The sequence below is a fragment of the Gavia stellata genome, chromosome Z (genome assembly GCF_030936135.1).
Source record: "Gavia stellata isolate bGavSte3 chromosome Z, bGavSte3.hap2, whole genome shotgun sequence".
NCBI lineage: Eukaryota > Metazoa > Chordata > Aves > Gaviiformes > Gaviidae > Gavia > Gavia stellata.
Genome location: NC_082637.1, coordinates 35589747 through 35733925, shown reverse-complemented (window position 1 = coordinate 35733925; position 144179 = coordinate 35589747). Strand labels below are relative to the sequence as shown.

The 144179-nt window shown below is 39.5% G+C and overlaps 1 protein-coding gene across 1 annotated transcript; it reads left to right on the top strand.

Moving 5' to 3' along the window:
- The first annotated feature begins 29676 nt into the window (after positions 1–29676).
- MPDZ (multiple PDZ domain crumbs cell polarity complex component) lies at positions 29677–117696 on the top strand. The gene is made up of 49 exons (XM_059833267.1): positions 29677–29692; positions 30269–30435; positions 39328–39549; positions 40487–40626; positions 42656–42869; positions 44810–44938; positions 46148–46351; positions 49336–49450; positions 53196–53284; positions 54962–55157; positions 56479–56568; positions 59106–59185; positions 60433–60579; positions 61195–61362; positions 62344–62529; positions 66400–66609; positions 68246–68362; positions 70904–71062; positions 74043–74330; positions 75242–75365; positions 77910–78108; positions 80993–81034; positions 85505–85609; positions 86416–86508; positions 86988–87165; positions 89309–89419; positions 89948–90031; positions 92683–92784; positions 93966–94037; positions 96754–96916; positions 97530–97726; positions 99816–99907; positions 100187–100277; positions 100619–100699; positions 101810–101902; positions 101994–102068; positions 103520–103697; positions 106186–106331; positions 106685–106768; positions 106876–107069; positions 107325–107490; positions 110606–110692; positions 112085–112181; positions 112842–112885; positions 113990–114112; positions 115049–115153; positions 115271–115383; positions 115880–116003; positions 116859–117696. Exons 1-49 carry the CDS (start codon positions 29677–29679, stop codon positions 117003–117005), a joined length of 6447 nt encoding a protein of 2148 aa, XP_059689250.1. The 3' UTR covers positions 117006–117696.
- The last annotated feature ends 26483 nt before the right edge of the window (positions 117697–144179 follow it).

Below are 144179 nucleotides of genomic sequence, written 5' to 3'. Positions count from 1 at the left end.
CTGTAATCTGTGTTTCAAGTCAGACGATATAGATATATTTTTTTTTAATTTTTAATTTTTTTAATTTGCCTTATAAGTCTGGCAAGCATCAGCAGTCAAACTCATTGATTGTATTGCTTCCATCAATGCATTCATGTGCAAGTCTATTACTTTCATGACACACACTTTTACTATGTTTGTTTCCAGGTATTTAGAAGTGATGTGAGCCTTTTGTTGATGCTAAGCTGTTGGGGCCATGGCAGTGCAGTCCTGATGGCACCACCAAGTAGCGTGAGAGCAAATTGATCTTTGACTAAGCTAAACTTGCCCACCCTTTTGTGTGCCAGTCTTCATTAGCTGGGCACCTGGTACTCTCTAGTAAAAGTAATGCAGGAGGCTGCAACAGGCCAGACTCCTCGTTGCATTTGCTACTAATTTGCATGCCCTTGTGCTTTTCTCAGATGACATGTTTTTTTCTGTTCTCCTGACTGAAGGCCAGGTTCATAATTCTCCAAACAGTTGTGGGCTAGGAGTTGGCTGCCTAAATGCTTTGTGGATTTGAACTTCAATGCCTTCCTCCTGGCACCATAAGGGTATTGCCTCTGCCATAAGCCACTGCACCACTGAGGCAAATGATTGAAAAACCACTGGTGGCACCAGAGGGCTTGTTTATTTCTGTTGCTATGAAAGAGCTTTATTAGGGCAGGCTGCTTTTCATGTTCCATTTGTGGGTCTCTCTCATAATTCTCACTATTGAAGATCCCCTTCAGTAAAAGGAGTGGTCTAGCTAGCAGTCTTCAAAAGGGAGGAAAAAAAAAAGGAGTGAAGAGCTGCTGCCTTCCTTATGCTACTCTGTTCACCCTTCCTTTACTTTTTGCAACACTACCATGCACTATGGAGAGAAACACATGGCTGCCCACTTCAACTTAGCTTTTGAGTAAGCTAACAATACTGTGTATCTCATCAAGTTCTGCCAAGTATTCATTGCATAGCTATAGAAATTGGAGCATCTTGCGATCTCATGGAGGCGCAGAATAAGTGTGTTGGGGCACAACTGGTACTTGCTGAGTTCCTGGAAAGAAGTAAGTAGGATGAAGGAGGGTTTAGCCAAGTTGCATATGTTGTTAAGTGATGCCACCATCTGGTGAGCTATCATTTTTCCCAGCAGATTGTCCTGACACTCTCCAACAGCTGAACAGTCCCTTCAAAGGCTAAGGTTTGAGCTCAGCTCACCTGTGTCTGGACAGATGCCCCTCTAGGGAGCAGCGTTAGGACAGCTGTCTTAGGGTCAGCTGGGGTGTGTGAAGAAAATCAGGCACTTCAGCAGTGAGCAGAGGAGACGTGAGACAGTGAGATCCTAGCCGGGTATGCTCTGTGTTTCTCTTATATTTTATGATTTCCTTAATGGGGTGAATTTTGTGACCCAGTGATGAGTAACCTAAGGGTTATGAAAGGACTGAAAGCTCTTGCACATACAATAGCATGAAGATCTTACTTGTATGGCGAAGACGTGACAAACTGAACGCTCAGCCAGGAAATATGGTCTGAATGATTATGCAGCCTGGCAATTCAAGACAAGCAGTCTCCTATCACTTTTTAAAATCATTTTTAAGTTTAACTAAAATGTAATACTGCTAAATACAACCCTCTTTCCCAGAAAGTCTGTACTTGCTATGTTATATTGTGTGAAATTTATCTTCTGATGTTTTTAAACCTTCATCTCTGTTTTCAGCTTTAATTACTGAGGGGATCAAGTTTTTCCTTGTGTTTTGTCAGAATATCAATGACTAATTTTATATGTTTGGGTCTTCAGAGAGCAGCAAGTGGAAAGTTTTTTTCTCTTTCACAGAGATAAGCACTTCTCATGTAGTACCTATTGCTGTGTGATTGATAGAAGTACTGGAGAAACGGGTGAAAGGCTTTGCAGTGTTACATGTTACTTTCTATTTTCTTCCAGGGTCTGTTGATTTTAAGAGGCTAGTCCATCCCTTAATACAGAATATCTATTCTTCTCCATCTTTGATCCTAACCACATTTCCAAGGCTGTATATTAACTACCGTCTCCTGGGTGCTTGATTTCATCTCTCTTCTTTCTTGTTCATGTATCTGGTCAGAGAACTTAGTGTCACTGAGGCATATTCGTCCCAAGCTCTGTAACCATCCTCCTGTACTGGATATTATGTACTTTATACATCTTAATGCCAGCTGTCTGGTAGTGATCAGCAATGTGGGACTGATTATTGACTTTGAGGAAAACTGTGGATATTGTAAATAATACAGTCTGTTAAGTTTGATGAAGAGATGTTAAACCTTCTATGATTCATGAAGCAAAGAAAGCTATTAGTCAAGAACAGTCCTGTTGCTGATTACCCTGGCGTCTTTAGAGAAGAATGTGCATTTCTCAAATAATTCATGAAATATTCCACCTCATTGCAGAAAACTGATATTTGTGCACAGCTAAGGCACAGATAACAGGAGTCGGAGGGAGGAGGCAGGAGCACGTGCCCTGGTGAAATTCCTCTGTTTCAAGGCATTCTGCTCTGCACGCTACCTTGAGGGTTCTCAAATAAGTTTCTAAAACCCTAAAGAAGTAGAGCAATTTGCCCCTAATGACTTTGTTTAACTTGATAGTAGTATGTCCAAGTTTCTCTAAAAAGAGTAATTTAATAGACATTTTTTCTTCTCTCTGCTTCTCCTTCTTTGGTTTCAGGTAAACATCTCAACTGATTACATTCTGCATGACGGCCATGGACTTTGGATTTTAGAGTGAGTTTTGTGTTTAATAGTTACTGACTTCACTAACACCTAAATCATCATGGAGAATCTAATTGTGTGTTGTGCTTTCGGTGTCGGGACTATCATCAGATATTGCAGGAAAAGGTAAAGAACCACAGTCTTCGCATACGAAAATTTAAAATAAGGAAGATTAGCATCATCAGCTATTTTACTTTTTAAGTGATTATAAATCTACCAATTCAACATGTCTGGTCCCACCAACTTACCTGTCTATATAAGCCAGCGTACACACGCATATTTGTGAAAAAAATGGGTGTGTATAGAAGTATATCAGGAACGTGAAATATGTGTGTGGGTTTCAAACTAAAGAAAATTCTTACTGCTTAGTTTGGATCTCATCATTTGTATGTATAAAATGTCTTTGCAAATTTCTCTGTGAGACAAAACAGGGCTTACCCATGCCTCTTGCAACATTTGGTGCTTTTAACTCCAGTTTGTAAAACACTTTGCTATCCTCAGATGACAAAGTAGCAGGAGGGCAGATAGCTGTCAGAGCAGTTCAAATCGAGGTGGAAGCCAGGCCTTTGTATTACCAGTCTTGTGTCCTGTGGTTCGGTTTGCCATTTAGGCAATGATAGCTGAGAGTCAAGAAAAGTGTCTCTGCTGCACATGGAGGAACAGTGTGAGAAACTGGTCACTGCCACATGTTAAGTGCAAGTGCTCTTTTCAACAGTTGTCCCAAGATGCCCTGAAGCACACAGTCGTGTAAATGATACAGAAGTCCCTCATCAGGACAGTTAAAAGCATATACATCAAAAATAGCCAAAGTGGCACACGAATGAGAAGTCCATTACAGCACTGCTCAATTAATATTCACCAGTAGGGAGGAAGGGTAACACCAGCATGGAAATGAAATCCTGTGCTACCTCTTTGGTTTTCTTGTCTTTCTTAGGCTCGGCCCACATGGGAATTCAGGCCCTGGCTCTGATCTGGGGTGTTGTACTGGGGAGACCCAGGCACCCACCATGCTCTCCCCCACCTCCCCACATCTTCCTTCCCGTATCTCCAGGACAAGGAAATGTCAGCGTGCTCACAGGAAAGTAATGACAGCAAGCAACATCCAGGCACCTGGAAGTCAGCCTAGCTGTGACTTTAATTTCCTTGGGCTTATTTCAGCATCTCTGTGGAGGGCGGTGAGGATAAGTATGTTGAATGTGATAGGAAAATGTAAGAGACATGAAAGTAAGCTGGAATTTGACATTGTGTGAATGAATAGCTACTGTTTCTGGCCAGCGATCAGTTTGTCTAGGTGGCATTTGAAGGCCTTGGAAAACGATCGTCTGTTTGTGGCAGCTAAAGCAGCTGACTGAGAAGGTACATCTCATTTTTGATTCTTTATTTTGATGGATGTTAGTGGCCTGTTTTGGTCTGAGGTAAGCAAAAGCAAGCTGTGTTAAGGATTCAGTGTTCAGCGTATTGACACTTGTTAATCACAGTATGGTTTGAGTTGGAAGAGACCTTAAAGATCATCTAGTCCAACCCCCCTGCCATGGGCAGGGATAATGTTTGTATCCAGGATCCAGCCTGTTTTAAACAGCAGGGTCATGTATCATCAAATGTGTGTGCGTTGTATACCTAGGAAAAGACACTTTTTTTGTGTGGTATGCTGTTATAGATATCAGACTATCAGAATTGGTAGGGTGAGTATGGTATATTGCCCCAAATATAGCTTTTTGGTTATTTTGGTGCTAGTCATGGTGTTAATTCTGCAGTTCTTTGGGATTTCGGGAGGATAGCGATTAGTCAGGATTTCAACCCAAGAAGCAAGATGTTAAAAAGGAAATGACAGGACATGAAACAGTATGACAATACTGTGGGAAAACAATCTTTCCAGACCAGACCTGATAAATGGGAGTTTGCCATGCCCCTATGCAGAGATACAATGTAGAAACAGTCTAGTTCTGCACTTGTTAAGGCTATTATCACACCATTCCTACCTCCTCTTTATGTCGAGGGTTAACAAATTCCAGGGTTTCTTTCTATTGACTACCTCAAGTTTTATTGAAACTTCCCCATCCTCTTGAAAGTCAGAGGAAAATTTTGTAATACATGTTTAATGGAACATGAGTTGTAGTCCTCTCAGCCCTGGACTTGTCCTGGAAAGGTCAGAGAAAACTACAGTTACATTTGATAAATTGTAGCCATGCCTTTGGATGGATTTCTAATCCCGGGTTCTGGTTGGAAAAAGCCAAGTCCCAATACCTACTTCTGTAAAAGCCATGAATTCATTAATGTACAAACAAATGGTTTTGGAAAGAAAATGAAAAATTAGAGTTGCTGTTCAGCAAGTAAAGAAGATATTTAGAAAATACCTTTGACATTTTTAGCACTGAAAATCTCTTCAAGCTCTTGATGCTATAATGAATCAATTTAAAAAGTACAGACTCAATCTTTTCCAAATCTGTCAGACTAAGTGTTTCATGATTTACTAACTTTCATCAGTATACTTTCATTTGTCTGCAGCAATGAATATGAAGAATATACTCTGTTATGTTGTAGTTGAGTTCAATGATTGTACTGACATCTACTGGTATAATAAAATTTTTAACTATTATGTGTGATATTTGAGGTAAAAAATTACAAGCTTGTTAGTTGTAGTATTAGAAAACATCCCACTCTGCAAGTACTTATTTTACTTTTCCTTTTTTTTTGCATTAAAATAACCAACTATGCTATTGTGCTCACATCTTGCTAATAATGGAATACATTTTCAGGAACTGCATTTTCATTGTAATGAAATATACCATCATCAGGGTTGCAATTTGAGTATTTTGGTTGATATTTTAGTTGGTTGGTGTGTGAACCAATTTTGGTTGTTTTTTCAGGACTCCCTAGGCATTCATTGAAAGGGACTGGGGATGCCACAGGCTAATTCAGTACTGAACAATTGTCATTGCAATGACATAAAAGGAATAGAACACAAATTTAATGGTAGGCACAGGTTTTCTGAGTTAGAGTTTAAATAGCCCTAGTATTACATCAGGACTACTGTATTATCACTCTTGACAGTACAGATGTCCTGCAACACAGCATCTGCGTGAGGACAGAAAGACACCCAACGCTATCCTGCAATCACCTCTGACTGAAGTTATTTTGACACTTATTTTGACACAAAGTCTTAGAGGAATTTATAATTCATAGCTGGCCAAGCACACCAGGAAATGCAATGGAATCCCATTAGAAATGAACATGCTATAAAGCTGATGGGCAGGGAACAGTACACAAGAATAATTGCTCTTCACAAGTTATGTCTTTGAAACACAAAAAGACAAACAAATGAGAACTTAAACTTGAGAACAAATAAAATCTCCAATGGAGCGTGTCCTCAGCCTTTTACCACATGAAGGAGGTTATGCCAATCTTTTTTCAAACATCAGTCTGTAACCTGCTAATAGATAACTTTTGCTATATTTTAGATGCTTTTTCCTCAAAACCTGAGGATGAAAAAGGTATGCTAAGATACCACCTTTTAAATAATGTTTCAAGTCACATTTCACAAAGAGTCCAACGTTGGGAATGCTCTCTAATTTTGGTTGAATTCATGGATTGCAGAGCAACGTTTTTATCTTGACCAGAGGAGAGAGACACAATAGGTACTGTTGCCAGTCCAGGAATGGAGAAAAAGACTAAGAAAGGAGATTCTCTGAGATTTAATAAGAAATTTATATGCTTTGTCTTTCAAACGATCCTTGAAGTGGTCTGTGAAACAGTCCATCTAATAATGAAAGTTGCAGGGTATATATAGCAGCTGTTCCTTGTTTTGTGTCTATGCTCATCATTAAATCTACTTCATTAACAAGGTGTGCAAAACACCAACATAACACATTATAGGACCATGCTAGGTTGAACAGAGCAACACTTGAAACGGTTGATTTATGTTTTACCTGCAGTCAAACAGGAACTACAGTTTTACACACTACTTAAATGTGATTTTATTTTTTATCACACACACAGAATTACTAAGGTTGGAAAAGACCTGTAAGATCATCAAGTCCAACCATCAACCAACAAACACCACCATGCCCATTAAACCATGTCCCACAATGCCTCATCCACACGTTCCTTGAAGACCTCCAGTGATGGTGACTCCACCACTTCCCTGGGCAGCTTATTCCAGTGTTTCACCACTCTCTCAGTAAAGAAATTTTTCCTAATATCCAGCCTGAACCTCCCCTGGCACAACTTGAGGCCATTTCCTCTTGTTCTGTCACTCATCACTTGGGAGAAGAGACCAACACCCAACTCTGCAACCCCCTTCCAGGTAATTGTAGAGAGTGATAAGGTCTCCCCTCAGCCTCCTCTTCTCCAGGCTGAACAACCCCAGTTCCCTCAGCCTCTCCTCATAAGACTTGTGCTCCAGACCCCTCATCAGCTTCGTCGCCCTTCTCTGGACGCACTCCAGCACCTCAATGTCCTTCTTGTAGTGAGGGGCCCAAAACTGAACACAGTATTTCAGGTGTGGCCTCACCAGCGCCGGGTACAGGGGCACGATCACCTCCCTAATCCTGCTGGCCACACTGTTTCTGATACAGGCCAGGATGCCGTTGGCCTTCTTGGCCACCTGGGCACACTGCTGGCTCATATTCAGCCGGCTGTCGACCAGCACCCCCAGGTACTTTTCTGCAGGGCAGCTTTCCAGCCACTCTTCCCCAAGCCTGTAGCATTGCATGGGGTTGTTGTGACCCAAGTGCAGGACCCGGCACTTGGCCTTGTTGAACTTCGTACAATTGGCCTTGGCCCATCAATTCAGCCTGTCCAGATCCCTCTGCAGAGCCCTCCTACCCTCGAGCAGATCAACACTACCACCCAACTTGGTGTCATCTGCAAACTTGCTGAGGGTGCACTCTATCCCCTCATCCAGATCATCAATAAAGTTATTAAACAAGACCGGTCCCAAAACTGAGCCCTGGGGGACTCTGCCTGTGACCAGCTGCCAGCTGGATTTGACTCCATTCACCACGACTCTCTGGGCTTGGCTGTCCAGACAGTTTTTTACCCAGCAAAGAGTGCACCTGTCTGAGCCACGAGTCGCCAGCTTCTCCAGGAGAATACTGTGGGAGACAATGTCGAAGGCTTTGCTAAAGTCCAGGTAGACAACATCCACAGCCTTTCCCTCATCTACTAGGCAGGTCCCCTGGTCATAGAAGGAGATCAGGTTGGTCAAGCAGGACCTGCCCTTCATGAACCTGGGCTGGCTGTGTCTGATCCCTTGGTTGTCCTGCACGTGCCCTGTGAGTGCCCTCAAGATGAACCTCTCCATAATCTTCCCCAGCACCGAGGTCAGGCTGACAGGCCTGTAGTTCCCTGGATCCTCCTTCCAGCCCTTCTTGTAGATGGGCGTCACGTTGGCAAGCCTCCAGTCAACTGGGACCTCCCCCATTAACCAGGACTGTTGATAAATGATGGAGAACGGCTTGGCAAGCTCCTCCGCCAGCTCCCTCCGTACCCTTGGGTGGATGCCATCAGGCCCCATAGACTTACTTGTGAGTGTCCAGGTGGCATAGCAGGTCATTAACTGCTTCCTCCTGGATCACAGGGAGTTTATTTTGCTCTCCATCCTTGTCTCCCAGTTCAGGGAGCTGGATTCCCTGAGGATACCTGGTGTGGCTATTAAAGACTGAGGGAAAGAAGGCATTAAGTACCTCAGCCTTTTCCTCATCCTTCATGACAATGTTCCCCCCCACATCCAGTAAAGGATGGAGATTCTCCTTGGCTCTCTTTTTGTTGTTAAAGTATTTATAGAAGCATTTTTTGTTATCCCTTACGACCGTGGCCAGGTTGAGCTCTAGCTGGGCTTTCACCTTTCTAATTCCCTCTCTGCATGACCTAATGAAGTCCTTGTACTCTTCTTCAGTTGCCTGCCCTTTCTTCCAAAGGTGATAAATTCTCTTCTTTTCCCCGAGTCTCAGCAAAAGCTCCTTGTTAAGCCAGGCCGGTCATCTTCCCCACTGGCTCTTCTTACGGCACATGGGTTTATCTCAGGTTTTGAACTTTATCAAAACAGTAAGAAATTATGAAGTTTGAGATGGAGAAGTGGTAGTCTTGATAGGTGATTAAATGATTAATTTGTGAAGTGAAAATACTGACAGATGTCTTGATTACCAGTAGCTTTGGACACGAGGATATTTTGTACATGTGAAGATCACATATTCTTTGTAAATTAAACATCATCATTACATTAGATAAATCCTTTTATGCTTCAGTCATTATAAGGATACATGACTCACTATAGTTTGCTCAGAGAAACTGCTAACCAATAACCACGTTAAATGCTTTACCTTTACTGATGTGTAGCTTTTTAAAACTACAACAAATCACAAGCAATCTGCCAATCTAACCATCTTGATATCACATGTTCTCAGTGTGGCATTAGAGCAAGGCATTAGAAATATAAACTCATTTATAATAAATGGTTATTATTTTTAATATATTTAAAATATTATTTGAAAAGGTATTTAAAAGACTAATTTATTGTTACTATAGATAGTAACAATATGAAAAGCAGCTTTTATTTGGAACCCTCCAACTGAGTATTGCAAAAATATTAGTTAAAAAACATAGTTCTTTTGCGGTGTTAGTTTATGAGAATTACATTATTTTTATATTGTTCAATACAAAATAATCCTCACATATCATTCAATAATCCCTAAAGCTGTGGTAACAGAAAATCTAAACTGACATTCAGGGTTGTAAATAGTGAATATATTTAAGATGTTATGGAAATGCTGCTGTAACTAGAAACCCTGAATATTTGAAAATGAGAATTCAGTACTCCTAAACAGGCTTAGAGCTTACCTTTTATTTTCCAACTGTCAGAATATTGCGATAGAGATTGCTCCTTGTAAAAGGAGACACAGGTGAAGATACTGGTACGTTGTTACAGATGCTTTTATAAACTTTTCATATAATTAGATATCACACTTAAATGCCTATATGACTACATTTTTCATCATATGCCTTGTGTATTGTAAAATTTTGCCGCCTATGGTCAAATCTACCATGTACTTTACGACAGTAGACTTGACACCCACCTTTGAAGGACCACTAAACAAACAAGGTTTCCAGCATGAATTTGTCAATTCACTGATGCTGTGACCATGAAGGTAACCTTAGGCAAGCCAGCCTGACTTTCTCTGTAGTCTGGGGCATCAGACTTTAGATCTGTTAGAGCAGGTCCAGAGGAGGGCCACAAAATTAATCAGAGGGCTGGAACATGTCTCCCGTCACGAAGGGCTGAGAGGGTTGCAGTTGTTCAGCCTGGAGAAGAGAAGGCTCTTATTGCAGCCTTCCAGTACTTCAAGTGGGGTCTGTAAGAAAGACGAGAGAGACTTTTTACCAGGGCCTATAGTGACAGGACAAGGGGCAACAGTTTCAGACTGAAAGAGGCTAAGTTTAGACTGCACATAAGGAAGAAATTATTTACAATGAGGATGGTGAGACACTGGAACAAGTTGCCTAGAGAAGTTGTGGATGGCCCATCATTGGAAGTGTTCAAGGTCAGGTTCGACAGGGCTTTGAACAACCTGATATAGTGAAAGATGTCCCTGCCTATGGCAGGGGAGTTGGACTAGATGATCTTCAGAGGCCCCTTCCAAACCAAACCATTCCACGATTCTATGATTTTGCGTAGTGTCTTCTTTTGCGAAGATTATTGGTATCTATTTTAATATAACATACTTTCTAGTTAGGTGCCGTGCTTCCTCCAGTAAAGCATCCAGGCAGCCAGTAAGGCATCCAGGCACTATCTGACTGTTTCTAATGAAGAGTATGAGAAAATTTTGATCATAAATGTAATGAATATTTTTCTCTCTGTCTCATTGTTTTTCATGTCTTCATATTTAAGTCTCTAATAAGTTCTCTTCCATAATTTTTTTCAGAACTTGTATTGATCCCATGTAAACTTCTGTCCTGTGGTGAGGAGCTCCTCATGTTGCAAAAAGAATTATCCCCTTCTGTTTTAATTAGTAACTTTTACTCTAATTTGAGGTGGCCTAGTACTTGCAGTGGAAGAGACAATGAACTTTAATTTCCCATTTTCCCTCTTTGTCCCATTTTCTGCTCTACAGTGTCCCTCAATCAGTGTTGGCTTCCTGTAAGCAAAGACTGTAGCAGCTATTACAGCACCTGTTGGGGAAAAATGTTTGATGTTGCATCAGTCAACTAATTTGTATATCTTCAATTTCAGTCATTTTCACTAAAAACATTGCCTGTATTTTATTTTATTTTAAAACAGTGATTGCATGTTAGTCGCCTGCATGCATTGTGGATTATTAATTCCCTGTAGTGTATTTGATAGTTATGTGTGTCTACATGATGCAACCACATGGTTACCAGGAGCAGAATGGTTACATTAGCCCAGTGTCCACCTGGGCTAAAATGCTATGTTCTCCCAGAACTAACTACCAGAGACAAGGTACTGCACTAACGGGGATCTGGTACCTAAGCCACATCTGAACACTTGAAGCTAGGTTGCCTATCTCTGCATAGCAGTGCATCATGCCACATAGACATATCTGAAGTGTTAGGTAGCAACAAGAAGTCAGGGCTGGTCCCAGCGGCAGCTTGAACCACCTTGGGGACCAGTTCTGCAAAGAAACTTCTAGGGACCTGATGCCTTTCCTGCTTTATGAGCTTGTAATCAGTTCAGTAAGTTGCAGTGATGGATACTTGATTACACTATATGCCTCTCTTCATCTGACACTTGGTAAATGCAGTCCTTAAATTTCTCTTAGTTTCTCTTGGTTGTTCAACTGATTTATTTACAATTTTGAAGAGAAATTAAGAAACCTTTTTTTGAGCCATCTGCCAAATTAATTCGAAGTATAAATCTCTTTTGTTGATTCTCTCCAAGCTTCTGTGCTGAAAGTCTATCAGATTTATTATTTCACTCACTGGAGAAACGCTTATTGAGTTTTAACAGATGTTCAAATTCCTTAATTTCTAGAGTTTGCCATTCCCCCCTGGTCTTAATGAGTGTCTTCAGTACCTCTGGGTTACAAGCCGTTTATGTTCCCACAGAAAATTTGATTTCTCAAATCTCCCATCAAGGTTGAAAAATCACTTATCCCCTGCCACACTTGTAAGGAAAATACCCTTGTAAGCAGTGCATGAATGTCACTACTGTACTTGGTACACACTCCCCTATCAGACTGCTGATGCTTATGGCTTAATGAAAGCTTGAGGCAGTTGAAAATCACAAGGCAAAACTGGTATATATTTTTTTTCTCAAAACTGTTTATAACTAGGTATAAACCTACTCTTCCTGAATAAAATTGCAGAGGCAAAGTAAGACTTATTACACTATTGAGAAGATAAATTTGCCTGTTCAAACTATTTAGAGCATTTCCTTTACAATTCATACAGTTCATACAAAAGGATTAAAATAAAGATGTTCCCAAAGTTGAAAACATTATATGAAGTAAGTAAGTAAGTAAGTGACCTGTTTGCATGTTTTCCTGAGACAAAAAGTAGAAGGTAATGAATCTGGACCTGGATCCAAAGAAAATGTGATTAGTCCAGCTTGGTATATGCTTGCAAATATATTAGATGCCTACTCCTTGCTATGGCTTTCAGAGCCTTGACGGAAGTACTGATATATGGGCAGAAAGCATTTGTTGTTTTACAATATGATGCTGGGCCAAAAGCTGTCTTAGCAAGGAAGAACATAGAGAAGGGTATTCAAATCTTTCTCCCTCCTTGGACTGAGGGATTTCCTATCATGTAAGGTTATGGATCATGACGTTCTCTGGCTAAATGATACCTGAAACAGAAGCTTCCTCCTTTTCATGCGGAGTAGCGATGTCTGCATATACACAGAACAGTTCAGTGGGCAGACCCTCCACCTGGAGTGTAGCAGACCCTGATTCAATTTTCATTTCTCCCTTTGTTTGGACTGAGGGCTCTCTTGATCAATGACACTGCTGTGACATTCCTGTAGTGACCTATGTTAAAGACTTCTGTTTTTAAATGTCAATAATGCCATGTACGAGGATTGTGAGATGGAACAGTCTTGGTGTCAAATGCAGAGACTGTGCCCAACTCAGCATACCATTAGCTAGGATAGTCTAGGTTATTTTTGCATGAAATGTGAGTTTAAATCCCTTTCAAGAGAGATCTCAATTCATTTATCTGAGTGCCAAATTCTTCCTTAAAAATGGTGAAGAAGCAGGATGCCCTTTGGTCATTGTGGTACCTGGGCAGGAAGGTATCTTCTAACAGAGAAATCTGGGTACAGTCCTCAAAATCAGATAGAAAAATGTCTGGTTTATGAATTCTAGCAGGGCTTACCTGAGAGAAGACTAAAAGTATATCAGGAAACAAAGATGGAGTCATCTAGGTAAATTCCATGTCACAAAAGTAATGCTGATGGATCTTAAGATGTGAAGAGCTAGGCAGCAGACCTGGATGGGGCTGAGTATTGGGTGTAACAATACTGATAGCCTTGTCTAGGTACATACACAGATCTGGAGAAAGGTTTTTTGATCTCTCCAGCTTGAAAGAATTTTGTAAGAACTGTTTCTTTCTAACTTTTCTGACAATAGTTTCAATACCCAGGTCCAAAATTTATTTCACTACTGAGGAATGCACAGTGGCATTATTAGAAGAAGCATCTGCAGAAGATGTCTGCAGTGAGGGTGACCTTTCAGGCACAGATGTCTGCAGGCATCAGCAATGTTCCTGCAGTGAAGTCCATGTGAGCTGTCATGCATTACGTCCCAGAAAAGGAGAACACACACAGTAACCTGGAAGAGGAAAGGAGAAAGGTTGGTTGTAGCCACATGAGTGGGATGATGGGCTCTGTGCTGCGGGGCAGGGGTTTATATGCAAAGTAGTGGTCTAAGTTTGCATACAGCTAGTTCCAGCTAGTTTATGCAAAGAACAGTGCTAAAAACTAGAAGGATTTCTCTCCTGCTGCTGGCTTCCCTTTCATCTCTCTTGTCAAGTCTTTTCTATCGAAAAACACTCAAGGGGGAGGGGGAGTGTAAAAATGTCTCTTTTGGTCTCTGCAGCAGCTCCTTTCTGCTGTTAGAACAGCATTTTACAAACCAGATGTGCATTTTGGACCTTCTTCATGTTCAAGAACGTCTGCGTGCATTAAGGTAATACAGGGTTATGAGATATAATAGGTTCAATATTTTTGTGCCCTTTACCTTCCCATGTTTCTGTAGTTGCCTGGGCATTTTGAGTTCTGTTTTTCAAAGCTCAAGTTCTGAAATGATAGGGACATGAGAGAGAAGAGCACGGGAGGGAAAGGGTGATTTTTGTTTAGTTGGGTTTTTTTTATTTTCTGAAATGACATTTTTATTCTTCATCCCTCCTGCATACAAATTAGATTCAGAGTTCAAATATTATTAACAGCAGCTTTAAAATTCATCACTTTGCAGTTGTTAAATCCATTTCCTCTTGGTTTGTCCCCTTGGCAACAAAAATTAAAAGGCAACCATATGATGAAAAAAAAATTGCAGCTCATCTGAGCCTGTCTTTGCATAACACATTTTGAGATTCTGACTGATTGTAGACTTGATGTTGGCTCAAGCTGGAAAACTGAAGGAAGTTTATGAGTGCCTTGAGATCTTGTCCTGTGCTCTGCACACTGTATGAATCCTTAAAAGGTTGGAGAAAAAAAATGGAGACTTAGCCAATGACAGTGGCAACATCATCTAACTAGAAAATGAACTGTTTTCTGCATACAAAGTTGTGAGTACAGATGGGCAACCATTTTACTGCTGAAAGGGAGGGGTTCAGCTTACTACAGTTGTGTGGTTTTATATGGAATATTCACTACTTAATTTTACTTATGTTGGAAGTTTCTGGCACTTACTGAATAGCTCAGGGAAAATTTTCACATTTCATATTAAAGTCTTTAAGAGCTCCTCATGGCAATACCACTGTGAGAAGGAACCGTTATCTATAAGAGAAGCAGCTGACCTAAACCAAAGTGCACTTTAACAGAAAAAAAGGGATTTACTGAATCAGCTTCCTGCTCTAGCACAGCTTTTTAACATTGGTGAGAGTACAACTGAACTAAATTTATATTTGTTTCATTTGCTAAAGTGATTTTCACCTAGTACTAAATTCCTATTTAAGGATGAAGTAAAATGGACCTCTCGGTTGTAAGATACTTTTATAAATGGGCTTATTCCAGAAACGCCAACCTTTTAAAGCCTTTTAGTCAGTTCAAACCTCTTTCCTCACTGTGTTTTTTCAGTTTTTCTTAGTACTTTCTTGGTGGCGTGCAGGAATAGTGAACTCCTTTGCAGCGGCTGTGCATGTACAGAGGAAAGCAAGTCTGGTGCCAATCAAAGCAAGCTGTAAGGATTTTTACATCAGTGAACCTGCCTGAGACCTTAAAAACTTGGCTCATTCACATCTGGGCCAACAGTTTGTAGTACAAAGAACCAGAATTTTCCTCCTTTCATCCAGCTCACTGAATAGGAGATATTCTCAATATGGGAAAGGTTTCCCTCGCTCTTGTTTTTACAGGTGCTGATCTTGCTGGACAAAATAGCATTGGTATAGGATGACGGGGATAATGGCTAATAAAGCCCTTTTCCTGGGTAGCCTCTCCAAGAGATCAGAGCTATTTCTGTTGGAGATGTCACCTACCATCAGTAAATGACTGGCTGATGTGAATGAGCAGTATATAGTTTTCAAGTTCCTAGGCAGAGCGATATGTATTTGGCATGTTTGGATTTTAGACTCAAGATCTCCACACCAACACCAACACTGTGTTGGTAATGCCTAGTCTCTAATAATGAGATATTCAACTCAGCTACATATTAATGGTATTAATCACAGTTAGTAATACTAGTAGTTTTAGTCCTAAACTAAAATGCAGCTACATCATAAATAAGGTGAAAGAAGGACATAGGTGTACATTGTGGCTGCTTCTCTACACGTAACTTAAAATTGAGAGAGATCACACAGAGCCATGTGGAAACAGTCCCTTTGGAAAAGCATCAGTGGAAGGTCATGGAGGAGGGTTGTTTGCAAGTCTCTCTGTACACACATGACTTGGCAAAGCGATCTGTAAATCTTCATTGCCCTCTCAAACAGACTACAACTCTGATGCTGGTCCTTGTCTGGGGCTGGGAGATACCATTTTGATGGTCCAGTAGGTAGGGAACTGTTTATCCAAAATGGGTAATATCATGACTGTTTCTGGGAACAAAAGGCTCGAGACTGCAAATGCAGAGCTGTATTTTTCCTATGCTTTTAACTCTGAAAACCACTGAAACAGAAACACCTTTCCAGTTTCAGTTTGGATCAGAAGCAAAGAATTGAAGATGACGCGTACTCTTAAAGCTAATCTGCGTCACACTCGGCATAGGGCAGGTTCTCCGACACACTCATTAGCTAAATAGTGCATACAAAGGAAAACACAAGCTGTTTGGACAGTGATAAACTGCAGAGCCATATGACAAATTGATCTGTACATACTGCTCTGCTTTACTTTCGTTTCACCAATTCATCTTCAAGAGGATTTATTCTGAAAATAAATCAACCTGCCAGAGAAATATTCCTTTTTCTTCCTATAAACATGGCTCCCTCCCATCTAATGTACTGTAGTTTACCTGGCTGTAAAAGTGGTTAATTACATGGCATTTTTTCAGATAAATGTGTATCACTGTTCTGATATCCCAACACTTATGGAAGAGGTGCTACCATTTTCAATACGTAACAACAACATCAGCAGCAGCATACAAACTCCTGAACTACTCAGGTCAGTTCCTCCCATTCTGAATGTTTTGAAACTCAAAGAAATGTCATGTAGGACCTAGAATTTTTCTAACAGGAAATTTATTAATGAGGTATTGTCTTGTCTTTTGAAATACTGGAACAACTGTTGCATTGAAAAGTACCCCAGATCACATGTTTCTCTGGACTGTGTTCCTTGAGGCACTTCTGAAAAAAGCCTTTTAAATTAGATTTTTTTGAGAGTGGGGTCTGTCAAATATGTGGCCACCTTTGGCAAAACACAACACTTGAAGAAAAAAAGCCTTAATCTGATGAAACCAGACTCTCCTTGTAGGTACTATGTGTCTGAAAAACCTACGATAAGGTTAATATGCTTTGTTGCTTATTTGGCTTTACTTCTCTGCTGTGGGCAAGGCCTGTGGTTTTAAACAATCCTGTTTGTGTGTAAATAAATGCCCTTTTAATTTGCCATAATTTCAAGTATTTTGTTTTGTAGTTATACATAATTAACATACCTTTTATGATTTTTTTTACCCTGTTTTACCTTATGGGGCATACTTTCTCTTCTACGCACATGTGTAACCTCCAATAGCAATAATAACAGTTATGAAGTATGTCCCCAGGGGAGACAATTTCCCTAAAAACCTTTAAAATGTAAATCTATGCACTGTTCTTGCCAACATATATGCTCCAATAAGTGAAACTAATATTCTGTACTTGCCAGCATAATAATCCAAAAATTGAATAAATTGCAAGCGCCAAAGTTAAGAGAAAGTTCCTAATTTTAACTCTGCATAACAACATGCATGGTGTTACCTCCAACTGCATAGTTACTTCTTGCCATCTGACTTTTGAAGCGTTACTTTTATGTTGAGGTGATGGAGGAAAAGAGTGTTATATTTAATTTGACTGTATGCTGCTGCTAGTATAACTTCTGGGAAAATGTAGTACAGAAGTATTGTATTCTAAAGAGAACCATGAAAAAGAAGAAGAAAGATGGTGATCCAGCTTTATTTGGATAGATAAGGATAGAATGCATAACCACATACTTAATATATTTAGATTAGCAGATATAGCAATTAGGATCATAGTTACCTTTGATCTCAGATTGGTTTTCTACAGTTTAATTCCACTTAATGCAATGGATTACTCTTGGTTTACACATCTGGGAATAAAATTTGATCTATAGTAATTATTACCATTTTCTAACAAGGAAGATTGTTACTAGTTGTGTTTAACCTAAAATCTGAGTAAATGGTCTGCTGAAAAGTGTAACATTGTGTCTATGTATGCATAAATACCATGTATATACATTACCAAAGTGATGCTGTAATATTGAAGAGTAAGGTTATAAAAGCAGAAATGTATTCAGTTTTTAATTAAGGTAGTGCTTATGAAAAGGGTTTATTGGTCTCATTTTACGTTTTATTCTATGTTCAGAGATGGAATTTTTCAAGCATGAATATAAAATATATAAATATTTCCAAGTTCTTCCTCTCAGAATTCTTCTAGGACCCTAAAATATATATTCTACCCCTTCTGCAGTGGGGGATGCAACACCAATGCCCATACCAAAATATAATAGCCAGAGTGATGAAACTAAACAATTACTGTCATGAATGCATCTTTTCTGTTAGGAAATAAATTGACTTGTGCCAAAAATATTGTCAAATGTGTTTCGTAGGCAATATCCTTCTCACAGTGAAGTCAATGTTTGTGACTCAGAGCAGGATCAGACTCTCATTTCATATGCTAGATCCTGCTCCCATTACTATTTTAGAAGACTGTATTCCCAACAATGGTCTGCATAATGATTTCATGGACACATCCCATTGGTTTTGGTGCCCCTGATCTTTTTGTAAAGATTTTTTTTCTGAGTTTATTTCTTCTTCATGTTTTCTAATAAATCTAAGCAGTACATCATTAATATTAATTGCTGCTATTTTACCAGCAGTAAGTAAATCAGGAAGGCAGACTTGTCATCCAATATTGATACTTCTACCATGAGTATATTATAAATTGTCCTGAGAAATGCAGTATTACTGGAGATTAATACTGGAGAACATAAAATGTGTTTGTTTTTTTTATTTCCCCTTCATCTTCTCCTTAACAGCCCTTTCTGACAGAATATTATTTTATGGTCATAATTATTTTTGTGGTCGTAATGGTCTTTTGAAGAAAGCTTATATATTAAAAAACTGCTTGCAGTTTTTATTTAAAATCATGTGGATAAATGTATTTAGATGTAACCATTATTTTTTTAGTTTGTAAGCACATTTAGACTTGAAATATAAAGTAGATTCTCTTTCCTCACATTTTAAGGACAGCATCTCTCAAAATTACACAACATTAATGGCCACACTACTTACATGAATGAAGCCATGACATAATTTAAACATCGTGTGTCCGTGTACATCACCTAACCCACCCTGGGAAACCATTCATATTTTGAGACCCTCTCTTTCTGGGAAGGGACTGCAAAGGTGACACGGTTTCCTCATTGTGGAATCAATGAAATGACTATCCTGTCATCCTACGTTATAACACTTCTGGCAAAAAGAAGAAATGAGTAAATACTAATTGCTGACGTCTCTGTAGTTATCTTTCTAAACCTATTAGCAGGTATTTCCACAAGACCACTAGTGTACTCCAATCCCTAACAGTTGCTTTGCTATCTGCTAGAACCATGTCTGCATGACTCTTCATCAGATTCATCAGCTACTGTACACGAGAGCTCATTATGTTACTGTAATGCAAATTACCATTACAGATGTGTTGTATGTTTACCGAGAGGGCTAGGTTTGTGGGTACAGCTATGTTGGCATAATTATACCCATGCAAATATTTTTAATACAGGCAAGGCCTGAGGTAGCACCATGTTTTAAACTTCAGTAGGTATAATCTACTTAATATATACTTCAAGGGACCTGACAAAACCTGAATATAATTGAAAATGCAATTCTACTTGAGAATAGCAGTTTGTGTGTTAAAAAAAAAATCTGAAAGGCATATGCCATACAAACACAAATTGCACTGGGAAGAACTGTTACACAGCTGATGTTATACATCAGGAGTAAAGTACCACTGCACCTAATTTTGACTTGTTTTTAGCTCCAAATAAACTTCCTAGAGTCACTATATTTTGTTGCAGTGGGATGCCACGGTTAAAGCCTGAGCAACAAGTAAACAATAGCTGTCTGATTTTGCACTTATCTAATCTACTGTGGCTTATTTATTGAACAATGATACATGCAAACCAATTGTCCCTTATTTTTAAGATGTCATTCCAGATTCAATAAAGGCTCATGTAACACAGAAAGCCTGTGGGACAGTTTATAGAGCATTCAATGTCCTAGCTATAGCAAACAGAGCCTCTATATCTGATTTAAAAAAGCAGTCTGCTCACCAGCACACGCTGGATCGAACAATGTAACCCATGAATAAAATCTTGAAAATGATTTTTTCTTAGTTAAGAAGTGGAAGAATGATTGTTAAACAGGTGTAATTGATATACAGCAGAGGAAAAGGTAGCTAATCATTTGGAGTTCTTCAATCTGCCAACTGTAATATGCAAGAGAAATAAAATTTGGAGGGTCAACTTTTTTCAGAATTTAATCTTCCAAATTAAAAAAAAATCCATGCAATGGACAAAGAGATGCGTTTCTTAAAGTTTACATGATAAATGTTCAGCTTTGTGTTTGTACCAGGATTGCGTTTATTGATCCTGTCTCAAATAAATGGGGCAGTATTCCGTTCTATCTCCAAAACAGTAACTTTAAATTGTTTGTGGGACAAAAACCCCACCCCAAACAACTATCACTTGAATACAATGGTGCTTGCAGTATAAATCCATCTGAAGAAAGAACCAAACCAAATTGGAAGTCAAGCAGATGGTGAGCACACTGAGCCTTTGCAGAGCCAGGGCGGACATGCCCAGCGGAACAGCCCGGATTCCTTTCCCTGTGCGGGGTGTTATCTCAACCGAGCTGCCTGAGCGCATCTACAACAAAGAATTATCTCCTGGCAAGGAAAAGGGGAGACAGCGATCCTGATAACATTTCCTATGTGAAGCAAAGTTAACAAACAGCAAAATTCTTCCACTTCTTGTAGAACTATTTTTTTTGCGGTCATTCCAAACACTCCCGCATTATGTGCTTTATTCTTACGATGTATATACATATATGAAAGGTACACAGCATCTTCTTTGCTTTAAGACACTAACCAGCTGTTGCTTAGAGGGAAAATCATCCTTTCATTCGCCCTATGACCTTATTCATCACTTTGTCTAACTTCACCATGGGTTGTTTGTTGTGTTGGTTTTTTTTACACATTTCCAAACATTTCCCATTTTCCTTTGCTGCAGCCCAGGCTTGTCTCGTTGAACCAGAAGGGGTAAAGCCGGAGGCTAGCGGGGCAGCCCCTCCGCGCACCGCAGGGCCAGGCCCAGCCGGAGGAGGCACGGCACCACCCGAAAGAGGTCAGCCCGGGAAGCCGGGGAGGGAACACCAGGGCAGACCAGCTCCCCGGTGGCATCCCCGGCAAGGCGTGCGCTCCGCCGCTCGGCCCCGTCTGTCGCCTCGCCTGCAGCCGGCGGGAGAGAAACGTTGCTGGACGGGCTGCGACGCGACAGGCCAGTGAGGCAGCGGGCCGGGAAGCCCTCAAACGTGGCCCCCAACCCCTTTGATACCCCCGCCCCCCGTTGTCGGCATGCGGCCGCAGTCCCGCTCCGCAGGGCGGGCTTTGCGCTGCGGGCAGCCTCCCGAGCCAGCTGCGGGGGTCGCCGCGCCCGGTGACCCGCCGACGGCGCGGGGGGGGGGTGGGGGCCGCGTCCTGGCCGGGGCCGGGCCGGGGGGGCGGCGGGGCAGGATTAGGTTTCAGGCCGCCGGGGCGTGCCTGAGCGCGTTTCCCCCGCGGCGCGGCTCAGCGCCGTTACTTGGGGGCGGGAAGGGCGAAGGCGGAGAGCGAGGCCGGGCCGCAGGGCCCGCTGAGCCGCCGGGGTAAGCGGGGCGCCGGGCCGGGCGGCGGGGAGCGGGGTGAGCCCGCCTGCGTCGTCCTCCGGGGATGCGGGCAGGGGCCCGCCGTGCCGCCGGAGTTTTGAGCGGCCTTTTCAAACGTATTTATCTCGCGAAGTTTCATTTATTATTGTTTTGTTGATCCGCCGGGTTTTGCCGCGGCCGGGGGCGGGGGGAGCGGTTGGAGGAGGAGAGAGGCCGTGGAGCCGCGGGGGGGCTGAGCCTGTTGCTCCCCCACCCCGCCCCAGGCCGAGCTGTCCGCTGGCGGCGGGGAGCGGCGCTGAGGGCCGGGCCGGGCCGCGGCTCCGGCCTGCGGCAGGCGGGCGGTCCGCGGGCTCGGGCGGCCTGGTGGGGAGCCGTCCTCCTGTAAACAAAAGCCGGGCCTCCCCCGGCTGCTGCAGGGGGCTCCGCTCGCCCCCTCCTTCCTCCCCCCCGCCTTTTCTTTTTTTAACCCCAGCGGGAGTGTTTCATGTCGGGTGAGGTCTCCTCACCTGCTGCCGCCCCAGATCTGCGGGCGACCGCGGCCCGTGGGGGCTCCTGGGCGCAGCGGCCCTCGCCCAGCGCTTGCGGTCGGCGGCGTTGAGAACCGCTCGGAGCCAAAGCCGGCCCAGAGGCCCGAGCGAGAGCGGCGGTGTCCCCCGCGGCGGGTGTGCCGTCTCCCGGCGGAGCGGCCACCGCGAGTCCTCGGGCGCCCGTGCCGGTACCTGTTGCCGTGCTGGTGTTGGCGCTCCTCGCAGGTCCGAACGCCGCGGTAGCTCCCTAGCATCCCCCTGGTCTGCCTTTAAATGTGACCGTTTTGGCAGAGTGGAAGTGGAGGGGCGAGGCGCAAGCCTCGGTTGTGCCTGTTGATGGGTTTGGTTGTCTGAAGGAAAGGGTCTGCTTTTTGGGATGGTTTGTTTCTCGTGTGGTATCCCCCTTCGCTGCCGGTACCTCCCTACGTTACTGGAAAGCGTAATAGGAAGAACTCTCACACAGCCGACCATTTGAGCTCCCTGTACCACATTTAACAGATTTGATTTGCCATTTGGCTGAACAATGTTGTATTCTTTTTTTTTTTTTCTTTTCCTTTTCTTTCGCTTTTATAAACATTGCCTCATCCCTTTATATTTTTGCTTCTTAACGCACACAGAAGATTTTGTTAGTATAAGCTGTTGAACAGAAAACGTCCTTTCTGGCTTTGGTGCCAGAAAAGGTAGCAGGAGTCTCTTGCCAGAGCGGAGCAGTCATTTATTGTAATCAAGCTGAAGGGTCTGAATTCTGCCGTTGCGGAAGTCTATTGTGTAATGCCTTGTAGTTTCCATATCAGCACTGCATTTTCTGAGATAACAGAAACTCGTTGGGAGGGAAGAATCTGAACTGGCAAAGGTGAAAGTGGTAAAATATTTTTGGGAAATGTTATCTGAGGCTCCTGTGGAAACGGAAAGTAATGTAACATTAGAAGAAAAGAATGCAGAATGAAAATATTTAAGGACATATCCACCTTAACTAGCAACATTTTTTTATGGCAGAGGACTTCAACTTATTCTTTTTCTTTTCAAAATTTTTATCTATTTTTAGTATACATACTTTGTATCTCTCTGTATCTTGTTAACAGTAACATGCATGTAACATTTACCGATTAGCAATTCTGTTTCTAATGGCTTCCTTTGTGCTTTCAAGAAGCTTTTTCATCAGGAACTGGATACATTCTCCCCTCTCTTCACACAAAAGTGCGCTAGGAAAGTTAGATCATTATCAGCACTAGGGAAGAAGAGAACTGCACTACTTACATACTAATGGATGATCTTTATACTCCATCTGGCTCTGTCTCTGCGAATTCTTCAGAGAGGAATGCCATACAACTTCTCAGTTATGCAGATCACTCTAAATGGTTTTGTTTTAATAGATAACACTTTAATCAGTGTATTGAGAACCATTATAAAGACCTTTTAAATCATCTGCTCCATGTTTCACATAAGAAAATTTAAAATTCCATGGAGTGTATTCAGTAAATTTTCTAATTGGCTTTATATTTGAGCACCCTGCTGAAGCAGTTTAAGCCAATACAATGCCATGCTGGCAGTATACTGTATTGTCATTGGTAAGGATAGTTTTGTTTCACTGTTGGCATTCCCAACAAGTCAATATATAAATACACCATTTTTGCCTAGACAGTATCAGACTATTTCTTTCATAAGCTGTTCAGACCCTGTCCTTTCATCTGAGACACCTTGCATGGTAGTCTTGTTACATGCTGTAATGATTTTCTGCATTACGTGCCTGTTATTGTCACAAGATACAATGAGAAGTTTGTGTTTTCAGTTTGTAAGGAAATAGCGACTCTTCGTTGAAGCTTACTGGCAACTGTTCAGTGGGGCTTCTTATTTATTCATTTATGTATGCCCTTGTCACCTCTGTGAAGAATACAGTGTACATTAAGAGGTGCAACTGTTGTAGGAACTATGTTTCATCACGTTTAACTGAGTTTAATGAATATGGTAATCAATTGCCTATGCTGAAAACATAAAGAGGCAATATTAACCATACCTGGGTTTCATACATTAATTCAGTATATGTAGTGTTGCATATATTCTGCATCTATATATAAAGTTGCTTTTCAGTTTCTGAAGCTAATCCTGTATTTCAAAAGTTGGAGGAAAGTGATGCCAATTAATCTCAATTTAAAATATGTACTGAAAGATCTTTTTGTTGTAAGCAGATGATCTGTTAGTTTCCTTAACCAAAAAATACTCCAAAAACCCCACGAGAAAAATTTCCCCCACTATGCTGTTGTTTTTGCAATACTCTTTACAAATGACTTTTGAATACCCTGTATCACACACGTTTATCAGTAGGTGAAAGCATTACGTTTAGCTTAGGCCCATTTCCCAGTTGCAATTATAACTTGCTTATCAGCTGACATGAATTTTATGCTCAAGTAAGGTTCTTTACAGTGTTACAGAACATTATTAATTAAGCACAGTGACCAGATTGCTTGTTCATCCAAAAGCATTGTAAGTTTCCTTAACACATTAGTGTGATGTGTACAGAAGCTTAAAAATGGTTGAATGTTCAAAATTGTTTTCATAGTTGCTTCAAAATACATAATGCTGTTCAGCTCTATCATAGTACTTTAACATACAGAGCCACTACTATCATCTTTTTACGTCTTTTTGATGCATTCAGCATTGTGCTAAATTTCAAGAGGCTAGTAATGTCACTTTTCGAACAAAACTGCTTATAGTCTTAATATAGGCAGTGAGTTCGTTTCTGAACTACCTTTTTGTTTCTGCTTTGAATGTTTCAGAACAATTTTCATTAGCATAGCTTTTAAATGTAAATTTCAGGCTTCTGCTGCTACCTGTTACATTCCAGGTAGTCAGTGGAAATCTGCTTTGCTCCCTGTGGAACAGTGTGGGTTAATTTTGCTTGTATTAAATCCTTAATTTGAATCAGTACTCTCTTCTGTCACCCAGAAGCATTCAGTCCAGGGTCTCTTGGCTGGTGAAGCCAAGTGGTTGATGTTAATTTGTCAAGCTCGTCCTGTCAGTAAAATGGCAGACTAGCCTTTTTCCCCCTTCTTTCTTCCTTTCCACGTTTTGTTTTTGTTTATCCTCCTTTCCCTGTTGCTCACTGCGCTCCCGCATTTACTTCCACACCCTTTCGCTGTGTGGTCAAGTGTGCGTACCTCCTTCATTATGGGTAGTGAAGGCTATACTGGTCGGGCTGCAGTTGTCAAGTCCTTGTAATATTGCTCGTAATCCTGGAAAGTGCTGTATGCAGCAGCAAAATTGCCTTTGTGACAGTGGAAGAATACACAGAAAAGCGCGAGATCTTTCAATTTACCGTGAATGGTTTCCGCTGCCTTTACATTGACAAGACGCCCCCCAAGGAGTCTGTGGAACACCTTAGTTTTCTTCCTGGGGGTGGTAGCCAGCATGCGGGAGGTAACTGAGTGAAATGGAAGAGCTCCTGGAAATTGCAGGCAAAGCAGAAGGTTTAGCAGTAATTAGTATCTTCCACTTCCAGCATGGTTTGTTTTCCGTTCCCGCACCAGGCAGTGCTAACGCAACATGCCTGTTTGAGCGATAGCCAGAAAGTAGGGGAGGGAAATGACAGGGAATAAAAATCAAGTACAAAAGGATATCTCTAGCCCAGCCAAATCCAGGCCCAGGTGTTGAAATTTAGATTAGAAGTTTTGAAATATTTTTTTTAGCAGCTATAAAATGCACGTTGTGATTACTGTGCAGCTTAATGGAAATAGATTTAGTTTTAATCTCAAGGAACTCCTAGCTCAAGTTTGGGCCTTTTCTCTTAGGGCCTTTCTTAGGCATTTTCTCTATCTTCAGAGCTGTTGAAGTAATGCAGGAGCTGCAGGGCAAAGCCTATTTACTGTGTTTTCTATCTTTGGCATCGCATGTTTGCTAATCCAGTGCTATGAGCATTAGTTTACAGGGTATTATCTGCAATGGCTTTGTGAAATAGTAGATGGAGTATCCATCAATGAAACAGAGTAAGCTTCCTTGCAGGAACTACATGATTAGGTGTGAAAGAGTAATCACTGGAAGTGGGTCCTCTTTCCCTTTTCATGAATCTTTTGGCTGTTTAGCCAAGTGGCTTGCGTGGTTGCAGTGGAAAGGAGGTGATCAACATAAATTTCATGTCTTTTTTTTTAAATTATGACACCTGTGGATTTTAGTGTTTTAGGAATGGGCACAAAGAAACCAGAGCTGCAGCATGCCAACTGTTTTCTGGCAACTGACCTTATAGAAGAAGGGCAGCATAAAGGGTCAAAAAGTGTGTATGTAACACATTTTTGTTTGTCAGCATGGAAAGAATCAAATTTCAGAAGTGCAAGTTTGAAAGGGATCATCTTTAACTTTTGTGCATGCTTAGTAGAAGATAGCATGTTTCTCACCATGTGCCTGTCTAAAATTTTCTACTTTCCTGTTCTAAAACAGGAGGAAAAAGAAAAGGTGCTTGCCTTTTTTTTTTTTTTTTTTTTTTTTTTTAAAGCCACATCTTTCAGGTGTCTGTGCCTTTAAAAACTTGAAGTGAAGGTAACTTGCTATTAGTTTAACAGTATTTCTTCAAGCTGCCAATAAAAAAGCCTAACTCAGTCAGTCTGTGTTCTTATTACTGTGTAGAGATTAATGAACTTTAGCACTGAAATACAAAAATAGTTAAATCTACTTTGAGCTAAGCTAGTAAGCTCTTTGAGGTGTGAACAGTATTTGTATCATGTATAGAAAGGCTGGTTTTGGCTTAGACTCCTGTGATACAGACTGCCAGGAGTATGCAAAATGAGAGAATCAGAACTAAAATTCCCATTTGTGCACCTAGAAGTCAGTGATGGCATTATAAAAATATTCACTATAGCGAATGATAGACTTATGCCTTTCAACAAATAATCATGCATGCCTCCATACTTCTCCCTAGCGCATTAATGTTAAAATACCCAGAAGCAAGCTGGTTTAAAGGCCAGGAGTTGCACCTATAGTGGGTGGTGGTGGTTATGGGTATGTCTCTGCTGTGCATTTTTGGACAGATGTGTGCTTGCTTCCCCTGTACTTTGGCTATATTAATGTGCCACTAAGCCAGTGCTGACAGATCCCACTTGTTAGCATGGATGTGGCACAGCAGGAACACAGTCACGTGGCTTTTCGCCATTTCAGAGTGCCGGCATAGGGAACAGGGGGGGTCATCTTGGACTGCGACATGTAGAAATGCTGGTGTGCCTCAAGGCATTGCTTCTGTGTCAGAGGAAGTGTCCTGAAGGAGAACATCCTGATGGCAGTTTCGGTCTTGCTCCCGCTTAATGCTGCAGTCTACAAAAGCATTAAGCTGGTCAGCTGAGGAGGGATTCCCTGCAAATATAAACACAAAATAAGAAGAATTAAACTGAGAGTTAAAAATGGATTTGCTGATGCTAAGGTAGCTCTGCAGCAGTATTCCTGCCTCTAAAGCATGAGGTAAATAGGAAGTGTATAATGAGTGTCTTAGCAGAGCTAAGGACTTCTTTTCATCACAAATTAGATGGGATCATCTGCATCTATAGAGTATGTTTAGGACTTGTGTCTGCTTTTAGAAAGCTTCAGTTATAAATCATCAGAGTTCGTACCTCTGGGATTGCATGAACACAATGGTGACCTTGTCTATTCTGTCACTTGTAAAACTTGCATTTCACAGCACAGCAAGAAAGAGATTTTAGGCAAGTTGAATCATAATATAAAGCAATATCTACCTACTCCAAAAGATACGGGCTTTTTACAGCTGCATCTCTTCTTGAGGTTTTCAGGGAGCTAAAGCAGAAGAACAGTAACCCTGTGTTTTACCTCATTAGTTTCCTCAGAAGATGGGAGTTGAACATATGATGCTACGTACTTGTGCGTATAGTACTGTGATAAACAGGATCATGGCACTGAAACGAATGAAAAATATTCCCCATCTTTTTTTTTCGCATGGTTCTCTGGTTGTATCAATAACACAGCCCCAAGAGTAGCTGTAGAGGAAGAACTGGCATGGTGAAACAGGAAAGAACTGCTTTGGTTGGCATTGCCACTGAGAAAACCCACCTGTGAACACAAAATAAATGCCTCTATTTGTAAATAGGGGCTCTGAATAGAAGAAGTGATAGTTTTTTAATCTGGAAGGAAAAGCTATGAGTGATTAAGGTTTGGGGAAGCCATCTTCCCTCATAATGTTTAAATAATCTCATCCAGCCCTTCCCATGTAAAATAGACATTTTTTTTTTCTTGCTTTTGTAGAGTGACAAGGTGAAAACACAAGATACTTGGTTTGGTTTTCAGATCTGGTAATCATATGTTGGGATTTGCCTAGCCAAGTGAGAAAACAAATTCAAAAGGCTTGTTTTTATTTATTACTGATATGCATAATTTGGATCATGGAATAAGGTCACTTTGAGAAAGTCAGATTCAAAGGATTTGAATGTCTGTCCCTAAGTGGTACGTTGTCCTGAAAAGGATGATCAGTGCTTCTATACCAATGCATTGGCAAATTCAAATGCAATAAAATAAACTGATATGAAGCCTCAGGCATATCAAAACTAGGGATATCTTGGTGATGGAACTTGAAGCAATTTTAAACCCACTTGATTTGGGTTTTCTGCACAAACTGCAAATAACACAGGCTTGTCAAAATGTTCATCCTGGCTTGTCTTCCTTCTAAGTGACTCTATTTTAACAGCTGTTTTCTTGCTTTTATTGTGAGGATCAATTCATGCTTGTCCTGCTCAGGTTCTATAGCTAATGGTCCTGTTGAATTTTAGTTAGGCTGCCTTACCCAGAGATCTGTCAAAACCATTCCTTTCCCTGTTTTTCTCCAAAGTTTCAAGAAAAACTCATTTTTCCTGAGTGCTTACAGATGTCAGCTTTCTGCATATTGGTAAGCTCACCAGTTTCAAGTCGGGATGTTATACCGAAGTGCTTTCCTATTGTCAAGAAGACAAAAGCACTATTGTGAAAGATAAGCGATAAAATGCACAGCTCAGTTCATACACCTGCAATGATATTTGAACTCCTCATTTCTCCTGGAAACCCATGCTGGCGAAAACCCAGCCATCATTCAGATCTGAGTCTTAATTCTAATAGGCCTTAATAGTGGACACTGTAGTGTGAGAGTCCTGCAAGCCTGTGTAGCATGAAGACTTTGTGACTTATGTGACTTTTCTTTTTAAAAGGTGACTTCAAAAAATGCGCTGTGGCTCATGCACCTGAAACTGTCAACATAGAGCTTGAAAACTGATCCTTGAGGGTAATGTTTTTTATGAATCACTGAAAAGGAAAGCAATGAAACTGTGTAAAGTATCAGTGACAGCTATGATTCATAGCTTCTGATTAAAGCAATGCAGGACATGTTGTGCAACAGTATCCAGACAGCAGCTTTGATATGGAAATGCAAAAATTCTACAAAGTATATTCCTAAAAGCAATTTTCAGGCAAGTTTTAAGCTTCAAAGTGACTCAGAATATGGTCATCTCTGAGGTTATTTTAATTATCCAAGGAGATACGGTTTTTGTGGATTGTTATTTTGCAGGGCTGTTTCTTGTTTTCAGAAGTCAAGATTTTTTCTTCTCTTTCAGAGCTTAGTGCTTCTATAAATGTGACCCTTTTCCCTTTCTGTTATTTTTCAGGGAAATAGTGTATTTGCTGCCTCTTACTATTATTGGAATAGAAGCTGAGAAGCAGAAAACATGTTGGAAACAATTGGTAATCTTTTTTTATTTGTATCACTATATATTTTTGTGGCAAAATCAAGCGTGCATGATAGATTTAGGACATCGGTATATATTGCTAAGAGAGGTTTTGTAAAGATTATCTACTGTGCTTAGAAATACATGATGTATGTGGGTTTTTGTATTAAAAAAAAGGTCTACCATTATTTGTTTAATATATTCAAATTTTAGCCTGTTGTCTTGATTTCATTGTTTGAAACTTTACTAGAATTAAAAAAGTCTGTATGAAAAAGACAAATGTTTTCTATTGTGTCTTTGTCACTACTTATTTACAGTGGTGTGTAGCCACAGTTCCTGTAACTGAATTTTAACGAAGGCTCTTTAACTTTTGTAACCCAGTTCTTGATGGACAAAAATGTAATTTTTGTCGGCTTCTGTTTTGTGCTCTGCCTCTGACTTCCTGATGCATTAGACATGTTTGGGCTGGGATTTTTGTCCTCTGTAGTTTGAACAGTAGAGAAGAATACATTTAAACCTGTTACCTGTTTCTATGTGGCTAAACTGCTACAGTTTCTAAACTGCTGCTGACTGGGAATGATTATTGCTACAGATACACATCGGGTCCTCCAGGCCATGGAGCGCTTACAGGCAAAACTTCGGGATCGAGGTGACATTGCAAACGAGGAGAAACTGAGCTTATTAAAATCAGTGCTGCAGAGTCCTCTCTTTAACCAAATTCTCAACCTTCAGACTTCTGTTCAACAACTGAGAGATCAGGTAGGAAAAGCATCTTCCCAGGTTCAAGAGAAAAATTGCTAAGAAGGTGCAAAAATGTGTGTGTGTCTGCATGTTGACTAGTGAAATCAAATAGCCTAAATTAAACATCTGATCCAAAACTTCAGCGAACTGAAGGGGACATACCCATTGACTTTTCTGAGCTTTGTTGAGGCCCATAGTTTGTGTGTGTGTTTTTTATGCATATGCTTGTTACTTACTATGTGCATGGTAGGGAAATGGTGACACTGGGTGGGGAGTTAACATAAGGCTTTCTGTCTCTGTCCTTCAAAAGGAACATGCTTTGTATGAGGTCTTAGGATTTTTTTCCTGGGAGCCTTTTATTGCTCTCTTGTGTCTTACCCTGCTGAAATGAGAATATATAAGGGAAGCTGTCGAATGTTGACTTCAGGAGGACAGGAATGTCTGGGGTTTTTGTACAGGAATAAAAGATCAAAGAGAAGCAAGAGCTCCTACCTCCTTTTTCCTTGCTCAGAGTTTTAAGTAAAAGTATTACTTTTTTGCATGTCTTTGCTGAGGGTGAGAAAAGGGGCAGCAACTTAACTACATTGACTTGATTATTTATTACTATAATTTAATATCCTTGTCAGCAGCACAAGGACTTGAAGAATATGAAAAGTAGTTCAGTAACTGAATTAGGACTAAACTGTATATCCGGCTTTGCAAATAGTTGTTCCTGTGGGCTCCTGCAAGATGGGCAGCTCTGTGGCTGGTATGCAGAAATGCTGAAGTGGGAGGATGCAGCCCTTGCCCACTGACCTTATCGTCAGTGTGGAACCGCATCTGGTCTCTGACTGGACTGCGGCTGGTGATGAGACCACATGATTTTGATGCTACTTCAGCTGTGTGACAGAAGAATGCAATCTGGCCCTTTAGTGCTTATTGTGGATCATCTTGATGCTATTTTGCACAGACAAGAAATAAGTTAGAATGAATTCTACAGTGCTGTATGTGACCATATTTTTCAGATTTTGCATGTTCGATATGTAAAGACTTGATGACATTGGAGTGATCTAAAAACATCTAGGAAAAAAAGCTGTTCTGAGGGTTTGTGTGCTGTGCTATTTGAAAAGGAGAATTTAACAGTGACATCCAGAAATTATGTGAATTATGTGGTGATGACTCTGGGAACATGTAGTGAGAAAAAAAAGTGTGCCTGAAGCATTAATGGGAATTTGGTGAAAAGGCAAATTAAATTTTCACTTCCAGACATCAGCTGTGAAGTTAAAGGATGCTTCTCTTTTTAAATACAGTCACCAAAATTAGTAAAATGAAGCAGCTGGTACTACAGGTGGGTAATTTCAGATGTGTGTTTTTTAAAAAGTAAATAATAATTCTATCTTCTGCCATAACCCTGCAGGTTTATCTGTGCAGTAACTTTAGTGGCCTATGCATGTTGCATAGTACATAACCAGTTTAGTTGACAGGGGAGTTACTTGACTGTGAATTCCCTTCTTGATATATGCTTATATGAACACCTGCACATGCAAATGTATGTTCCTGGCTTTTCTTAGATTTGGGTCAGCTCTTCAGAAAGTAGCCTGTATTTTCTCTATAGAATCATTTCTTCCCTGTAATGTAACATGAGATTGTCTATCTCTTCTTTGCTTTATTTAAATGTTTGTAAAGGATATTGAAACAGGACACAGAATAAAATAAGGAAATACGCAGTCATATTAATATAACTATATTTCTTGGCATTTTGAAAGGCTCAGTTTTGTTCAAGGGCACCCTTTAGTTTTCTTTTTATGGCTGGGAAGGCGCTGTGCTCTTGAAACTCTTAAACTACAGGTTGGTGAAAACTGCAAGGCATATGAATAGTGACCAGGCTTTTTGGCCAAGCTGTGTCAGTCTGAGGAAGGAGACAAGTTGTTTCCCAAGAACTTGCAGTCAGAGCTATGTTTGAAACAGGATGACAAGTGGTGCTGAGCTGTGCAGTGGCTAGGTGTTGCAGTCTTTACCCACTTGAGACTAAGACGGCTCCATTTTTTTGATGTTTCATGATGAGCTGCACTGGAAGTTGAATGGGGGTCTGTTTCTTCTCAAGGTGAAGTGTAAGTGACAGTCTGTTAAAATACTCCTGTGTTTTTAAATAGTTTATGAATTTTTAAAGAGCTACAAGACTATTGCAAAATTCTCAGGAGAAGGCCATCTTTTAGGAAAGTATAGGTTGAAAGAGAGGATGGGAGCAGAGAAGCAATAACGGCAATTCACTTTCTAAGTCAAACTGATTCCTTGCAAGCATCCCAGCAGAAGTAAGTCACTAAGTGAGACCTACTTGTGGGCCTGTAGTGGCCTCAATAAATTTGAGGGTAGGACGTATTCCTGTCTTGAGGGACCGTCTGGAAGGTATAGAGATGACAGTGAGAGCCCTGTCTTCTGTTTGTGCAGTCAGTCTGGAAAATGAACTGGCAAATCTTGTAAACATCTGTCATGTTTTCCTAGCAAAAAATAGGATGCAAATATACACTTTTAGCAGACAGATATTCCTTGCATTCCAGTGAGAGTTACTACCATTTTTTATGGTCTAAAATAGTAGACTTCCTTTTCTTTTTTTTTTTCCTGCAGATAAGTGATCTTCTAGGCACCAAAAGAAGATCTGAAAAAGTGTGTGTTTCTGCATGCATGGAGGTGTTTCAGATTTGCTGTCCCATTTCCTTAAAACTTCTGTGTGTTAATCGGAAATTGATCCCCTTCATTGTTGGTGTGTGCTTAATGAGAGCCTCTAAAGTTTGCATTTGTGTTACATGTAGTGATGTGGACGGAGTGGTGTGCTGCTTCATCTGGATGTTGGTGAGGCATGACGCTAAAGTCAGCAAATCTGATGCTTTGGTGCTTATTGGTAGGTCCTTTAAAGTTTGTTTTTCTTGAATGAGCAAGCAGGATTTGTTTGCACTCCAAATCTATCATTGCGAAGTTAAGAACTGGAGTGGGAAAAGCCTAGGGACAGCAAAGGGATTTTTTTAACAATTACTGACCTGACTTCACTAGTCACTTGAGTTGAGCAGCACTGAAGGAACTAGGTTTTTTTCTGCCTCTTCGTATTCTCATTCTTCAGTGAATACTTGTTTTCTCGTGCTGAAGAGCAGTTTCATTGTTTGAAGATAAGGCAGTGACAGAAAAGAAAAATAGAGATTGTGATGTTTTGAACTTTCCACTAATACGTTCTTTTCTTTGTAAAATATTTTAAAGAAAATAATCAGGCTGTGCTGGCAGTCCTCTCCCGTTTCTCTTTCTTTCTCTTTAGTCTCTGCCTTGTCCACATCCTACCCTCCGCCTCCTCCCACCTCCACTCCACTCCGGGCTCTGGCAGAACAAAATACCCTTCCCTTGGCTGGGCTGCATTCCTCAGATTTTTTTTTGCTTGTGAGTTTGACCATAGTTTTTCATTCACAAGGCAGTAGTGGGGAAGAGTGTCCCCGCAGCACAGCATATACTCGGTTGCATGGGATAGCTGGGTGTCAGCGCTAGAGCAGATTTAGGGAAGAAGTGGAGAAACTGTGTCTTTTCATGTTGCCTGTGAACACTCGCTTAACTCCGTGGTTTGCACAACTAGAGGAGACCTTTAGTTCCTAGCCTGAACCCCTTCCTGCAACACCACCATTTGCTCTGTGTTTTGAAAGGAAATGCTTGTAAGAAGCGCTGATTTGTGATCTGCTTCACCCACCTTGAGGAGGGAGATGTAAAGGAGCAGCCAGCAGGGCGGTGCTGGAGCTGTGCTGGTGCCTGTGCCAGCGCCTGTTTCCAGGGAGCCCATGGGCTTTCGCGGCAGCATGGGCAGCCTGCCCACAGGGAGTGCCCGACAGGGCAGGGCACCTGGCAGTGCTGTCCTTGCTGCCACCGCCCTGCAGGTCTCACAGGGTGGCTGGCTTGTGCTTCATCGCTTCGCTGTTGCAGCTGACTTTTTTGCTACTCAGGACACTTGCGGTCATCTGAAGTACTGCCCTGTGCTTCTTGGGGTCTCCAAGGGCCGGGGCACAATGGCTGGCATGGAGAAACACCGAGAATTTGTTCTTGTCCAAGTTGAGACCTAGCAAGGCTGATTATATTGCTTTAAATGTTGATATACTGCAGATGTGGCTTGGGTAGCTCCTTTTTTGTTAAAAAAACAACTTTGAGCAACTGCATGTGAGAACTATTTGATTGCATTTGGTGTTGATATCTGTGCGACTGTAACATAAGTTTTATCATACTGGGTGGTATTTGTGACCTTTTCTTTTTGTCTTATGCCAAATTATGTCCACATTGCAGATGGTACATAAGGTAAGGAGAAAGCCAATCAAGGAAAATCAGCATAAGCCAAATTATAAAACAAAGCAATATTCTTTCATATGGTACTTACACAATCACAGTACTGTAAAGCTACCTCTTGATGGAATTATGGTGATTTTATTACTGCAAAATAGTGCAATTTGTATGTTATGAAAAATATTTCATGCAACCACAAGAGCATCATCTTTCTAAGATTTCCACTTGTGGTTTATTGCTCCCCCTGGAATGACCTATACTTCTGTGGTTAGCAAAAGTATACACCAGTTCTTCTCAACTTTTACATGCTTTAAGCCTGTATTTCAGGGAGGAGAGCGGTCATCACATCTCTGCTTGTAACTTGCCTGGGGATTCTGCACTTCTACTTTTAGGATCATTATAAATGTCACCATAAAACAGAAATGTTTTTAAAGTGTAAGTGTGTGTGTGTGTGTTTCGGGAGAGGAGACATTCTGAAATCTAGGTTTTTTGCACACATGCATACACAGAACTTTATTCTGTTAACAGTTTGATGTTCTTTCTTAGAGTTTCATTTTTTTCTTGGAATGTCACAAGTCAGAAACCACTTCATGCGAGGTAGGCTTCCCATGTTAAGCACACCCTCCATTGAACGTGTAGCTGTGTTTGTTTAAAAAAGATGTGACGAAAATGAGGTGTTGCTATCAATTGCTATTGAAGAGGGAGGTGGTGTTTGATACTGTGTTGTAGTTGTACTGAAGATTTGAGGTGAAGCTTTTTAAAGTTCTAATTAAGATGGTGTGGATTGGAGGGTTATTTTTGCCTTTTCCTGCTATATGTAGTATGCAGCACTTCTTTTCAGTGGTATTTCAACCATCATGCAAATAAAACCATCCAGTGTCTTCGGAATAATGTAGTTAATAATTAGTTATAGAAAATGTTTTAGAAAAACATGAACAATTTCCATCTTCTGGTTTGGAAGGCAGAAGGAATGGGAGAGGTCAGTCAATTCCTGTATGTTTACAGTGATGTAACAGCTCATACAAGTATGCAGAAGGGATGAAACATCAGACTGAGAAGGTGGGTACTATATTGCTAGTTTGAACAGGAGTTGGTCTATGAAAACATACAATGTAAAACTAGAATATGAATTGGGCTGGTGCTACTTCTATTTTAGCATGGGACTGTGTGAGTTTTCTACCAGAGAGAAAAACATAAATCCCTAAGGAGACTGTCAGATCCTAACTGAAGAAGTCCTTCAAACTTACCTGAAGAACAAAATGGTGATACTGGGCACATGTACAAGTGGAAGTTAATGTGACCATCATGGCTAGCCTGCTGTTTGAACATTACAAACAGTGAAATGAACTGCCTAAAGCAATCCTCTATTAAGCAGTACTAGCAGAACATATGTAGAACATAGTACAGGATGAGCACAGAGCTTCTCTGCATACTGAAGGTTGTGCTGTATGGGATATTGAGCGGTACAGGAAGTATTTGATTCAGAGAAGGCATATAATACAATTCATTGCAAGGGCAATGTGTCATACTCAATAACCTTTTATTTTTGATGTGTAGCTCAATTCTTTTTCTTTGCTGTTTGTGCAGACAGGAAAGTGTTTTATTGTATATTAGAGAAAAACAATAGCATGATGTAAACACCATTTGTATCATTCATACTATTCTAAAATGCCATATCTTATGGCTTGCTTGATCTACTTTTTGTGCATTGCATGATTTTTCCAGTGTTGCAATTTGCTCCCTACGTATTTCTGTGTAAAGGGGTGCTCTAGATATAGGAAAGACATTGACTTTTTGTCCAGAGAGAGTTTTCACAGGCTGGGATTGTCTCTATGTTAGCAGTTTGCACACCATGTGGTAACACGGGAAAAACTTAAAGTGAAATTTATGAAGGAAGATGGAAGGGGAATAGACAGTGGGGTGGGCACAGCAGTGGTTCCTCAGCGACAGTCAGTTTCCATGCCTTAAATTTCTTTTTTGCCTGCATGGCTCTTTCTTTGTAAAGCAGAAGGGGTTCTAGCTCTCTGTATATAGTCTCAAATTTTACTCTTAGCATTATTGTAGGATTTTTCTTCTTTTCCCTTTTTTGTCTTGGAAGATGACTGCACACTCTATTCAAAGCGTGGAATTCTCGTACAGTTGGGTTTTAGAGGACTATCAGTAATACCAGAGAACCTTCCCCTCCTGCCATCCTGAAGGATGAAACCTCAGGAAGCTCCTGCCACATTACTCTGTCTTGGGACCTTTTTAATGCTGTGCTTAAATGGTGGTAAATGAAGTTGAAGGAATTTCACGTATTTTTCTCTAGGTTTAATCGTATTGACTGGAGTCATTACCACTCTCAGCTGCTGGATCTTGCCTACTTAGTTTGAGATTACCACTCCAAAGGCTGCACCAAAGAGGTTATGTGAGCTCTCACTAATCTACATTAGGCAAAATCAGTAGGTTTTGCTCATATTATGCTGTTGCTTGTTTAGACTAACCTTGCTGACTTTCCCTGAGCAGGTGATGTGTTCTCTACTGACTCCTTTCACCAAGTGAGCTCTGATGATGGTAACCTTCAGAAGGAAGGGCCATCCCGTGCTATTTTCTACAATGAGCACTGCAATTTAGAAAATGAACATATACGCATGACTTACTAACATATGTGTTATCAGACCCATCTCCTATGGCCTTTAAGTGCACATGAGAAGTAGTTTGGGTTTGTATCTCATACACTCTTAGGCTGCTTTATCTTGCTGTGGAAATGTAAAAATGTTTTTAAGTAGAAGCAGTGCAAGACTGGCTAATTACAGTGGTGTTAGATACTCTTACAAATAATAATTTGACCCCTGACAATTTTTTGTGGGAGGGAATGTGACAGAGGGATGTGTAAGAAGATTTTTTTGAAGGTGGAGAAGAACAGGAAATGAAGCACATTAATTGACCAAGTTCAGTGATATACTTTTATATATTGAAATGGATGACACTGGGAAGGTGGAAGTGAATTAAGCTATTATATGGACTCATGCAGATAAGAAACGCAGTATGGCACAGACTTTATTAGTAACAAATCCATGCATATAATGTCAGGGGAATTCTTGCGTTCATGGAAGGCGGAATTTGATTATGTCTCTGGTTGTTGTTACATGTAATGAACTGTGAAACAATGCTTATCTACCTGTGCCTTACAGGCTTGCTGAAATGACTGTATGTGAATAAAGGAAGTGCACGTGTGCACATTTTGGGTATCATGATTTGTTTGAAACATAACCCAAGTGATTCCTCACAAGTATGGACAACAGAACGTAATCACTGTGTGATGGAAATCACTGAGTTCCAAACATCTTGCTTTTACTCTTTCCAGTTTTTTATGGCAGAACAAGCCGTAAGTGCTGTTGAGGACTTTTCTTTCCAGTGCTGTCTTGTGGTATTTTTTCTGTAACTTGAGGGTCTTCCCAGTTCAACAAATGACATTTGTTCTATTATATTTTCCTAAAGCACCCAGATGAGAAGGAATTGTCTGATGGAGAACAATACTGACCTTTTAATGACCGGACTGTTGGGAGAATGATATGATAAACCTGATGGAAGTAGCATGCTTAAACAGTTGAGACTGGTGCAGTAGACATTTTAGAATATATTTACAGTTCTGAAATTTTTTGTTGATACTTGAAGTTTAGAAATAAGGCTTCAGGGAAGGGGAATCCCAGTCTTCTGTATTGTGGTGCAGAATGCTATAAAGTCTGCACTGTAAAACTATGAAAAGTATCTGAGGCTGCAATATTGTGGTCCTAAATTGTGGTTACTGTGCCAGGCAAGTATGAAACAGATCAATGTGGAGTAAAACAGTGCCTGTTGACAGTTGACAGGCAGGTGGTACAACAGCCAAATGACGGTTCCTGCTTCACCTAAGCTTTATACCGCCACCAGCCATTCATTAGATTGGTCAGCAGAGACCTGCTTGAAAATAGGTAATTTACTATGGCTGGGCAAAGCGGAGAATTTTCTTATTTTCTTTTCTGCTTTAAGAGAAGTGTATTGTCAAGGCTGTCTGTGTAAAGGTACGACTGTGGTTTTCAGATCAGCCTGATGATTTTAGATTTGTTCAGTAATTTTGTATTTAATTCTAGCTCATGTAGAGATTCACATTGGCAGCTGTAGTGCATAGTGATGCAGAAAGCCTGACCAATGAAATTTGTTTCCTACATAGCTGATGAGGTTTCTTTCTTTTTTCATCAAAATACACATACTTTTTTTTTATTATTTTCTTGTAAAATAATAGATAGATTTGTTTTTAAAAATACTCATACTCTAGAAGAAACTTGTTCGTACTTTTTTACCTCTACCATTGTGTTGGAGTACTTCAATCTGCTATGCTGATACGAACAAAAGAATTTTAGGCAGAGTATGGAGAAGAGTTTTAGATTATTTTCATCAATTTCTTTCATGTTTTATGCTGATAATTCACAAGTTTACATCGATTAGAAGTATTAAAGATAATTTTCCTTTATAAAATATCTTTTTAAAATTGTAAATTGGGATTTCAAGTATTTTTAACAAGCAATTGGCCTGTCATGATGCTCTTGGACAAGAAGGAGGTTTCTGCTGTGTCCATAAATCTGTGTTGCCATCAATCTTTTACAGGTAAATATTTCACCTTCCATACATTCCACTGGTGAATTCCCCCAGCTTCTCCATCATGGTGTGAACGTGGGGTCCTTGCCACATAATGAGTCATATTTGTTGGCTCAGCAGAATGGCAGCCCAGCTAATGTCCTAGAAGCATCGATGCAATCCATTACTCCTCAGATTAATGGGAAGTCCTCTAGTGATGACTTTGAGCAGCTGATCAGAAATATGTCCCAGGTAAGCATGTTGTCTGGTAATCAAAAAATGTGGATCACTGAGTATCTGGAAGGTTAAAATACATGTATGTTTATTTAAAAGCAGTTGAGTTATTAAGCACACCAGAGCTCACTTGCTACATAAAACAAAAATAACCTTTCATTTTGAGGAGCAATTGGTAAATGAGAAGACAGTTGAAAAAGTAGCCTTGACATTGTCGCTGCTGAGTTATTGTTCTTAGCTGGGTAGTGTGTCTCTCACAGATCAGCATGCCTTTATCTTTCTGTGCTCATTGTAGGGCTGCCACTCTGTGCGTGAGGGAGATACTTTGTCAGAGCATGCTCTTATATGCATAACTTATGGAAGCTTGGAAGTAAGATGGAAAATTTTTGGCCTTGCTACGCATTTTTCTGTAATCTTACTGCTTTCCTGTGGTAGGCAGAAATGGTGTACCAATCCCTGCTGGCTGGAGCTGAGAATGGCCAGGCATATATTCTAGCATTTTTCTAATTAACCTGTAACAGAGGCAGAAAGGGGAAGTCTTCTGCTGTTCCCCTGGACAGCCTTTTGCACAGTGCTACTTTCCCCCTCTTTCTGAAATTCATTCTCTTTTTCTAGTTCTGCTTGAGAGTTGGCCTGTACCCTCTAAAATTTTATGGACACATATATCCTAGTTTAGTCACTACTATGCCTAAACTCTGTATATTTAGCTGTTGTTTCCTGATATGCTCTTCTGGGCTGTAATAATCTTTATTTCTCGAATCTTTTGTAATTGTCACTTTTCTATACGATAGTGAGAAATCGGAACTGAACAACTATGTTTCAGTTACTAGCTAGTATAGCCTTGTTCTGCTGTAGCTGTCAAATTAAAAACTTATTTCCAAGTTGTTTACCACATTCATTATGCTGCTTTTGAACATTTTTAATGTTTGTACCTTTTTTTTCTTCTGCTGAACAGGGTCGTCTTGTTGAGACCATTGAGCTTATTAAACCTTTAAGTGGTGGTCTGGGCTTTAGTGTTGTGGGACTCAAGAGTGAAAACAGGGGAGAACTAGGAATATTTGTGCAAGAAATCCAGGAGGGAAGTGTGGCACATAGGTAAGATTACTACTGGAATATTTTACTGTACCAAGTGTTAACATGCCACTGCAATTTAGTTACGTTATTGCTGTTGGTTTTGTGGTACAAAGGCATGTTTCTCTCATATTCGAAGCCATACATCATAGCAGATTTAAAATTACTTATCACTACAATTTATGTAACGTTGGAACAGGGCAGTGTATGATCTGTTCTGAATTTCTAGAAACTACAGATGTAGTTTCCCTGTGGTTTGTTTATAATATCTCCTTTCCAACAGGGAAAACAGGGAGGTTACTGTTCTGTGTAATGGCTTTTAAAGCTGAAATACAGGTTTTGCCATCCTTGTATGCACTGGAAAACAATTTGGTGTAAAAAAATCGGTTGTGACTAGCAGGGTTGTTTGTTAGGTAGGGTCCCACTGAGCAGGTGTGAAACCCAGCTTTTAAGTCAAGCACAGCTTGAGCTAAAGTTGTTGTACTCTTAAAAAGAGATATTCAGCAGATGTTACCAGAAGCTCAGCAATAATAATAGCTTGCTGAAAGTATGATTTAGACTTGAAACCTGATTCCACAAGTAGTGTTGAGAGAAGTGGATTTCTGCTGTAAGAACAGCCCAAGGCAGCAAACAAACTCAATGGTGAATGGCAGCAGCACTAGTTCACTGCAGACTGGTGGGGTGTATCACTGTGTGTGGATTTGCTGATCAGGATCCTAGCCAGAGCTGCCTCGTGGTGTACTCTGTATGTTGTCTGGGGAGCTGAGTCATCTCAGTGCTATTTCTCACTGTGCTGTAGGGAGAAATTTTCTGATTATTCGTGGTCTGAACACTGTCCTTTTAGCAGAGGGCAGAGTGTGGCCTACAGAGTTAATTCTGTTATGAAAAGTGGCATGCTTCTTGTCATTACAATATTTTTTAATCTGCCTAAATTCCACTTTTTTTTTTTTTTTCCTTCAAGAGGTCTTTGCTTTTACTTCTCTTATTCCATGGAGCTGAGATCTATCTTTACTGAATCAGGCCCTGCCTGATTCACTGTCAAGAAGAGAAACATTCAACAAGTGTTACAAGGCTCATAAATCAGAAAGGCCCTGGCAGTAATAAGTCTTTGAGAGCACTCTGAAAAACAGTTCAAATTCACAAGTGAAATATTATGGGTTGAAGCTAAATAGTGATTTTCCTGAATGCTGTTGAGTACCTTGGCATCTACACTGTAGGTGCTCACAAAAGCTGGGATCCTTGTTTTCGTTGCTGCCCTTTGTTTTCAAAGCATTGCCACTTTGGGATGTTGAAGACAAGACTCCAGAGTTTTTGCGGGTTTGTTGCAGAAGCAATAGGAGCAGTGCAGAAGGCAGAGGGTAACTCATCTGTGTAGCCTTCATACAATTCCTTTGAAGTGGGTCTGGGGAAGGGCTCAGTACGTAATTTTACAGTAGTGCTTCCTTTGTCAGAAAGTGAAGAGTTATTTTTTAATTTGCTCAGGGCTTTTTTTCCCCTCGTTTAAGAGGGATCTGTTTTATAATTTTCTTTATTTTTCTCTCTCTGCCTCTTCTTCTTTTTTTCTTTTTTTTCTCCTTGATTTTGTGCAAAACAAAATTTGTTTCTCTTAACAACTTGATGAAAATGTGTTCCACTCCATGGTTTGATGAATATTCAGAATGGGCGTACTGAACAAAGTGGAGCACTTGGTCTGTTAAGCAAGAGGCTCAAAGTCAAGAATAAGCATAAGTTCCCAGGCTATGGTTGGGAGCGACTGAGATCTAATATGCTTAGTCTCGCATGGGGGTACAGGGAGAAGAAAGCTAGCTAAGGGGTAGTAGCTAGGGGAGAGTGGCAGTGGGATTAGCTTCAAAGGAAGCGATCACCAGGGTGCTGCATCAGCTCCTTTCAGCAAAACTGCAGGGACAGATTAAAAAGTGGGGGGGAATAGAGAATAGGTTATTAAAAATACTGGAAATTGTCAAAATATTGTAATTTCTGTGGCAACACTTCTTTGGTTTTTCTTGTTTGTTTATTTTGTCATCCCCCTTACCTGTTTACACATATGTGACAGAGATGGAAAGCTGAAGGAAGCAGATCAAATCCTTGCTATTAATGGACAAGCCCTTGATCAGACAATTACGCATCAACAGGCTATCAGCATCCTACAGAAAGCAAAAGATAATGTCCAGCTAGTTGTGGCCAGGGGCACTTTCCCTCAGCTCATCAGCCCTGTAGTTTCCCGGTCTCCATCTGCTGCTAGCACAGTTTCAGCCCATTCCAACCCGGTGAGTATACCCCAAACATCTGTATATTCAGTTCTGGGCATGTATGCACTTACTGCATCTAGTATTTTGAGACCTTTTTTTGTAACTTGTACGTACATTTCCTTATTTCCTTGACAGTTCTTGTGGGTTTTCTTCTATTTATCTTTGTTGTACCTTTTCCCATGCAGAGTAGAAAATATTCAGGCTTGGGGGGGGGGGGGGGGGGGGGGGGGCGGGGATTTTGATCTTGGACATATTCCTTCTTCCCATCTGCCAAATTCTCTGTATCCACCAATGGAAATACAGCATGTTTACCTTACTTTAGGAAGGTTTATTTTGAGGTAGCAGTAAACAAGACCTTTTTTTCTTTTTGCCTTTTGCTTGGGCAAACGGAACTTTTTGAGGCATTGCAATCTGATCTGCACCACCAGCCAGATGGGTGCTTCTCTGTTTGTTTCTCTGTTGTCAGAGGTGGGGCTCGAGTAGAGCAACAAGAGAGAGCCATCACTTTAGGACCCCCAGAAAACAGCTCTGCTACATTTCCTTTCTTTTGAAAGCTTTTGCACATCTAGGTGTAGAGAACATGGTGATATTAACTGCACTTTCTCTTCCTTGTATCTTGTTCATGTAATGCCTTGTCCCAGGATGAAACAGCCTATCTTTGGTTTCTGTAGGTTCCGCTGTTCAGTCATCTGTGGCCCTTCTTTAAGGGAGTTGATAATCAGAAGTATATGGAGCAATCAGTCTGGAGAAAGCAGCTATTTTAGTGTTTATTTTAATCATTAGCATAAAACCTTTAGTGAAGAAATTTCAGAATTATTCTTCTCTTCTGTGTACAGGAATAAAGCTGATTGGCCTAACTTTTCCTGTCAGCACACAGGAGAGGCTTGCTCTCTTCCAGTATTCCTGTGTCACACTTCTTTCTTTGTGTGATTGCCTCCATATTCTCCAAACAGCTTCCCTTGCTTGAAAAAATGTTCCTTTCAAACCTGCCACAGCTCCTTCTGGTTTTTATGTATGCCTTTCCCAGTCCTTGTTTTCCCTTTGCTTTCAAATGCTGGGGGAAAGCAGCTTATCTGGAGCTCTTCTTTTTCCTTCAGGTTTTGCTTGATCATCGTTGGTTTATGTTAAGACTGCAGATTCCCAAACAGGTACTCCAGGTCTTTGAATCTGCAGTACCTTGATTATTCCAAAGTAACTGCTTATTTTCAAGATCCTAGCTGGTGGAGCACCTGTTGCAGTTTTAAATTTCAGACGAGTTTATGGTGTGGTTTGCTCTTCAGGAGAAACACTACCAGGAGCTTCCAGTCATCCCTCCAGTACTGCCCCATGCAAGCAAACTAGCGTTTTTCTGTCTTTCAGAGCAGTTTCGCTCTTGTCAGAACATGAAGCCTGCCATCAGAGCTACTTCATTCCAGTGCTGTTGACATCAGGCAACACAGAAATCTTTGTTCATTACACAGGGGGCAATTCTGCTGATGCCTACATCGCAATGCCTGGTGCTGCTTGCAGCCTTAACCTCTGAATTGGGTTTATGCTTTCTCCTGTGCTTTGTTATAATAGTTGATGTGAACATGCACCTATCTAAAGATTTTGATTTTCAGTCCTGTGAGATTTCCTAGCAGCAGTATTTTTCTCATAGGCTGCCATGGTGCATGGAGGTAGACAGTCCTAGGTTGCTGCTTAAATTCATTCGGCAAACTCTTGAGAGGCGTGACTGACTACCCAGCTCTGGTTTGTACCAGAGAAATTCCAACTGTTATAGAATGAGCAATTTATTGCTTAAATATTATATAATCTTATACCTAATAGTAATTGTTAGAAAGGTCCCGTATTTCCACCTTCCTCCCGCTTTCCTTTACTCAAAAACATATCCAAGAAGTAAGAGAAAATATTTTGCAAGTTTTAATACATATGTCCTTATTTTAATAATTTGCAAGCTTCTCTTATATTCCTTATAGGTTCACTGGCAGCATGTGGAGACCATTGAGTTGGTGAACGATGGCTCAGGTCTGGGATTTGGGATAGTGGGAGGAAAGTCAACTGGAGTGATTGTCAAAACCATCCTCCCAGGAGGAGTGGCTGATCAGGTAAATTCAATCTACCTTTCTGTTTACCGTTCAATAAGGTATGAAGTTACTCTTTACTTTTATAATCATGCTAAGTAGTGGTATCTTTTCTTCTCCTAAGTGTAAAACAGATAGCAAGTAGTGAAATTTATCTTCAGTAAAGGTGTGTTTAGTGCAGGAGATCTGTGCATTTGAATGTAAAAGCTGGATTAGGCTCTAAATCACGTTTTCAAACCTGTTACATTATACATGCTGGTGCAGATACATTTAGACTCCTAAATCTTTCATGAATATACTGGTTGTAATCCGGGGTGAGGGGACACACCAAACACTTACTTGCTCTGCCTGGACAGCTAAGAAGAGCATCTGCTTCTCTCCACTGGACTTACTGAAGCTTGGAGCAGGCATGTGGCTTCATGCATCTGCTTCAGGACACCGGCTCTGCTCCTGCCTGAAGGGCTCATGGGAATTGAATTTGGTGATCACAGCCCATTTCAAGCTTGTCTGTTGGACAAGTATCTAGGACTGCACTAATGATGGTCAAGGGTTGAATATGCACAGAGACTAGTCAGTCTTCCAACCACAGAAGTGGTGGCCTGGTAACAGGGCCTGGAGATGCATGGACAGGATTTACTGCCACACTCTTTCCCTGAGCAGGTAAATGGGTTCCTTTTACAGACCTGTCTCTTCAATACTTTTTATATGGGCTAAATTCTTGTAAAGCTTTTTTATTGGTTAGAGGTAAACCATTAGCAGAGTAAAACAGTGTAAAGCAGTATAAAAGACTGGATCACAGTAAAGGAGAAATGTATTTTATTTTGAAGTTACAGTTACTCCTGAGAACCAGTTTTTAAACAGAAGCGTAAAGCTGTATGCTCTCTTTTGGAAGTATGTTTGGAAATGAAGTTCTCTAACCTACATACAGTTGTTAAATACCAGTAGGTAGTAACCATGACTATATGCATTTTTTTCTGTGCTTGGGTGACTGACAGCTTAAAAAAGGATGTCCTGGATATTTCTGGGGAAATTTCTGGTAAAATTGGTGTGCCGTTAGGCAACCTACTTTTCTTCTTCATGTTATCACGATATTGACTTGGCACCCAAAAAAAGTTACCTGGTTCATATGTCTTAAAAGTAACGAAAGCTATGTGGTCTTTTGCTAATTGTATGGTATGTGGGAGAAATGGCAGGATGTTAACATATTTTTTTTCATCATTATTCTTCCTCCAGCATGGGAGATTGTGTAGTGGAGACCACATCTTGAAAATTGGTGATACGGACCTGGCTGGAATGAGCAGTGAGCAGGTGGCACAAGTTCTGAGGCAGTGTGGAAATCAAGTGAAACTGGTAGTTGCAAGAGGTCCTATTGAGGAGCCACCTCCACCAGCGGTCCCTCCAGGTACACCAGTACCCATCTCCATACCAGCAAAACAGGTGAGCAACAGTGAATATACTTAACTCATGGCAAACTTTTACTTCAGACTTTTCTTTTAACTGCTATTTGAATGTCTTTCACACTTATCTTATCAAAAGCCAGCATTTTCTTTCCCAGTAGTGGTGTTCTCAGCTGACAGTCTGGGAGAATTTAAATGTCGTGAAGTCACAATAAGGAACTATATACTTGAAGGCTTTGGGATCAAGGCTTAGGACTTCCATAAATATGATCTGAATAACTTCTGGTTCTGAGTTGCTTGTAGTTGTGCAGTGGTACATTAGGAACAACTGAAACCCTGCAGTCTTTCCTTCAGCCAGAGCAAGCTAGCTCTGCAGCATTTCTCTGTCTACCTATCCTTTTCCTCTCCAGGAACATGTCTTTCTTCCATATCATTACAGCCATCCATCAGACAGTTCCTCCCTTTGCCAACCAGCATGCAGATGCTGCTTCATTCCTACATCACCTGGTATTGCTCATTTGCTAGACATCTTCCAAAAAAAAGTCAGAGCTGCTGCCCTTCTTCCCCTGCTGATGATTGTACTCTCTGTGCTGTTACTCCTCTACAACCGTCAGCCACTTAAAAAATGCTGTAAATGTTATTATGTCCTGTCAGCTCAAAACCTCTACAAAATAGGTCATTTGCATGTTTACAACAAAGCCTGGTTTCTTGGGAGCCAGAAGCAGTAGAGTTTTGTCACATATAGTTATGACTAGATACACTTAAATGTGAATACGTGAAGTAGGTGAATGAGAGAAGAAAAAGGTGGTTGTTTCTGAGCCTACAACTAGATAGAATTTATGCCTTATCAAGAATATTTTGTTTTACTTTTCCCTGTTGTTTTTCTAGACATTTTCTTCCCAGTTACAAATTACATTTCAGATAAGTCACTTTGAAAGAAAAAAAACCTTAACAATTTTTGCATGATTACCATTATTTTGTCTCTGTCCATTATAGTGGTATCTGTGGAAACCAAACATATATTCATCCCCTCTTTTGTGGCTATATGGCAAAGAAAGTTAATCTTAGCATGCAGTCTTCTGAGCATCTAATAGGAGAGACAGACTGGTACTTTTGTGTCTCTACAGCACTCAGAGGCATGAAAACCTGGCTGTATTTTAGATAAAGGGATCAATATTTGGCCTGAATATTATTTATCTGAAAAGCAGCAGTCTCAAAAAAAAGCTGAATTGATAATTTCATCTGTGTATATTTCTTCAGTATTTCCCTTTCTGAGGTTATATGATGCAATGTTGAAGGCCGTATCTGCAGCTGCAGGATCTATAGGTTTTCTAGCACTGAGGAAATAGCTCAAAGCCACCAAATGGCAGAATTCGACTCTTTCTGCCACCTTCCTCTCCATTTCCATCCTTTTCAATACCTCGTTCCTGGTACATCTCTCCTGGCAGGAGGCAGGCTATTTTTAAACTGCTTCTGCCTGCACAAAGTCTTGTTCTTGGAGGGAGCACCCAGTTAATGGTGCTACAAGCCTCATTAATCCGGGTCTGGAGTGAAAATGATGATGGAAACAGCTTGGTTTGTGTATTTCTTCCTGGCAAATACAGGGTGGGTGAAGAATTCATGATGCTCTTAAAGCTATTAGTGAGAGCAGAATGGCTTTCCAAAATGGGTACTTCTTATCATGTCCCCTCTAGATGTCTATTCTGTAAAAATTCGTAAGGTTATGGAAGGTGGAACAGTTTTTTGGTGGCATTACCTGTGGCCAAAATAATCCTGTATTATCAAGCAGAGAGGTAGTTAAAGCCGTAGAAGTTTATTTTTCTTGTGTTTGATTGTAGTTTTGGGTGGAGTTGTTCAGATAAAGAACTGAAGTTAGGTTGTCTTTTGGCAAATAGCATCATAGCTCTTCTGAAGTCTTTTTTTTTTTTTGGCACATGCATACTCATCTGGACAAACTGGGTTTAGTCAGTATCTGCCTGTTTGCCGTATTGGCACTTTAAAAAATATTAGCTGCTATTTGCCATGCAGAAGAGACAGAATAAAATAGGAGTATGGCAGGATCTTGATAGATCTGTACTATATTTGTGAATTCCCGTTTTAATATGTGCCTAGATATTGATGTCCATATAAATACAATGTAATTGAAACCTTGTATATCTAATCATATACTGGTATATATCAGCTATGGAAGTGGCTAGTAAGTATCTGTTTCAGACAGCTGGAACATGAAAAATTTTAAATAAAAATTTTTAAAAAGTTGAAATTAAGTTTTATAAGTTGATTTTTTTTTTCTTTTAATATGAAAGCATTATTGTTGAAATGGGATTTTAATATGTATTGTACTTTCATTAACAATAAATAAATGAATTCATCACCCCCAAAATTCTTTGTTATTGAAATTCAGAGGGCGGTAGTAGCTGTTAGCGGAGATTGTCATTATTTAACTAGCTGGAAGTATAATTGCTGCTTTCTAAAACAGAATTTTTAAGTCTTTACAAAACAAGAAACATAATTGCCTCAGCAGAAATAGCTTTTATTATGTTTTAAACTTGGCGAGCATAGGAAAGAAATAGCTATAGCTATTAAACAGGAATTTAAACAAATAGAATACAAAATATAATTTTGATCTTTTTTCTTCTTTTAAATAACACAGCAGTCTAAAGCTGGTTTTGAGAAGGTTCCAGAAGGGCAGGAAGCTACATATTCTAATATTTAAACTTGGTTTGTGTAACTCCCTGTACAAGAGGTTCATTGTTCAATTTGTACAAATTTCACCAGTCATTTTAGTCATCAAATAATGATTTTATAAGTTAGATGATAATAACCCAGGGACAGTGGGGCGGGGAGGCTATGACCTGCACTGCTTTACAGTGAGGAATGTTACCTGTATCTAGTTTGGCTGCTGAATACCAAATAAGAGCAGAAGCAAAGCTAGTACTTTCTTTTTGCCATTTGTGTCTAATTTTACGTGTTAATGATATCAAAGAGAAAAAGCTTCCTTTCTAATCACACTTTTCTTATTAGGCAGGTGCTTCTGTTGATAGCTGTGAAGATGGGGAGAAATTTAATGTTGAACTCACTAAAAACAACCAGGGATTAGGAATAACTATTGCTGGTTACATTGGAGACAAAACGTCAGGTAATGATTGATTCCTGCAGTTTACTGTACAATCTGTTGCATACTATGGTGTATGTGCATCAAAGGCTTAATTTTAGTTTTGCTGTAGCATATCTATATATATACCTTGACCATCTAAAATCTTTTTAAAGTTTGTAAAGAACAAGGAATTGTTTTCCTTTTGTGAGATTAGAAGCAATCAGTTTTATTATAAAATCCCACCTCAGCATTTTTTAATTAATTTTTGTATTCACTGTTGGCTAAAGCTTGTGCTTATATTTTTTTTTCAAAACAATTCTAAAATAGATTGAGCCATTTTTGCTAGAACTGGCTGAGCTTTTTAAATTATATTTTCATTTTTAAAAGGCTTTTACAAAATACATTAGTATTCTGAGTAGTTTTAAGAGGTATTGTTGTTATTTTTTAAACAATGTGTATAGTACTGCTGGTAGATCAAGAATTCCTTAGTGACTTCTGGATATAACAAATGTCTGTTGACTTCTAGGCTGCTGTAGCCAATAAATAAATAAATTAAAATAAATGCAACAGTGTTCACGTACAGTTGTGTATTTTTACTTTGTAATTTCCACTACATTTTTCTGAAAAATGATCCAGAACTCTGTTAGGCCTCCCTAGTGGGAATCTGGCAAATGCAATACTGCTAGGAATGGACAGTTGTTGCATGTGTTGTAAAACTTCTCCAAGAGCTGTTGGCTTGACTTTTACGCATGTATATATTGTTAGAAGAATGTATGGATAGATATATCCAATGTTATTGGCAGTTTATAGACATAATTTTTTGGCTTTGAGAAGCTGAACTGAATTTTAACAATCTGTTCCATCAGACAGGATGGTTGCCGTTTGTGTAAGTCCAGTCTTTAGCAGCTTCCAGTTGAATCTTTAAAAAGCAAACTAAATTGTGGAACATGTGATAGATCTGATAGCATATTTTAACTGATTTAGTGTTGGAGTATCACCAATCTTTGATTTTAAATTATTGTGCTGCATTTAACTACATTAGATGTTCTTGCCTTAGGAACTACTTGGGCATCTTGCTTAATTTTGTGACTTAACAGTTAGTTAAAGAATAACTTTGCTGTCAGAGAAGCAGAAATAAAACTACTGGACAACAGGATCTGTGGCTGAATCTTTCATGAATGACAAATAGCAACTTGTCATGTTACCATACAGCTGTTACAGGATACAAAAACACTTGGAAGTTAGTAAGACCAGCCATTTAATTATGCACAAAACCTGATGTGCTGGTTTTGGCTGGGATACCTTTAATTTTCTTGATAGTAGCTAGTATGGGGCCATGTTTTGGATTTGTGCTGAAAACAGTGTTGGTAATACAGGGATGTTTTTGTTATTGCTGCACAGTGCTTACACAGGGTCAAGTCCTTTTCTGCTTCTCACAACACTCAACCAGCGAGTAAGCTGGGGGTGCACAAAAAGTTGGGAGGAGACACAGCTGGGACAGCTGACCCCAACTGGGATATCCCCAAGGGGATATTCCATACTATATGGTGTCATGCTCAGCAACAAAACTAGGGGGAAGGTTGGGGGGGGGGTTGTTGCTTGGGGACTGGTTGGTGGTGAGCAATTGTTTTAATTTGCATAACTTCTCTTTCTTGGGTTTTAGTTCTCTCTCTTTGTTATTTTCTTTTTAAATAATTATTATCATTATCATTATTATTATAATTATTATCATCATTATTATCATCATCATTAAATTATTAAACTGTTCTTATCTCAGCCCACAAGTGTTCTCACTTTTACCCTTCCAGTTCTCTTCCCCCACCCCACTGGTGAGGGCAGTCAGCGAGCAGCTGTGTGTGGCTTAGTTGCTGGCTGGGGTTAAACCATGATACCTGGAAAACCAACAAATTAAGAAAAAACAGAAAAGAATCCTGGCCAACGGCATCCTGGCCTGTATCAGAAACAGTGTGGCCAGCAGGAGTAGGGAAGTGATCGTGCCCCTGTACTCTGCCCTGGTGAGGCCGCACCTCAAATACTGTGTTCAGTTTTGGGCCCCTCACTACAAGAAGGACATTGAGGTGCTGGAGTGTGTCCAGAGAAGGGCGACGAAGCTGGTGAGGGGTCTGGAGCACAAGTCTTATGAGGAGCGGCTGAGGGAACTGGGGTTGTTCAGTGTGGAGAAGAGGAGGCTGAGGGGAGACCTCATCGCTCTCTACAACTACCTGAAAGGGGGTTGCAGAGAGGTGGGTGTTGGCCTCTTCTCCCAAGTGACTAGTGACAGGACAAGAGGAAATGGCCTCAAGTTGTGCCAGGGGAGGTTCAGGCTGGATATTAGGAAAAATTTCTTTACTGAGAGAGTAGTGAAACATTGGAATAGGCTGCCCAGGGAGGTGGTGGAGTCACCCTCCCTGGAGGTATTCAAGGAGCATGTGGATGTGGCATTGTGGGACGTGGCTTGATGGGCATGGTGCTGTGTGGTGTGGGTGGTTTTTTCTGTGTGGGTGGTGTGTTTTGTTTTGATTTTTGTTTTGGTGGGAGGTGGGGTTTTTTTTGTTTTGTTTTGGTTTTTTGGTTTTTTTTTTTTGTAATGGTTGGACTTGATGATCTTAAAGGTCTTTTCCAACCTTAGTGATTCTGTGATTCTGTGATAATTGTCGATGTCATGACTTAAATATATTTGTAGTCTTATTCTTCCTAAGCTGAATATAGTCATTAGAGCAAAACATAGGTTTAGCCCTTCTTCCTGCTAACTTTTGTCATATTGAGGCCCAGTAAAAGGTGAGTTTCAGGTCTTTGGAGGCACTGGGGTGTCTTGACAGCTGTTAAAACCCATTTTGTAGTGGATTATCTTCCATCAAATGTATTCATTTAATAGAGTTGGAACATTTGTTGAGAGAAAGTAGGTTCCGTTAAGATTTCTGATACTGATGTTACAGGCCTGTGACCTTCAGACCTGATTTCAGGTTCAATGCTAGTATTTTTCTCGATTTCATTTATACTGTGCAAAACGTGCATGTAGGAACTCCATAAATTTTCACTTTAATGAGGTGTTGAAGTTGTTTCAAATTCCAGTGTGTTTTTCCTGAAAGGGATTTCTTTTTGTAAAATGTCCCTTCTGTAGGTATGTTATATATATGAATTCTCCTTCTGATTCAAAATTGGTAACTGTCTAAAATGGTTCTGGTTTTTGGGGTTTGGTTTTCTTTTTTTTTCTTCTGTGTCTTTTTCTTTTTTTATTCAATCAAATACTGACTTACAGCTGTAGTTAAAAGCTGGTTCAAATGTAAGTTGTAGTCCTGATTGCTTATAATTTTCTGCATTTGGTTACCCAAGCATGCATTTTCTTAAGCAGTTATTAAGTATATAGAAAATACAGAATTTGCCAGGTTAGTGTACTGAAACTGAATTTTCTGTCCTGCAGTTTTACATCTGACCAAGAGTCAGAGATACGTTTTTTGTCAATGTTGGTTTAAACATTTAGATTAAGATAAGTTAGAATATTTCTTCTTTTGCAGCAAGAATTGGGAACTTAGCATTGTAAGATTTTGAATAAAATCTGGTCCAATGCAAGCTGACATTAATCAGACACATCCTTTAGGAAAATAATAATATATATGTTTTACTTAAAGCACATACTTTTTTGATGATTCTTTCCTTATCTTCCCTGGAAATTGTTTTCATTCTTTTTTCTCCCTTTGGCTGGTGGCATTATTTGGAGATTGTTGCATTATATAAATTTTTTCTTAATAAATTAGTTAATTTGTTTTTCTCTTTTTCTTCGTCCCAGAACCTTCTGGTATCTTTGTGAAAAGCATTACAAAAGGCAGTGCTGTTGAACATGATGGCAGAATCCATGTGGGAGATCAAATTATCGTTGTAAGTAAACACAGAAAGAAATGAGATCATTTGTCTGCAAAACTCTGCTTCTCTAAGTTGTAAAGAAATGCTCATATAGTACATGTTTAAAACATTTAGGATTGGTGTTGAAATGGTAAGTCCTTTTTTTGACTGAGTATTCAATCACATTATCTTTCTGATTATACTACCTGTGTGTAACTTGTGTTTCTTAAGAAAATCTGTGTTGTATGTGTATATTTTATCAGTAGGAGCTTTGAGACTGCTTAGTGAAGGCAAAGTTTCAATTTTTTGTTCAAATTAAGCAACTGTTTTCAAAATTATTTTTAAAAGTATGTCACTAAAGGTTTAGATGCTCAGAGAAAGAAGAAAATATTTTCATGCATAAAATGTTAGTCGTGTGTTGAAAATCAGGTCATGAATGCAGGAACTGTGTTTTTGTGGCTGTCATAGATCTGGCCTTGCATTTGTGAAGGCAGCACTAAGAACAAGTTATGGTCTTTCTCCCCAAGTACAAATGTGCCTGCATGTTTGTATGTGGAAGTATGTATGTATTTTATAGTCATTTAAAAGCTGAGTACAAATGACTAAAATTGATTATTCCAAAGTTTGATTTCTTCTTCTACTGCAGATGCAGAAGGAGAAAAAGATTTGAGTGACCTCAGACAAAAGAATAATAAACATTTTTAAATGTTGTTTGCTTAAGTGTGGAGGAAAAATTAAATAACCCCAGCTCATTTTTAATTACTTTATATTCAGAAGAGCACCAGAGTGGAGAAAGTTCAGAGAAGGGCACCAAAATGATTAAGGGTCCAGGGGGAGTCATTCTTCATGCAGGAAGAATTAAAATAATGGAATATGTGTGTTGTATAGATAGACTGAAACAACTACAGAATATAGTATTGTTAGAAGTATTTCAGAAATTAAAGGTGCTGAGGGGTGAGACGGAGAAAGAATAGGATAATATGGAGTTTGCAGGGAGAAGTGGGGTGTACCAGGGATAATGGGGTGAAATTGAGCAATGCTGAAGTCTTGAGTTTCAGAAAAAAACCCTGAGTTAATGAGATAATGGGGTAGCTTCAAACAGAAGAGGCCAAAGTCTCGTTCTGTAGAATAGTAAAATGATGGACCAGAGATAACATCTGGCTGGCTGGGACAGTTGACTGGGAAATTGGACTTCATGGTGTTCAGTAGTAGACTTCACTGTGTCTGGGGTTATTTGGCCTCAGAATGGCTGCGCTCTGTAGTTCTATCTACCACAGTAGATGGATGTGTCTCTCCCCACTCTCCCCAGCTCTCCTGGCAATGGCGTGTTGGTTTGTTCACCCAGTATTTTCTCCTCCGAGGTGGGCATGGTTGAAGCAGTCGAGCAGGCAGGCTGTACAACATGCCCAGCACAGCATGTGCTGTGTCCTCTCCTGCCTCGCAAAGCGGATCTGCCTGGCCCCACTGTGGTGGGCACTCAAAACTTTTCTCCCCACTTTGCTGTGGTACTGGTTGTTACCTAGCTGTTGGGTACTCCAGTGAACGTGCTTAGTGTTTCCAATGTTGTTAAGCTGTCCAGGTTTTTGTTCTTGTTCCTCCGCTTGCTTTGTGCTTGGGCTAACAGATACTGAGAGCTCACCATATTATTTTGCCCTGGATATTTTTTTTTTTTGGGTGGTGTCTTGCGGGCTGAAAAGCTGCTTAATCCTGCAGGTGGATGGAACAAATCTTCAGGGTTTTACGAACCAGCAAGCAGTTGATGTTTTGCGGCACACGGGACAAACAGTTCGGCTCACTTTGATCAGAAGAGGACTTAAGCAGGAAAATCATATTCAGCCCCAGGAGGACTTCAGTGCTGCTGTTGAAAAGAACTTACTGTTCCAAACAATGGATAGTAGCACAGCCAAAGGTAATTAAAACTGGCTTTGCTTTAAAGCTGGCTTGAAACATTTTTCTTCTCAATTGCAAACTGGAAATAAAATGGACTAGATTAATTCTGGGTAGCTATTACTGATGGCAGAGCTGCTGGATGTAAGGGGATAATTTGGTCTACTATGGTTTGATTAATCTTTTAGACACAGTGGTATTATTTGCTACATTTTCAAAATGAGTGTTGAAAGCCTCGCACTGCATTGCACTTCTGGCTGAATTGCTTCAAGACTCTGATGCTGCAAATCTTCAAATGGTAACAAGGCAGTGAATGTTTTATTCATGCTCAAGGGTGAGAGCTGCATTCAAGAGCAAGCAACGAGGTACCCTTCACAATGAGCAAAAGCAAGTGTCGGTTCCTTTCACTCTTGTGTGTCAGTGTCACAAGCTTGAGGTATGAGATGAGTGGCCTATATCTAGAGGTTATTAATAATCTGATAGGGCATTAACTGTATGTGTACAAAGTTCAGAAGCCAATGACCAATATTAATTTTGCTGCTGCTGAGATGAGTGAAGCTTAATCTTATACTCTGCACATCTTGAAGTCTGTGTGCCAGATCTTGAAAGTCAGTGTGTTTTAACAGAATATCTGCACAGAGGCTGGATGCACAAACAGATTTTTTTCAGCTACTTGTGTTACAGGTTGATGTCAGCACAAGTATATCACAACTCATAGACTGAGGCAGAATTTCCACCTCGCACAAGATTTTGAAAGACCCAGTAGTATGTTATCTGTATGGCATCCTCTCATTCCCACCTTTAGCAAAAATTACAGAGGAAAAGCTCAGAAAATGCTGTTCTCCAGCCTAGAGCTGTTCAAGACAGCTGACAGCCAGCAACATACCTAACAGAACTCTGTGGTAGGAGAGGCTTTCTACAAGTGAAAAGTCTGTCAGGTATAAAGGTCTCCAAGCATTTTAGTTTTTCACTGTCAGCTTCCAGAATTGCACAACGGAAAAAAGAGGAAGGAAAAAAAAAAGGTAATACAAAGATGCTAAAGAATGTTATATTTATGTCTTCCAGTAACTTTTCTTTCAATCATAGAGATGCAGCTACTGATAGTTGTGCTTTTTTTTTCTTGTTTCATTGAAAAATTCACTGGAGAAGGCAAAACATTAACAGAAGATAAAATGTCTTTAAAATACGGCATTTCTTCTGGGCCCCTCATGCCAGATTCCATTTGGCAAATATGGATCCTCTGAAGTCCCATGAAAGACAGAATCAGTGCCCTGAGGCATGCCTGTGAGCTTGATGAATATTACAACACATAAAATAGTTGAAAATACTTCTTCTTTTTCCAGGTAACAGTGAAATAGAACAGGGATCCCCATCACTGCCATGCAGTGCCAGTGCGGTAAATATTGGAGAGGACATGAAACAACAGGAAACAGGTTCGCAACATTTAATATTTTATTCTGTGAAAATGCACTTGGGTGTTCTTACACAAAGAGCAGGTGTTTTGTGGGCCTTTCCACCTCCTGTGTGCTGTGTAGCTGAGGTACAGCTAGAAAGTGAAAGTAATCATACATGTATGCATGTATTCTTGAGTGCTGTAGGATCACTGACTACTGTATGTCTCTGAAAATAATTATGTGTCAAAGATGTCACATGAAGCAGTCTGCTTTTGCTACATGCTCAGCCCTCTTTTTAGTCTAGTTTTGTATATCTACTCTTTTTAGCCTAGTTGTGTATTAAACATTTTCCCTCCTCGTTCTCCAATATGCCTTATCTTTCTAGCTGCCTGCAGCTGCCAGCTGCAGTTCCTAGGACTTCTACCTCTTCTGCTAAACTTCCTTTTCACAAATTCCTGAGCTTGCATTCATTTCAGTCTGTGTTTTCTGTTAATGTTTGAAATACACTCAGTTCTGGTGCACTGGTATGCTCTGATATTTCCCATACTCTTTGTGGAAATTCCTGTTTTCTAATGGCTATTTTCTGTTCCCTTTTGAGCTGTTAGGGCAGTGTGCTGCATTTCAGAAGTCCTATGTGGTGATATGTTTTCCAGAGTGAGTCAGCACTTGATGTGTTTTCTAACATTTTCCTGCCTCCAGAGCTAGAACGGAACTGAAAAACATCACCCATATGAGTTTTGTGATATGTATCTTTTCATAACTCATGCTTTCCATTATCCTGAATAGCTGAATAATTTCTTTCTAACACCTTCCCTTCAGATACTGCAAGGGCTCTGCTTTAGGGAGAGTATTGTCGTATTTGAATGCCACACAACACGTGACTTTATTTCTAGTAATGTTTCTGAGCAATGACTAGATTTGAAACACTGTCTGAGGCTGTTAGTCACTTTAAATTCTTACTAAAAGTCAGAGGGCGTTGGGAACTTGATCTTGTAATGAAGATTCTAGTTTTCACCCGTGATGAGCATTCAGATCTGAAGAGTTTATTTTGATACTTGCTGTAGGAACAGCACAGACCATGGACCTTGAATATGTAGGAGACTGTTAAATCTGCTGTGTTTGCTGACTGTTGTAACTAAATACTGCTTTTTATTGCTTCCTGCCCTAGAATCTAAACAGTGTGAATGAGGAGAAAATGAGCAGGAGGAAAGCATTTCTCTGTTTTTTCATCCTGCAGATAAACTTTCAATCAAGTTAAGAGTTGCTGCAGTTTGCTGCCCAGCCTGTCATTGTATTTTTCACAGCATCATTAATTTTCTCCCCTCCTTCCCTTCCAATTTCATTTCTGCTCATTTTTATCTATTAGAATTTTTTCTCATTGTATGAGTGCATATATGTGAATCTAACCGGGGGAAAAAAAAAAAGAAAAAAGAGCTAGGACTTGAATTCTCTCACTGCCCACTAGGGCCTACAGTTTCAAAAAATCTTTTACAATTGTGCTCATAAAGTATAAAACCTGCAGATTTTGTTTGAAAACTTTCCTTGGACACTTTCTGTAAAATGCAGAGTCTGTCCAAAAGGATCAGTATGCAGTATCACATATGTAAGTATTTCGGCCATGCCCCTGAATCAATCTGATCAGCCCACATGCAGTCTGGTTTAACAAATGCATGGGGCATGCATGTAACTTTTTCATTTGCTTTGTGCCCATTATCTTGTAAAGTTGCATTAAATTCACTCAACGCTGAGGCTAGTTTAAATAAGTGTCCTTTGTTCCCAGCCATTCACACCAAACTTTTTGACTGAACTTCATGTCTTTCAAAATACATGGTTAGTTTTGTGGGGGTGGGATCTAATACTATTTTGCAAGTTTTTCCTCTGGTAAACCCAAGCCTGGTGAGACAAAACATGTCAAGTTTTTAGTCATATTTAAGAGAGTACTGGCATCATGGGAATGATTGTGTAGTCTTGCATGGTCCATATACTGTATCAGTTATAGGAATAGACAGGACGTTTTACTTTTTGTCACAGTAGTCTTGTTGTCCCAAAACTTGGGTTCATTACCCGGTGTGTATTGCCCAATTTACACATAGAGTCAAGGTATTTTCTTTTATTATGTAAATGTGCAGATATGGGTACCCCATTGAAATCATGACAAGTATTTAAAAGAGTTAACAAAGTTAGTTACACCCACTGGTCCCACCCCTTAACTAAGTATTGGTTAGTAACTTTCTTACTTCATCTTAAAGACATAGTTCTCTTCTAATTCACTACCCATGCCTAGAGAGTAGGGGACTTACTAGGGTTGGGGGCTTTTTCTAACTAGGAGGTGTGGCTTTCACATTATAATGAGGCAGGTCAGCCTTAGGGTACTATTTTGGCACTCTATTCTATTTTCCTAGAATTCATCCTTGTGTTAATCTTTATGGTTAGCTAGTGGAGACAATTTTTAATATGTCTAAATGCCAGGTGCATTTGTTACAAAGTATCTTCTTTACATTCTTTCCATTCTTTTCACTTATTTTTCAACCTTGTGTTTCAAGATGTTCTATAACAATCTCAGACATAACTTTTAGATTTCCAGCTAACTACTACAGAAGAAGCAGCTGTGAAGGCAAAGTGGCAGAGAATTATGGGTTCGAATTATGAAATAGTGGTAGGTAAACTTTGATTACTATTACTAAATGCCCTTTGATCTGTCCACCTGTTATATTGTTAACAGATACAAATAAGTTTGTATTGAATTTGTTCGTTTATTTATAAAAATCATACATATACTTCTTAATCTGTTGAGATTCTTTTATTTTGAATTTAAATTTTGAATATAGATCTATATTTTTCTGTATTGATTTTAGCAAAATAATCATAGGCTTCTTAAGTTACTGTGCCTATGAGTATTGTTTCACAGATTTCCTAGCTTCAGGAGGAAAAATATGTATTAGAGGAAAAAAAAAATATTTAAAGTGAACTTCAAAGCTCCCTTCATTAGCCAGAATTTGAAGCTAGTGCTTGAAACGTCCTACCCATTGTGCATACTGAATGAACTGTTTGATGTAATAATCTAAATAATGCATAGGACACTTACTTTAGATACAGTTGAAAAGCAGTATCTGAGTTTAGGACTTTATTTCAATATTATATGCTGGAGCTGTAGTCTCTGCAAAAGTATGTATTATTAGATATATTGTTGTCATATACAATTCCTACTTGTTTATGCTAAAGCGGTATGTGATCAAAATTTCAGGTTTTGCCTGACTGTCCCCTGACCCAAGCATTTGTCACATTTTTACACAAATGATTTGCAGATGTCTTCCCCATCTGGCATAGATAATATTGGATTGGGCTGTGTTTCAGTTTCTGTGCTTAAAGGGTTTTTCTTAGTGTTCTTGTGTAAGATTTTGAAGCACCACATAAATGCAGGTAAAAGAGTAGGTCTGTAATGCTCTGTAATGCTCTCCACATGCATGGGGCTACATAGTTGTGTTACTCCAGACAGGGTGTTTTGGTCTGTTGTGATTCCTGGATAACACTCCATGAATCCGTAACAGTAGTTTCCTTTCCAGAATAGTCTACTATTTTGTGGTTGTGCAACTTGCACTAAATGTAGCCTGCAGATTTTAGTTTTTATCTGGTCTTTGTTTTTCCCTCTCAATGCTTTTCAACGTATTGGGAAGTTAAAGTTGGATTCTTTTAAGCTGGAGTTGTTATTTCCCTCAGCATGGTTGAAAAACCTAAGCTAGTAACTTTGGATGCTTTTGCAGTCTGAAAGTCTGCATTACACATGACAATATTTCTGGTTTCTCACTTCTGGAATATCCACCTCATTGTATGTAAGTTGAAAAGGAATGTAACAGGTACAGCTGTAAATATGTCAAAAGTAACAACTTCTTAATCTTATTTTAGGTGGCTGTAGTTAACAAATTTAGCGAAAGCAGTGGGTTAGGAATAAGCCTTGAAGCTACAGTGGGACATCATTTCATCAGATCCATCTTACCGGAGGGGCCAGTTGGACGAAGCGGAAAGCTGTTCAGTGGAGACGAGCTGCTGGAAGTAAGAAAAAATGCTACCTTAGCCTGCATTCAGTAAGGTTTTTGAGCAGTGACTTGCTTCTCACAGGTTATGACTTTGGGAACGTAGCATATCTAACTGCATACCAGTCATAACCAGAAATGCTTGAGCAGTTACTTCAAATGTACTTACACATATTTATTTGAATGCATATGCTTCATGCATTTCTCAGCTGATAGCTGATTTTTCAGATACGGTTCAAGGTCACTGTATAGTTAGCTATATAAGAATATTTATCAAAAGCATTAAGATTTAATAGGAATATCCTTACACAGTGAAGGGACTAAACACCTGTTTACTTTTCTAAATAATTTTCTTAGAATTAAAATGTGAATTTGGTTCTCATGAATGCAAGAAACATGAAATGACAGAGTATGTGGGGTTTGTAGGGTGGCATCACGCAATTCATGAGACTGTCCATTCAGTTTAAAACTTATCTTGGTGCTGATTCTGAGCACCATATTGAGTAGAAATTAAAGGTTGACAATGTCCATTAGTGTGTGGTTTTTTTTTTTAAATCAGATGTGTGTTGGGCTTTTTTTTAAATCATTTTTGTTCATTGTACTTCTAAACATTGTGTATTCTTTATTTATTGAGGTGAATGAGATCTCTTTGCTTGGAGAAAACCACAAGGATGTGGTCAGTATCTTGAAAGAACTGCCTATTAAGGTGACAATGGTGTGCTGTCGTCCGGTAGCTCCCCCCGTCACTCACCCAGAAGTACTGGAGAGTCTAAGTCTATCTGAGGTTCAGCTCACGGAAAAGGTATTCTGTGTTAAAAAAATCACAGAGAAAATGACTGTTTCCTTGAGAAAAAACATATGAAGTTCTTGTACAAGATTAGAAAATACATTTTAATGTTTTGGGACTTGGAACCAGATAAATAGAAAAAGGCAAATTATGTTCATCAACTGTACTTTAGGCCAACCAGAGGATGTCAATCCTGGTAGGTCATGGGCAGAAATATTCTGGGACACGTCTATCTACCCAAGTACTTAACCTCTGTTCTGCAGGTGGGCCGTGGGGGTATGGCAAACTGAACCATATGTTCTTTAGAATCTGAATGTGTTTAATCTGGTTTTGAACTTTGCTTTCTGGGTTTGTGTTTGCGCAGAGCTGCGTGTGCATTCGCTGGTAGACACACTTCTGTCATTCAGAATTGCAAAGCTCTGGGCAGCCTGATGTACTAAACATGTAGGAATGGTCTGCAGTATAGTATGCAAAGCAATAGCATTTGTATGAAAAGAGGCACATTTAATTCTGACCTCTGGGCAAGGCACCAAATTCAGCTTATTGTTGATAAGCTTTTCTATGAAATGAAGGGAAGAGAATAACATATATGCGTCTGCCTGTTTTTTCAAATGTTCTGGCTCCTGTCAGTGCTACTATGTCTAGATCAAGGCATATTTTTAGACATACCATTTAATAACAGGTATTTCCTGTATATTTGAATACATGTACTAATGAAGTTTTCTGAAGTTTTTAATTTGCCAGAAATTCCATTTTGTAAATATTTTTTTCCAGTGAGTACTTTTGCAGACTCGCAGCAGAGCTATTTTGTTACAAGGGTATGTGAATTCTATGCTAGCTTTATTAGACTTGTTAACTCTGCTGAGTACTTGCACTTTCTCTGTGTTTAGAGAAACATCACTTTGTTCACCAAGAACAAGATAAAAACTGAGTTTTGTCTCTGCAGATTCACAAACTTTTACATCTTATCGGTGAACATTCACTGTTTTTTCTCAGGCTCACATAGAACTTGGATTCATCGGCTCCTCGGACACAGAGGGAACAGCTTTGGAAATAGCTGATGAGGGTCAGAGTATGGAAGAAGTGCAAAGCTCATCCTTGGCAATGTGGGAAACAGAAGTACAGCACATTGAGCTGGAGAAAGGAAGTATGGGACTTGGATTTAGCATATTGGACTACCAGGTAACTTCTGCACTCGTTTCTTTGAGCAGAGGACCAAATACTTTGTATTGTTTGGATCTCGCAATGGGATCTAAATACGTATTTTAAGGATGAATGTTAATGGAAACCAAGCAATATAGTAAAGCTAAATGGATGTCGCTACTGGTAGGCATCCCACTAGCTATTCCTCTTACTGTATTAAGACTACAGGTTCTAATGATAATGGTAGTACTGGTCCAGAAAAAGAAATAATACGTAATATATTAGGGCCTTCAGAAAGCTCATCTGCTAGTGCCCCAGGGGCAGTGAATGATGTAGTCAGAATGTTCAGGCATTTAGCCATGTATTTTGCACCTGCCGTGAGGTGCTTAGGGCAAGATCCAATAAACGACTTAGATCCTTAAAGCAGGATTTACTAAAATCCAGAATTGCAATTCTGAAATCGCTTCCTTAGCTGCTGTCTGTCCAGGACGTGCCCCTATTCATTCATCTTGTATTTGACTTCAAAATTCCTGGGTATCTCAAGCTGTGATTCTTGGTGTGTCCCAGTGAACAGCTCAGTGCCTGTCTCCTGCCTGCATTTGGTCAGGATGTCAGAACAAATGTTCCTCCTGGTCCCATTTGTCACAGTGAATGATTTTTATCCTGTTAAAAGTCAAGTAATTTCTCCCTGTGGTCAGCGTAGGCTTTTCCCCAGCTGGTTGGTGGTGCTGCAGGACCCGGTCTCCTCCCAGGTCTCTGCTGGATCTGGTCCCTAACAGTATATAAATTTGCATCTGGAGGTCACTTCCAGGTGGAAATTATGCCCACAGGGCACTGCTTAGAATTGATCTATGCCTCATTAGTATTTGCATTTGCACACTGATAAAAGTAAAGAGCAGTGTAGTTTAATAATCTGAAGGATACAGGCATAGTCAAGTATCTGTTTTATGAAACAGTGATTACTCTTTAATGTGTTACTCACAATGCTCTGCAGTGAGACACCATAGCTGAGCCTGAGTGTTTGGAGTCTGCATCAGCACAAAGTAAAGTACATTTTTGCTTCAGCCTCTTCTGAATTGTTGACACAAATGGTGATTACCTGTGTGGTTAGTGACTGAATTTTGTTTATGGATGGTAATACTGAAGGGTTGTGGGAAGTACCTTAAATTGTTTTATATATTTTGCAAATGTGAGTTTGATTACATCCTACAGCTGTAGTCAGCTTTCTGAAACTTACCTTTTTTTGATATAATATTTGTGATTTGTCCTATGTTCTCTCCTTTGAGATGTGGTTGAAACATTTCATTTTGTCACTGAAGTTTCTGCTTTCATCTAAGACTGTGAACAATAAGTTTACAGTGAGATTTATCTTTGTATTTTGCTGTTTCCATCAAATTTTCAATTAATTTTCAATGAACAGTGACTAAAATTAAGGACAGTTACATTCATACCAACACACTCCTCATGTTTTATACAACGGCAGGCCTGTAGGAAAGTCTACATAACTTCTTAACCCAGGGAAGACTATCACATCCATTAGAGAGGTGATTTTTTTCAAAAAACGTGTCATGCAGTGTCATCTAAAGTGACAGTGTAAATACTTGTTGTTAAATTAGTGAGGAAGATATTAGTGTTCCGGCTTAAGCACTATCTCCAGCAATGCTAGTTGTATTTCCACTTGTGAAGTGTTTTATTGCTCCATGGCATTTTTCTTACTGCATTAACTGCCATGAAGTGTTAAGGGTCGTCTTGGTGTCCTTCCCTCCCTCAATGCCTCTCTCTCACACTAGCTTTCATCAGTCTCCAAGTCCTGTGGTTTTAGGTGCTGCCTTGTTGTTGTGCAACCTTTCAGATTGTGGTGGGTTGACCCTGGCTAGACAACAGGTGCCCACCAAAGCTGCTCTATCACTCCCTGATCTGGACAGGGGAGAGAAAATATAACAAAAAGCTTATGGGTCACGATAAGGACAGGGAGGTAAATCACCATTAGCGTCACGGGCAAAACAGACTCGGCATGGGGAAATTAGTTTAATTTATTACCAATCAAAATCAGAGTAAGATAATGAGAAATTAAATGAAATCTTAAAAACACCTTCCCCCCCACCCCTCCATTCTTCCCGGGCTCAACTTCGCTCCTATTTTCTCTACCTCCTCCCCCCGAGCGGCACAGGGAGACAGGGAATGGGGGTTACAGTCAATTCATCACATGTCATTTCTGCCGCTTCTTCCTCCTCTCACTCTTCCCCTGCTCCAACATGGCATCCCTCCCATGGGAGACAATTCTCCACAAAATTCTTCAATGTGGGTCCTTCCCACAGGCTACAGTTCTTCACAAACTGCTCCAGCATGGGTCCTTTCCATGGGTGCAGTCCTTCAGGAACAGACTGCTCCAACGTGGGTCCCCCACAGGGTCACAAGTTCTGCCAGCAAACCTGCTCCAGCGTGGGCTCCTCTCTCCACGGGTGCACAGGTCCTGCCAGGAGCCTGCTCCAGCATGGGCTTCCCACAGGATCACAGCCTCCTTTGGGCATCCACCTGCTCCAGCGTGGGGTCCTCCACGGGCTGGAGGTGGATATCTGCTCCACCGTTAACCTCCATGGGCTGCAGGGGGACAGCCTGCCTCACCATGGTCTTCACCAGGGGCTGCAGGGGAATCTCTGCTCCAGTGCCTGAAGCACCTCCTCCCCCTCCTTCTTCACTGACCTTGGTGTCTGCAGAGTTGTTTCTTTCACATATTCTCACTCCTCTCTTCTCCAGCTGCTGTTGAGCAGTTGTTTTTCCCCTTTCTTTAATATGTTAACACAGAGATGCTACCACCATCACTGATGGGCTTGGCCTTGGCCATCAGCAGGTCTGTCTTGGAGCTGGCTGGCATTGTCTCTATCGGACATAGGGGAAGCTTCTAGCAGCTTCTCACAGAAGCCACCCCTGTAGCCTCACTGCTACCAAAATGTTGCTATGCAAACCCAATACACATATGTACATGTTGGCATGGAAACTTGTTACAGTTGCATGGTAGTTTGTAGGTTTGCTTTTCTCTTCCTTTTGCTATCAGTAAAGCTGGTACATTGTTACATTTCTCAGTTTTTTCCATGCATGCATTCAAGTGAATTACCATGTGTTGGAAGTATCAACATGTAATGATGTTCCTTGTAAATGTAATTCTATAAGAACCATGAAAATGTGTGCACCTGTGATAATTGTTACAACATAATCATATGTTCCTGTTCTTAGTATATAATACTAGTGTTTTTATAAAAATCAGTGTGTTGAAGGATGGGGACTTCAAAGCTGTTTTCTTTTTTAAAAGCAAACACCACTTTTTTGTGTCTTGTTGATTAGAGTGCTGTATTGGTATGTTCCTGTCTCCCACAAAGTGTTTAACTAGGCATGCACAAGGACTTGCTTCTTGAAAAGTGCTTTCTCAGCTGAGCAAGATCTGGTGCCTTGAAGTATAAGGGAGTTATTGAAAATAAGCCCTTTGTTCCACCACAGTGTATGACTTAACTTTGACCCAGGCTGCACTGCCCAGATGTATTCCCAAACCACTGAGAGAATGTGTAAGGGAGGATGAAGTCTGCAATGCTGTCATTGCAGTAGCAAGTATTTGAAATTCTGGCGTGTAATTACTCATTACAGTATGAACAGCACTCTGCAATTTAGCAGTATTTTACGCTGGAAGTATAATGGGACATCACCTAGAAAGAAGTAATAGTTTTCACATTTAAGAATTGAAAATAGGTGGAAGTCTAAATGTATGGGCAGTATGGACAGGGTATGTGTCTGCTGAGGGTTCATCTGGAGCAGAGCTCCAACCTTTTTAATAACTGAACTCTTCATAAGAAGTAGCCACTCAAGACATAAAAAAGTTAATAAAATGAAATGTTTTTCTTCCTTTTATTGAATTAGGATCCTGTTGATCCAGCAAACACTGTAATTGTGATTCGCTCATTAGTTCCTGGGGGTGTGGCCGAGCAAGATGGCAGACTTCTTCCTGGAGATCGGCTTATGTTTGTCAACGATATCAACTTGGAAAATGGCAGCCTGGAGGAAGCAGTACAAGCACTGAAAGGAGCACCAGCAGGAACAGTTAAAATAGGAGTTGCCAAACCACTGCCTGTAAGGATTTGGGAATTTGTTGGGTACTTTTCATATCATTTAAGCTGGTACATGACGATCCTGACTTCTGCAGGCATTTTGTGTGCTTTGGGGTACAGCTCGGTGGCTCAAAACATCCAGAAACTGTCTTTAACAGATTCCTATATCTCCTTGTGTGTAGGAGTGGCCTATGTAGTATATGACTGGTGTAGTGATTGCAGGACCTGGCACACCTGTCTTGCAGCTGAGAAAACAGAGAAGTGTCTTGCAACCAGCATCGTCTTTCAGGGCTGCAAGTTGCCAGGCATAATTTCATACAGTTTACAAGATTCTCTGAATGTGTGAGATGGTGACATAAAGTTGATTTTTTTGTGGTTTGCCTGGAATTTGCCTGTTCCTTTGCTTTACTAGGTATAGTACGTATGCAGTCTTTGTATTCAGACTGCACACTTTATGTTTAAAGAACGGTGAGTAGTCTTCATTTCATATAACTCAAACTGGTTATTTTAGTATATCCATAAATAATTTTAGGCTAGATTTTAGAAGGTAGTCTGAAACAATTAGAAGAATGAGGTTGAACGACACCTAGGGTTACCGAGATAGTGTGTCAGTAAGGATGCTAGTGGACCCTGGACGCTAGTGGTCCCTGGCACGTTAAATTCAAATCAGTAGAATGACATCAGTTTATACATACAAAAAAGATACCTTTCACTATATTTGTAAGCCTAAGTGCAGTCTTTGGGGTTAATTTTTGCTTTTCATGAAATGATAATCTTTTAATCCTTGTGGATGCAGATATCAAATTTTCATTCTTGGTGGATCTGTGTGGAGAGAGTGGGAGGGAATGGCTGATGTTTAAGTAACTAGAAACTTTCCTTTTCATAGTAACAGACTACTTTTTAACTTGCTTTGTTAAATTTGTTTTTTGTAGTGGAGACTCTGTGTTACACATTAAAATGTCTTGCAAATCAACATTTTCATGCTTAAGAAGATGTCACTCAAAAAAGAAAATGTGTGGGTGTTGTTTATATTCCCAGCATTTTGTAAACATTCAGCATTTGCACTGTAATATTTCACTTGCCAAGTAATTAGACATTGTGAATAATCACTGGCTTCTTTGCAGTACTGGATGAATGCACCTAGCATCAAATTATGTTGGAAAAAGCTACTGTTTTATAGTCAGAATTATGTTTTGTCCTCTTGAGGCTGTTCCACCCAGCAGATACAATCTCAAAACACAGACAGTGGATGCAGTCTTCCTGCCTGCTAACAAGATTACTCTGTGCCTAGCAAGGTTGTAAAGGCCTCTGCTGTTAGGCTCTTTCCCTAGTGGCAGCTCTGATGGCAGATTTAGTATATGATTAGTAAGAGCAGAAATTGAAAATTAGTTTAGACTCAGCTGTGGGCACTGTGGTTTAGCTGGATAGGCCTTTTTCATTACTTGGGCATGTAAAATGAGTTATGAAGCTGAATCAGTTCAGGTAAATTTGAAAAAAAAAAATTGTCTCTTTACCTACCCAACGCTGTGACAGTGATTGAAATGAACTCTTTGCTGGATTTGAAATTCATTTGTGTCTCTAAACCCCCACACATAATGCACTCAGCATGACCTGTGTCCTGGCCACTCATCCAACTCAGACCTTCGTTCTTTCTGCAGCTTTCATCAGAGGAGGGCTATGTCTCTGCTAAGGAAGATTGTTTTTTCTACATTGCCCAGTCACTTGAGGAGGAGGGGCCAGCTGATGCAGCCCTCTTCCATGCTGAGCTGGCTTTGGTTAGTGGCCCAACTTACCAAAGATTTCTTAAGTCTTTGCATTTTGTAATGAAAGCGTTTGATTTGTCACTGTTCATGCTTATTTTTTACTGTCACCAAATTCCTCATCCACCATAGTTGGGATGGATCCCCACATAGTAGAAACTGCCATCTGGAGATTTTGGCTGTTTGCATGAGCTGTGAATCTGGCCTATGATATGTTAGTTGCTGGAAAAAAAGGAATTATTTTGCTGAGATTTTCAAAAGTGCGTGGCTACCCACTTCTCATTGCATGCACTGAGTATCCCTTTGAAAATCTTGCCTTATGTAGTGAAATGTTCATGTGCTTATTTTGTAAATAAATCTCTTTGCCTATATATCATCATACATCACTTCCCTACCTTGAAAAGTTTTTGGAACTCTCTTTTTGCATGTAAGCCAGCCTTAAAAGGAATGCTGTCTGTGTTCAAAAGCTGTCAACACTTCCTCCTAATAGTATTCTTTAGACTTCAGCATCAATCAGTGATTATGAGATTTGCAAGGTCAAAAGGTGTTCACTTGTACAAACAATGCAGCTTACCTGAGCATTCAGTGCCTTATGTAGCCCAGAAGTTACCAATAAGAACTCAGATAAAAAAGGCAAAGGAAATAGGACCTACAAAAACCAAACAAACAAACACAAAACAAAAAAAAAAACCCAAACCAGAACATAAATATATTCCGAGTGTGTGTTCTAATGGTTATGCGTACTGATCTGGGCCTGATACTGAAGTTATTTGGCCCTCATTTTCTGGGGACATGAGTTGGGAAGCATTTTCTACTAAACACCAGAACTTAATTCACTAGAAAAAAAATTAAAACCAATCAAAAACCTGAAATGGATTCTTCCAAGGCAGAAATCTCTGAATTACTGATTCCAGTATGTTTGCTATTTTTTCAGGTTTGCAACTGACAAGCTGGTTTTAATAACTTGCTTTTAAACAAGACTGCTTGGTTTTTCTTCTGCAGTGTGTTACCTTGGTACAGTAGTTAGATAATAGGATTTGCCTTATCCTGTTCATTGAGAAGAAGTATGAAGAAGCCAGGTCATATGTTGTAAATGTCCTTTAATTTCAAGATGTGTTGAAAAGATCAGATTAAAACTTAGGTATTTAAAAATTTGACTTCTATGTGTGATGCATACAAAAAAGTTAAAATTGTGGAAGAAAAATGAAAAAATATCTCAGGTAATAATATGGTTAAATTGTCAATGCTGTCAACTGTCAAAGGTACAAAATATGAAATTGAATGTGAATCACCCAGCTGAGGACGTGTTTGCAGAGTGCACTCATGAGGTACTGTTTTTCACAGATAAATCTACACTCAGATTCTAGAGGTCTGTCCCCATTTTTCACAATCTGTTTTTTAGGGCATAGCTTTGGTAACACTAGTCTGCATTTTCCAGAAGATGAGCTGAGAGTAAGTTACACCAAAGGAGCAGTTTGAATTAGCTGTTAAGTCTTTAGGGTTGAGACAATAAAAAATGGATCATTTGTACCCCAAAAAGGAATCAATATATTGAATCACTGCAGATTGTTGCTATTGCTGTTGTGAATCTGACATAATGAATTCATAGTATGATTAACCACAGATGCTGAAAAACAACACTTAATTCCCATCTCTGCATATGAGCACACTTGTCTGCTTCATACAAGTTTATGTTATGGTTATGGCTCTGAACTCACTGATCATTTTTGTTAGCATACACTTTATTGAGCTCTGCAAGGGGAGAAGAAATTGTAATCAAAGTGTAGTATGTGAAACATCATAAATTAAGTCTTTTAGGACTTCATTTTATTCTAGCATTTAAAAGTATATGAGTCTTGAAAAAAATTGTTTTTCGTTTAAGAAAAAAAAGAAGGCAAAAAATGCTGCCCATGTCCATGTCCAGAAGTCTTTTTAAAATTTTATTTCTCATGTAAGACAGGAGAACTGTCCATATTAATCTTGTTGTCAAATGTAAAATATCTTGGAAATCATAAAAGACCGTGTCATAAATGTTTCCTATAAATGTATTGAAAAACAGTTTCCAGAAGATTATTTTTTGTACCCTTTTAAAAATAACCAAACCTATGAAGTTGGGTGGAGGGAACATTCCCAATGGGTGGCACTAAGTGAAGCTCATTATTTTTTCAGTGCTAATCCCTGTAAAAAAAAAAAATTAAAAAGAAAAAAAAAAACCCAAATAAAAATTTTGACAGCAGGGAGTACAGCAGAATTCTCCCAACACCTTGTACTTCTATTAACAGGCATCAGCCTGCCTTAGCCCTGCAACTCATTCCAGTTGAGACTCTCACTTTACTTCAGATAGTCTTTGCAAGCTCTGAAGGTGTAGTAACAAATTATAACTGGAAGCAGAAATTGTTCCTACTGTGCTGTGCAAATATAACTTCAATGTAAAACATGGAGGGGAAAAAAAAAAGAAGGGAAGTCTCAGTATGTAGCGGCTGGGGTGCATGTGTTTGAGTTATGTGGTGTGAAAGTAACAGATAGCCTGGTTGATTGAATTGCTTTTGTTGTTAGGTGGACTCCGGTGAGGCAGATCTAGTGGATGAGTCCACCTTTGAATCGCAGTATTCGCTAGAGAGTGACGTCTTCCAGGCTTCAATGATAGGTCTGCGTGGCAGTGCTTGTAGCGGTGAGCTGAACTACAGCTTCTCTCTTCCGTTGTCAACTCCCAAGGTAAAAAGGAGGATGGATTTATTGATGAAAAACTTTGATTATGTGTGAAAAGGCTGTATTAGTAGATATAAATGTTTTATGTCATCCTGGTTCAAACTGCACTATTTGTTATGAGATCAAAATGCACTTTTGCTTAAGGTAGTGCAGGTGTCTTTCAGACATCTGTGTTGAAGAGAGAGGCAGTTAGAAGGTTGAAAGCTTGGCTTTGTGTTTTGTATAGCCAGATGAAGTATGGTGAGATGTTTGTAGTGTTAAAGCTGTGGTGAGCAGTCTGCTACAAAAACTTAATTGTTATTACTTCAGAGCATAGTAAAGAGTGGTAACACAAAATAACTGCATTATTCTACAGTATTTTAGGTATGAAAAGCAAGAGTAAATTTTCATCCTAAGCTTTGCTTTTATGCTTCATAGTTAGTATGTTTGCTAATTCATTTACTGTGTTCTTAAATGAAATGTTCATAATGATACTGTAATTAAATCTGTATATATCAAACCTCTGATTACTCATATTTTCTATTTAAAGTCAGTAAATGAAGATAAGTTCTTTAAGAATATTACAAAGATCAGTATCTTTTTTCTTGCTGGTCACATACCCATAATGACTTGATTGTTTGTATAAGAGTTGGTGTTTTGTTTCTCTCCATGGTTTTTCATGCTTCTTTTTCTTGGCAATCTGTAGATTTATTTCACTAATGCGGAGTCTTCCAAGTAATTTCTTCTAGCAGTTGTCTTTGAAAGCAACACTGTAGGGATTTCTTCCAGGATTTGCAGTCTGTGGTCTTGAATAGAGTAGCTGCTGCTTTTTCCTCCACATCTGAGCTGCAGTAACTCCCTTTATCCCTTCTGGAATATGTTCAGCCCTTACAAGGCAATGGTTGGAAAGCTAAATTCATCTTCTAATGGTTTCTCCTAATCCACAGAAGAGCACATCTCTGCTGTGCCAGTGGGACAGATTGCATTGTTTAACTCTGTAATTGTTACTTAAATGGATTATGCATTTTGCATGCTCAGAAGTGTTTTATGAGATAGAGGCTGGATTTACATTATATATCACGTTGAGGCTCTAGAAAGTCTTAAGTTATTTTCAGCATTGACTTAGACGGCTTCAGTTTACATGTTTTTCTAAAGATTATGGTCCTGACTTTTCAGTGTTCCTCTCTGTGCACCAGTATGAAGTGAGTATTAAGTTCTCATCAAGTAACATTTTATATTCTGCAGTTATGAGTGACTTCACAAAGTAAATGTAGCAAGAAAATATATTCATAAAAGAAGACTTTTGACACAAGTGAAATGCTGTAAAAATGAAAAAATTGCTATTAGATGCTGTGAGGAATGCAGTGGTATTTCAGCTATTTTTGACTGCAGGGCAGTTGCCAGGTTCTAAATGCCTTTGGTGTCACTTTTAAAATCGGTGATGAAAAAAACTCTTAAAGTCAAAGTATTGCAAATGCTGTAAGGAGGCCACCGGTTGCTGTAGTTACATATTTCTGAAATCATGTTTGTCTTCAAAAATTACAGCATTGGCTTTTCTTTAAGTGAAACAAAATAATACTGAGCATATGCTGGAACTCTTAACATGTATATATGGCATGTGGAATAAATGTTGAGTACGATCTGGGTCTTGTTTTCACTGATTTGGAAATGGATACAAAACAGACTTCAAAGTAGGTGTCCCACCTTTCTTTGAAACCTAATGAAATAATTTAAATAGATTATAGTCCTGGTGTTCTCTTCTCCCAAAGGTAGGAAATTATTTCATTTATTACATCATGCAGATTAGTTGTACTTAGGCTTTGCTCAATTACCTTCTCAGACGTTACTTAAACCAATTATTTACAGGTGAACCTTTTTTGATGATTGTCTGGGGACAGAGCAAGCATGTATGCCCTTTGTGAAAGATGAGAAAAACCAATTTTAAAGCCCTTGACAGAAAAACTGTTGCAAAATATCCCAAAATTCTGGGAAACATGTTTTCTCCACTTTTTGGAAAAGGAATAGAAGAATTCGGACCAGTGGATAACAGTTAAGACAGGTCGAAGTAGACGTTCTTGTGACTAAATTTTACTACATGTCAGAGAAAAATCCCTAGTATTGATATAGAGCCTCTAAGTCCAATGTCAAAGTCCTTGATATACCTTTCTAATTTCTAATGGCCTAGATGTTTTTAAAATTACTTATTTTGAAAGCTGAGCTAGAGAGTATTTGAAGATTTTTTTTTTCAGAAGGTTGTGATTATTGAAATCCCTTAAAATATTTGAAATGCAGGACCTTGGAATCTTGAAAGTCTGAACAAATTTTGTGTAGAGAACTTAATCCTAGTACTGCAGCCATAATCGATACACTTGCAGTAAGTACTAACTCCTAAGCTTCTGTAACTGTATCATTGTAGTTCATTGTTGTCGCAGTTCAAAACCTTCATGTTCATTTTTTGTTGAGATTTGACCGAGTTTTTACTTTTCCCTCTTTGTGTGGAAGGGATGCCTAAATATGTTTCTACTTAGTTAAATGGATGATTAAATTGCATGCTTATTGTCTGAGCTGCTTGAAATTGTTCTTTGCTTGCTAAATGTTTTGAAAGTAAAGACCTTGATCTTTCAAAGTTCTTCTGCCTGAGAAAGACAATTGGATGCTTTAATTTTAATAACTTGCTGGAGTTATGTCTAGTTTCAGAATGTGTGAGTGTACATTATTTTGCTGAAGTTAGTGGAGATTTATTGACAAGTACTAAATTAGAATTTGGCCTTTAGTAGTAACTTTATTTTCATTGTTTTCTGGTATTTTAAAACAGGAGAAATTGTCTGAGGAATCAAGTAAATTTTATAGTAAAATGCCTGTAGGGATCTACTGAAGACACTGATGTTACAACAAATCTGTTTCAGTTCTGTGAAATTAGTTTCTGTTTAAGATTGTAGCATGAAATGTACTTTTCAATTATATTACAAAAGAATGTCGATTATTCATTGTCTCCTGTCTTTAACAGTCTGTTGGAGAGGAATGTTCAAATACTGCAGCTGATTTTCATGTATCTGACAAGAACCTCTACAACATGAATTTGAATCAGAGAGTGAGAGAGCAAAAGCCCACAGTGGGCGATAGTCTGGAAACTACAACTGGTTTTACTAAAAACGATCTTCTACCTCTGGATGCTTCAGATATCAACCAAAAGGAAAGTGAAAACACGGCAACATGGACTGAGTCTGAAACAACAGCAGAATCTGCACTAAGTACAAGCATTGCTACTACCGTGCAGCTTGATCCAACTGGAAAAGTAAAGATTTTTTTTTTTTAAATAATAATTAAAAAGTACTACAGAAAGGCATATTAAACTGTAGAATCTCCTACAGAAATTGACACTGGCCCACAGCCCTGTATGGTTGTTTGATTATAAATGCCCATCAGATGTGGTAGCTCACATCAAAACGTAGGGAATTAGACCTATCCAAAACAGGAGATAAATTATGGCATCAAGATAGTCATCTCCCAGAGATGGTGATACAGGGGTATCAGAAGTCGGCTCATACGTCACAGCAGTAGACACTGCTGGACCACAGTGTACCCGCTGGGCAGGCCAGGGGGCTTTTCTTATCCCCTGTTAACCTCTGCAGAGGCATGGACGCAAGGAGGAGGTGCACAGCTGGAAACCAGGCCTGGGAAGCCAGGGGGCAGTAGTGTGAAAGACTTGCATCCTGGTGTTTGCGCAAGCCTGCGCAGTTCAGCTCACAAACTGGCCTGGGATGCCACAGTGTGTAAACAGAATATTCCTTTATATGACAGTCACTGTGACATGTGTTTCTTTTTTCTTCCATTTTAGTGATTTATTAAGAAATTCTTAGAAGAGCTGCAATTTCTTACAAGATTTGTTACTTTAGCACTGGCAGATTGTCAGGCATCTGTGGTGAATGAGTCTGAGAGCCCTTGAATTCATCCCACTAATTTTAAGAGTGTAACTGACGTCCCTCAATCAAAAGCATACTTTGTGGTAGATTTGCTGTATTACATGAATGAAAACAGAAACCTCATGTATGTTGGTTTGATCTTTGATGGACTGACTTTTCCAATGTCTGTATAAGGAATCTGTATTAATTATGCACCTAGCTTTTGTGTTAGGTAAGATGAGTTGAGGTCAGTATGTCCAATCGTATTTTTATTCTGAACTGATGTTATTTTCCCTTGTGTTAGGATCAAGTGCTTTTAATGGAAAAGAGATGCCCAGTATCTTTGGAGGGAAGTTCCACAACCCCAAATTCAGTCAAGAACATGTATGAGAAGACAATCACTATTGCAAAAGGCAATTCAAGTCTAGGTAAGGTAGCTAATATTTTTTGTAACCTGTTCAGGAACATGGTTTTCTGTTTTTCTCACGTTTCCTGTTTTATTAGTAAAGACTAAACATTTTTCTCTTAGCAGGGAAGGCATAATGGGATATTAATTCTTTGTTGCTCTTGCCTTGTTTGGCTATGATTTTGCTGTCATTTGCTGTCACAAAAGTAAAGTGTCCATCTCACTGAGACTTTTTTTTTTCTGGTGAAGGAGTTTAGTCATTCCTAAATGTTAGCAGAACAAGTTTAATACATTGTTTTTTAATGTGTATGCATTTATATAATGTAGTGGAAAAATGAGATATAGCCAAGGAATGCTGTAGAAGAACACTTTGATCAAAAAGCTGCAGGCTAAACTTTCAAATGTGTGTAAACACAAAATTATCTTGCTTTCTGAGGGTGGTCAAAAGGGTCTAAACAAGCTGTTCACTTCCTTGCTACATATTTGTACTTGTATCTTAAGTGCCTCTGTATTTCTGAAAATCAGATCATTTATACATTTAATAGATAGTATTTTAAGCTCAATAATATTATCATTTTGTAGAGAATTTCAGTGTTTTAAATGTCTGCAATCTGCAACTTCCGGAGCATACTGACTAGAGGCAAATTTTGGAGCAAACAGGCACAACAGATGGAAGCGTTTTTTGGTGTCCTTTCCTGGTCTCTGGTGCAGCTGTGGGCAACGTGAGGGGGAGCATGGGGATAACATCCTCCCAGGCCAGTTCCCAGAGCCAGCGCAGGAGAGGAACTGTAGTGGGAGGCAGTGCGTGGTGTGTCCCCCCCCCCCCCGTTCGTGGCCAGTGTGTTCATTTGCTTTGTTTTAGGTTCCTGGTGCCGTTCCTTCCGGCCAACTGCATGTCCTTGAAGACTCTGGTGTTGGTAGGGCAGGAGTCTGTGTGGGCGCTGGCTGTTTACAGTGACTCAGCAAATGGTTTAAGATGGGTTGTCCACAGAAAGCACCCTGAAAGCAGCCTATGGGTGCCTTGTTCACAAACAGCCACCACTCAGGGCTCCCTTGCTGTGCAGAGGTGGGTGAGGTACTGTGATGCTATAGTTCACTAGGTACTTCCGCTTGGAATAAACTGCCCCCTGATGGCTGGATACTCAGTCTGCCCCATATCACCGCCTCCTTCCTGATACAGCCAGCCTCCAAACTGGATCGGGAGCTTATCTGTTTTAAAACCAGCCTCCCCAAAACATGTAACTGTAGGCAAGGCTGATGTGGGTACAAGTTTGACTTTTATTAGTTTGAGGTGCTCGGGTAACTGTTGCCTTTACTGGCCTCATTGCCAGGCTGTGTAAAGTACAGGTCACAGTGCAGCTCCAGGCGTTTGGATTTTCTTGAAAAAGTTCTGTTTGCCATAACCTCTTAACTCAATGGAGCAGTGTTTTTCATGTATGTCTATTGGTGTTTACCTTGCTAGCCTGATGCTTACATGCAAAGACAGGAGAACACATAGTGGGGTAGTCACTGCCTCCTCCAATAGATGCTCCTCTATAAGGCAGTCTAACTTCAGTGGATTCATCCTGTTAGTAAAGGAAGGCTTCTATGTTAGTGCACAAAAAAGAACAAAAACAAGTTTGGCAGTATTAAGATAGTGGAAGTCGACTGGGTGCTAGCTCTTCAGCTATCTTTCCATTGCCTTAGTGAAGAACAGTTTTTCCTGGAACTGTCATCAGCGTTGATTTCATGAGCACCAACTGTCCTGAAAATAACAACAAAAACTCATGCATATAAGAACAGTCAGAAAGACATGTGAAGCCCAGCACCACAAGTAAGTCCCCATAGAGAGGAGGCGGAAGAACATCTCTGTCTCATTTCCCATTAGTGACAAGAAAGTGGGGTTGAATGGTGTGTATAAACATTAAGAAGTAGTATCCTACTGTGCCACAGGTGGGATCATGGTGTAACTCAAGTAGTGGACTGTATGCATCAGTAGTGCGCAGGCTCTCACAGAAGTCAGGATGCTTTTCTGGGCCTAGGCGATGGCCCACCTGGGAGTGTGGGAAGGCAGCCACTATCTCAGTGGGATCTGATTCAGGCTTCCTGTTGAAAATAAGTGTGTGCTTGTATTGGCCGTATGCTCCTATTGACCCTATGCTCCTAATTAACTGTTTAATCATTTCACCTCCCTTCCAAAGAGAACCATCATAAACTAAACTGAAATGTGGTGTATAAACTCAGTGAACCATCCGGAAAAGTGGTAAATTTTACTGGTTTAGAAGCAATTTCATTAGCTTTTTTGTTTATTTTCTGCTTAAATTTTCTACTTAGGTTTTTCATATTGAGCCTGGTATGTGAAATGACACAAGGTAAAGTGAAGACACTGTGATTGTGATTTGTAACTGCTGTCTCCTGTTGGAAAGAAGGAAATGCGAGGGAAAATAAGAGCAACATTTATAGGCTTGCTGACATTGGCAGATCGGCAGGTTTTACCTTCCTTGCCCCGGGTTGCATTTCTTTTTCTTGGCACTCAGAGCTGGGGCTCAAAGACATTATTAACTGTTTCATGTGTTTTTCACTATAGGGATGACAGTAAGTTCCAATAAAGATGGCTCAGGAATGATAGTCCGCAGCGTCATCCATGGAGGCTCAATCAGTCGTGACGGACGGATTGGTGTGGGGGACTGCATCCTGTCCATTAATGAAGAGTCAACCACTAACTTAACCAATGCACAAGCCCGAGCTATGCTAAGAAGGCATTCACTCATTGGACCAGATATAAAGTAGGTAAAGCTAGATGATGAATTTGTGGTTGGGAGAAGCTAATAATCAAAATTTGGTTATTTATGCAAGTATTCTAAATGAAAATTTTGTTTGTTTTTACAACATGAATTTACCTTTAAGTTACAGCTTCACATGGATAATTGACCTTCGGATTACAGCTTCATGGGTTTGAAAGATAAAATCACTTGTGTGAGAGGCTTTGGATGTTCTTAGAAAAGTTATTACTGTCATTAGTAATTATCATTACTGCCCTGCCTGGTTTTATTGAAGGAATGGGATTAGTCAGAGTTTTGCATTCATATTACAACTCTTCTAAAGAAAGTAAGGATTTCCTCAAGGTGTTTGTGTTTCTCAAAAGGTGGACTGTCCTGGCTATTGCACAAGTGAGTTCATTTGGTGGAAATCTTTGTGATGGAACTTGGTTTTGACTGCCAGACAGAAAGTATGACACATGATGTTAATGCAGAAAAGTAATACTTAAAACATTTTCAGTACATCTGTGACAAGCAGCAGAAACAGTCCGTTTTGTGAAGTCACATCCAAGTTTTTATTAGTACATACAAAGGAGCTGTTGCTCTAGTGCTCTTGGGAGTGCTACTTTAAACTTGCAGTAATTAATACAAATTTTGAAAAATCCACTTGCTCAATGGAAAAGTTTCTTCTTCTCAAATTCACTCAATGTACAGAATTTTAACTTTCCCTGAAAGTACAATTCTTTGTAGCTGTTGCAGTTGTGGACTTTGCCCACATGCACCACCAACCTAGAAATGAGGTTGTTCCTAAGCTTGTGGATAGTGCTCTAGACCCGCCAGTGCTGGGTTTACAGCTCCAAAAATCTAGTAGCTGTCTTTCTCAAACCCATGGTAACATGGATTGGGTCAGATCTGCAAATGGGATCAATGGAGCTGTTGGTAATAGAAGCCTCTATTACTTAAGAGGGTGACCTTGAAAGGTGTCAGTTCAGTCCCAGTGTGGTTGCAGGTAACTGTGTGGTTTCTGTCAGTTCAAAATGGACTGCAGGGCATTCTGTTCTTCCCCAGCAGTATTCTAGCTTTGAAGAGACCTGGCATTTTGAGAGCAGGTAGGCAAAGGATCTTCACTGTGGGTTTAATTGTCTGCCCCATAGCTGTCATGTGTTTAGGATTATGATTTAATGCAAGCTTGTTTAAATAATGGGATATGCTCATATAATGAATTACATTATTGTCAATGCTGTCATGAATATGAGCGAGTCAGTGTTGATAAAATGTAATTATTATTATTATAGGCTTTCAAACTGTTTTATAATTCCAACTGTCATGACTGAAATCAGTTGGTATGTGCGCATGCATGTGTGTGTACGTCTGCTTAGATACACAAATGTTACAGCACCATTATTCTGTGAAGAGTCTTTTATTAGTGCCATAGTTACATGACGAAACACAAATGTGTTCATTATTTGTGCTTATCCTTTTATAGGTGCTGCATTTTACACTATCTGACTATAAGTTTTTTGTTTTGTAGTCTTAGTCTCTTGCAGATATGTCGGAAATACCAAAATCTTGTCTTAGATGTGAATATTCAGTTTTTCCAGAGAAAAGTGCATCCCCTTTCTGAAAGATCTCACACAAAGGGGCAGTTGCTATTCATAGTCTTATTTAAGATTTTTGTCTTTCATTTTATATTTATGTTCTTTGGTGCATTCCCATGATAAGGGTTTAAAGCGAAGCTGGCTTCTGCACTTCAAAGAACTGAAATATCAAACCCTTTGCTAGCGTCTAAAGGAGTCTTGCAAGAATAAAGACAATATTTTTGGGCCTACATAGTTTTGATGCAAAACTATTCAGCATAATAAAAAATTTCTGTAATTTGTACAGCATTTGTTCAGCAGCAGTACGGGATCCCAGAAAAATATTATAATACAAACATGTGGGTGATGTCCCAGATTAGAAATTTGAAGACATGGAGCATTATCTCATGATAGTTCTTCTGTTTGCTGAGAGGGATACACATCCATATAGATGTCATTTCAGAGCTAATGTGGTGCACCACCGCGCAGGAGTTGTGATTTAAGCCAGCATTTCAAATAAGCAAGTTGAATCTCTTTGGTGTCTGCCTTGGGAAACAAGGGTGCACAAGCACTCAGGTGTGGCCATCTTCCTATCATTCCTCTTTATCCATACAGGGCTGCAAAGTTGGCACCTTAACTTTTACATAGATTTTTTAGGTAGCAGGGTGCCCCCAAAAAGTGATGAAGCAGAAGTGTTTTAATTTCAAAGCTGTGTTTCAGTGGCAAACATTATTTGCTGAGAAAACATAAAGCTGTTCTTACTTGCCACATAAAGGCTTTGTTTTATTTTATTAAAGGAATTTGATTTTGAATAGTTCAAGAACCAGCAATCTGAGTTTCAGACCTAGGTATGTAATTTTTTTCCCCTTTGTATGTGGAAAACCGGATGTGTGGTCTTACTAGAGTGCATTCTGTTTCACTTCTCACTCCACCTTTGCAGGAGCTCTTATATTTCTGTAATAATAGCCAGGGTTTTGTGCTCAGCAGCAGCTGGTTGTAACATCTGTCAGATAATTACAGAGCTGAATCAGAATTCACCTGCCTAAAGTGTGGGGATGAATTCCTGATCAAGAAATAAAAGATAGATTGCAATTCCATTTTCCATGCTTGTTAATAATCATTGCTATAGACAATAATAAAAAGCAGATGCTTTGTGGGGGAGGTGTAGATGAAGCAGAGGTGGAACACGAAAAAAAAAAGAAAAAGGAGAAAGAGAAAAGAAAAGCAGCTCACACTTTTAACTACATAAGTATGCCTCTCGCATTCAGCATAAGACATTGACATTTGTTAACACCATTGTAAAAAGATGCTGCATCATATGCTTCACATTCTAGATCTTCTCCAGCACCTGCTGATGATCAGGCCCTCTCTTATGTGTGAGTATTGGCGATTCAGAAACTCATTATGGCTCTGTGTTGCAACTTGTCTGTAAAATCATTCCATGCTTTTATGACATCTGTAGTAATGTCAGGGATATATCCAGATATAGGTACATATTCTCTTTCTCTTTGTGTATGTGTGTGTCTGTGTGCATACACATGTGGCTGCACATGTGGATGTGTGTGTATATATATATTTTTAAAAAAATGTATGAGAGTGTGTGTGTATATATAAATATGGCTTTAAACTTAAAGATTGGAGCATACTTCCTAAGACTGGAATGAAAACACCTGTATTCTAAAAAATTATTGCTGATATTTTTAAATTTCATCTATGACAGCCACCCCAGACGTGCTCAGAGCACATGTGCGTGTGTGTGCGTATAGAGGGTTCACTGCTACAATTGGCATGAGTATGATGTACTGATATCTGGATTAATCTCAGTGTCATATTTTCTGTGGCACTTACATTTTACTTCCTTCATATATAAAAAGGTTCAAATTAGAACTTAAGTGTTAATGACAGTAATTTGTCCTGAACATTTTCCATACTTTGTTATTTGGTTTGTTGGTGTTTCAAGGTTTTGTGTGGCTGTTCAGTCAAGCATGTGATAAATGTTTCTCTGTACTGCATGCAGTGTTGTGTTTACAAGATATTTTCATATGTACACCCTTTGGTGTTTCCATTGTCACTGCTTTCATTGCTAGTGCATATCTCTGGGGGGAGGAGGGTGGCTGTAGCTCTCAAGAAAGGAAACCAGAACACTTTCTCCTTCAAGCTGTACAGCTATGAAAGAGAGGAAATCATTAAACCCTGCATACACTTTTCCCTGGAAATTATTGAACTTCAACTTCTCTTGCAGATGAGAAATGCAACACAGTATTGGAGCAGTCATTTACTTGTTTCCTGTTTTCTGTGTCTTCGTCCCTATTTCCTGGCACTTGTTTCTTTTACTTTCTTCCCTGTGACCATATTAAGGCAATTATTAGTCCCTTTTACAGATGAACCATTCAGGTGCCTGGGTGGGTTTTTATTTCCACTTTACACCACATGGGTCAACAGAGTTGACCAGGGGAGCCCAACATCCTTCTTGTCCTGGGCCCCTCATCACCCCAGTCACAGGCTGAGCTGTTCAGGATGATGCTGGATGTCTTCAGGACCTCACTGTGACCTCCAAGAAGTGAGCTGCAGTAGCGATCCAGCAAGTGGTGGATTTGATAACTGTGAAGTGTCTGCCCACGAAGTACTAAACAGGGAAAAATTCTTGGCAGATATAAATCCAAGGTCTTTAGTATAATCTGACCTTGCTGTGTGTCACAGAAGGCAGGAGCAGGACAGCCAGCCACTTAGCAAAGACGACTTTCTGCTTTACATATTTCCTAAGACTCTAATTTTCAGCAGAGCTAGGTTTTTTGCATAACTTTTCATTTCAATAATAACATGCAAAGGAGAGAGGGGAGGAGGGCAGTCACATCAGTAATACAGTTTAGCTAATAGGAGGAGCTAGGGAAACCTGAACTTTGGAAATCATGAGCAAGAAACAAAGGTGAACTTCTGCACAGAATGTACCTTTTAATTTGATCCATGTAATTTAGTTTTCTTTTCTATGCTATTTTTTTTGCAAAATGCAAGTAAGTGTCTGGTTTATATTTATGAAGTAGCTGAAGCATTGTTGAAGTTTAGTTGTAGATAAGAAAGAATAGTTAAAATCATATTGAATGTTCCTCTGAGTGCTCAAAATTAGGCAATTGGAACTGTAGTTAAGCACTAGAATAGAAATAATGTAATTTTCCAAAGAGCTAAAATGTAACAGCTCCCAGTGATACTATCTAAATTTGACTCCATCTGTGGAAGTCAATTAGGTAATTCAGTTCCTCAATTTTAGATGCATTTTTAAAAATGATGGAGTGAACCTCTTTTCTTCTCAGTTCCTGTGCTGTACACAGAAAGGAAAGCTTACCTACCTAAGAGCTTTTGGGAGATGTCTGTAAGTAGCATATAAGACTGTTTGAGAGCATCCTTTTAGCTGTTCCTTTTGAATGTCCCAGCACAATGTCAGTGATTCATTCATACAACGAAAAATGACAAAGTATCCCAGAAGTTAGAGTGCATGTGGTTTGCCTCCCCCTTAGCTGATCTCTAACACTGATGTTGCACAGAAGTGTGAGGTAAGAACTACTACTACCCTTGGACCTTGGGACCCTGCATAACTGTTTGCAATGTGCTCCTTGCACAAAAGGACTGGAGAAGAGTTGAAAGATGTTAGACACTCTAGTATCAGTGATCACACTCTGCTGTCTACATCCAGGCTAAATCTGGGCATATCTGTTTCCTTTTTAGGAGCCTACCGTTCTCCTTCCATACGTTGAACAATAGCTTTCAGGTGCATTTTAGCATAAAGGAGATTGTCCAAGCCTTCTACCTGGCAGAAATGTTGCTTGCAATGCTGGTTTCTTTACTGCAGCTGTCTTTCAAGGGAAAGTACATTATTTCCTACTTATTTTTAAAGGGTGAAAATTGATGAATTTGCTTGGGATGAAACTGATGAATGTAACTGGATGAATGATACATTTTCTTTCATTGAAATGCAGCTTGCACATCTCATAGCTTTTGTAGAGGCAAGGCATTCTTATGGGCTTACTGGGTGGTGCTTCTGCAGCAGCGTTGCCCTGTCAGTGTTCTGTGACCATAATGCTTGCACTTTGCTATAGTTCAATGCTTTTGGAGATGGAGATGGCTGAGAAGTAGTAGTGATTATTTTCAAAACCTCTTGCTTCTTCCAGTTTCACTGCAAGGGATTTGCACAATAACTGCCGCATGTCTTGCGTGTTTCCCAGTACTGGAATACCCTCAGGAAAGACAGATAAGAGTCAGTGACGTTCTGCTGAGTGTTTGTTCCCTAGTGTATGTTAACTCCCCAGCACTTTAGAATGAAAACATTTTGTGTCAAGCATGTAACACTTGTGTGTTTGAAAAAAGGCCAAAGCAGAAGAGGGAGGAGATTTAAGGAAAAGAAAAGAAGTTGGTGATAATATGGATGGTATAGAAATTTCTGTTAAAAGAACTGGAGAGTTCCTCCTCTTCAGCACGTGAGGCACCTCCTTAATCAACATCATCTGCACTTTTCTAGATATGGTAGATGAGAGAGGAGGTAGGGAACATGCTTAGGCACAGATTGAGAAGACAAATAAAATGCTCCTTATGATAATTTGGGTAGAGTGTTTTGGACAGACAGCATTAGTCATATAAAAGTTTATTTATTCTGCCTTCTGCTGCTTGCTGTATTCAGCAGAAAACCAGGAGGGGGAACCAGTGGCAGTCAGGGAGTGACAGACAGAAGAGGACTCCAAGCAGGGAGTGATGGGCAGGAGAGGGCTCCAAGTAAGTGAGAGACTTGGAGCTGAAGGAGTGTCCTCAGCAGGTTACACGTCCTTGTGAAGTGGTCAAGATTTTTTTTTTTTTTTCCCCCTGTCTGTTCTGTGGGGAAATATGTTCATATTTCTTTTAACCATGTGATGGATGGGAGGACAGCCATTCTTTTGTGTTCTTTTTCCATCAGCCTTACTCCTTGGCAGACTTGGATCTGATAGCTAAGCTGCTTATCGAACAACTAAAGGTTTTTTAAGAAGACAAAGCATCATTAAAGGAGAGCCATCTAAGTAGCCCTGTTTAGATCGTGGTGTCCTTTTGCCTGTAGAGGGAAGTTTTTTAAGAAATATTCTTCATGCCTTAATCTTTTTTCCTTCTCTTTCTTTCCCCTTCCCCAGTCTATTGGGCCATTTCTGTTTCTGGCATCCAAACATGATAGGGTTACACCAGGGCTTCAGGCATCTGCATGTCATTTGGCTGGTGAAACATGACTGTCTGACTTTCCAGGGCTGGCTGGAAATGCATGAAGGGGTGAAGGAAGGAGTTGAGCAGGGGATTGCTCCCTGTGGCATAGGTGGTGTGCTGTAACACGTTTGTATGTCCAAATCCATGCAGTATTTTTCACCAAAAGCATAGAAACCTAAAATAGATACAAAACTGCCCATGAAAGCACAAAACCTCCTGCAAGCCAACTTCCAGAAGCATTTTCAGCCAGCATGTAGGATGGTAATGGTGCTTCACACCTCACAGATCTTTCAGTGTCTGTCTTTGCACGAGAAATCTCTGTTTTGACTGAAGCTGGATTGTCTCTATTACACTCTTGTCACTGTTCAAGCACCATTTACTTAAAACGGGTGGCCAGCCCTCAGAAAATTAAGTGCTGTTCAGCTACCTAATTTGATGATAAATGCATATTTCTTGCAAAGTCACAAAGGATTCATCTAACTCCTTATTCCCAACATACCAGCATTGTGGCTCTGAAGTCAATGACTATACGAAGTAGTCCTGAGTAGCTTCCTCGTACCCATTCCTCACACCCACCAAAGGCAGGACCAGCAGTCCTCATGCTACTTTAATCATGTCCCGTTTTATTGCAGTATTACATATGTGCCAGCAGAAAATTTAGATGAGTACAGGGCCAGTTTGGGACAACAGACAGAAGGAGCTGTGCCATTTGAACTTTTTCCTTCACATACTGTCAGGTGAGTCAAAAGACTTACTGTTTTCTTCCATGGGGGTCTCAGATGTAACTCCTTCCATACACTTTGCACAGTTCAGGAAGATAAGTTTTATTTTACAAAAGCTGAAAGATGGATGATTTTCTTCAGACCAGCAGCCACTACAATAAAAAGCTGTTCAGAATACAATTGTTGCTTTGGCTAGCAAATTTTTCTGTCATTTTTATGAGGCTGGTTGATCTACCCAAAAAGGAGATTGAATACAGCCTCATCCTAAACTTCTCTTAAATACCACGCAATTTGATTTATGTATTGCCACAAATACTCAGTGCTTCCAAAATGAGAATTTTGCATTGATGGTCTTTCTAGAACATATGCTGGAAAGAATGAATTATGCTGTCCTTTTCCTTGAGTTTCAAAAATTCATTACAGTTATAGGCCAAAATATTCAAAGTGACTAACAATTTTTGTTTTCTTGAAATTAATCTCCAAAAGCAGTAACTGTTTTTGAATGCTGCTGTTGTAATTTCTTCCACTTGGAAACAATAAGTAATTACTTTCAGCTTTGATTTGGTTATAGTTCAAAAGTGCAGAGTCTTTTATTCGGTGGTTGTCAGTTGATAGCAACTTAATTGTGCAGAGAAGTGGACAGGGAAATCCCCAAATACAATATGTATTCTATCAGACATCTGAACAAGAAGTTACTTACATGAATCTTGTGTACAAACTTCAATGCTGGCAGAGTGATCCAATATATGAAATTTTGCAGTGAAATCTAGGGATTATGTGGGTCCTTTAGAAATTAATTGCATGTTCCTGTTCATCAGCAGGGAACTCCCAGAGCTTCCAGAACGTGAAGAGGGGGAGGGAGAAGAAAGTGAACTTCAAAATGCAGCTTTCAATAACTGGAACCAGCCCAGAAAGTAAGTGCAGATCTAGTTGCACAGTATAAAATCTCATCTGAAATTCAAAAGTTTTGAAACTGTCATATATTATAAAAAGGAATAAGAAAACAGAATTGCTGCACTTATGTGTATTGTGCATTGCAGGAATAATTCACAGTTGAATTTTACTGCCATTGGGCTAAATCCCTGAAATCTAGCAGTTTCTTGATTGCTTTAGCAATTTTTCTTTCTAGGCTGGCTCCCTGGGAGCCTGCAAGAAGAGAAGAAGAGAAGAATTCAAAGTTTTGATTAGAATCCAAAATAAAGTGAACAACAGTAGACACAATTACAGACTTTCTGAACAATTCAGTAGATGACTCCAACTGGAAGACAAAACTTTCCAAGGAGGAGTTATTTCCGAATGTTTTTAAACCATTGTGCAAATCCAGGTGTCTTCAGTGTGCAGCATTGTCATAATCACAACAGACTTTATTTTGGTCCTTGTTTTGTCACAACAGGGTTGAACTCTGGAGAGAGCCTAGCAAGTCACTGGGGATCAGCATTGTTGGAGGACGAGGGATGGGGAGCCGCCTGAGTAATGGAGAAGTGATGAGAGGGATCTTTATCAAGCACATCCTCGAAGACAGCCCAGCCGGCAAAAATGGAACACTGAAAACCGGTGATCGAATTGTGGAGGTACCAGCCGAGTGCCTTTTGCTTGCAATACCCTCAGCATCTCAGGAGCTACTGAGATGGATGTGTGGTCCTAGGCCAACAGCTGTGTAATCGCTCCAGCTGGCACCACTTGAGCCATACAGAGTGTAGTACCATCTGCTGATCTTTGTGTGCGGACAGCTTTAAGTTGAATATAGAACCTAAAGCATAGATAACTGACTGTGTGAGCAGGGGTCTACAAAGCCAGCCGTTCTACCTGCCTGTTTTAAAACCAGCATGTGTAGGAAAAAGCTTAAGTTTAGTGAAGCTAAAAGATTTTACCTTTGCATATTGGATAGCAATAGAAAGGGCCAGTGAATAGCAAATCATGCAAATAGTTTATTTCCCTCTTAAATCTTAATCAGTTTGCATCCCTTTTGAGCATCTTGTGCAGGAGTTAAGGGAGACACAAATTTTTTCCTGCTGATATGAAGAAAGCTGGATTTGGTACAGAGGAAGTTAAGAGCATTGTGCCCATGCCTGAGGATAGGGTAGCCAGTGGTGTTGCAGGGAGGAATTTATCTAGATTTCTCTTCTGCTTAGCCAATCCTGTGCTCATGCAGTCACTTCTGCTTTCTCACTTAAAGATATTGAATAATGAACATACTGAAAGGAATGTGTCTTTCCTGTGATGATTATCAATAAGTCAGACATTACCCCATCTCCAGTGTCAGGCCATTAGGAACTGCTCTCCTCTTCACCCTGATGGATGTCCTTAGCTGACTGTCCATCAGTAAGAACATAACAAGCAGAGTGATGGAGATGGTGATGCTTCTCCTGGGCTTGCTTTACATGGTGATACTTAAACTGCAGTTTACTGTCTGCTACAAGATCCATATAAAGGATCTTGAATTAATACCTTAATATAGCTAGAACTTTCTGCAACAGGATGGAAGAGTTTCCAGTGTATAACAAGTTGGGAGGTGGAATTTTGCTTGACAGCCACAAAGTTAAAAAACATTCATTATATCTGAATACCTGGATTTTTATGAATGCAGTGATTGTCTCTGACAATGATGCTTGCAGAAGTTGAAGGGGGTGCGTGAAATTAAGTAACTAATGTTGTGGTAATGTGACTGTTTCTGAATGGATTATTTCAGTTTCTCAAGATGTGGCATATCTAGACTTTTCTCTCTGCTAGTGCATACAGTATTTCAGACATGGGGAGTCAGAGAGCCTTAGTGTTATTGTTCAGTTCCTCATAGGTTTAGAATTTTCTGTCTCAGATGGTTTTTGTTCTCTCTTTATTTACATTGGCTAGTTAAGTTTAAGGTAGAGTTAGACAATTAAAAAGGTAGGGGTAGTCCTCATTGTATAACTTTGTGTGCAAGAATTGCCACTAACAAGTACCTTTCTGTGTTAGGTTCTAGCTTTTACTGTGGTCACTGTGAGAATGTTTTACTGATGCTAACTTCACCATAACATGGTTCTTACCTGGGTCACAAGACAAACTGTTTTACACACCAATACATTCGAAGGCATGAAGAAAAGCGACCAGGCAAAAATTTGTCCTTAGCCATCCTTTGTAAATGCTTTCTTCAAGAAGAGAGAAAGCTTTTCAGCTCTGACATAAAAATTTAACTTCTCGGGAAAGTGTCTAGTAGCTAAAATTGGTCTTATTTTGCTGCTTTTTTTTAAAAAAAAAAAAAGAATGAAAAGAAAGGAAAAAAGTACACTGTACTGACATAATACCCCATAATGAAAGACCTAAAAAGTTTCAGTTTGTAAATCTTATAAAGTCCTGGGAGGTAGGTTATTCTGAGATAGGATTTAGAGGAAGCAGTATTTGGCAAATGCTACTTCTCTCTTCAGATTACATTATCGCTTCTTATTATCATTATCTCTCCTATTATGTTGCCTGTGGGAAAATATATGGAGCCTGAGCCAAGAATGTTGAAAAACCTGTTTTTAAAACCATGGAAAATATTTATTTGATGTCCTTGCTGTGCTCTTGGAAATCTCAAACCTGTGTGTGAGGGACCTCAGGCCAAGTCAGTAGAAACCATTCCACCAGTAAGAGAGGTTTGGGCTTAGGTTTTAGTTGAAATTCCCTAACCAAAACCCAAAGCTGACTCAAGATCCTTGTAGCTTCTTGTAATGTTAAGATGAGGCCTTCCAATTACAGGTGGATGGAATTGACCTCAGAGATGCCAGCCATGAACAAGCTGTGGAAGCCATACGGAAGGCAGGCAATCCTGTAGTCTTTATGGTACAGAGCATTATAAGCAGACCAAGGGTAAGCATAAAGAATATGAAAAAAGATGTAATATGTAGTAATAGATGAAACAAATATTCAAGGTGGTGGTGTTTGGGAATGGGATATTTAATCCTGAAAGTTCCATCTCAGCTGTTTTAGGAACAAAGATTTGATTTAAGTATTATTTCCATTTAGAATGAAATCGATTTGGATTTGGAATTACCCTCCAGCACGCCGTCCTCAAACTATTTTGAAAAGCCTCAAGAAAGATAATTTGTTGGGGGGCAGAGTAGGAGTCTTAACTAAATCCAACTCTTAGAGATTGACAGCATGTCTGAGGAGCGCATGCAGAAATACAGCACTTGTTAAAAAATTCATTGGACATTAATGAAAGGACCTAGAAGTACACGGAAGTTTTCCGTCACTAAGCTGCATGGACATTTCAGACAAAAGCTACTGAGCTTTAATATAAGTTGCTTGCATCACTAGAAACTAAATTTCTTCATTGCAGAGTCTGTGTAAGCTGCATGTTTATTTACTAGTTGTCTCATAACTCTTGTTCCCCAGCCAGAGTCTCTTTATAGCCCTTCTTCAGCTTCTGCTCCCTGTGGGCAGAAAACTACTAACCCATTTTATCATCAGTCATCTAAGGTAAAGTTGCATGAAAAAGCTCTATTGAATGTTGGTTATTGATACTCAAGCTACTAAAGTAAGACTTTTGCATTTGCTGTGATGCGAACAAAATTGCCACTGCTGAATCTTTAGGCCAGTTTGGGACAGGAATGATGATGCCATTACTTTATCACAACTTACTTTTATTTAGAGAATGCGCCTTTGCTCTTTTTGATTGTAGTTCTTTGTTCTCTTTATTTTCCAATTATTAAGCTTGTTGGTTATTTCTTGACTCTTTAAGAACAAACCCTTCTTTATCTGTAAGCAGAAACACTACAAATGCTCTTAATGTACACATGCTTTGTGTTGTGATCTTTGTAAATGGCATTATATTTATTGTCTTCATCTTTCAAAATTTGCATCTGTACTTTATAATAAGATCTTTTAAGGGAATTTCCTGCCTTCATTCATGTGCAGTCACCCAGATAGCTAGCTGCCTGCACACAGTAGCTATATTTAATATGGTATTTGTATATGTATTTAGCAAGGCAGTTTCAAGTAACATGTTGCTGATGAGTCAGTTTATTCCCCTTTGTTTTCTTCAATCAGGCTGCTGTAGTAGTTAAAGAGATCCTAAGTGTACTCCAGAATAGGACAAATAATGCAAATGGGCTGTGAAAAGCTAGTTGATAGTTTTGCTAGCAAGCAGTTATCCATCAAATCTGTGTTTCCTACGGATACTGCTTTGGGTATTTCTGAGTAAGAGTTAATCTATCACCATGGTATGGTCCCAGATAATTTGTAGGCTTACAGTATTATGCTGTATGAAATGCTAGCTAGTTTCTGATACCTGAGCATCCTGGATACATTAATAAAATGCTGAACATAAGTTAGTTGAAAAAAGAAAAAAAAGTTAAAATAAATCCTGTTATTTTAGGTTTTGTTTTGCAAAAAAACAGTAAAAGGAAAAATACCGTTTATTTTAATATTAGCTTTTCTTGTCCTGGACTGTGTAAGAAAGCATGCTTCATGCATACTGTTTAAAACCTAACCGTTCAGGCAAACTCAGATGCTCCATATTTTATCATGGTAGTCAGTCCATATTAATGCAATGCTGTTGCATGGATTAGGATTTGAGCTAGCAGTAGTATTTTAGGTGCTATGCCATCATGACAAAATACAAAAGGCAAGATCTTGAATTACTGTGGCTGATCTTCTGTTTTCTCTTTTACCAGGGTTTCACTGTTTATATACAAAATGTTTGTGATGCTTATTTTAGATGCTTAAAATTTCATCAAGATACAATTTAAAATTCTATGCGGATGACAAATGTAATGGTTAAAGTGTAATAGGATCATTACACTGGCAAATTACTTTTCCCAATCTTCTCTTTATAAAAGACAAAGTCAAATGTGAATCTCATGTGTAAACAGAACATCTTGTTGTAGTATAGGAAAACTGCCTGTTGACTTAGAGTGACTTGCCAGTGAAGAAACCTTGTTCATGCACAGCTCTGCTTTCTCATTGCTGAAGATACTGTATAGCAAAGACTTATGTTGTCTTACCAAATTACAATACTTTTTGTTTTGCAAAATGATATTTGAGAATAAACATTTAGGGATGCATTTTCTGTTTCAGGAGCATTTAAAAGACCAAAATGCTTTAAGAATATTTTTAAACAGCAAAATATATCTAGGTTAAATTACCATGATATAAATGTATCAGTTGATGCTGCAAGCTTTTCACATTCCTTTCCACTTACTCTGCTGCTTATTTTCCAGCAGCTTACAGCCCTAAGACATTTAGGCAATTGCCAGATGGATACACCTGGTGTAGAAATTAATTTTAAGTATACATTGAACAATATTTCCAACATACTATGCAAAATCAGAGCTGTCCCCTCTTTATTAAACAGGTTCTGATTGCAAAATAGAGTACAGTACAAAAACTGCCTACAGAATATAAATAGTCAAATTACATCTTTTAATTTTGTCTAAATATGGAAACTCCTTCTGTGTTAAATAATAATAAAGAAGTAGCCAGTATTCTTTAAAGAGAAGACCAGAGAATTTTGTTTCATTAAACTATAAATTCAGAAAATTACAGATGCATGCACATACATACAAGTGATCTGTAAGTTACTATTAGATATGAAGTCTGTTTAGAGGTGCCTAATATTACTAAATCTTCTCTTTTGAGAAATACACAGTGAGTGTGTTACCACAAGAAGTAAATAAAAATATTAGAATTAATCTGTGATTTTCGAAATAAAACTAAACCTACTGCATTATTACAAAGAATTGTGTTTATTCTAATCCAGAAATGCACAATTTTATAATTAACTAATATGTAAGAGTATCCTGTATGCTGAGATGCTTGGACAAAACTGTACAAATAGCACAGCAAGTAAATTTTCTGTTGTTCGTGCTGCTGAATTCTGCACCTTATGCACTTTGTGGGCTAGAACAGGTACGAGGGTTGGGGCTTTTCCTCTGTGCTTTGCTAAACATAGCTGATACAAATACAAGGCAAATACAGTTTTGCTTACCTTCACGTGTCTGTAGCAAAGTGCAGGGAGCGGACCTTGTTTGGTTAGCACAAACTGCTAAATAAATATGGTTTGTTTCATGAGTCACAAAGGGTTAATTTAAAAATGTTTTTGCTTAGTTTCTATTATGTTTTCCTTTTAGAACCCTTCCCTGCCTTTGCCACAGAACAGTCTTTTCTGTAGGCCAGCTGTCTTCAGCAGCACTAACCCGTTTGCTGATTCTTCTCAGTTCAACACTAACAAGGTTGGATGATGACAGACACAGTGTGCTTTTGACTCACCAAACATTACATGTGTGCTTCTTTGCCATTAGCATCTCTCTGCATTTAAATTCTTTTATACCAGCTTTGCTAAAATATTGTGCTGATGGGAGTGGAAATTCTGTGTAGTGAATTAAGAAGACACAGACACGCATGCATGTAGAAAAGTTTTGGAGAAGTTAAAAAATGCCAGCTCCATTAATCATAACCGCTAAATCTGATCTAATCAGAGCTACCAAAGGAGTAGGTTCTCAATTACAAAATTAGTCCCTGTGGTATACGTTAAAATATCCACCTGAGTGTAACTGTCATCAGCATGAGGTGTTTTGCTACTATGTACTTAATTTTCTTTTTATGTGGTTAGGACTTTACAGCTTTTATATGTCTTTTTTCTTTTTGCATGAAAAAAACATTGGCAGCTTTTGTTTCATGATGCTGTAAAATACTTTCCCTTTGCTTCTTGAAAATTCTTTTAATGCACCATGAACAGGATGCTGACATCTTTGGAAATAAGAAAAAAGTTAGATTCTGGTTTTTGTGGTTAGTGCTTACTGCATGTTATTCATATTGGGAACTGAATTAACCTCTAACACAATAATAAATAAAGGCTTAATTCTTATGTGCATGCATTTCTGAATTAATAAAATAATTTCTAGCTGGTTATACATCTTGGGAGTGATTGTGCCCTTTGTCTGTTTTCCCACGTTGTCAAATATATTGAATGTACAACGAACATTTATGCAATGATGGTGTATAATTGCATGTGTGTTTTTGAAATCTGTATTTTGTGTTTGTTACATTTCTGAGCAAAGGGAGTAGAAGCGTAATATAAATGATGGCTTGTACGTTCTATATTTTCAAAAGTATTTCTGAAAAAATTGCACATATTTTTAGAGAAAATGTAATGTTTTTGCAGTTTCTGCATAATTCCTTTTTTAACATTGAGATAAGAATGGCCTCTTGACATCTCTGTCCTCTTCTGCTGAACACTAAGAAACTTTACTGAATCAGGGTCCTCAATAACTCCTTAAATACTTTTGTCCATTTATTAAAGTTGCTGCAGTTAGTAAAATGAATACATAATTGAAATTGAGTTATTCATTAATAATGCTGTGTATTGCCAAAAGTGCTGTAACATGTGGATTGCTGTTTTCTGTTACTGTAGGAGGTATCGAATCCAATTAGGGTTACCTTCCGTTGTTCCCCAACTAACCCTTTTGCTCCCACACCATTCAAGGTTTGTCTTGATTCCAGTGAGTGGGTTCTACCGTATGTGTGCTGTACATTTGTACATGGCCTGTGATGCCTTCTGGAGTATTGCTTCTTCCTCTGCATGTGCCTCCTTTGTTGGAAGTGATACTGCTCCAAACTTGCTGCCATTTTTAATATTTGCTTGGCTGTGATCAGAGTGACCCTGGTAGCCAAATGGATTCATGCACTGTCTGATGCTTTGCATTTTAGATGAAATACTGTGCTGTGGCACGCTGAAAGTATTTCATGAGTTAAAGCATTTTAGGTTTTTTTGCGTGGCCCGATTCAGGGAGCAAAAGTCTTATGTGTGTGTAAACTGCGGGGGCCAGCTTCTGCTGGTGGTGGTGCATGTGTGTCAGGCTGAGTTCTGGAGGCAGGATGTGGTCCCCTCTGCCCAAATGGCATTCTAACACCCTTGTTACCTTTCTCAGGAAGGAGCCTTGCTTTTACTTTTGTTTCAGTACTTCCTTAAACGTCAGACATGTTCAGATTTATGTACACGTGCACAGAGGTACAGAAAGAAGCATTTTTTTGTCAATCAGATTATGGTGGCTGCAGTTCATAAGTGCTAATCTGTCAGGATGTAGCCATGCATCCACACCTTATCCACACCTTATAGATCTTCCAGACGTCCTTGACAGCATTTTTTTCTTTTTTTTTGTTCATGTTTTCTTTAATTTTGCAAAGTTTTTGGACACTGTCATTTACCAAGAGTACCACTAAAGTGATATGTTAATTTTGGTTTTAAAACACAGAGACTACTGTAAGGTCTGCTGATCTGGTCTGCTCTCACACTGTATTTCCTCATTATTTCAGTATGTTATGTAGCTTTCTAGTTAAAACTCTAGGAAACACCCTGAAAAATAAGTGTTTCTAGAACGACTCTCCCCTTCACCCCTCCTTGAGGTAGAGGTCTGTCACCAACGTTTCTCCATGGTAGATACATGAATTTTTAATCATGAAAAATTACTTCGACTGTTATTAAGTAGTGTTTCCACCCTACTTTGATTCTGATGGGTAACAATGTCTTTGCTAGAATTTTTCTGCTTCAGTTGAGGTTTATGTCTGCCCTGTAACTATTAGCTTGTTTTAGAGTAACTGTAAATTCCTACATGAATTTTAGTGACGCAATGTATCATCTCAGCAGGATGGTATTGTCTTAGATTTGAAGCACAGATCAATGTGTCTGATATAATTATACAAAAAAATCATATGGTGTTTATATGGCAGTTTTTTATATAAATGATTGTCTTGGATGCCATATTAAAACTTCCCACACTTTTGACATTTAATTACTTCTTAGTTAAGCTCCTAGAACAAGTTCCTGAATGAAAGAAAAGTCTTTTTCAGGCAGAAGCAGAATGAGGGAACTGATATAGGGCAGTTGCATTTTCTTTAAATCTTTGGAATATACAGAGAATGAAGGTAACTCATTTTCCCTGAAAGATGGGACTTTCCTTAAATCTCAGTATGACTAAATTGGTACCTTTCTAGTTTTTTCAACACTTTCAATTTAAAGCAGATTGAAGTCTTTCAAGGTGTATGTAGTTATCCATTTCACTGTTGCCTCTGATGAAGAAATTGTCTCAGTGTTTTTGGAACCCAGAGACACCATCTGAGATACTGTATTAAAATTTTTGCTAATGGAGGTAATGAAAGCTGAAATGATGAGAACAGGACTATGAAGCTAGGGCAACACCTGAAAATCCTAATGTTGGAAAATACTTGGTTTTCTTCTGAAGTTTTTGTTGCTTACATCAATAGCCGATCTGCCAAGTATCAAAGTCTCTTGGGCATGCATGAGCTTCAGAATGATGATAATTCAGACACGTGTTTCTTGCCTACATGTTTACTCTGACTAAAATGATATAAATTACAAACACTTAGCCAAATCCCTGATCACAGTCCGTATTCCTCAGGGAAACTAGCTTGAATGGAGGCTTGCCAGATTGTGGATTTGGGTGTTTCACCATTATATTGCAGTAGTCATGTGTTTATACTTTTAACTTTTTGTGAATATGAGTAGACTACATATGTCAAAACCAAAAGTATTTTTCTCCTTCGTGATTTAATTTGTATCCTCCTTCATTTGATATCCCCTGTGCAGCTTATAGGAAACCAGTAAATAAGACTGAAAAAGTCCAGTTACTGTGGATTTGTTCAGTTACCGTCTGTTTCATTTGCTTTTAAATTGCCCTTTTTCAGTTAATACACCAGTTATTTTCTTTTTTTCTTGAGGCATTTTTGAAAGCACAAAGTTCTTTGTTTCCTTTTTGTTTCCTCCTATTTGGCTTCCAAAGTGTATCATAGGAAGAAATTATATGGGGTGGCTTTTAAAAATCAGATGAAGTAGAAGTCTTCTAGAAATATGGCATTAAAAAAAAATCACTTGAGTTTTCGTAAGAGACTTTTTCTGAAATGTAAAGTGGCACATAAAACTTTACTGAATTGGGCTTTTATTGTGAGTCTATTTGCTTCTGAATACATTTTGGAGTGATGTTATCTCTTACCTGGCCTGGTGTTTGTTTCTATCTTTGATCTCTTGCAGCCTTTCTGTGCAGTGTTATTAATTTAGAATTCCAGCTGCTTGGTATTTAAACTTCAAAGCCATAGTCAATGCCATTTCAATGTTTTTGTATACTACTTTGCCCTGCACAGAGTCTGTATCTGCTCAGCCACTGCATTTTTCTTATTCTCCACAGGCATTTGGTCAGTCCGATTTAGAGCCAGAAAAGACTTCGCATTGTAACTTGCCTCTGCCCCCTCCTTCAGGATTTTCAGGAATGAGCTGTGATGTTGCACAGTCAGCTTCTAGCAGAGTCCCAGAGAATGTGGAGAAGGAGGATGAGTTCGGTTACAGCTGGAGTGAGTTTATCCTTTGTGATAATGTTTGAAATATTCAGCGCTGAAATAGCACTGTAGCAGAAGATACGGGGGATCCAGTTTGAACTGCTTCTTTCTCATGTGCTTCGTGGTTCGGGTGTTAAATGTTGCTGCCAGCTTTCAGTTGTGCTTGATCAGATGCACATGGTGAAATATAAAACTAATCTGTTCTTCTTCATTGCACTTGAATCTCTGTTTTCTTTCATGGTCCAGATTCACTGTTTCACATGTAGGACTACTTGAAGAACTTCAGTGTACTTCTAGGTAACTGATGGCAGTGATTGATATGATAGCTTCTGTTACCTGAAGGTGTTACTGGAGGGAAAATTATTGATTTCATGTGTGAAAAGTATTTTTTTAAGAGAGCTTTTGATGTTTTCCAAAGTTAGAAGGAAAACAAGGAACTAGAAATATTATTATAAATCACCTAAGGCTTAGCTTAGAAGAAAGCGTGGCCTACACTTAAAATTTTCTCATCCAGTTTGGGGTTCTTCTGTTAGATACTGCCCACTGGACACTGATCTTGACTCTCTCGGTAACTTGTGAAACTTTCTAATGTAAATCCAACCTCTGCTGCCCACACTTCTACATTTAGAAAAGATCGTGCAGCGCTATGGAAATCTGCCGGGGGAGCTACACATGATTGAGCTGGAAAAAGGGAGGACAGGTCTGGGACTTAGTCTTGCTGGTAACAAAGACCGATCCAGGATGAGTGTCTTTATAGTGGGAATTGATCCAAATGGAGCGGCTGGCAAAGATGGCAGGTTACAGATTGCAGATGAGTTACTAGAGGTGAGTTTTTGCAATTTATACTGAAACCCAAACATACTGACTTAAAATGCATTAAAATGTTAGATTTTTGCTGCAATGTAGATGTTCTTCAGTGGACTTTGAAATCCCCAAGTTATCCAAGTTGACATCACTATGCTACCAGATTTTCATTCTGGTGTATGCCAAATAGTTGCAGCTGGGATATTTTTCCTGATTATAGTAGTACTCAGTAAAGGGGTGTGTGTGTATTTAAAATGGATAAAAATGGGGGTGACAGCAGTTTCTGGGTTACAGAGATGTATGGAAGGGCAATGCGTTCCAGACCATGGAAAATACTGAAGTCCATGCATTTGTGGAGTGCTCCACACTTTCTAATTACTTCCCTGTCTACTGGAAGTGTGATAATATCAGAATATTTTAATGCTGTGTAACATATAAAATGGAAATTAAATCTGGGAAACAGGAACAGGTCCATTTGTATTATGGACTTTTATCTCATGACACATTTGGGCTGTTTTCTAGTGGCTTTATGGAGGGACCCAGATGCTGAATGTGCAGCTAACATTCCCAATATGTATATGAGCATAAAGTATATTTTTACATTACCTCAGTTGAGTTGATGATACTTGTAGATGTATTCTCTGCTACACCTTTTCCCGTTCTTTCTGATAGCAGTAGGTAACATTATGCTCACAGAAATGCTTTGTGTAACTTCAAAACTGTATGTGGAGGTGTTTGAGGATGTACTGGAGAGATGGCACAGCAAGGGAATGGTGAGACTGAACAAAGCTTGAGGGAGACACTGAGAGAGTAAACGATGTAGGCTGGCAGTTGCAGGCTAGGAGAGAAACTAAGGGATTTGTGGCACTGTGGACCTAGTCTCATGGACGGACACGTTAATTGCAGAGTCCAATGTTACCTGCTAGACAGTTCCCTTGAATCAGTTAAAAAGTCTGTTTTTAAAACCTTGCTGTTGCAGATGCTGAGTATCCTCAGAACTCATTGAAACACATCTGGCTGAATCTGCTCTCATGTGATTCCTTGCTTCCTGTCCACGCTGTAAATCTGCAAACTAATGCTAAGAGATTGTCTCAACCTCTTGTGAGAGGAGACATCTGAGCTTGCCCCTTATGTTCCCAAGTAGCTGTCCATCAGCGGTGCCGGGCCATGACCCTCTCCCAGCTGACACCCTGACCATCATTCTTCACAAGCCCGTGGCAAACACTGGAAGCAGTGCTGCATCTGGATTGTCACCTCCAGTATAAATGACCGGGCTCAGTATCCCTGTGACCATGCCTCGTGGACATAGCCTGCGTGGGTGCTGAGTGGTTGCTGTTATGCTCAACCCTCAGTTCAGTGTCTTGCGTCTGTTGCTCACTGTTAGCTGTTTCTCTGCTTCTGTTAGTACTACCTCGGTGTGTATTGCATTATTTTCCCTTTGTGTAGGTCCAAGCTGTCCTTTTCCAATCATTTCCCCTTTCGAGCAGACTTCTGCACTTCAGTTTTCCATTTCCAAGAACAAATACAACTAATAAAATGCGAGTGAATAATGGCTTTGTTCTGCAAATTCACACTGATACCTCCAATCATATCTGAATCATAGGAGCTTTAAGGGGTATCAGTGAGTCTGCTCTGCCAAATGATAATGATTGTCAGGTCAAATCTTCAAATTGTAAATGCACCAGTGTTCAGACTCCTGTGTTTAAAGTGCCTGGCTCAGAGCTGATATTTGATAAATAATAGCAATCTTATTGCTGGATATAAGTGAGTCATTTATTTGTTATGGTTAGAATTTCCCATGGCCCTGCTTTATTACCACATCAGTCATGAGGTGATCAACGGCAAATGGAAATAGATGATGTGCCAAGTCAACCCACTATGACTCAGAGAATGACATTTTTATCACTGTGACAGTGTTAGTCTGAAATCAAACTATAAGGAATTTTTTACTGGAAGAAGGAAGTGAGAGCAGGACACAACATAGTCTGTTACTTTGATACAATTTCTTCTTTAGCCAGTGATGTGGGATAATGGATTTTTATAAGGCTTAAAAATTAGTTTAAGGGAATTAAAATATTTTGAGAAATAATTGCTACCTTCTTTTGTATAGATAAATGGGCAAATACTCTACGGAAGGACTCATCAGAATGCTTCCTCAATAATCAAATGTGCACCATCTAAAGTAAAAATAATCTTTATCAGGCAAGTTCTGGTTAAAGGTTTGGCTAAAAGGGCTTATTTTTAATATGCTGAAGTTTTGCAGAGAGTGTTTCTGTTTTATTGTTAATTTAGGTAAGGTAGATGTACTTTTGAACCCAGTTCTTAGTAATTGTTAAATATGTCTTGTGTTTTCTGTTTTGATATTTGCATTATGAGTGCCAGAAATAAAGTAAAAGAAAGACCTAGACTTAAACTTGTTGTAAGAAATACGGTGCTGTATTACTACTTACTTACTACATTCTTTAACTGAATCTATTGTAGAAATAAAGATGCAGTAAATCAGATGGCTGTTTGCCCTGCAAAATCAGTAGAGGCTTCACAGTGTACTTCAGGGACACTTCAATGTCAAGAGGTAAATTTTTATTTTTCTCATTTGACTGAGATACTAATGTTTTTGTGGATAGAGGATTGCCCTGTCTGCTTAGCAAATAATACAAAAGAAAGAGAAATCCAAGGGAAAAACAAATGAGATTTTAATAAAGCTGCTAAATTTAGTACAGCTGTGCTCAATTCACTTTTACTTTATGTTCATCTAAACTATGAAGTAAATCTAACATTCCCATGAATAGGGTTATAGCAGTTAAAATAAATCCAGAAAATAATCAGACCCACTTTAATTGTTTGTGTGCTGCTTTGTTTTAATGCAAAATGTTGAATATAGTTGCTCACAGTTGTGGTTTCATTTTCTATTAGATTGATATCAGTGCTGCAAACGCCAGTGCTTGTACTGACTTCAGTTCCTGTAAAAACATTCAGTATGTGGAACTCCCTAAGGTATGTACTGAAAAATAAATTTGCGTCAGCCACATTTTATTCACTAGCTTGCTTTTTTGTAGTGGAGTCCCTCTTACGGCAAACAAACTTTGTCCCTTACTTATTGGAAGTCAGAATAGAAATTTCTAGAGGTCTTCTCTTCCTATTTGTGAACGGACCCCAAAGTTTTCCTGACACAATGACTGTCTTTGGCAACCTCATGAGTCTCTTTAACCTCACATAAATTTACCAATTGCTCTGTGTCTCTGGAAGGAGTCACCTCTTGTCCTATTTGCAGAACTTGTGGTAACTAGCTGCTGATGGTGCCTCAGGTAAAATCATAGCCTTAGTGGTTCAAAGTAAATGAATTAGCAGATTATAAGCATGAAATCCCCGAAACAACATGCGTATTTAGTGGAAATTGTGCAGCTGGGAGAAAATGGCCAGGTGTTCTGTAACTATGAAACTGCCAAAGGAGGGTGGAAAAATTGCTGCTCCTGCTTATTGACATGGAGAAGACAGTTGCATTCAGTGGACATAAGGATAGAGACTTGCGGACTGTTGCTGAATATTTCACCTTGGAAGGCATCTACCCTCCCATTATTAACCAGGAGACTATCTTACAGATGATGGTATGCAGATGATTTAATTCTAGGTGAAAGCATTAGGGAGATTTCACTCTGCGACTAACATTTACTAATTTCACAGGAAGACCATACATTTTTCCACCCTCTGTATTTTCCACTCCTGCGTGTACTTTTTCTCTGGTTTCAAATAATGAATTTAAGCTATATCATGCAGTTTTATTTACCTCAGTTTGTAGTTTCCAAATATTTTGTGTTTCTTACTCCTACTTATGAGTTTAACAACTGAATCACAATTGATCTTTTAAGTTTCAAAGGAGTGGTTTTGAATTAGGAAGTGTTTCAGATTTATCTTGGTAGCCAATATACTGTTTGTAGGTTGGCAAAATCTATTTCAAAAATAGATTAGTTTAAAACAAAAATACTGATGCATTGTGAAAACCAGACCTTTTGTTATGTCTGTAGGCTTCACTAGTCTTTAATGAATGTATTCTAACATTTTGATAAACACACTACCTAACCATTTGCATTTTTCTGTTTGCTTCAGGATCAAGGAGGCTTGGGAATTGCCATTAGTGAAGAAGACACAATTAATGGAGTAGTTATTAAGAGCTTAACAGATCATGGTGCAGCAGCAAAGGTGTGAAAAAATTTAAAATCCAAATAGGGAATGAAAAATGTTTTTAGAGTAGCATCCAGAGCTCATATTTTGTATTCTGTGTTGTTTCCAGGATGGACGAATCAAAGTTGGAGATCACATCCTGGCAGTGGATGATGAAATTGTTGTGGGATATCCAGTAGAAAAGGTGCTTCTGAAGTGTCAGGAATGTTGCAGAAATCACACCACTTAATGTAGGAGATGATTGTGTCTTAAACAAAGCAGTGAGGTTTTTGTGACTATACTCCGACTTCATTTTCAAAGCCGGCTAAAGGACCAAAGATCCACAGGCATTGTCTGGATAAAGAAACTACTGCAGAATAAGCTAAAGCCTGAATTTAAAGTTTAGCTGCAATTTTACATTAATGCCCTTCATGAATCATCTATCTCCATGCTACAAATGTGATTTTTTTTTTTCCCCTCTGTGGTTCAGATCTGATGACTGAGAGGCACTTAGTTGTGGGATAAAAGCTATGAACTATCGCTTAATAATGACTTTTCATAGCTACTCCACTTTAAAAGTATTAGAACCAGTAAAATTAATATGTGTAAATTTACATAGGTGAGTTTCATCAGTGGTAAATCAGGTCATGAACTGTGCTTATACATGGGGAATGTCTGTAATAAGGGCCTCATTATATTCCAAACTCAGTATTTCAACCCTTTGGAGAAAACCATCTCTATTCCTAAACAACAACATTTATTTCTAAACTTCTAGCTCTGTAAATTCAATTTGGATTCTGTAATGAATGAAGGAGGGATTTTTTCTAGCACCTGCCTTGCTACCAAGAAAAGTGATTCTTTAGGCATGAGAAGATCACTTTCTGTTTGTTAAAGGGCAATTAGGAGAACATCCATCTTACCTTTTGATGTGCTGCTTTCTCTGAAGCAGTAAATGAGTAAGAGATAGTGAAGTTATCTGCAGGGAAGTAGGCAGGCTTTGGAAGAGGAGACAGATTGAGTAAGTAATTTCTGAAAATACTTCTGATTCTACTGAAATGTTAAGTCTCAGGAGGATTTGGTGTCTTTTCTGTGAGATGGAAATTAATTTTGAATTTTTTTCAGTATCCCCTTAAATTAGATTTTGCGTTACACCTTAGTGTCCTTCTCTCCCTTCCATAGTTTAGATAATATTTTCAGGTTTTCCTTCCAGCCGTGCATCTGATTAAGGAGCTAGGATGGCAGTAGCACATTTATTTAAATCAGCAGATGTTTTGGCATTGACTTCTGTGGGATCAGAATTGGGCTCCACCCAAGCATTTAAAGACAATACTAGTTTTTCCAATTTTTCTAATAATTGCTATAAACATAGTATTTTGTCCAGAGAAGCCATCAAAAGACTGCCACATTCTTGTCTGGCATAGTTCGGCTAAGTTTCACAGAAGCTGCTTGATTAACCTCAGCCAGGTCTGTCCCACAGTTAACTCTATTGCTGTTTCTTATAAGAAATATCAATATTTGTCTTTGTTCATTACCAAGAAAACCTGTAGGATTGTGACTTGTAGCTCCAGTTTGCAGAACAGTTCTTCCACTTTATCGTTGTTTTACAACTGAACAGTCCAACTACACTCTTCACCAGCTTTTCTCTTTATCATTCAGTTTATTAGTCTCCTGAAGACATCTAAAACTATGGTGAGGCTTACAATCAACTCAGCAGAGACAGGTAATCTGACTGCAGCACCAGTCCCTTCCAGCACTGCCCCAGCAGAGAGGAGGAATATGCAGCCACCAGCAACTGTCCCTTCTTCCAGCTCACCAGAACCAGAAGCAGTCAAAAGTAAGGTTCTCCTTGAGTATTTATCTTCACTGGGGTTGTGACATAACAATGAAGACCCAGCTTGTAAACAAGTTTTCTCTTTTTGTATGCACTCAGCTGTCTTCTGAGTTGCACTTTCTAGTACTTATGGACTACAGATCCGTCTAAATAAATCTGCGAGGCTCCACACCGAAGACCTAACTCTTGAAAGGCAAGAGTTAGTTTCCGCTGGCCTGTTGTACAGGTGGGAGGATGGAGGGATTTCATCCTCCCTCCCAAAGGCTGTGCAGCAGGTGCCTCTCTCATGGTTGTCTAGAACTAAGTGGGTGGCATTCCTTTAAATGAGGGAGAAAAGTCACGTCATCTTTGCTAGAACAGGGGAATGGTTGAGACTGTCTTGCCATTTATGACTAGCCACGTTTGACTCTCCCTCTTTAGAGTGGAGAGTCAAGTTGTGACTGATTGATGATGGTTATTCATTAAGCAACAAACTACTAAGAAGCTAATAATAACTTAATTGAGTAATGCGTACATTGTAGTTAATTTATATGTACATCACTGCAAGTATTACTGAGTCATGTTTCTATTGCTTATTACTAGCAGTAGTATTGATACACAATTATACTACTATAAAGAAATCTTAAGAAACACAAGGGAGATCTACAGGGAGACCTACTAGGTGATAAGTCTGTTGCCTTCCCTTCTGCATTTAGTTTTAGGGTAAAATCTATTGCTTTGTCTAAGTCTATCCCTTCCATCTCCACCCTGCCACACCAGGTCTTAGGGATAAAGACCTGATGGAAATTTCAGCAGTGCTTCCTCCAGTATCCTGGGGATTTGTGATTGCAGCTTGGCTTCACTACCACCTACAGGCATCAACAACCCGACTGAAAGATCTCCCTCGTCTTGGTTCTCCATAATTTATTCCCCATCTTTCTTTTACCGACCCCACCTTTTTGCTGCCCCTGCACATTGTGTTCTCTGCACAGACGCCTTCCAAATAAGCAACCCATCCCTAACTATTTTTTCCCTATTGGTCTGATTTCTACTACATCTCTACACCAACTTCGGTGTTTCCAGCAGTGCTATGTAGTCAATTTTTGGCCCAGTACTGATGCAGCTATCTAGATGAGGTCGACCTGGCATACCAAGACTCACTTCCAGTTCTGCAGTTCATGTATTTCATGTACATTTTACGGCTTCTGGGTAGAATTATACTTAAGCCTTGACTCCCCTACTTAGCTTGAACTAAGCATGAGCAGTTGCTTATCATACACACAAAGAACTTGCATAACAGAGCAGTTAAGTAACCTGTTCTATACTCACACAGAAGCTTTACCCTTAAAACGTCTTAATTGCCCTTCAGAGGCCAAGACTCTTACTTTTGAGGCTTACTGCTCCTGCAAGACCTATTACTCACACTGTACCTAAGGATTTGTCTAACATAAATGAGTATTTCTGAATGGTCAAGTCCTTTGTTAGTTTCAGTGAAACTTCTTTTAATCAGTGCCTTTTTAAAGTGCCTCAAAAGGGTTTAGATGCCTGTTTTTACTTTCCGGAAAAAATGTAATTTTGGTGTTTCTTCAAAGCACCGAGGACATCAATAGTAGAGATAATCTGAACATTCCAGACATTTCGATTGCTGATTCGATGCTACACAGTATCTCCTCCCAGTATTTTTAGCTTTTTTTTTATTTGAAGGATTCAGAACTGACTAAAATACTGAAGCAAAGATCCATTTGTGACATACCAGAGGTACTGAATTTACAGATAAATTGCTACGTAAGGATGACATCTATGTTTGCACTATGGGAATGTATATTTACACCATAAAACTTACTGCTTCCAAAAGCTGTGTCAGTGGCCAGTTAAAAGTTGTACTGGTGTAAAAAAGTTCTTCTTGAGGGCCACTATATATAATGATGTGTATAAAATCTTTGACTTGACTGTGGATTGCTGGACTTGTGAAATATCACTATGTTTGATTCATACTTAACATTCTTTCTTACGGTACAGATCTGAGTCTGGGACAGAATATTTAGTTAGATGGACCTTGACTTGACCCGTTACAAAAGTACAGGGCTGACATCCTTGAATCCATGTATTTAATCCATACTATGTACATCATGTATCTCTGATCTGCATTGCATAGTTGCTGGTATAGATGTTTAGATTAAATTCTATCCTAAATAGAATCTGTTGTGTACAATAGCTTCTTTGGCTATCCAGACTATACAAGTGGATTTGATAGTACAAATACAGCACATTGTGTCTGATATTTTATCAGTAAACTCAAAACTGTGATCCAGGTACTTGATGATATAAAACCAGGACAACTGCAATTAAAGCTACAGGATAGTACTTGTCTGAGGGACAGTTGGCAGCATCATTCTCTGTAGGTCAGCTGTTGCTGTAGAACTATAAATGAACTCTCAAAATGCAGTTTTAAGGTCACTTTTCTAATATGGAGCCCTCTTACTGTAACCAGGATATTTAATTGTTGTTTTAGATACAAGCAGATCTTCAACTCCAGCCACGTTAGCCTCTGACCCAGCTACTTGTCCCATCATTCCTGGATGTGAAACAACCATTGATATCTCCAAAGGACGGACAGGTCTTGGTCTGAGCATTGTTGGAGGAGCAGACACTTTGCTGGTTGGTTGCAAAAATATGTGTGTCACTCAAGTGAAATAACAATAATGAAATTAAAATGTCTGATAGAAGAGATTTTTTCTTCATCTGTTCCTGTAGCATTTATAAAAGATACCAAAAATACCTGTTCATGGAAAAAAAAAAAAGGAAAAAGAAAGGAAAAAAAAAAAGAGAAAAAAGCACTTTTAAAATTGAAAGTATAAATGAACTTCTTAAATATTTTGGTAATTTGTTCATCATACTTCTGACTGTTTTGTTTATCACTGATGAATAGTAGGAATTTTCAGATGCTCTTGGTTCAAACTAGGGGCATGTTCTTTCAACATGCAATTTATTTTTGTTTTATTTATCCACAGGGAGCAATTATTATCCATGAAGTATATGAAGAAGGAGCAGCATCTAAAGATGGGAGACTGTGGGCAGGGGATCAGATATTAGAGGTGTGGTGATTTCTTTGGTCATTTTTATTATAATTTGCTAGCTAGGCAACTTCTATTTGTCTGCTGGAAAGTCCTGCACGCTTTATCATTGTATGATTTCATTGCAGGTGAACGGGATTGACCTCAGGAATGCAACACACGACGAAGCAATTAATGTCCTCCGACAGACTCCTCAAAAAGTTCGTCTGACTGTGTACAGAGATGAGGCCCAGTACAAGGAGGAAGACATGTATGATGTACTAAATATAGAGCTCCAAAAGAAGCCTGGCAAAGGCCTTGGTCTGAGTATTGTTGGGAAAAGGTGTGAATGTACCTCGAAAGTCAATGGGACTTGCTGGGCATGCTCATGTTTCTGCTGTGGTCTAGTGCTCAGATTCTGTGGGCTTGAAGGCTGTAATGACATTTTTGTGCCTAAGCTAATTGGCCATTCCTAGAGGAACTAGCCCAACATTACTCAACAGAAAAATGAGACAATGTTCATTGTGTTCCCAACAGCAAGCCATAAAAATGGCCCTCAAACAATACTGTAATACAAAATCTACGTGTGTATTTGCAGAAACGATACGGGGGTGTTTGTGTCAGACATCGTCAAAGGAGGAATAGCAGATACAGATGGGAGATTGATGCAAGGAGACCAGATATTGACAGTGAATGGAGAAGATGTTCGAAATGCTAACCAAGAGGCTGTTGCAGCTTTGCTAAAGGTATTGGAAAAAGAGAAGGTGGATAAAAATGAAGAATTGAGATCCAGGTTTTTTGAAAGCTTTGGTTTTATTCAGACTGAGTTCAGACTGTTATTGAGATGCCAGTGAGAATGAGCTCTGGATCCAAATTTAAGTTTCCTGAAGTCTAGAGCATTCAGGTTTTGATACTTTGCTTGATGAAAATAGGAGTAGTGGTGGTGCAGATTGCCATATGTTTGTATGGTAATAGAAGACCATTACCTAGAACAACCTAAAATTTAACACTGTATTTTCTCCAACGAACTGGTAACTGGTTAACTATCTCACATTTTTAGAAAGTTATGCAGAACTGACTTAATGATGGAGAATTCATCAGAGTAGTTGTGCCAAAAAGTGATTACTTTCACAGTTGATAATGTTAATCTTTTTTTTATGTGTATGTCTAGTGTCACCTTACATCCATTAGATACCATAATGCGTTTTCCAGTGATCAAGGCACCTAGTATAAGAAATTGCTTTCTCACAAAGATAACTGAAGTAAACTCCTATCTGCAGCTCTTGGAACCAGAGTTTCTGTTCTCAATAGATTTTGTGCTTCTGATGTCCTCCCCCTGTTTCCAAATCAGAATGAAGTAAAATATACATTTCTTGTGGTCTGGCAGGAAGTCCAGCTGGTCGGCCAGCTTGTCTGTTTTTCATCCAATGTTTTGAGACATTCCTGCTGCATGGTGAGGATTCCATTGAGTCAGCATTTTCCAATGGAAAGCCATTCCACTGGAAAAAATTTAACAGCCACTGCTCGTAGTTGACTCTTGGATACATAGACACACAATCATGCTTCTTTGCGCTTGCATTCAAAGGTATATTTTTCCAGGTCTTGAATAGTTCCTCGAGCTTTTTTTTTTTTTTTTTTTCTTTTGGGGGAGGCAGGGGTTAGAAAGGGGAGGTAGGAGCGCTTTCTTTGTATTTTCAGCATGTGCCCGTAAGTGAGAATGCCGGAACTGGGTCTGTGTTCTGGCAGTGAACTCATTAATATACTCTTCTGGGGTAATAGTACTTTTCCATTCTTACCTGATACTTTATTTTATCTAAGGACAGTGTGTTTCTTCTTCATATGCTGCACTTCTACATCTCCTCTAAACTAAAATGCCATTTTATGTGGAATGTTTCCACATTTATGTTGAAAGCTTCTTTCATTTTGGCAAGCATTTTGGAGTATCTAATTGAAGATTCTTAGTTCCCATTTGTCATTCTTATGTTCGTGTTTTAAATACTTCATCCCACTGAGTAGTACTTGTAATTAATTTTCCTAGACTTGAGAAATGAGGCTTTTAAAATACCTTAGATATATTATTGTTAACGATTCTGTTTTATTCACACAGTATAAATGGAGTAAAACACGATCACTCACATGTAGGCAGTCACCATTTTTAGTTCAGGTATCAGTTCTATCTTCATTCATGAGAGTCAGATCTAGGAGTAAACTGTCTTGAAATACCTGAAAGGTATTTTGCTAGGAAATTATTTATAATCTTTGGAAAATACCAATGTATTTTAAGAAGCATGAGACCACTAGAATGTGTCATCAGGCTGAGAATTCTGCCTGTTCTTGCAGTGTTTCTTTTTAAATATCCCTAAACCATGCGAAAAGCTGATAATTTTTTTCCCCTCTTTTGACTTATGGATTTATCAAATGGAAGATTTCAGGAAGTGAGAGAGCTGTAATAAAACTAAATGTGAATTGATTTATTCACAAGTTCAGTTGGAAGGTATTACCTCTCACTTTAACACATTATAACTTTTAAATCTCATTTGTGGGTTTGCATTTTATGTGAGGATGTGGTAATTTTAGGTACATAGATTACTTCCTCCGTTTTCCATTTTGGATAAGAATTGTCTGTACAGTTTTACATGAGTCAATTCATACAAGCAGGAAGGAATGGTTTTGCCTGAGCCCTGATCAAATCTTTCCCAGGACATAGAGAAGTCAACGTTATTTAAAAAATAAAAAGCAATTTAGTAATAAATATCTTATAGTGTCATCCCTAAGAGAATAGCAACAGGATATGAGGTATGGAAACCCTATTTGAATGGGTATGCCCTGTTGTTGATTTTGATATATTGGTCTATTTCTTACTGTGAATTTTTGGACAAATACATGAACCTCTCTTAGGGTAATACAGCTAAAGCACGATAAATAAAGGCAAACTTATGTAACAATAAGTTCTTTGGATACAGGAGTCCATAGTAGTAACTTCCCAGTGGAAGAAAGAAGAAAAAGCAAAATAGCAACAAAACTTCGGTCTTTTTTTGACACTACTTGTATTATTTTGGAAGTCCAGTTTTCTAAATATTGTTTGTGATAATAACTTACCTGTTTCCAAAATCAGCCTAATGTCTCGGTTTCTAAATATTTGACTGCAGGGTGAATTTTCTTCTGAGACACGCTTTTTATGCAGACATCTAAATACTTAATAGTATAATTAAAAGCTTAATGAGTAGTGGAAGGATTTTCCAATGTGCAAACAGTCCATATCACCCAGCTTCCTGTTGGGAGTCAGATGCCGAAAGGTCACTTAAAGTACAGATAGATGTTTGGAAAACCTCCTGCCCAAAATTTCTTTAGTTATGTTGCTATGGATCCAGAGTAACAAATAATTTCAAGAGCGGGAGAGAGATGACTAACTACCAGTTTAAATACCATGTTCTCAGTCGTATCAACAGATATAATGATTAATACTTTGAGGTGTTGTACTGGTTTTAGTGCTTATTGTGAAAATAGTCAATTTCTCTATTCCTTGAAAAATGCCATCTTGAAAATGTATGTTGACATTACAGTTGAGAAGCCAAAACTACTTCCTGTTAAGTGAAAGGTAACATAATTAGTCTTCTTGTGTAATTTTCACACCTGTATTGTAAAACTAGTTAATCTAAAAAGTAGCCTGCTCAGTATTGAGTATCACGGTGTGCTTAGTTTGTGTGGCTCTGATCCTGCCATGAGCTCTGTCTGCTCAGTGCTCATTGTAGGGTTGTTAGCCTGTTCCCCTCTGTCCATATTTTTTTTTCTTCCATCATCTAATAAGTGACTTAAATATTGTCCTAGGCTTTAATGTTGTAGACGGAAGAGATGTGGTATAAATGACTGGTTCTTTAGTGTTCATTAGGTACGGTAAGACTAGAGGTCGGAAGAATAAAAGCTGGTCCATTCCACTCTGAGAGGAGAACATCCCAGAGCAGCCAGGTGTGTAACTGTAAAACTGTTTAGTTTGGAAGAATTAAAACGTGGTTAAATAATGAAAGCAAATAAAAATAATTGGATTTATGATGACAATGATTTTCCACATACTTGATCCAAGAAGAAGAAAAGTAGGAGTTTTTATGTACTTTGCAGCTTTTCGGTAACCATTTCGTATGTTCACTTCAGCATATTTTATCTGTTAAAGACATGGTCCAGCCAAAAATGTATTCCAGAAATGGCTTTACTGTGTTGCCTAGTTTGGTTTTTATGGCTCCAGCCTGGGAAGAAGAGAGAACTCTGATTCTCATCAATACGAGAAGAAGTTGAAGTGGACTTTAAACCTCTTTGTTACTTTAGGAGTGCTTGGCATGGAATGGAGTATTGTTTCGGTAAACTTAGTGAATTTCTCCACTCCTTGCATATTCTTACTGTTAATCTTGGTCATCAGAAGCAGGAAACCTGCACCCTTTTAATCAGGCTTCTCCCAAGTTTATTTATTTTATTGCTGGTCTAGTGGTGGAGTGTCAGTTTCTCGCATCAGTTTCTGCATGTGAATGCATTCTTCATGTGCTAGCAGCTCACATTGTGATTCTGTCTGATAGGAGCCATATTTCTGAGAGCTCACAAGTTACCTTAGAACTTTCTCTGGTTATAAACTGGGTGTGCAGATCATCAAGTACTGAAGATAAATAGTTTTAAGACAAATCATAACTAAACAGTTTCAAGTGAGCAGGTTAAGTCTTGATAAAACTGAACTGTTAGGCTCTCTTCAAAATGGGTAATGCCAAAAAAGATGAAAACATGCAGGCTCTGAGTGGTCTTAATCTAAGTTAAGTAAGAAGAAGCTCACAATGTTGAATGTTTGTCAGCAAGAGTCTGTAACAGTCGGCAAACTAGTCTCACAGGGACCCATGTTGTTTGTTTACATTGCCCTGTGGGTATAGCAAAAATCTTTCTGGAAATTGTGCAGGTGAACCCTGTGAGTGGAGAGCCTAATACTAGTTTCAGCTGATGGAGTGGGTAAACATGAGAGTACACATGAGGATGTATAAAGATGTGTCTTTTGTATTCTGTCCTTACCTTAACAGTCGTGGCTAACTTTTGCACCAGAAGATCTCTATGAGGTTATAGAAGGTGCAAATTTAAGGGCACAGTCTGGCCCTCAGAAGCAGCTCTTAGAAGCGTTGCATGGGGTTGTAGGCATGTGATCCCTACTGGTCTAATGATGCTTCAAACAAGGAGCCCTCTAGAGTGACCAAGAATTATGTGGAGGTTCACTGGGCTTAGAAAAAGCAAAATAGAGCAAAGTCCACTGAATACAGTGGGTTACAGTTTTGCTTTTATCAGTTGAGTGTCTGAAGCTGCTCTCTAATCCCAGTCTAACACTGTATTTAGGTCAGTGAAGGAAGTGGCAGTCTCTCATCGTTCAGTTTCCCGGTTTCTGGGTCCAGCGCACCTGAGGTCTTTGAAAGTGGTCTGAAGAAGAATACCAGTAAGGTTTCTTTGGTGCTTTCAGTATTTTATACACGTGAACTGGTAGCTGAGATATTTCACTTCATCTAAAATGTTGTCATTATGCGCTGTAGGCCTGAAAGTGATTCCTTAGTCATTAAAACACTGCAAAGGTGGTTATTGTACAGTACATCATATATATCTTTGAATAGCTTTTTATGAAAGAAACTAGCAGCTTGTTATACCAGCAGTTTAGATGTTGAGAATCTAAGTTGAGCTGTAATTTTCTATTTAATCTAAGTAAGTCTTCAATCAAGCTGTCTCATTCATAGAAATCCAGATACTGTGTAGTTAAATTAGAATAGATGTGGAATAGCTGTCTTGTGCTCAAATTTAGAACAACGTTACTTCTGACCAAAGTAATGCTAGCAAATAATAGTTTTTTCTATTCTATTTGAACATGCTTAGCTGTCTTGTTCCTAAAGTTATTCAAATGGAGAGAATGAATGACCTTTTCACCCATTCTGGAAGTATTTCAATCCTATTAATTTTATGCAGCCACTTTCAAAATCTGCTTAAAATGTATGTCTATAATAAACGAGCAGAAAGTTAGAATCATCATAGTGGTTTGAATAACTTTAATGGAAAAGTTTCCTAGAAATGCTAGTTTAACTTTTCTTTTTTTAAATTCATTTGACAGCAGCTTCTGAAATACAGGGATTAAGAACAGTTGAAATAAAAAAGGTAAGTTACAGCATAAAGTGGTATGTATCAGGAACAGGTTTTGTAGATGTTGTCAATAGGTGAGTTTACAGAAAGGAAGAAGTCTGGCCCTGTTAATCATTTTGAGAGAGGAATTGATGTGGCAATAGCTAATTCATTTGCCTGTCTTTTCAGGTCAAGACTGTATGATCTCCACTGCCTATATTTTTACATAAAATCAGTGTGATTTATGCTATCACATTTTGTGACCTGCTTTGAAAGCAAAAGGAAGGATTAGTAAGAGATAATGAGACCTAGTTTTACTGTTATCAGACTGAGTTAAATCCAGACTCTGTTTTAGTGAAGTCAGGGGAACTGTACTAAAGTTGCAAGCTCATTGTTTTGTATTTTATATTTTAATTCACACATATCTTTAATGGGTAGGCTCTTACATGACGGCTGCCAGGTTTTAAACTGTGAAATTTAGTCAACTTCCTTATTTACAGTAGCATGAGATCTGAGTCACAGACTGCTTCTGATTGTCCAAAATACTTAACGTTTATTTGAATCTGCCTGGCATCTAGTTCACTTGATTGCATTGATTGTATTAGGCATTCTCTTTTTACAGTAGAGTCTGCAAATACCAGTTTACAATAGCAGTTTTTGCTGTTAGGTAGTAAGTAGGGTGTTGTACAGTAGTGAACAGCTGCTTTTGTTCTTCAACCGTAGGACGGTAGGGGGCGCATAAAGATTAATTCTAGTCTTCGGGATGTTCATACTAGGAGACTGATATAGGCAGTACTAAGGACAAGCAATCCCACCTGTCCAGTTTTCCTTGGCCAGACTTTCTATGCTGACATTAAGGGTCTGATGATGAATTCTGTAAGTATTTAGTTTGGTTAACATAAAACATACAACTAAGTCAGCAAATTGTCACCTACTACTGATAGAAAGAAACATACATTGTGCTCTCTGCTCTTTCTCTAAATGATGCAAAGTGTATTAGCTTAAAAAATGGCTTGAGATATAGGAATTCTGATTTTCATAAGGTAGGGGCTTTAGTAATTTTTTTGAGATAAGCCTACAATTATCTGTGTGTGTTTTTCTTTCCAGAAAAATCTAATCTTTTTTTCATTACAATAACAGGGCCCTGCAGATTCACTAGGAGTGAGCATTGCTGGAGGTGTAGGAAGTCCTCTTGGAGATGTTCCTATATTTATTGCCATGATGCATCCGAATGGAGTTGCAGCTCAGACTCAGAAACTCAGAGTAAGTTAATTGTTAAGAAGGTTGTAAAGATTGCATGGGTGATGCACAGTAATTACTCTAGGCAGGCAATAAATTAGCAGTTTAATGACACAGTCATAAGTACTTCTGGCTGTGACAAGAATTTTTGCTGTTTGGATTGATGAAACTGTAAATCAGATTGGTAGTAGACTAAAAGGTAGTTGCTGAAAGGTACTAACTTTGGGAAGGAAGTCCTAAAGCAATCTTGGATCATAAAGGTAGTCAGCTTGTGAAAATTAAAAGTAGAGAGAGTGGTTCAGAATGATGAATTCTGTAAGTGAGCTCCATTGATGAGCATGATTGTGAACTGTATGTATGCGGTCTGTTTTATCTCTCATGTTTTCTATGCTTATCTGTCTTAGGATAGAGACAGTACTTTTTAGGTTCTGAGTTAAAGTGGGAGATCTTACCGGACACAGCACTTACCTGCGTGCTGTATCCAATCTGTACCAGAGATGGCTGAATTTGACTCATGCTCCTTAGAAAATGGACAGCGTTATTTCAGGATGAAGTCAAACATAATCTCCGATGATAATGTACTACTTCAGTCTGTCTGTCTTCAAGTGACGTACAGAATGCCCCTCCTTTATTGCATGCTGTATATTTCTAAAGTTTTAGGATCAATTCTGTAAAGTGTCATTACTTTTTTACACTGAATACACTAAACCAATATAATTGTCTAATTGTGATGTTGAATTTTCTACCTTTGTATTGGGTCATTATGTAGTTCAAAGAAGATTTGCCTTGGAGAGAAAATGTAAGGTGAACAGTTGCTAATTTCTTTCTTCCTGCCCTATATCACTGATAAAGTCTGGCTAAATGCAAATACACATGTCTGCTATTGTTGAAAGAAAGTGACAAATAAATCTATGTAACTAAACTTATTGTTAGTTAGATTTTCTACATTTTCTTCTGCAGGTTGGGGACAGGATTGTTAGCATCTGTGGAACATCTACTGATGGCATGACTCACTCCCAAGCTGTTAGTCTCTTAAAAAATGCTTCAGGCACTATTGAGTTGCAGGTAAAAAATCTTCAGTGACATTTGGAGTATTTTCTGAATACTATTTTGCCAGCTGCTACAATGAATTATTTTAGTGTCAGCATTCTCATTTTACTCGTTTGTGAACTCTGTTCCTAGGTTGTAGCTGGAGGAGAAGTAAGTGTCATAACTGGTCAGCAGCAGGATCCACCTACGTCCAATCTTTCATTTGCAGGACTAACTTCAACCAGCATTTTTCAGGATGATTTAGGGTCAGTAACTATAGAATATACAGCCTCTGTAGCCTGTTATTTTAGGTGGAACTCAACCTAAAAAACTTACAAATTCTAGCAAATAATGGATGAATTGTTTGACTTAATCATGACTTACACCTTTGGTATATATGGGACCTGCAGGCCATCAGTCCTCTTCTGCTTTTTTCATGATGTGTTTTTCTGTGCTGCTTTATTTTGCCCTTCTGTAGAGTTATAAGCACTGTTAATGGGATGTTGCAGCAGTAACTATGCCCTGAGCTGGGTGGAAGAGGTGTTTGAAATAGCTACATTTAAAAAATAACAAGGGCATTCAACAGCTATAGTGTTTTACATGAACTAAAATAGCCAGTTCATTATAATAAAAGCATTTGTAGTTATAGTGGAAAGGGAAACGTACTACTTGGCTTGAAAGGAAAAATGTTTTCTGTTTAATATTCTACAAGATAAGTTATAAAATCAGACAACATCACAATACTCTTTTTCCTTTTCTTAGACCTCCTCAGTACAAGACTATTACTCTGGATAGAGGACCAGATGGACTAGGCTTTAGTATTGTGGGCGGTTATGGCAGTCCACATGGAGACTTACCCATTTATGTGAAGACAGTGTTTGCAAAGGTAAATGTAAATTTGTTCAGTCAATCCATTTATTAGTTCACAGCAGCTACTATCTTAAATCATGGCCTGAGTTCAAACCCAAAGGATTGTTACAGTTTCTCACAGCTTTTCTGCCTTAGTGCAAGTGCTGGTCAAAATGTGCTTGCACCGTTTGAAGGCTATGGTCTTAGGAGGATTCAGAATTTTCCAATGCATGTGACTCTGCATACGGCAGACTCTTCTTCAACTCTCAAAGCTGGAATTGTGCAAATCCTTAGAAAAACAGCCTCCTTGCCTTAAGTTTAGAGTGTATTTTCTTCAGGTAGTAGAAGGGACTGTTTTATTTATTTTGACTGAGAGTCTGAAAGGCAGACCAAGATAAAATAATTGAACTCAGTCTGGACCTTTGGAGAAGTTCAGGTACTGACCTGGATTTGGTAGTTTGGACTGCTCTAGGAAACAGCCCTGAGTCAGAAAAAAATGGAATCAAGAATCTCAAACTATTATGGTAAATCAAAGTACAGAGCTGGGTTTTGATTACTGAATTGCTTATATTGGTAGCTGAAAACTTCTTCAGGTCTTGAAAATCTTACTTCTATGATAGTAGAGTTTAAATGTTATACTAGCTGGATGAACAGGGTTAAGGGAATATAAAAATCCTGTGAATCCGCTTTCTAGATGTTGTGAAACTTAGACAGGGCACGGCATACTGTGGCACTAGCAGGCTATACTACAATTGACTGTAGTTGAAATACTGAAAAGCAAAAGTTTTAAGGGGTTTTGTGCGCTGAACCCATCTTATTCAGACCATATTGACCGTGTGTCAGGGAGAAACAGAAATGCATGAGTCTGCAGTTATATGTTGTATCGTTTCAGGGTGCAGCAGCAGAAGATGGACGCCTGAAGAGGGGGGATCAAATCATTGCTGTGAATGGGCAGAGTTTAGAAGGGGTGACCCATGAGGAAGCAGTGGCTATTCTGAAAAGGACAAAAGGAACAGTCACTTTGACTGTTTTGTCGTGAACTGGCTGCCCAAAGGGGTAGGGTCAATAAGACTATATTACTTACATTCCGCATAGCAAAGAGTATGGAAATGTTTATATAGCCTTCTTGCTCTTCCAGCTTCACAGGACTGTGTTACAACACTGAAGAAAAATAACATTTAACCATATTTTTGTATACAGTAGAAGTATTTCTCTCACTGTCAAACCACTGGGATGGAGTTATGTCAACTATGGAAAGACATAGATGTTTTTCCTGTTAGTATTATAATGAGTGCTTGTAAGCCACCAAAAAAAAAAAAAAAAGGAATATTTGCATTAATAACCACACAACAAAACTGGAATGTTTTGCTAAGAGGCTTTGGATATTTGAAGTATGTTGGAAAAATGATAAAGCCACCAAGTCAACAAGGGAGTGGCATGGGCCGGAGTAGTCAGAAAACAGAAATAAGATTATCGAAGAAAGAAAGTATTAACAAAATATGGAATTTAGGGAAAAGAAGGATGTGTGTAATCTGGAGGCAGATGATTAATGGACTTAGGTGGTTATTTGTATTATTTCACAATGCCCAAGCAGAAGGAGCTGGGAGGATGACTTGTGTGGGTTTTTTTGCTTGTCTGTTTCTGTGTTTAAATTTCCTAAGTCATGGTGTATCCAAAAAAAAGAAAACTGTGTTCTAGTTTGGCTTAGGTTTAAGGGTTTGGTTTTTTGTTTTGTTGTGTTTGTTTGTTTGTTTGTTTGGTTTTTTTTTTTTTTTTTTTTTTTTTTTTTTTTTTTTTTTTTTTGAGGCAGGCATGTGTGTTTGTTTTGAAAGGAGAGGGCTTGTGCTCAGGGCTGAAAAATCCACTTGCTAGTGGAAACTACTCCTGCTGAATGAGAGTGCCCAGCAACTGCACTATTAGAAGAATCAGACTTTTCTTTTGTAATAGTAGAGTTTTCTAGCCTGCTAGGTGTGGGAACCTTCCCGATACGGAATGTGTGTAAGTGAAGGTTGTCCTCTTCCAATGTTCAAGATTAACTACAGGCTCAGTGCAGATGTTTCTACGAGCTGCTTGAATCAGAGCTGCGAACAAACGGCTCAGGGCAGGTTTACTTAGCTGCAGACAGAGACTTGTGGACATTGTTTAAGCCAAGGTGGGAGAAATTGATGTTACAGCATTGCTGCCATTATCAGTAGCAGCAAAGGTAGAGTCCTCCTTGGACTGAGGAGGCCTAAAACCAGGAGTTGAGGGTGGGTAAAAGGCTGAAAATGCCTCCCAGTGGAGGTGATTAGTAAGACAGCAGTGAAGGTCTTTCTGCATCAGCATGAAGCAGAAGAAGAGATTTAAGGGCCACAAATACTGTTTTGGAGTTATTAATTTTAGAGGCACGAATACAAGACAGTTTCGAGTAAGTACAATGCAACCATGGAGCTGTTCGTTGGGCAGCAGTGTGGTCAATAAGTTTATCAACATCTTCAGTTTCCTAAGTTGGGATCCTCACTAAAACTTTATCCAAAAACTGTGCTCCCTGAAAACCTTAGGTGATTGTGGCCTGCCTTTGTCTCTGCTCCTTCAAACTGACTCTTAGGAATCTGGCAGATAAAGCACACCTTGCCCATGATTCACCTTCCTGCAGAAAAATTTCACCAAGTCTTTTGAGGGAGAAAGATACCTAGCTAATTAGCATGCTAATTAGCAGCAAGACCCTTTGTTAGCAAGGGTTAACAAAAAGTTAACTTTTTGTTAGCAAAAAAAATTGTAGCAAGGTCACTATGTCAGATGTCATTTAAGAGGAATCTGAACTGAAAATGCAGGCAATGGCCAGGCCATTATTAGGGTCAGATATGAAAGACTAGCATTTGTTTTAGTGGGACACAAAAACAGTATTAGGGATGTCTGTGAAATAGTATTAACAAATTGATGGCTAGATCTAAGTGAATTAACTGTAAAAACCACCTTCTTTGTCTCTTTAACTGTTCTAGAAGTTACGCTGTGATAGGCTAAGATGAAAGAAAACAGATGGTGCTGTTACAGGATGCTGTTGTTATTGAATTGCTCTTCTATACTTATTCCTTGGTTAGAGTGAGAAATGCCTGTATTAAAGTATGTAAAGTCACTTTAAATAGTATCTATATTTGTAACGGAAGTAGCATACAGATATTTTGTTACTACTGCTGTGTCTAAATAGAGGATTTAAGTGAATAAATTCCAAACTGTCATGATGAAGAAATAAAGTTGCAGGTGTGTTTCTGGTTGCTTTACAGTGGCATGCTTGCATTGTCCATTCTGTTGTGAAGGATTAATTAAAAAGAATTTAAATTAATAAGAAAAATGGCATTACTCTTTATGTGAACCTTAAAGCATCTGCTGAAAATTGCTTTATTTGGATTTTAAGATTTTATCTTCACTTGCAAACTCAGAAAATCCATGACACCAGATACCAACATTATCTAAGAATTATTATGAAGCTGCCTTGCTTTTTTAAAACAGACAGAATTAATCATTGTTCAATCAGATTAAAAAGCATTCCTTCAGGCACAGGACTTGCCATGAGGGATCAAAACAGTGAGCCATGGAGCCTGGGACTCTGCTTTTAGCTGTGACCCACACTGTTGCTTCAGAGCACAGGCTCTCCCCCCAGCCCCACGCCAAGAAAGCTGTTGCATGACCACTGCTTAGTGGGTGCCATGCACTGGGCCATGAGGTGTAATAAACTGTGCAGGTTTAGGAATGTTTGGTTTTCTTTATCATTTGGTATTCAACACAACTTTCATATCACAGGGATTAGTCCTGTAAGGTGCTAGGAACTATGGCCCCAGTTCTACCAAGTTTTCCGGTTTTGGTTACTTTTTTTCCATGTGACTGTGTTAATTATGGGACTTGACAGGGTTGGAGCTGAAGGTCCTGGCATCTTAAAGGCTCCAGTCCATTGTTTGTTCAGATACCCAGTCCTTTCTTTTAATTCTGCTTACCTCTCACCTATTCAATGGTAGTAATCTTAGAGTGGTATTAATGAAAGAGACTGTCACTTTTTGTAAGCATAGGTCTGGACATAGGACAGCTGACACATGGGAATGCACATATTTCATTCCTTGGCAATGAGCAGGTATCATTGGCATGGCTGCTTTCCTGTTCATTCCTCTGCTGGATTTTGGTTCTCATGGGGGCACTTGAACAGGCCTTGGTTCTCATGGGGGACTTCAATCACCCTGATATCTGCTGGAAAGGCTACACAGCCAGGCACGCACAGTCCAGGAGGTTCCTCCAGTGTATTGATGATAACTTTTTGACTCAGGTGGTGGAGCAGCCAACAAGGAGAGGTGTACTACTGGACCTAGTACTGACAAACAAAGAGGGACTGGTAGAGGACATTAAGGTTGGGGGCAGCCTTGGCTGTAACGATCATGAGAAGGTAGAGTTTAGGATCATGCGCAGTATGCACAAAATGACAAGTAGGATTGCAACCTTGGACTTTAAGAGGGCTAACTTTGATCTCCTCAAGGAACTGCTTTGAGAAATCCCATGGGTTAGGGCTCTAGAGGATAGGGGGGCTCAAGAGAGCTGGGTGATATTCCAGTCCCACTTCCTCCAAGCTCAGGGTCGGTGTATCCCTAAGAGCAAGAAATCAGGCAAGGGAAGCATGAGACCTGCATGGGTGAGCAAGGAGCTTCTGAAAAAGCTCAGATGGAAGAAGGAAGTTTACAGTATGTGGAAGAAGGGACTGACCACTTGGGAAGATTACATGAATGCTGTCCAAGAATGCAGGGATGAAATGAAGAAAGCCAAGGCCTCCTTGGAATTAAACCTGGCAAGGGATGTCAAGGTCAACAGGAAGGGTTTTTTCAAGTACATTAGAGGCGAAAGAAAAACTAGAGAAAATGTGGGCGCACTGTTGAATGAGACAGGTGCCATGGTGACAGATGATGTGGAGAAGGAGGAGTTACTGAAAACCTTCTTTGCTTCAGTCTTTCCTGCTCCGGCCAGCCCTCAGGAGTCCCAGACTTTGGAGGTAACAGAGAAAGACTGGAAGAAGGAAGACTTTCCCTTGGTAGAGGAGGATCAATTTAGAGACCAATTAAGTAAACTGGACATCCACAAGTCCATGGGTCCTGATGGGATGCACCCGTGAGTGCTGAGGGAGCTGGCAGAAGTCATTGCTGGGCCACTCTCCACCATCTTTGAAAGGTCCTGGAGAACAGGCAAAGTGCCTGAGGGCTGGAGGAAAACCACTGTCACTCCAGTCTTCAAAAAGGGAAAGAAGGAAGACCCAGGAAACTACAGGCCAGTCAGCCTCACTTCCATCCCTGCAAAGATGATGGAACAGCTCATTCTGGGTGTCATCTCAAAGCATCTGGAGGAAGAGAAGGTTATGAGAAGTAGTCAACATGGATTCACCAAGGGGAAGTCATGTCTGACCAATCTGACAGCCTTCTACGATGGCATGACTGGATGGATAGATGAGGGGAGGGCAGTGGATGTTGTCTACCTTCACTTCAGCAAGGCTTTTGACACCATCTCCCACATCATCCTCATAGGCAAGGTTAGAAAGTGTGGATTAGATGAATAGACAGTGGGGTGGGTTGAAAACTGGCTGATAGATAGAGCTCAGAGGGTTGTGATTAGTGGCACAGAGTTTAGCTGGAGGTCTGTAACAAGTGGTGTTCCCCAGGGGACAGTACTGGGTCCAGTCCTGTTCAATGTATTCATCAATGACCTGGATGAAGGGATAGAGTGTGTCCTCAGCAAGTTTGCTGATGACACAAAACTGGGAGGAGTGACGGACACACCAGAGGTTGCGCTGCCATTCAGTGTGACCTGGACAGGCTGGAGAATTGGGTAGAGAGGAACCTTGTGAAATTCAACAAAGACAAGTGTAGGGTACTGCACCTGGGGTGGAATAACCCCATTCATCAGTACAGGTTAGGGGCTGACCTGCTGGAGAGCAGCTCTGTGGAAAGGGACCTGGGAGTCCTGGGGGACAACAGGGTGACCATGAGCCAGCAATGTGCCCTTGTGGCCAAGAAGGCCAATGGCATCCTGGGGTGCATCAAGAAGAGTGTGGCAAGCAGGTCGAGGGAGGTTGTCTTCCCCCTCTACTCTGCCCTGGTGAGGCCACATCTGGAGTGCTGTGACCAGTTCTGGGATCCCTGGTTCAAGAAGGACAGGGAACTGCTGCAGAGGGTACAGCAAAGGGCTACCAAGATGATTAGAAGACTGGAACATCTTTCTTATGAAGAAAGGCTGAGGGACTTGGGTCTTTTTAGTCTGGAGAAGAGAAGACTGAGGGGGGATCTTGTTAATGCTTCTCAATACTTAAGGGGTGGGTGCCAGGAGGATGGGGCCAGTCTTTTTTCGGTGGTGCCCAGTGACAGGATGAGAGGTAATGGGCACATACTTGATCATAGGAAGTTCCATCTAAACATGAGGAGGAAATTCTTCTTTCCTTTGAGGGTGGCAGAGCACTGGAACAGGCTGCTCAGAGAGGTTGTGGAGTCTCCTTCTCTGCAGATATTCAAAACTCACCTGGACACATTCCTGTGCAACCTGCTCTAGGTGAACCTGCTCTGGCAGTGGGGTTGGACTAGATGATCTCCAGAGGTCCCTTACAACCCCTATCATTCTGTGATTTTATTTACGGGTTAGCTTTATGGAAGCAATGGTATTGGTAATTCTCACTTTGGAGAGTGGGTGGACTTTAGTAACCATTGAGGATCCCTTTCCCTTCACCCTATCCAGCCTCTTTTTAAAAGAAAAAAGAAGCTGTATATTCTCTAGAACTGGACATGGACTTGTCTAAAAAAACCCCCAAACCTAAAATAAGAAAAAAATTTGTAGTCTTTGTTCTTAAGTGGCAAAAAGTTGTTTTGTTTTACTGATAGAGACTTGCAAGTAATGTGGAGGGACAGCTTTTTCTTGCATTTTAAAAACAAATTCTTTGAAGCACCTAAAATATTAATGTGTAGGGAGCTCTTCTGTCTTAGGCACCACTTGATACTACTAAGAAGAGAGAAAAATTTTCACTTCCTTTACAAATGCTATTAAAACTGTGAACACTGTTGTCCTTAGCACATTCAATACCTGCAGTGTATATACAATCTGTTTTTATTTATTTGTGAACTGGAGATTGTGCACCTTCCTCAACAGCTGTGTAGATCTTGATTTAATGCATTTTGGTTCACAGCCACTGTTGGAGGGTTATGTGTTAGCTTGTGAAGTTGTGCCATTGATATTCAGGAAAACGCTAACAGTGTCAATGTTAGACTGATCCATTTCAAACACTTTAGAACAGTATACCTACTAATGGAAGATGATTCCTAACTTTTTGCCATATGTTTTCATTCTTCTGTGGTAAAATCTTCCACAATATTGTTGAACTTTCTACTCCCAGTGAAAGTGGTCATGTGAAACGGGCAGAAAAAACAGGTGTCGCTTCTCTTACTTCAGTAGAAAGAAGAGGAAAATAGTTTCTGATAAACTACTAATACTGAAAACTGCGTACATCTCAGTTGAAGACAACAGAATTATCCAAACTGGATTGTTAATTTTTAACTCTAGATTTTTTGTTAAGTTGCTGCAGCAAATTGTTTTTAGAAAGTGAACCAAGCAGGCTTTTGCTTAGTCTTTCTCATCAAACTACTTTCTGATAAGCCCATTTTTTTGATCTTCATATAGGTAGTTTAAATACATAACTTTTTTTTTTATTACATAAAAGGAGTGTTTCAATCACGTACAATAAATCTTATCTGTGTTCTTAGCTGAGAGTGCTACACTGGATATTTTAAGTGCTTGCAGGTAGATGTCCAGTTTACCCATAGATAGGCAAATGAAAGGTTTTTGTCTAAGATGGGAGGCTTCAAAGTTGTCAGCACTCATTAATATTTTCTGGTATTTCAGCCTTTGGCAGTTTATTAGTTAAGATTACACTTTGTTAAGTGTAAGTCAGTTTAGTTAAGAGTACACTTTGATTGAGCACGGTAGGCATTATAGCTAAAAGGGAGTGAATGTTCTTCATTAGTATTTCTATGGGATGTGGGATACCTTTTTGAGACTTTCGGCACTGGTCAACAACAGAGTGTCACTTGTTTATGCTCCTCACTGTTCATAGCCACAGAAGAGTGCACGATATGAGGACTGGGAGGACTGAGACCTCAGGGTACATTTTCAGGATGGTTTATCAGGTTTCCATTACTGCACACAAGACAGAGATAAGGGACCCTCAGTTTCTTGTTGGGCACCTCACACAAGCTCTTGGGCTGAGGCACATTAAAGGCCTTTGCAGGCTGTAACTTTCAAGTACCTTCTCATTACAGGGACGCCATAACAACCACAGCCAACACTTCAGACTTTCACATTATTGGGGATTTTACAAAAAGCAATGGGAGCAGTACCTTGGGTAGTTAATATGAAATGAGTTATTCTCTGTTTTGGAAGAATCTTTGACTGAAACTGTCAAAGACATGCACATTTTGTTTTGGCTTGAAAAAATTTATTCATTACTCAGTGTTAAATGTGAATATGTCCGATGGGAAGAGAAAGGTCAGTGTTACAGCTGAGTTATATAAATACCAATATAATCCTAATGGTTGAAGCAGCAAATGCTCACTGCAAAGTCCTGTTTGTGACAGGAACCACTGAGAACAGATGATAATAAAGATTGTCATATGGGGAAATCATTAACCTTTGTTACTGCCACCAAGACCAGAAGATGGTTAGAGGTGATAGTGTTCATATTTTTGTCATGCTTTATTAGTAAGTCCACACCAACTCTTTTTCCCAGATTTTACACTTTTTCACAAGTGTAAAGTGCCTGTAAAGAGCTAGTAAGGTGTTATTCTTCTGATATTCTTGGAATGAAAAAAATGACTCAGTCATTGTTTCAGCTACGTAATTTTTATTGGTTTTGATGAATATATACAAATACAGGTAGTGAAAGAAAATGTCACTCCTAATGTCAGAATTCTCTTGGGGAATCCAAGCAACTCAAAACCTAGTGTCCAGGCTGGAGACTTAATTTCTGGTAGCTGGGGATTTAAATAGGACAAGTGACGCATTTAATGTAGTAAATTGGTGTTGTTTCATGGTAATCTTAAACACTGGATAATACCAGCTGCATCTGCAGCTTCTTCTTTTTGCATGCACTTAGATGGTTCACTGCTTGAATTCCCATGTCCTGGAAAAGTTCCTGTAAAGAGAAGGCTTAGGCTCCACCATTTCCCTTGCAAGTCATGCTTCAATGGAAAATAAGGTCCAGCAGCATTTTGGAAGAATAACTGTAGGTTTCTGTCTGTATGAGAAATTCTGAGTTTTAGGTCACAAGTGGACAAAAGCTCCAATGCTGTTCCTGACGGACTTGCTGTCTGAGAGATGTGGTGGTTAGAAACCCACGCCTGGGCCTCGTAGGCTCCAGGGCACTCCTTGATGAAATTGATGCGTACACGGCTCTCCTCGGTTGGCATGCAGGTGTGTACCACAGACCTGACAAACTTCACTTGCAGTCCTAGAAGTCAGGGGTTTTTTGGTTGGTTGGTTGGGTTGTTTGTTTTTTTTTTAAGACCTAGCCTTGAATGTCTTAGCTTTAATGTAAAGATTATACAGAGGACCTGCATTTGTTCTACCTTTATCTCCAGTTCTGTCATATACTTCCCTTTTTAAACATATACGTAAGGAGAAGTAATCCACTCAAATTTACTGTTAATGTTGAGTCAGAGTTTGTTCTAACTACATATGTCTGTTAATTACTTCACAAAAATGTTTGTGGACACAGTTCCCTGCTGAAGTTTTTACAGCCCCTTTCACAGCACTGAGCGAAAAAAGAGATTACCGTTGTGTTAAATTGCATGGCTAACAAAGCCTCTGAAGTAAATATAAATCTGTCCTGGCCAGGGAAGTGAATTGCTGCAGACAAGGTGTGAACCTCCTGGACTGAGCTAAACTTCCTATTAAGACTAAGCACGCTCTCTTTTCAATCTGTGCTTTGTCTCCCTAGGAACACCTTGGCTTTTGTTCGTGACAAACGGCAGCTGACCGTCAGAATTCTGTGTATGTAGTCTCTTGCCCTCTGGAAAAAGGCCTTTACTTTTCCTGTTGGGGTCACTAGAGCTGGAAGAAAAAATATAACTGGACCTTTGTCTTTAAGTGCAGTTTTATGCAATATTACTGTTTAGTAGAAATAACTCATTAACTGTTTACTGTTTGCTATCATGTGGCATCCTCTTCTTTCCACCCTAAGAAGTCAGAGGCTCTTCAAAGCTGTGTATTTTGCCAGCAGCCAAACCATTCCTTTCTGCACTTCCCCCACTCCCGTTTCTTTTGATTTGTGTGTGTGTTGGGGGGGGGGGGGGTGGGGTGGGGTGGTGGTGTTTTGTGTGAGGGGAGGATGTCAAAGGCTTTATGTATTTGTGTGTGTGTGCGTGTGTGTGCATGTATATATGCATATATATGTGTAGTTGGGGGAATAGTACCGTGTAAGTGCTAATTATTAGCTGGCAGATATTTCCTTCCAGGCATGATTTTTTTTCATGGAAGAAATTATAATAGGCACTCTAACCCTCTTTTGTCCATAGGTCTCAAAGGATTTTAAAAAAGGGAGTAAATATTTGATGTATTTTAATGTCAGGAAAAACTGCAGCAGAGGGATTATCTGTTTCTTCTCCATTAGACTGTGATTATCATGATACCCAATGAACCTTTTTCTAATCTGAGTGTACGTCTTTTTTATTAGCCTGGTATGTTTAAGAATTGAGTACATTCCAGTTTGCGCGTTCAGGGCAATGAAATCCTATTTGAAGTTGAGAAATGTGTGGGTCTGGGATACTGATGTAGTGTTTGTCATGCTAAGAGCACCTCATGAAGAACAAATACACCCCAGACTTCCTCACTGCTAAAAGCTTTTTATTTAGGCCCATGTCAAAGATCTCACATTTATAGGACTGTTCCTTTTATATATAGGAACTGTACTCAATTTTACTCAGTTGGTAGTTTGAACTCATATACTTGTATATATTATTGACACTCAGACTTGAGCTTAAACCTTAAATTTGTTGGCCAAGCTAGCAAACCTCTTTGATCAAGCCCAAAAATGGCAATCCTGAATTAGATTGGTTTCCTTCTCAATATCAAGGAGAAGATGAATCAAGAAAAAATCTCGGGCAACAAGCAGCAGGGAGACAAAGGTATTTGCTGATGGCTGGCAGCCTGTTTGCTTTTCTCTATAGTGAAAGGTGGCTGGAACTGCCCTAGTCCTAACTTCCAGTCCAAAAAGTGAGTGGGAACAGGAGAGGGGTAGAGCTCACCCATTTAGGCACAAAAAGGCCTGGAGGTGGCCACCAGCAATGAAGATAACACTGCCTATATGAGTGTTTCTTTGGTATTTCAAGACAGAAAACAGCGTTTATGCAGTCAGCTGATGGTTTCAGCTTGGGCTTTTAGCCTAGGAGCTTGGGGGTGCTGAAGCTTTGTGGGAGAGGCTCTTTGTTTGTAGTACCCAGTCCCACACATACACCTTGAAGTCAGACTAGCCATGGAAGAGGGACCTAGATTTGTCCATAGATGCTAACTTCTGTGTAGTTGCATTTCTATGCATTAATTATTTTCGGTACTAGCCACTAGATAGCACTAGAGAATCAAGGTAAGTATCAAACAGCGTGGGATGCAAAGATACACATGAACTCGAGCACTCCAAAATTAACAGCCACTGGAGTCTGTGGTTGGTGTTCAGCTCTGATCAGCAGCCTAATGGAAATTGTTCAATCCGGAGAAAGTTATTTTAACTTCTGCTGTATTTAAAATGTTTACAATGATGTATTCCCAAGCAAAAAAACCATAGAAGTAGCATGAACAGTTACCCTACTCCAGCCCTCTTTTTAATACTTTTGATCTTTATTGAAGGCCACAAGCATCAACAAAATGTTTATTAAATCCAAAACGTTGCATATTGGCCATCACAAAATTAACACTTTAAAATCGAAGTAAAAATATGCCTCCAAAAATATCTATAAGGATATATGCTTTCCAAAGTTATGCCTCCAAAAACATATCCTCAACAGAACTCATTTGCAGAGAGGGTAAAATGTCATCTGTGCCTGTCACTTTCTGGAAGTTTACTCTATCCCTTGCAAAATTATTTGACATTTTTAGCTTTGCAAACATAATTTAATGTAATGAAGAAGTCATTACTGACCATCTCTGTGAGAAGCCAAGAACGGACTTTTTTAAACGTGGCTACGAAAAGCAGTAAAGGTGCAACTTCTGCTTCTTACTGATAGCCTTTCAAGAAGCCTTTCAAGGGGTTAGGGCACACAAAAAGGTCATAAGAGAAAGGCATGGGTTACTGCCTGCTTGTGCTGTGCATTTTCATAGGTTTTGCATTCCTCTTGCAAACCATATACTTAAAGCACGTAAGTACTTTTGATCTGCACATCCATAAACAGTTTTTCTGGCAGTCCTGAGGAATATGCACAGGTATGCATGGTGCCGTTCAAAGTAAGAAACTTGGTAATCTCCTCTGAAAACTGCATTCCTGACTTTGGTTTCACCTACCATGCTGTGTAGGTGATCACAAATTCTTCTATCATTTATTAACAGGGTTTGTATACCCAAATGCCACATCCTACTTTGATAGCGTCTCAAGAGGTTTTGGTAAGGATCTAAAATTTGAAGTTTGAAGGTCTTGAACTCCTAGAGTAATGTCTCCTAAATGCTTGTCTTGAAGGGCAGATTCATAATCAGCCTAGGGCATCTGGCTCTTGTGGCTCTTAAAGTATGTTAAACAGACTGATATCAAAATATGCAACTCTACCGCAGCTTATTTGTTATAGGCATGCTTCATCTTAGGTACAGGGACTTCAAGGACTGCAGTCTTGGCTGTCACTGATAGAAGCTCGCAGGAACTCGCGGCAGACTGGGCTGATGCATGTGTGAACTCCTTCAGCCAGTAAGCTGTCTCTTGCAGAAATGACAGCCTGTTATCAAGAGATGCATGTGCTGTTTTTGCGGCTTGCTTACACATACAGTACATCCAGAATATCATTACCTACCAGCTTTCTATAGAAATTCACCTTTTCCTGTCAGTATGTGAGAGGCATGTGTTTAAACAAGATAAGAGATTTAGCAGCACTGAAGGTCGATCATCTGTTTCTCCACAATTTAAATTAAGATTTTGCAGCTCTCCTTTTCCCTCCCACACTGGTCCCTCAGCTGCAGCTTGGAGAGCTGAACTTTCTTGATGGTAAGAGTCAATTATGCGAACACAGAGCTGAGTAAGGTTTGTCAATCACACTGCCAGCCTGCTTCAGGCATCCTTTACTAGTGGACAGGTATTTGCAGTTGTCAGGCCAGCGAAGTGGTTAGCTGCAGGACTGGAAGGTGAACTAGCATTACAGTGCAGCTAAAGCAAGATTAGTGACTGACATTGTACCACAAATCCTTCCAGCCTCTTTTTGGTCTTATTTATTTATTGCACGTATAAAGCTATGCTAAGCATGTCCAGACTATTACTACACTTCATTCTCAAATGCAGCAGATTTTACAGAGTTTGTTCTGTGATTTGTTTTGCTCCAAGTGCCAGTGGCAGGGAAGCTTTTTTTGTAAGTGCTTTGAAAACAAGTTCCAGCAAAACTGATCTTTATCAGATCCTGTTTAAAAGGCTGCACATACTGAATAGTGAAACAGGCCAGTTAAATTTTAATCTGGGTTACATAAAAGATTGTTCTCAAAGTGGCACATATTGACATTGTTCTCACACCCATTAACTTGCAGCTGAAAAGTGAAAAGGCCAAGAGAGATGTAAAACCCGTGTGTGTGTGTGTACAAACAACTTTTAGGTAGAGTATGTTAGAATCATGGAAAACTTTCTGCAGCATCTTGGCTGTTCAGTGTTCTGTTTTTTCTTTGTGGGGTGGGGGGATGGTGCCTAGCAGACTAAGAGTTGTGTAATTCAACAGCTTTTTTAGGGGAAGAGTTCTTGTTTTGGGGACCCGCTGTCAATGCACCGAGAGTATTTTTCATGTAAGTTTAAAGGAGCAGTGAGGTTGTGCCCAGAAGACCATATGTGGCCTGAGCTGGGAAGATTCTTAAGTAAAGGCAAAGGGATACAACACATACACTCGGGCAAAAGACAGAATGCATTTAGCTTATTACAGATGGTAAAATTTAGCTGAGTTGCCCACATAAAATTCTAGACAGTTGTTTTTAAAAGTATGTGCTGTTGGATGCAATTCTTTGTGATGGACCTGCAGTTACTGCAAGAGAAGAAGCAAGTAAAGACACATGTGCCTAGATAAACCAAGACTACCACTCCTGAGAGTTGTAGGATTGCACCAGAGCAGCCTAGGAAAAATGAGAAGACAGTCTGGTGCTTTAGTTCTTTTTTTTTTTTTGGATTTCTGACAGTAATTCTTACCTGTAGTGAAACTTGAAGCAAGAATTTTTCCAAGTAAGTAACCTCTGATCTTTAATATTAATTTGAAAGTAGTTACAAGGTTTCTCTTCTAATTAACTTTGTTTTAAAAGGACATGGAGTTTTTGTAGGGAAGTAAGAACAGTTTTTTCTGTGTTGTAAAGTCACATTTTAGGATATTTTAAGTTCTAAGAACAAGTAAGTTTTATAGTGTGCCAAACTCAGAGCTCATTTACATACCTGTGATGCCTATTAATCTACATCAGAGGCCTTTCACATTTACACCTGTGTACCTCTGATGATAAAATGACCCGAGGCATTTGGTTCCCCCTTTGGTTTCAAATGCTGTTGCATTAGCATTAGGTATGACTTTACTTACATGCAGGACTGCTTCTTAAATTGCTATGGGGAAATTTTTCCTTGATTTACTTTTTGCCACAGGAATTAACTATTAATCAAAATCCCAGGAACACTGCTGTAGCTGAAAGTTTAGTCAAGTGGGTTGCAATAGTCAGCTGCTGGGTGAAGTGGTAAGGCCAGGTGAGAACGATACAGGCGCAAGCATCAGAAGCAACAGAATACAAAACAACCTCAAGAGCTGGAGGGCCAGACTTCTTTCCCTTAACCTATTTGTTGCTGAGTCTTTGGGAAGTCACACATTCTCCTTGTTAATTGTATTTCATCCCCAAAGACAGCTAAGGCTGTCTTTGAGGCTGTGTCTTCAATGAAGTGAAGTCTCAAAATGATGGGTAATGCAGTCTTCACCTGTGAGGAAGGATCAGAGCCGGGAAGAAGTGTCAGAAACAGGGAGATGGCCCTCCATTTTGTCACAAAAGCTGTGCTTTTATTAAAGCTTGAGCTAGGCTCAAGCCCTGGCCTAGGAAAGCCAACCACACAATAAAATTGTGTGGTTTGTTGACCAAAAACAATTGTTGAACCCACACTTCACACATTTTGGTAGTCATGATTTAACCTGACTTCCTCTCCACTGTGGATGTGGTCATAAACTTGCTTGCGCCAAATTTGTATGGGTAATTGTTTGCTTGTGTACACTGCCCAGCATTATTTAGTTAGGAAAATGTACTTGGCAGGAGGGAAATGGAAGCTGGAAAAGACAGAATCCTTGTCAACAACCCATGTGGTTCCCAAAACAGCAGGGTGAATGTGTATGAAAGACAGATGGTAAAACACTGCATAAGTGGTGGTATGTGTGGTTGCTGACAACCCAGAAAGTGAGGATGAGCAAAGGTATCTGACCAAAATCTTCAGGAGCCACGTGCTATGCTATCCTGTCTCAGGAAAGAGGTACAGGAAGGTTTGGCATTTTCTTTCTGGTGCTCTGTAATCACTCTTCTAGTGCTTACAGTGCACCTGAATAAGGCGTGGCTCAGAGAGGTTGAGAAATCTCCTGCCTAGGTATTTCTGCTGACAACAGGTAAATTGGGAAAATTGTGCTCTGTCACTTCAGAATCACTGGGGAGATCTGCTAAGCAATCTCCTTTCTGTTTTCCTTAAACAGCAGACTTTGTCTTCCACACATCTTATAGGCAGACCAGAGATTCAAATTTGTGCATTTTGATCCCTAAAGCCCAGTTAAGATTAAGCAGGGACACCACCAAAATAAAACAAAAGGAGGGGTGTGCCTTTTGCAAAGTGCAGTTACCCCAAGTAACTGTCTTCAGGCTATGCTGTGGCATTCAGATGAGAGATGAGGTGAGCTGAAAGCAACCAGCAGACAGTCTGAAAGATGGCTAATGTTTAAAGCTAAGCTCAGTTCTAGGGAGAAGTAGTATATGTATTGTATGCTTTATTGATAGGCTCCTAAGCTAGGTGATGTGGGAAAATAAATCTGAATTTCAGGTGGAAACTCTTCCCTCTCCATCTGTATAATTATTGTTTCCCTCCTTGCTTTTTCCAAAGACCTATAATTACTACTTTAGCAGATAAAACCTGTAACTGGAGTTAAGGAAATTATAATAAGCAGCTGTCTCTGCATTAGTGATTAAATCAAGCAGGGCAGATCTGAACCAGATTTGTAAAGCATAAATTTACCTTGTAGCCAAATCAACTAAAAGTAACACACCCCTTACCATCTGCTCAATGAAAATTTCCAGCAGTCATGCTGCAAACATCCTATGGAACTACTGTTATGGACAAATAATTGGCAAACGGTCCAAATGCTTTAAGGGATGGTTAGTTCAGTGGGTGGCACCAGGGCCCCCTGGCTTTCAAGGGGCCGGGGCAAATGCACATTTTGCATCCAAACGTATGTTTTTAAGCCAAAATGTCGTTGTGATGTGATTTCAGCTACACAATTCCATCCATTAAAGGTGTAAATTCATGAACTTTATGAAGAAACTTGTTCAAATACTCCAACAGAATACAAAGAAAATCCTTACTAAATACTTTTATTTATCTGGGACAAATAGGATGTAAATTGCCAGAAAAGTCTTACCATGTGTTAAGGACTGTCTGCTGTTACAGACTATGTGATAGAATTCAGGAGTTTATTTCAGTTTTGATAGAGGCTTCAGGTATCATCCTGAGGAAGTCATACAGTTAAACATAGGCACAGCTGCCCGTTCAGGTTATTCTAATGGCTTGACTTTGCTGGGTTCTACCTGCCACAACGCTGTTCAGTTATGACTTGATTATTCCAGGAGATTTGGGGAGGCACTCCAACAGGAGATGCAGGCAAACAGAAAACTGCATTTACAAGGTACATATTTCCAAAGAAATTAATTTGTAGAGTGGAACTGTTGTTTCTGAAGACCTGACATCCATCTTACTTATTTTTCAGTGTAGTTATTCTGGACTAATTCTCATGTGGCTCCTTCAGCTGACTGCTCTTGTGGCACAGCTTCAGCTTTAGTCTCCTCCAAAAGGTGTCCAGTTTGGGTGATCCACTACATGAGGTAAATTAGAATGGTCAAAGACATGCTTTAGGAGTAAACTTCTGATCCAGACTGAAGTGCTAATGCAGGGAAATCCAGACAAAAATACATACACCTGAAATAAAGTTTTGACAATACAAGGTAGTTGTTGTTAGCAATCAAGGTTGTTGATAATTTTTAGAAACTGCTTTAACCAACAGATTTGTTATTATGATAGCTGTGCCTTGATAAAGAGAGATAGGGGGTCACTTGAGGTCCAGGTCTAACCTGTTTCAGACAAAGGACATAATGAATGTGTATGCATTTAAGAGGCTGCATGCAAATAGGGAGGAACTGGCCTGTGGCTTAGCTAAAGCTTGTGCATCCTTATACAGAATAGCATCGAAGTGATGGGATTTAAGTATGTTCTTTAGTCCTGTCCTCAACATAAATGCTTCCATGTTTTATGGCCATAAAAAAAAGAATCCTTTTTCTTTGCACATGTTTTAAGAAGGAAATATTAGACAGTGTTCAGGAAATGCCAATGAAATACACGTCTACAACATGTAGAGTCTGTTTCTCCAAGTTACTACTTGGCGACTGCAGTTTCACAAATCAGTCCTCAGCTTAATGTATTAAGCCACTATGATGAATCATAAGCAGCATCTGGGAAGTGGCATTCCTGGCTCTTTGCCAAAGGTTAGTCACATTCTCTTCAATTGGACCTAGGACCTGTGCTTGTTACCAGTTACACTGAGTCCGTCAACAAATCTAGCTTGCTTAAGGAATATACAGGGAATGAAGTTCACATGCAAGATTACAATGTAGAACAACTTCTGAGAAGGTGCACTTGCCTGTCTTCTGTATCCAGGAAAGCTGCAGTACTAAAGGGAGGAGCAACTGGAAAGTCATCAAAGTCCAAATTTTATTTAGAGCTTTGTGGGTTGAAATCAATTCCATCTGCTCCAGCCAGAAAGTTAAAGATAGTGAAGGAATGAGCAAGAGGGTTCAGGCAGATGAAATGAGCAGCAGTGTTTGGCCCACAGTGTGTAGAAGTAGTGCAGATGTCAATGCTGCCAAAGTCTGAAACTCGGTGTGTTTCTCCAGGAGAGAACAGTGCCATGCTGCTCTTGGGCAAGAGGGCTTTCCAAGCGCTGCACTCCAGCTTGACCCCACCATGTGCTGGGTTTCACCTTCTGCTCAGACAATGGACTTTGCACCCTGATGCAGGGCAGGGTTTCACAGATCATAACTGCAGACATGCTGGACAAGGGCCAGTGGGCTCTGCTTGGTGAACGCAAATTTTGGCTTTCTTACCCTTCTCTTCTTTTCTGTGCTTTTCAACAGCTGCTGAACATGGCAGCGATAGTTTTTTAAGGGTAGTACCTCTGTGTGTCACTTTGCACTGATTAGCTGTGACGCTATTACTGAGACACTGCTAGAGCAGTTTAGGGAAGATCTGGTGAAGTGGAACAATCTTCACTAGATTGCTGCCTTTGTGATGAGCAGCTTCTGATGTTGCATCTCATGCTTCATTTATTTAATGGAGACGTCGTACAAAGAGGAGAGATTTTCTCTTTTCTCTCTGCTCTTTCGCTGTGATTGGTCACAAAACCACAGGTTACTCTTTGTGTTTTTACTTCAATATTTCTAAGGTAGTAAGATATGAATCCTGAATTAGGTTTTTGAGTCAGAGGTGTGAGAGATATATAACTACATAGTATAAATGTATACATATATACACTATATACTATATATATACTATATAGTGTTTAATTAGTGTACATATAGTATACATATATACCGAGTATCAACTATATATATTGGTTTATATTTAGTTTACATATAGTATACATATACTGTATACTATAGTGTACATATAATATATAAGTAGAATATATAACAGTATATATACACACTATATCTGTATATAAAAGCATAAATAGTGTGTATATATACTACTTTATATAAGTTTATATAATATATACTATTTTATATAAATTTATTATATGTATATAGTATATATACACACTGTTTTAATTGTATTTACCCTCATCTGGTTGCTGTCGGATGTGATATTTAGAAACATGAGGCCATATAAAGCAGATTGCAATGTCTCATTATAAACTCACTTGAGCACAAAATGGGTGAGTTTGTTCTCACAATGCTTTAAAGTCAAATGGTCCTTGCACACTTACTTGTTACAAACTTTCATATAATTTCTCCCAACTCCAAGTACCTTCAAAGTGTTTATTTTCAGGAGCTATCTTAATAGTTTCCTTTTCACTGCCATGGGTACATATTTGCACGTTTTTAAAGCTATTCTTCATCTTGCCTTATTACATAATTATTATTTACTCTACTGCATACAAGTGTTGCATTCTAACACACTGTGGCAGCTCAAAAACCTACAATCTCTATTATATACACTTTTTGCTTTAGGGGAATGAAAAGCCCCAGGCAATACCCTCTGCTTTCCAGGTACAATGTGTGGGCCACTTGCTTCTGTTCAAAAGGCATTACAGCCTGGATTGGAGAAACACAACTGGTCTAGCCCATAAGCTGGTGCACGTTTGCCATCAGCAGTATTGTTTTTTGGTGTCAGCAGAGATCCCACCTTGTGGTGTTCTGCATGACATGGTGCAGCAGAGCAAAGGCAGGTCAAAAGCCAGTGGGCTGCTGGACTACGCAGGGCGGGATCAGGCACACCAGGACAGATGAGAAGCAGCATGCTCTGTGTCATGGGGTTCCCACCTCATGGGATGGCTAGTCCAGAGAGGAATTGAGAGCAGAGGCATCAGACTTGGAAGAGCACCACGCAATGACTACTGGCATTCTGGAAATGGCCAGTGACCTGTGAGTGGAGTTAAAAAGAAAGATGAGCATGGTTACAGACGATCTTAGCCCCCAGGCCCCACTCTCCTTGCCCCCTCAAAACCAGCAACAAAACACGTATCATGGACAAGGGATAACTTACCATTTGTTGCGCTTGATGTGCAGGAAGGTGTGGACAGAAGCAGATCCTTTCCACATGGCAGTGACCACTAGTGAATACAGATGATAAATAATAATAAAATAAATTAGTTCAGCCAAAGTGACCAAAGACACTCCAAAACTATTTTAGCTTTAGAAACTATCACAGTATAGTGTTTCCCTGAGAGATTTCTTGGAAATTAACAGTATATAGGGCTAGAAAAGCTGTAATACCAGAGCCCATGTGATTCAATAAAAGCATTCAAGTGGGAGAACATAGAAGTTTGTAACAACTTACTGGATCTGATACAAAGTTGACCAGGGAACTTGTATTTGGTCTTGAAAATATCATCACAAGAGAAATGTCAAAATATTCAAGGAAACCAGAAGCACGATTTAAAAATTGATGGTCATATCTGGGGTCCCAGACTTTGGGATAGCTGCTGACAAACTGAGGTGGGATTTGGTTTTGGTATGGCTGGCATAGAAAATGGATCACAGATATAGGCTAAAAATTCCATTGTAGTTGCTCTCGAGCTTGAATCCTGTGGCCTTATGCTTCAAGTAAACACACAAATGTGAAAGGTGGGGGGACCTCTAATCTTTCTGTTATTTGGGAATTTTTCATATGTTACCCTTTATCAGCGTGGCCAAACTGTCAGCCCAAGGGGCAGCTCCAGTTTGTCAGGACCTCAGGGCTGGGAGGGAGGTGGTAGGAAACGACTCTCAGGACAGCAGCTGAAACATGTTAGCCCAACATTTCTTTCTGTCAGGTCACAGCCCTAGGCTTAAACTGGGATTACCCGTGCAGCCTGCAGAGATGCCGCAAACCTGGCAAAGGCCTTCTGAAAGGCTGAAAAAACCCCTTGTTCTAGGTCCTTCAGCTCTGGGATATGCAACAGTGCCTATTGCTCTGCAGAGACTTGAATGGGAAGTCCCAAGCTCCGCAGAATAAATCCTGACCACACTGAACCTGATTGCAGCTGTCCAGCTGGTTTTAAGAAAGGCGATACTTCACCTGGGAAGTCCATTGCCTAGTGTCAGAAACTGCAGAATCTCAGCAAGAGGAAAATAAAGTGGAGACACTCCAAAGAAATAGAAAGTTGTGCCGGAATTGTTCCCATATCCACCCTGAAGGTGTAATATGTAGAACCAGGTAAGCAGCAGTCCTCAGATAAGGTGCGTTTACAATTGCCATGTAATGGTGACTTGGTTATGGTTGCTGAGAACAATAACTATTTATTTAATGCAGTATCTGTCATGGGTTAATAATTGAAACTCATAGCTGCTGTTGCATGTTGTTCAGCCCTTTATTCATATCCGGATCTTTGGCTGCTAACTAGATCTTAACCAGTGGGTTTGATTAACTGTGCCCTGGTACCTCTTCTGTTAAAAGGGTGGTAATTACACATCCAGGAAAAAGGGAAAAGACAAGTCAGTGGAACAGATTGGGATATTTTCTTTCAACTAAAGAACAAAAAGTAACTCTTTTAAATTGGCTCCTGAAATAAAGGTGCAGTTTGGTTGTTCATGATGGAATTATGGATATGACCATTGCAGATAAGTAGAGTAACCAATGGGATTGTACAATATATTACCCTATTAGTCTCTGCATGAAGTAATCTTAATTGGTGCTAAAATAATAGGTCGTTTGTGTCCAGCACTGTAAAGATGATCGGGTCTTTGTATCCAAGAAGTTATTTCACGCAGGAGGGATCTTACAGACCACATATAAAAATATCTTTATCTCTGACCTTGTTTGTTGGAGGTTATATAACTTCTCCCAGATAATTATTTTGCTGCATTGATGAAAACCTATTGAGCTGTTATTTAATGCCTAGCTACTGCACTCTGTTTTTGAAAAAGAGGTCTTAAAAGGATATTCTCTGTCTCTCATTGTCACAAAATTTAGTACAACTTTTTCACCTGAGCCTGTTCTCCTTTTCTCAACTGACAGTTTTAGTACTTTGGAAATTTCTAGCTTGAGCCCAAACTAAAGAAGCTGCCTTCCTCTGAATCACAGAAAAATACATTTGCCTGCAGAAAATTGGTGAAGAAAAGGTACAGGTGGAACTGAGCTACTTCAACACAACTGTTCAGTGTCATTTAAGGTGCTTTATATGAGACATCTCCACTGGGGTGGAAGAGACAATTCAGCCCAAGAAAAATAATTTTCTGGGTTTGTTTTGTCCAAGAAGGCTTTGCTGTGCCTTCCACATAAGACTCTGCAAGTTTTGTGAAAAGGGAACTATCGATGCTTCCTGCTCATTTTCTTAGAGGGAGAAATCATCCTGAAAGTTGCCTTGTGAATGCATCTATCTGTTTCTAACTACATTTCAGAGCAGCAGTGCTGGTAGAGAAAGGAAACTGTGCCTCTGATTTCACAGGCAGTCTGCACATGCACTCAGTCTAACGGTTTCGGTGTGTGGGATTTGGATCTGTGTTTATGCAAGTCTTCCCAGTTAATACTAAACAGCACAGCGATCACTTGCCAAAAAATAGCAGCTGCCACCTGGGGTCATACTGAATGGTGGGCCCATTTTCTACATGACACCAGTTTTAGATTGCTGTCTATGTCCAGCCTGCTTTCCTTGTATAGATTATGGGATGGAGAAATTTTCAGGGCCTGATGTCCCATTAATTTCAAGGGTAATAAGATGCCTAAATAAACTCCCGAGGTTCTAGAAATTTGTCTCCTATTCACGGAAGCACTTTAGCTTCACTGAACTCTCTTCACACTTCTAGGTTTACACCAGTATGCCTTGTTGGGTTTGTTGCTCTTAAATCTTAACTTCAGCAGGTGATTGATTTTCTTCTCTCCTCTTGGGTTATTTAAGTGTCTTGTGAGTCTTGTTATAGAACAGAACACAAAATACAAGAAAACAGACAGAAAATCAGGAAGCTGAGAAGGTCAAATGAGTCAGCAGAAAGAACTACAGCCACTCCTACCTCTAATCATTTTGACTGTGTATTGTTCCTACAGATCTGAACTTTCTAAAACAGTACAGTCTTGGTTGCCAGGTAAAGTAAATAATAACATTGTTTTATGCAAAAAACTTTTCCCTTTTTTCTGGGGCATTCATTTTGCAGTTCCTAAAACTGAATTTAAGCATTGGGTTCATCCTCGTGTCTCAGTAAGAACATTGTGCAGTCTAGCCTGGTTTCCATCTCTTTGTATTCTCTTACCAAGAGATTCTCCTGTTGCTCCCAAGTGTTTGACTTCGCCTGAGCTAGCGAAGAAAATTGCAGATAGGATTTCTGGAAGCAAACGTCTGGATTTGCATCCATGGACACTTGTAAGAAAAGTGTGCTGCATTCTGCAGATAGGGGCCTGCTCCGGGTGAGGAGCCGTGGCTCACAGTAACGCTTGCTGTTGAGATGGGATCCCTAGTAGATGAGGACCCAGCTCTGATCCCATCCACGTGCACAATCCTGTCTCAGAGAAGTGACAGCACTAAGAGGGTGTGAGGGCAAGCAGAAAGAAAGTCTGCAGTGAGGTAAGGATGATAAGATTACAGGCACAGGGAGGGTGATTGGAACAGGATCATCAGGTGTGCCAGGATCCAAGAGGGAAAACACCTACATGAGAAGTGTAAAGTCTAAGGAAAGAAAGCAGAGAGGTTAATCTAAGGATGGCCTGGTGTCACTAAGTCACCAGTGGACAGAGCTGGTGGCAGAGGGCAGCTTGGCAGCACTGAGGATCCGGCCAAGGTAGCTCCAGGCACTGGCTCTTCTCCCACAGTTCACTGATGCTTGCCTCATCAGCAAAGGATGTTTGAGTGCCTTATCAGGATGGCAAGAAGACCTGAATACAACCTGTCTTGCGTGGGCCAACTGAGAAACAGCTGTTTCATATTTTTTAATTGCATGTGTCTTGCCTTGCAGGGTCTTTTCATATGGCTAAGGGAGCCATATGAATAACGATTTTTTTTTTTTTTTTTTTTTTTTTTTTTTGAAGGTATGGTTACTTACTTGCAAAATTTTGCTGGACTTGAATTGAATCCACTGAATGTCTGAACTGACTGCTGAAAACACATTGCTTGAAGCAAGCTGGTAATACATGACTCCAGGGTGGAAATGACAGCAGACATACTGGGTCAGCAAAAATAAGTTAGAAGTTGTTATCTCTGGCTATGTTTATAGGCAGGCTTCTGTAATAAGTCAAATGGCAGTAACTGCCATTTTTACTTAAAAATTGCTCTATGGAAATAAGCTCCCCCCTCTTTTTTTTTTTTTCCTTTTTTCCCCCCTCTCTTTTGGTTATTTAATTCTTCAGCTTTCTCTCCTTCTCTCCTTCTTGTTAGTACTTTATCAATTACTAACCAAGCTTTCCCCAGCTTCATGTATTTAAAACAGCTGTGACTTCAGCAGTCCATCATGATATTTTTGAAACCTGGTGATTTACAGCTATGAATAATAACTTGGATTTTCTTTTATTATTGCTTGATTTTTTCCATCACTGAATTTGTAACCATTGTCTAATGATGCATTTATGTTACCTGTGACAAACATATTACATTCATACAGACTCAGGAGTTCAGACTGTTGCAGCAAGAGACGTTTGATGCTTGGATTTAATAGGTAGGAAATCATAGATTAATTCTGCTACGGTGCTTCTCAGAATTCAGCATGACCTACTCATAATGCTGTATATCTAACCTCTTCTTTTTCATTCTTACAGGCTGAAGAAGAAGAAAACAAGAGCTATTGGAGTTGGGTTTAGATTCTGGAAGATAAAGAGCAACTCAGTGAGACAGTTTTTAATTTGGACCCATAGGCCATTTGTGTAAATATTCTTCTCCAGACCTTTCAATCTAACTTGAATGGCCTGGCCATTCTGAGAAGCTGTTTCCCACCATTATGTGAAAACAAAATGTCAATTTACATGATATATCTCTAAACGCATCAGTTCCAATGATGGCCATGACTCTGATCGTTTTGTGTTCAGTGGCATGCTTACACTCTGAAAACACAACTTGTGTAACTAATAGGTGAAAGATGGGAGTACTTCTCAGAAAGATTCCCCCTCAGTCCCTCGCATATACATAACTTTTCTTTCCCCAGGAACAGGGAGGTACTTAGTGTTAAAGCACTGCTGAAATTCTCAAAAGTGATTTCCACTAAGTCACTAACTATTTCGGTGACATTACTTTCCTTCTAGACTTGTGGCATTGTCCTACAGCATGCGTTGACCAGTGTTTGTTCATACTATTTTGGTAGGTTAATTGCCATGTTGATTATTTATTTTAGTGTACGTTGCATACATTTTTCAAGCAATCAACATAGTTTGCCTCTTGTATTTGTATTATTGGGCTCTCTACATAGTCTGTTTCAAAATTCTATTACATGAACTCCCCTTTTCCTTTCCTGTCAACTACATGGGTCAGTTGTAGAATCAAGAGTAAATGACCTCCAACCTTCACTTCAATGTCAAACTGCAGCTCAGCTCCACCAGACGTCTTTGAGGAATGAAAAGCACATAAAACGTTGATTTATGCCTGTTTCATATTCATAACTATATACAAATGTCTACATATCTCTATAGACACCTATGTATTTGCCTCTTTCTGATTATTCATGTTTTGTTTCATTCTTAAAGAAACTTAAAGAAACAAATGGTATCTGAGAGACATGACATGGATCTTATTCTTTTGTTTAGGGTTGGATTTTTTTTTTCAGGGAAAAAATATTTGTCGTTTGTCTTTAAATTTTCTGGTAACTTCTATTTATCAAGAAATTGCATCTTCCTCTTTGGCTCAGTCACGTATCATAGGTCAGAGCAAGAAAAGGTTTTCCTCTTCTCCTAGTGAGTTAGGCCAACAAAGTTATTGCTGGGGTCTGCCAGTTCGTATGCATTCAGAACTTGATGGAAGTACTTTTTCCATGCTTTACTGTCATCCGGTTCGATCACCTGTATAGCACAGTGATATCTGCATGTGAATGTGCACATGCAATACAAGGACAGTGCTATCATTCTAGGAACCAAATTTATTTCCTGCAGGTACTGCATTTGATGGATTTTGAAAGGAAAATTTGTTAAGTAAGTGCCAAAGCCAACAAAGAAGAAAAGTCATCTTTTACATGAAACAAGCACTTTTTAAAGAATCGAGCACGTTACTGGTGGCTGTTGTACTTTAGCTTAAGGCCACCACACAAATTGTATTTGAGAAATTAGTTATGGAAGGTTATGCACACCTGTTTGTATCAGTGCTATGAAATACTCATTTCAATATAGCTTCTGTTTACCTGAACATATTATTCCTTTCTTAAAGTTATTTTAGGGTCTTCCTTGTGTCTAGGCATACTAATAATGCTCCATTGTCTTGGTTTACAACTAATTGAGGCAAACATATGAAGTTATGTTATTCTTCCCATTAAAACAATGCCAATGATCCCCATCAAGAGCTTCAGTTAAACTTTCAGAAAATTCAAGGGACATTGATTTATTATTCTACATCAATTACCTTTCATGTTGAGGTCACAGACAGAACACCATTGGTTTGTTTATTTAAAATATAAGTTGCAATGCACAATGCTTTTCTGTTCACTTAACTTTTTAATTTGTGTGGAATATTTTCAGCTGAACCCTATGCATTGAACTGTCAGTTTTTTAGAAATTTTCTAAAATATAAAAATGGCAGCAACCAAGTTTGAATTGAAATACAATACCTGTGATAAAAAAGCTGGTAGAGTATATTACAGCATAGGCATAAACAAATAAATCTTCCTAAATATAAATTACTGTAGCTGTATTGACTAGACAATCTGCCCCAACATGTCCCAGGAATACGTCTATTTTTTTTTTTTTTTTTTTTTATGCATCTATACTCCTACAAGGAATGTTAACTGGAGTAGTAAATATACTAATAAATTAGAAACAGTAATGATTTATTGTAAATCCATAGTAGAAAGCTATCACTGCAGATTACAGCCAGGATGGGTTTGAGTTGTGCCACTTTCACCCTTTCTATCTGCTGGACATTTCTCTTATACTCCCTGTGGCTTAGCAGGTGCAGTAAGAACCCTGCATATTGAAGTAAGTCCTCCCCCTGCTGCTGCGTCTACCCCACCCCATGAAAAATGATACCACAATGAAAACATTTGGGTGGACAAAGTCTGGAGTTTGTGATTTAACACATTGCCCTAATCAGTGTTATGGGCTATGTTGTTGAGAAGATGACATTCAAGACTCTGGATTCAGAGTGATGTTTTTCCTTATTAGGTCAAATATGGCAGTGACTCAGACCGGAATATGCAGTATTTCTGTGAGGTTTTGCAATGTGGCAGAAAAACGTGCGAGTCATGGTCAGAGGTGGTTGGAATATCTCTTAATATACTGCATTTTGCAGCACAGTTTTGGATCTCTGTGTGTTGCCCACAGCATTTCGGAGCCAGACTTAAAGCTCAAGGAACAAGAGGAATTTAGTTAAAATTACTTTCTCTGCTGGCCTTGGCTGCATCCGGTTGATGTGTGCTATTAGTGCATGGCCACTGGTGAGAGCTTATTTGTTATCCTTCTTCCTCTTTCACACAGATGATTTGAGTAAATGTGATACCAGAATTCAGGAGTCAGATGAGAATAGATATTCTCAGGAAAGAGGGTGAGTTCAGTTTCTTCCCAATGCTGATGCAGAACATATTGCTTCTTTGCCCTTCCCTGCTGTTTGTCTTGCTGCTAATCTTGTTCTTGAAGGATGTATTTATATTCCCTTCATGAGGCATGGCCTGAGAGATGTCTTTTCTGGCCTTTCTTGTTCCTTTGGAAAATGTCCAAATATGACACACTGCAAGTGTTGTCTTCCTGATCCTGCAGCTGGCCTGAAAAACCGGTAGCAGAAAACAGTGAACATGCTTAACTTTGAATTTTACTGATAACAACCAGGTGATGTTAATCCTGGCAAGCTATAAATGTCTGCTTTTCCTACTGTGAGAATCATTCCTTATGGAAACTGGGAAAAACTCGAACTTTCTT

Excerpts from the sequence above, each read along its gene's own strand:
- MPDZ (XM_059833267.1), top strand. Across the intron at positions 85,610-86,415 it reads TTTCCTTCACATACTGTCAG|GGAACTCCCAGAGCTTCCAG; the intron begins GTGAGTCAAAAG and ends GTTCATCAGCAG. Across the intron at positions 114,113-115,048 it reads CTCAGACTCAGAAACTCAGA|GTTGGGGACAGGATTGTTAG; the intron begins GTAAGTTAATTG and ends TTTCTTCTGCAG.